The sequence below is a fragment of the Hylobates moloch genome, unplaced genomic scaffold (genome assembly GCF_009828535.3).
Source record: "Hylobates moloch isolate HMO894 unplaced genomic scaffold, HMol_V3 SCAFFOLD_4, whole genome shotgun sequence".
In the NCBI taxonomy this organism is placed as follows: Eukaryota; Metazoa; Chordata; class Mammalia; order Primates; family Hylobatidae; genus Hylobates; species Hylobates moloch.
Genome location: NW_026652279.1, coordinates 84249491 through 84393669, shown reverse-complemented (window position 1 = coordinate 84393669; position 144179 = coordinate 84249491). Strand labels below are relative to the sequence as shown.

At 40.2% G+C, this 144179-nt stretch overlaps 1 protein-coding gene and 1 pseudogene across 2 annotated transcripts; one reads left to right on the top strand and one right to left on the bottom strand.

The window, feature by feature from the left end:
* Window positions 1–6287: 6287 nt before the first annotated feature.
* LOC131383363 (histone-lysine N-methyltransferase SETMAR-like) lies at window positions 6288–7314 on the bottom strand (annotated as a pseudogene).
* A 58737-nt stretch (window positions 7315–66051) lies between these two features.
* Window positions 66052–89905, top strand: SERTM1 (serine rich and transmembrane domain containing 1). Of its 2 annotated transcripts, none has more exons than XM_032150463.2 (2): window positions 66052–66191; window positions 87141–89905. In XM_032150463.2, the coding sequence occupies exon 2, from the start codon at window positions 87317–87319 to the stop codon at window positions 87638–87640; it is 324 nt and encodes a 107-aa protein (XP_032006354.1). In that variant the 5' UTR covers window positions 66052–66191; window positions 87141–87316; the 3' UTR covers window positions 87641–89905. The 2 variants fall into 2 exon arrangements, with proteins under 2 accessions (XP_032006354.1, XP_032006355.1); XM_032150464.2 differs by lacking the exon at window positions 66052–66191 and adding an exon at window positions 67961–68004.
* Window positions 89906–144179: the final 54274 nt, after the last annotated feature.

Here is a 144179-nt window from a genome sequence, read left to right as displayed (position 1 = left end):
ATATATACACACACATATATGTATGTGTGTATGTATATGTGCGTGTATGTATGTACATGTGTGTGTGTTTATATGTATCCAGTGAAATAGTCTCTGGAACCAGCAGCTTATGTTTCTAAGCTCCCTCTTTGTTTCTGAAGACAGCTTGGTGTGGAACCTTGCTCTGCAACCAGGGGCAACTCTGGCCTTGGTAGAGGAAACTTCTTCTCAGTCCCTGCCACCCTAGAATCCCAAGAAGGGCAGCCTTCACTTTTTCAGCCTTCTCTTCCCTCCACTGCAGGGAGGCGTGTGGGCAGGAGCTGGCTCCTCTGGGCTTGCACCATACCTGAACATGCCTCACGTCACTGGTTGCATGATACTGTAATTATATATGTTCCTGTCTGTGAGTACCCACCTGGGTGCTGGGAACTCATCTTGTTTGCCTTCACATCCTCAGTGCCAACCCATGACTCAGGTAGAATAAACACTTACTGGATAAATTTAAATTAATTTATTTTGTTGGTAATCCCTGTCTATCACAGCAGCAGTTCTCAAACCTTAGCATGCACTGAATCATTTGGAGGTCATTTTAACAGATCACTGGGCCTTCTCCGCAGAGTTTCTGATTCACTAGGACTGAGGAGGGGCTAAGAAATGGCACTTCTAACAAGCTCCCAGGTGACAGCCATACTGCCACTGCTGGTGCACATCCACAGCTGGGGGAGCACTGCATGAGAGTACCTTATCTTAGCTTTTTTTTCTTGTCTATAGAATTCTGGGCAGGTTTTGTTTATAAAACCTTGCTCAGAAAGATTAACAACAGCTTTCAAAATTGCAAATCAGTTTGCCATGGCTTTAAATGTCCAATCACATTAGTCCACAAACTTAGGTATGACAAAAATCTATCTTTGTGATGCTATTGCTGAATTCATTTTATCTCCAAAGGCTCCCAAGGGCTGGAATCCATAGTCCCTGTGGTATCCCAAGAACAGTTTTGACACACAGTTAATTGCCATATAAATGTTTGCTGAGTGGATGAACAAGTGATGCCAGAGTATCTTCTAGCCTTCACGCTTCCTCTGCTTTCAGGGTCATTTTGTGCCCTGCTGTCACTGCTGCCCATGACTCTAGCAGGTGTGATTTATGGTATATTCTTTTACCAAGGGTTGGGGGCTGGCTCTCCCTCTTCTCAGCCTATGCATGACCTTCAGGGAAAGGATGCCAGCTCTGTGCTCTCAAGGGTTGTGGTGGAAAATCTAATTCTCCAGCCTTTTCTCTTTGAAAAAAACTACAGTACAACTCTTATCAATCAAAAGACTTAGGCTTTTAAATTTACTGATTTGCTTTTGAATTTCATGCACCTTATTTGGAACTCAAAGCCAAAAATTTACCCTTTATTCTGTCAACTGGAGAATGATGAAGTTCATGAATTTTGAAAGGAGAGCTTTATTTCTCATAAAGCAGCCTGCAGAGTGGCCATTCTGACATGCTGAAAAGTGTAGCCTCTGATCAGAAGCTGAAAACAGACACTTCAAGGGAGGGGCAAATGGAATGGAAATTTAAGTTGAGTGAGGTGTCTGAATATAAGTATTCAATAAGCTATTTAAAAAATCCTCAAATATTTATGAGAGAAGAAACGTGCACATGTGCAATTGAGCTTCATACCCCTTTATGGGTCCCATGTACAGAAAATGGCAGTTTTAGCATGATCACAGGGTAGAGGTTTTGGCACATTGACATCAAAGGATGAAGCAGAGAACACACAAACCCTTACTGTTCATTCTCCATAGACTGGAACTCTCTTATCAGATTTCTGTGGTTGATTGTCCCTTATCAGGCAAAAAGGAGGGATAGCATTAAGCAGTTGTTGATGTCAGTGGTGGGGTCTTTTGAAAAAGACGGCTTATGTTTAGCCCTTAGGGAAGGACTCTAATGGTGGTTAGCAAGGACAGGTATATAATGAAGAGTGTCTAACCTCCTATTCTGCCATGGCCGAGAACTCAGTTTTTTTCACAGTTACTCTGGGGTCCTGTTGGCCAAGAGGAGGTCTATTCAGTTGGTTGAAGGGCTTAGGATTTTATTTTTATTTCTCAGTTCATAGCAGATATTTTTCTATTCTTGTAAAACAAGGAATCTCAGCCTCACTATCTAGTTTTAATGTTTCAAAGCAATAAAATAAAAGGAATAAAAAATACATCAATTAGTATTTCAAAATAATATCAATGCTTTATTTGTGTTTATATCATATTACATCATCCTCACCATCATGCTAACAAAACAAAATCCCATATAAAATATTTGTTACAGAGTGCAAATGCCCTTTGAAGATAGGGTAGCATCACCCAGCACCGGAGGGGCCACCCACACTTTGTCCATCTTTAGTGATGGAGCCTGAGGCTTGGAAGGAATTCTTACAAACTCCTTCATGGTGCAAGCAGTTCATTTCCACTCAAGGAATTTCTCAAGGGGATTCTGTCAAGATGCTCCCAAATCAGAGCCTGCTGTGTGGCAGCCCATCACCAGCAACATCATCAGAAATGTACATTTGCTCTGATGTCAAGAAGAATGAAAACAGGTGTCAGCAGCACTTGCCAAAGAACATACCTCCTGTGGCCATTTCAGTTAATTCAGCCAAGAGGAATTCAGGACACAGACCTGGAAAGCGTGAAGGAACCTGGCAGAACGAATGAGCGTGCTCTGAAATCTGGGCATACTGGTGTTCTTGGCTCCTACTCATTTTCAGGGTGCCCAAACTGCAGATTTAAAGAGCAGTGGGCAGCTCTGAAAACACTGAGGTAATGTCGAAGGAAGGAGGAGACTATTTATTGTCTAATCACATTCCAGGATTGTTACTGAGTGCTCTGCAGACATTATCTTATTTAATCATTAAAACAGCTCAAATGCTAACCAGTAATGCAGCGATTCTGCATTTTACAGACAAGGAAACTGAGATTCTGTAACTTGCCTAAGATTACACAAAGCCGGATTGGAACCCTGGTTTATAACTTCAAGCCTATGCTCTTTCCACGACAACATGTGTTCTCTTTCAGTGGTCACAGTTTGGTTCAGAGCAAAGAGAGAAAAGTGGCCAAGAGTGACGAAGTGGCAACAAGGAGACTTGACCCTTTTCGGAGGCCACGACTCTGCTGGTATTGCATAATAATGTGTCTGCTTTACCCCTCCCCGATGCAACTCAATGCGGGATAGAGAAAAAAACAAGGACTGTGTTTTGTGGTGAGCTTCTCCAGGTCAGAGGTGCTGCAAAGGGCAGATTGTTAAAGGAGACACAGACACAGGGAAGAAGGTGGGCCATCTCTTTTAGAGAGTTTCTAAGACTGCACTTAGACCACTTCCCCACCCCAAACCTATCCCCTTAGGGATGCTTACATAGGGATTTTTAATTGAGCGCAAAATTTTTAATTCTCCAGGAATGGGAATGAGAATACAGTAGGATCCTTGTTTATATGCAATGGTAGAGGGGAGTACCTTTGGCACTAATAAAAGCACACCCAAACAAAACCCATTGGTTTATTTGGACATACTTGTCCAAGTGAACAGGGACAGTTTAAAAATAAACACTTTTTAAATTTTATTTGGAAAAATCTCCTTCTTCCAGCTCTTTATAATGTGACCTCAGGTGACCTTTCTGATTTGGGTGAGTTTCACAAAAGATCCATTTGGGAATGGCAACAGCCTTGAAAGCTTGACTGGACTCTGAGAAGCCTGTCTGAGAGCTTCCCAAAACCTTCTTCCCTGATCTTCACCAAACACCCCTGGGTCAACTTGGGAAGGAGAGCCGGGCCTCATTGGTGTGGGGCCACTGATGCTCCTTAGAGGTACTCACCCCGGACTGTGCCCATTCAAACACAACCTCTGCTCCCAGTGTCTTTTCTGTTCCTTTGCTCTGCTTTATGTCAGCTTTTCTGCGGCCTTCCATGTTCCCACTTCACTGGATTCAACTCTGTTTAATCTAGTCTAGAGAATTCTCTTTCCAGACACTGCTCGGCACTGCCTCAACCTTACCGGAAGTTCATGTTGCTTTGAATTGTTCCTTTTCTTTCTTTTAGGGAGCAGCCATCTTTCTTATCAAGCTTCTTAACAACAAACACAAGAAACTCTGCTACAGCTGTAAACTATCTGTTACCAGTCCGTCTCTTTCGAAATTAAATATGATGAGGTTTATATTCTCCTTTGCAAGTTTTGGTAATGCAATGTGGTAGAAACAGAATATCTTTAGAATCGAATATATTTATTAACCAGATGAGTTTGGGAAAATTCTGTAACCTTCCTGAGGCTCAACTCCCTCATCTGCAAAATAGGTATATAAATAATTACTTCATATTATTGTAGGAAAGATTAAATGAGACAAGGCCTCTATTACACTGCCAGGTTTTCAGGTATACAGGCAAAATAATAAATGATTAATAAGTGCTAGGTCCTTACCTCTTCCTCTTTAAAACATTACATATCTTCCAGAAAATACCATGGTTCTTTTTCTGAAACCTGTCTTCACAAACCAACAACTTATACCACATTGCTGCCAAGTGGGATTTGCAAAGCTTGTCTTGCAGAAGAGCTCCATGCAGGCTCTAAGTTCAGAAAGCATAAACGCTTCCATTTATCCTTCCCTGGGCCTGCATGTCTGCGAAGGACAAGAAAAAGATTTCAACGGCCTGTTCTGTCAATAAGGCTTTTTCTATAGAATATTCTATTTTAAAATAACAGTTGCTTGTTTTTAAAATGAGTTTAATCAATGGGGTAAAACCAAAAACCGCTTTCACTTTTGCTGTCTCGGATTTCCTCTCCCCACTCCCTGATGACAGCTCAAGGTAGAGCTCATAGTTTTCCTATCACTTCCAGCTATTTTTGAAAACAGTTTTAGTTAGTGCCTAACTGATTTGGGGGTGTTAAAAGGTCTGATTCTATCTAGTATCAAAACTTGAACTTCACAGCCAGTTCATAGCTTCTCCCTCTATCCTTCCGCTCTCCACCTACTCACAGTTGGCTCAGAACCCTACAGTGGGGAAGGGTTGATGTAAGGACTTTGACCTTTCTCCACCGAACTTTCTGGAGCTTCAGAATTACGGGAAGGGAGAGAGATTAGAGGAAGACAGGAAAAGCCCAGTGTCACTGGTGCTATCCCTGCTAGTGCTTGCTGATGGGCTGTTCTGGTCTCCCTTCTGGCAGGCCTACATATGCTGGTTTTGTCAAGGTATCATTTAAGGTTCTGTGGAGCCCTCCCCCATCCTCACTGCACGCCTTCAGAACATTCTCATTCCCTGACATAGACAATGAACTCTTCAGCAGACTCATAGAGGCCTCTCTCTCTGGTGACCATCTGCAACTGCTGTTTTTCTCCATCCTTGAGGACCTCATGTATCTTTCCACAGCAAATGAGGAAGCCCTAGCTCTCTCTCTGCCTTCCATCAGTGGGTTAAGGGGCTTCTCCAGCTGTCTACCTATCTTCACAGTATTCCAGACAGAAATCAGGCATCAGTGTTTATGTTCACAGGGGCCCTGGTCTATGGAAAACCCATGCCAACTTCTTGCCATACTCCACCTCTTCCACTTTAGTGCACCTGGTGGGCCCCGGAGTATCTGCAGCTCAGTGAACAAGGAGCTGGAAGTGAGATGCCAAATATCTCTCCTTGAGACACCCCCAGTTGTGGTTAGCATGCCTCTCAGATCCCCAGTACTTGTCTGGGAGGGTAGGAAATGCCAAGCTGGCCCCACTAGGCCAACAGCTTTCCTTCCTTGGTGATCATCTTCTCTTATATAGGCTGATGGTGGCTGGAGGTGAGTAATAGTTTTGATACCTATTATATCAGACAGGATCTAATATCTTTCAGTAGATCTAGCTGAGACATGTCAGGCACTTCTTTTTAGCATGTGGAGGCATCTTTTTCTTATTTTCTCTGCTTTAGGGCTTCAACTAACTTCCAAGAAAACAGAAAAAAGCTCCATTCAGCATCCTCTTTTAAATTCAAATAATAAGTGACGTCATAATTGTTACTGATATGCAATATATAAAATATATTGTATTCATTCTTAGGATACAACGAACATCAGATTTTAAAACAGAACCCAGCTATCTTTCTTGACTCAATCTTTAAAAATTACTACTTTATGAAAACTTGCCTTTAATTTCTACTTTAAAGAATTTAAAGCCTTCTGTATGTGATGCCGGAGAGAGTCACACAGTTCCCCAGTGGCTCCAAGGCAACAATGATAGTATTAGGTTGGTGCAAACGTAATTGTAGTTTCAGACCGTTCATTTTAAATCATTATAACTAAGCTCAAACCCATCTTTATGAATCAAAATAGGAACCATTACAATCAATACTTTTTGCCAAAGAGAAATAAGTTTGCTTATTCCTGCAGCATAAAAGTCCCTGCTTTGGGATTGGATGAACTCTTGGAAAGCATTTTCTGCATTCTGCTGGTTGTGGAAGTGTTTTCCCTGCAAAAAGTTGTTGAGATGCTTGAAGAAGTGGTAGTCGGTTGGTAAGAAGTCAGGTGAATATGACGGATGAGGCAAAACTTCGTAGCCCAATTTGTTCAACTTTTGAAGCATTGATTGTGCAAAGTGTGGTCAGGCGTTGTTGTGGAGAAGAATTGGGCCCCTTCTGTTGATCAATGCTGGCTGCAAGCGGTGCAGTTTTTGGAGCATTTCATCAATTTGCTGAGCATACTTCTCAGATGTAATGGTTTAATCGGGATTCAAAAAACTGTAGTGGATCAAACCTGCAGCAGACCACCAAACAGTGAGCATGACCTTTTTTTGGTGCAATTTTGGCTTTGGGAAGTGCTTTGGAGCTTCTTCTCAATCCAACCAATGAGCTGGTCATTGCTGGCTGTCATATAAAATCCACTTTTCGTGGCATGTCACAATGCAACAGAGAAATGGTTTGTTGAAGCATAGAATAAAAGAGGATGACACTTCAAAACAACAATAGTTTTTTATTTTCACTCAGCTCATGAGGCACTCATTTATCAAGCTTTTTCACCTTTCCAATTTACTTCAGATGCCAAAGGACCATAGAATGATCGACGTTGAGTTCTTTGGCAACTAATCTTGTAGTTGTAAGAGGATCAGCTTTGATAATTGCTCTCAATTGGTCGTTAACTTCTGATGGCCGGCCACTATGCTCCTTATCTTCAAGGTTCTAGTCTCTTTTGCAAAACATCTTGAAACACCTGCACTGTACATTCATTAGCAGTTCCTTGGCCAAATGTGTCGTTTATGTTGCTAGTTGTCTCCACTGCCTTATGACCCATTTTGAACTCGAATAAGAAAGCCACTTTAATTTGCTTTGTGTCCGACATCATTTTCATAGTCTAAAATAAACAAAAAATAAACAGCAAGTTATGAGTTGTTAGCAAAAACATAAAATGAGAAATACCCATTAAAATGACATAAAACACTACCACATTTTTTAAAGAATGCATTCCAATATTAAATGGCAAATTCCAACAATACAAAAACCGCAGTTACTTTTGTACCAACCTAATAACTATTTTTATTCAGCACCATGTACATATCAAGCATACACTAGATACTTGACAGATATCTTTATTTTAAAAAAGCAAGTTGCAAAGTGTGTGTTCTCATTCCATTCATTCCATTTCACAGATAAGGAAATGAGACATAATAGTTAAAGAACTGGATCAAGGTCACACAGCTGGTAAACACTGAGCATGGAATTCTACCTGCCTGGCTCCAGTAGTTACAGTTTTCCATGTCCACGATACAGCCCAAACAGCTGCTTACAGCTTTGCCTACTTTTAAAGTCACATCATAGTAGCTTTTTAAGAGAAGTTTTTCCAAACTGGAGTGCACCTCCACTATTCGAGGGGAAAATGGGCTACTGTGAAGAGAGAAGAGTATTGCAGAGCCAAATAAGTCTAAGCAGTGGTGAGTTACTAAAGTTAAATACTTTGACTTGGCCAGGCACAGTGGCTTACACCTGTAATCCTGGCACTTTGGGAGTCCAAGGCATGGGGATCACCTGAGATTGGGAGTTTGAGACCAGACTGGCCAACACAGTGAAATCCCATCTCTACAAAAAATAAAAACAAAAATAAAATTACCCTGGTGTTGTGGTGCATGCCTGTAATCCCAGCTACTCAGGAGGCTGAGGCATGAGAATTGCTTGAATCTGGAAGGTAGAGGTTGCAGTGAGCCGAGATCATGCCACTGCACTCCAACCTGGGTGACAGAGTGAGACTCTATCTCAAAATAAATAAATAGTTTGTTTACTGTACCATTCCTTAGAGACTGTAATGTGCAGATGGATCTTTTGACAGATTAGGTGCCAGTAAATTACAGAGTATCTCAGTCTTATTGGCCACTGATATGGTTTGTCTGTGTCCCCACCCAAATCTCATCTTGAATTCCCGAGTGTTGTGGGAGGGACCAGGTGAGAGGCAATTGAATCATGGGGCAAGTCTTTCCCGTGCTGTTCTCCTGATAGTGATTAAGTCTCATGAGATCTGATGGTTTTAAAAAGAGGAGTTCCCCTGCACAAGCTCTCTCTCTTTGCCTGCTGCCATCCATATGAGACTTGATTTGCTCTTTTTTGCTTTCCACCATGATTGTGAGGCTTCCCCAGCCACGTGGAATTGTAAGTCCAATTAAACCTCTTTCTTTTGTAAATTGCCCAGTCTTGGGTATATCTCTATCAGCAGCATGAAAACGGACTAATACAGCCACATAATCTTTTTTAGGACATTCCTATTGACCTCTCCTGTCACAGAGCTTGTAGATCAATGGCCTCCTGGATCTGTGCAGAGGCTGGTGGGAGACGGACATTGACATTAGGCAGGCTCTGCTGCATGGCAGCTGCAGAAGGAGCCCACATTTCATCAGTTGCTTTTTAATGAGGTCTCCTTCAACACCCCCTTCCCCTAAAATCTCTGTTCTTCAACTGCTTCTTCCAGATTACCAACAGAAAAGACAGAGGAGGACATAGCTTTTCTTCCTTCCCAAAGCACCTTCCTTTGTTGCTCCTGATCTAAATGCAGTCACACAGGCAGCTAAATCACAGTCATGGTGAAGCCAGCCCTATTCATCCTTCTCAATGATACTCATTCTTCTGGACTTCTCAAAATAAAGAATCTAATAATGCTCCATCTTTATAGAAAGCAGTGTCTTTAATTTTAGGTGAATTTCATAATTTGGCTTTTGTTCAGAGCTCTTTTAAGGGCCTTACTCTTTTCTTTTTTTGTATATTTGGAGACATTTTATGACATGCAGAACAGAATAGTTCTAAAGCATAATTATGTAACTGTGAAAGATTCTCCTATCTTTCACAACATAATACGTTTCCTTGGCCATATCACTCACCTGCCATCTGCTCCCACTCCTGATATTCCTGTGGCCATATTCTTTTCTTTTTAGAGGCAGTAACTTGAACTGCATCAATTCCACTTATATTCCATAATGCTCAAATTTGTTTTTAAGTATTTTTAAATTTTAGAATAGTTTTAGATTTACAGAGAAGTTATGAAGATGGTACAGAGAGTTTTCATATGCCCCACACCCAGTTTATTATGTTATATTAGGATGATGTATTTATCACAGTTAATGAGCCAGTATTGATACATTATTATTAGCTGAGTTCACATTTTATTCAAATTTCTTCAGTTTTCACTTCTCAAAAAACAAAATTCCATAGCTTATTTTCAGCACCTAAAAATTAAGTGTCCAGTGTTATATTTCAGAAGGGTAAAGGAAATTTTCCTGCCTCTTGTTCGTGGGGGTTAGCAATAGGCAAGAAACCCCCTCCAAGGCTGAGACCTCATCAACATTCAGCTTTCGCCTGATTTAGGAGCTCCATTTCTTGATCCTGCCACCTCCCCCATAAAAGTTTTTTTATAAGATCTGGGAACTATTAAAAATTCCCTCCAGGCCAGGTGCGGTGGCTCACGCCTGTAATCCCAGCACTTTGGAAGGCCGAGGCGGGCAGATCACGAGATCAAGACATCGAGACCATCCTGGCTAACACGGTGAAACCCCGTCTCTACTAAAAATGCAAAAAGAATTAGCTGGCCATATTGGTGGGCGCCTGTAGTCCCAGCTACTCGGGAGACTGAGGCAGGAGAATGGCGTGAACTCGGCAGGCAGAGCCTGCAGTGAGCCAAGATCCCGCCACTGTACTCCAGCCTGGGCAGCTCAACAAACTGAGTTCAACGATCAAATTGGCTTTTATTAGTGATTCATGAATCAGGCAGCATCCAATCTATAAAACCGAAAGGTGCTCTGATGAGCTCTTTCAATGGGTTGCATAGCATTTTCATTATGTGTGTGATGTGGTTTGACTCTGTGTTGCCACCCAAATCTCGAGTTGAATTGTAATTCTCCATGTTCGGGGAGAGACTTGGTGGAAGGTGAGTAGATCATGGAGGCAGATTTACCCGTTGCTGCTCTCGTGATAGTGAGTGAGTTCTTACGAGATCTTGTTGTTTGAAAGTGTGTAGCACTTCCCCATTCACTGTCTCTCTCCTGCTCCACATGTGAAGAAGGCGCTTGCTTCCCCTTCACCCTTCCGCCAGGACTGTAAGTTTCCTGAGGCTTCCCCAGCCATGCCTTCTGTACAGACGGTGGAACTGTGAGTCAATTAAACCTCTTTTCTTCATATATTACCCAGTCTCAGGTAGTTCTTTGTAGGATTGTAAGAACGGACTAATACAGTGTGTTTTTTCCTCTCTTTCTTTCTTTTTTCTTTATTTTTTTCCTTGCTTGCTGGCACTGCAAGTTACTTCAGGCTCATCTTCTGCATTCCCTGACTTCATGCACCAATTTGCTCTGTCACTTTTTTCCATATTTTTGTCCCCCCACTCATAGTACTTAAGTTGAAATCACAGATCCTGTGGTAATTAGTATGTTTTCAAATCAATACAATGATTTGACATGACAGACTGCTCCGGTAATTTTTAATGTTAATGAAACTGCATTTAGAGAAGATTTAGGCTTATTGTGAATTATTTAATTTATACAGCCAATTATGAACTATAAGCATGGATGGAGAGAAAAGATAATGGAAAAACAGATAAGCCAAAAATAATTTTTATTTGACTTGAAATATTAAGACACCTACAAGTGAATACCTTCCCCTCCCTCCCTGACAACTGCAACAGAGTGGTGGGATCCATTTATCACTGTCCTGAGACTGGACTGGATGGGAATTGGGGAGAGCTTCAGTTTCCCCAAAGACCACATAAAATCAATATTCAAGACTTGCTGAGAAAAGAAACATCAAAAAATAAGATGATTGCAAAAACACAGCATAATTAATCTGTTTGCTTTTAAATCATCTGCATCAGGCCAGGGAATTTCTGGTTTAACACATACAGTTACAATGGATAATTTCTTACTGTCTCTCTTCCACAATCCAAAACCATCCCACTTGAAGTCTAATTTTCATAAGATGACTTATGGTGATGGTGAGCAAAGGAATTCTCAGTATCAAAAAATCAGATTGTCACATTTGATTGACAATTTGAAGGAGACTAGAATTCTTTTTTTGTGTGTGTGGGTATCAGTTGTTAATTTTTATTGCTGAACAGTATTCCATTGTATGGATATACCACAGTTTGTTTATTTGGTCACTTTTTGATGGTTGACATCAATGAAATGTTGACATTTGAGCTGTTTCCCTTTTTGGCTATTACAAACAAAGCTGCTATGAACATTCATTTATAAGTCTATGTATGGACATATGCTTCCATTTTTCTTAGTAAATATCTTCGTGTAGAAAAGCTGTCTTTTATAATAGGTGTATATTTAACTTTGTAAGAAACTTCCAAACTGTTATCCAAAGTAGTTGTAATTTTGCATTCCCAGTAGTAATCTTTGTGAGTTCTATTTCCTCTCCATTCTCAACAACACTTGGTATAGTTGGTCTTTTTAATTATAAACATTCTAATAGGTGTGAAATATAAGTTCAGGAAGAGATATTGAACATCACTTTTATTTAGAGAAGGAGATGAGAATTCTTTTCGTGAATTAATATATATGGCAAATTAAGGAAGTGTTGTCAACGTTACATTTTAAAAAATAAAATGTTTACTTAAGAATATTTCCATTTCCTAAAAAAAATAGAATTGTGTGTAATATTGTGCCCCTACCAGAGAGACAGATCCAATAAAGTGATGATATGGAGTGGTCTCAAAGTAAGAAAGGACTGGGCACAGTGGCTCATGCCTATAATCCTAACACTTTTGGGAGTGGGAGGATTGCTTGAGGCCAGGAGTTTGAGACCAGCCCCCTCTCTATTCAATTTTTAAAAAATTAAAATAAAATTTAAAAATTGCTCACTAACTATGGTCTGAAAAAAATGAATAACAACTGTTATAAAACCATAGACATTATTGTAAGCAGATGTTCTCATACATTTAAGTAGTTTATAGAATTGTTAACCTAAATCTCATTAATATTTTAAATTTCTTGGGAATACATTTTACAACGAATTGATCTTGTCTGGATCTCCGTGTAACTCTGTACTTCAGCAAGTATGGCTTAGCAGATATAATCACAAAGCAACTTAATTTTATCATCCCACTGTAACTTTACTGTTATTTAGCTGAGGTGGTTCCTCCCTCTTTCTGGATAAAAAGGCTAGCAATCTCCTAACTCTCTGATTAGTTTCAAAATTATGAAGTCCTATAATTCCTCTAAAGGGCAAGACAAAGTTTCAAATTAGAAATTAGAAAGGTCACCCTTACTTATTAATCAAACCTTCCAGCTTCATTCAAGTCACAACTGTTTCCCCTCCCACCAGGTGGAGCATATTCTGGGGAGAAAGGGGTTACAGTGTCTTCTCTCTTTCTAGCTCTTTCAGAGCCCTTGGAGGTTGGAGAGAACGTAGAAGTTTTCTGTAAAGAGAGTTGTGGCATGAGTCTTAGTCCCCAGTCAGAGCTGGGAAGTGTTCATCTCTTTGTTGTGAACGAAGAGAAAGGAAGTACAGCGGGATCATCTGCAGAGCAGAGATGGGGGTTTCACGATGTTGGCAAGGCGCTGGTCTCAAACTTCTGACCTCAGGTGATCCGCCCGCCTTGGCCTCCCAAAGTGCTGGGATTACAGGCATGAGCCACCACACCCGGCCTCAGAGTCATTTTCTAACCAATACACACATGTATGCTAATAAGCTCATGAGCAAAACATGTGAGTATATTAAATTTTTAAAAAGTGGAATGTGTAATAAATTAAATTTTAAAAAGTGATATGTGTACCCTGAAATTAGAAGGACCCAGTATACTAGTGACTAACTCCCCTCTGAGAAATCTGGAGGATAAATAATGGGCTGACCAGCTGATAGGAATGGTGCTGAGGGAAAAGTGGCTGCCAAAGGAATGAGCCTGGACTCCAAGTTTGTCAGGGAAAAAGAAGCATGAGTGTTTCTCATGATCCACTGGAGATTGTTTTAGATCCTGTATAATAGGGTCACTAGAGAAGGGATGGGACCTGCAGTAGCTACAGCAGAGGCTGGATGCCCAAGTGTAAGGGATGAGCTGGAGCAGCGTTATCACTGGCATTAGGGGCTGTGCAGGTGAAAAATCTCCACTCATGGGGCTGGGGCCCGATAACTCACAAAAGCACTCAGAAAGCACACATCACCTCTAAACACCAGCCGGACTTAGAAAACAGAAGCCCAGCTCAATACACGAACAGTCAAAGAAGGAACTTTCCTTCCCTTCTAATCTTCTTTTTTCTGAAAGAAAAAAAAAAACCACCATGCAGATTCCAATGACATTAATCTAGAGGTGAACCAGAGCAAAGGCATTTTTCAAAACATCTCCAATGATTCTAACACATATCTGGAGTTTTGTGCCAATGGTTTGGACTAACCTTCAATTATCCATGTCAACGGACAAGTTGGGAGAATTGCACGTTCTGGGAAGAACACAGATAACTGAATTCTATAGACAACCCCAAATCTCATTTTTGTCAATGGCTTCAGACTTTTTATATTTTAACTAGGTGATAATACCCAAACTGACTGTCTTGATTTCCTATCTTTATTTCTGTCACTCATGATAAGATGGAGGTGCTAATTAACATTGAAATGGCCTGAAGACAGACAAAAAGCAAGAGAAAAAGAGGGAAAGGAGTGTGCGGATCCAGAAATTAGTTCTTTGTCCTTGTAATTGCAGGGTTAACAGGCATATGGTGCTGTGTGCCAGAACCCAGTAAGAGAATTCTACAAGTAACACATTTCTTCTCACAACCACTCTGTGAGGCACGTTATTATCCCTATTTTACAGATGAGAAAACTGTGGCATGAAGATGATACTAACTTGCCAAAAGTCATAAAGCTAGCCAGCAGTGAAGCTGGAATGGTACCCAGATTATCTGACTCCAGTCTGGTTTTTTTTGTTTTGAGATGAAGTCTCGCTCTTGTCCCCTAGGCTGGAGTGCAATGGTGCGATCTCAGCTCACTGCAACCTCTGCCTCCCAGGTTCAAGCGATTCTCCTGCTTCAGCCTCCCAAGTAGCTGAGATTACAGGAGCCTGCCATCACGCCCGATGAATTTTTGTATTTTTAGTAGAGATGGGGTTTCACCATGTTGGCAAGGCTGGTCTCCAACTCCTGACCTCAGGTGATCCGCCCGCCTCGGCCTCCCAAAGTGCTGGGATTACAGGCTTGAGCCACTGCACCCGGTCCTTTTTTAACCAATACACACATGTATGCTAATAAGCTCATGAGCAAAACGTGTGAGTATATTAAATTAAAAAAAAGTGGAAGAACTCTGTAGTAATCCTTCAGAAAGCCTAAGAAGCATATTTTTGAAAGGATCCTGAATGCTTTTTTTTTTTTTCCTGGTTATACTGCTGACTCACAATGTGGAATTGAGACAGCCAAGTGTAAAGGGGTCCCCAGAGAAATTCCAACCACCTGCGCACTGGGAGGAGCATGCACTGGGGTGAAGCCACAGAATTCCATGCCATTTGCAGTGGGGAGGAGCCTGGCCCCTCCTCTTCCTGGGTGGAATCTGGGATTCAGTCTGTGAGGCAGGAAGCCCACTAGAGCAGGACTCTCACTCTGCTGAGGGTCCCTGTTACCCCTTTTTCCTTTTTGCCCAATAAATCCCATTTTTCTCACCCTTCAAAGCGTCTGCGAGCCTAACATTTCATGGCCATGTGACAAGGACCCCATCTTTAGCTGAACTAAGGAGAAAGCCCTTCAACAAAATCAGTTTCTGAGCTAACACTTTAAAGAAATGATTATTTGCAAATTCAAAGCTAGTTTATTATTAAATATTTTGGTACCTGAAAGGTAATACAATTTACCTTGAAACTAAATCCCTGAGTGAAGTGATTGATAGATTATTGCTACTATTCTAAGAATATCTGCTTAAATGAACAGATTCTACAGAATCTCTTTCCACGCTCGCCACTTGCGCAGTTTTCCTGAATAACGCAATTTCCATCTTGCTTCCCCATTTGTATTCATTTCACCTATCAGGTAACAGAGCCTTGATTCAATCAGGGTTTTATTAAGCCCTCATCATGTACTTAATTCTATATCTCTTTCAAAATGTCATAATCTATCGTCTCATCGTGAGCTGCATCTAGTCAGTTTATTAGTGTCCTACGTGTTCATGATGTGCTTTGCTTTCCACCATGCTAATGAAATTACTTGTTGGATAAATTATTGCAGAATGTTCCGGATAATGGCGATCAGACAAATGTCAGGGTGCTCATTAATATTTCCTAAACACTTGCAGGAAGGAAAACATTGCTATTTTGTCTCTGGTCCTCTCCCTCTGTCTCTGAAGACTGGCAGACATCAGTACTGCTACAAGATACCCTGAGCTGACCCTAGGCCAGTGGGTCTCAACTTTGGCTGCACATTGGAATCACCTGGAAAGCTTTAAAAAATACTCCTGCCAGGGTTCCAGCCCCCAGAGATTCTGATATCATTGTTCCGAGGGATTAGGGGGTGATTCTGGAGTGTAGCTTGGGTTAGGAATCCATTGCTCAAGAACTAGCAATCCCATAGGGAAAAGCAACAAATGAGACTACGTATATTTTCCAACGTCACTCACAGTTTCTTTTTATTTCTTTTGAAATGTATACTACATTAGTATTTTACTTGTATGTAGTTCCCTTGGGTAATTGTACTATGTGCTTATAAAATGTCTCAGCTTTTCACCTGGGTCATGGAGATGTCATGTAAACCAATAATTCTTTAGAATTAGCCTGTGTATAAAGGAGCATTGATTTTTACTGGCAATTTCCCTCACGGTCCACCGGCTCTAAAGTCAGAGAAGCACATTTAGAAGTAGACAGGTTATAGTGAGCGTTTTTACAATGATGTAAAGTTACATACCTGGTTTTTTTTTTTTTTTTTTTTTTTGGACGGAATCTCGCTCTGTCACCAGGCTGGAGTGCAATGACATGATCTCGGCTCACTGCAACCTTCGACTCCCTGGTTCAAGCGATTCTCCTGCCTCAGCCTCCCGAGTAGCTGAGACTACAGCCATTCACCACCACACCCAGCTAATTTTTGTATTTTTAGTAGAGATAGGGCTTCACCATGTTGGCCAGAATGGTCTCGATCTCCCGACCTTGTGATCTGGCCCCCCTCAGCCTCCCAAAGTGCTGGGATTATAGGCGTAAGCCACTGCACCCGGCCCATACCTGGATTTTTAATAGTACATATCCATTTTCCAGTAAATAACCGATTCCACAGATTTTGAGGGGCAATAACACAATGCCTTTCCCTAAAATAATGACTAAAAGACATGCACATCATTATTCTGTGGTTTCCATAACCCATCTTGAGAAAGAACAAGAAACATATCCAGGGGAAATGGCAGGGTACCCAGGAAGGTGTTACTGTCATTGAGCAAAAAATTATTTCACATTCAAACACTGATTACCCACCCCTTGATGGGGGGTGACTATAAGCTAAGAATATAGTCCACCTGTGCCTCCATTTTCTCATCTGCAGGATGGGGATAGTAGTAGACCCTGTCTAATGGGCTGATGTGACGATTATCATGTAAAGTTCTTAAAACAGGCTTGAACACATGGTAGGCCCTCAATAAATATTAGTTGAAATACTATTTTTTTCAAGGCCCTAGAATTGGAAATCGTCAAATTCACCCAACAATTTAGCTGTCCCTTCTAAGAGTTTAAGAAAGGTGACATAATTGGCCCTTGGGGACACACAGGGCAGGAGACTCAAGGACCCCAGCAGCAGCCCTCATTTCCTACTGTTATTTGATGGTATCAAAGGGGCCTCATCTCCACCTACTGGTCCCAGTCCATTGTCTAAAATTCATTTTCCTCATTAGTCAGAATGGTAAGCACCACAAAAGCAGAAATAATATGTGTTTTATTCACAGATATGCACCCAGTTATCATCCCAGGTTCTGGCACCCAGGAAGTGAGCAATAAAGTGTCAATCCAGAAACCCGAGTGGGGTAGTAGATCAGCTATTAACATTTTAGTCTAATTAGACCACCCGACTGAGTCCTGGTGTCAGAGGCATTTGAACCAGAGCAACTCCATCTTGAATAGGAGCTGGGTAAAATGAGGCTGAGACCTACTGGGCTGCATTCCCAGATAGTCAAGGCATTCTAAGTCAAAGGATGAGATAAGAGGTCAGCACAAAATGCAGGTCATAAAGACCTTGCTGATAAAACAGGTGGCAGTTAAGAAGCCAGCTGAAACCCACCAAAACCAAGATGGCCACAAGAGTGACCTCTTGTCGTCCTCACTGCTATACTCCCACCAGCACCATGATGGTTTACAGATGCCATGGCAACATCAGGAAGTTACCCTATGTGGTCTAAAAAGGGGAGGCATGGATTATCCACCCCTCGTTTAGCATACAATGAAGAAATAACCATAAAAATGGGCAACCAGCAGCCCTTGGGCTGCTCCATGGAGTAAGTATTCTTTAATCCCTTTTTTTTTTCTTAATAAACTTGCTTTCACCTTACTCTATTGACTTGCCCTGAATTCTTTCTTGCACGAGACCTGAGAACCCTCTCATGGGGTCTGGATCTGGATCCCTTTCCTGCAACACTGGCACCTAGTGGTTCTCAGGTTTACACAGAGAATGAATAAATTGTGAGAGGAGATGGGAAAGCTTGAGGCAAGAATAGGCTTGGAGGCTATGTCCTGACCATTGGGAAGGCAGCTTTCCAGAGAAGCCAAAGGGCAGCAGGAGGTTATGGGAAGCAGGGTACCAGGAAGCAGCCAAAGGAGCGGAGACCCAGTCACATGGCTGTACATGCACAGAAGAGGAAGGAAACCAAGGCGAGAGAGCACAGGGAGAAGCACAGGGGAGAAGAATGGGGAGGAGATCAGAGTTCTCAGCTGTGGAGAAGCTGAAAGTGAAGACAGCAGAAAGCAAAAGTACAGTACACCATCAATTAACCTCAAATTTTGCTAAGAGTGTCTACTGGGCCTTTCATATGTAGAGAGAAGCTTTTGACCAGTGGTTCTCAAAGTGTGGTCCCCTGTCCAGCGGCATCAGCATTACCTGGAAACTTGTTTGAAAGGCTAATTCTTGGGCCCCATGCCACACCTAATAGATCAGAAATTCTGAGGATGGGGCCCAGCAAAATGTTTCAACAAACACTCCAGGTGATTCTGATACAGACTACGGTTAGATCTGAGTACCACAGATCTAGGTTAAATGATACTGAAAAGCACTGACAAAAGGAAATTAGTCCTGCATCTTAGTGAATGTGATATGGTGAGAAAGGTTACTATTTAAATCTTTACAACAACCATGGAAGGTAGGCAGAGAAGATATCTACCATCAACTCTATTTTATGTATGAAGAAACAGGCACAGTTCCATAATGGAGTTATCCAAGGCCACATATCATTGCATGGTAGAACAGTAGGGCTCATGTCTCCTGATTCAGTGCAAGACAGCATTTCCTACCAACCTCCTCTGATAAATGCACTTCTACAAATCACAGGTGGTAGTCTCTGAGGTGTCATTCTTTTTACAGTTTTGAGTGTGATCAAACCCTTCATATATACCAATTATCGATCAATTCATTATTTTTTCAAATGAAAACTTCTATTTGGTCATGACTCCATGGTCAAAACAGTAATTAATATTTAGAGCACAGGTTCATTAAAATTAATTTAGGACTTAATGTTTGGAGTTGAGAATCAGATGCAGAGAAATGTGAATGCATCTTTAGAACACTGTGGACAAAATCAATGCACAAAAATCTAGCAAACCAAAAGTAGTATTGAGGCTCTGAAGTGAATTTTGAGAAAGAAGAGCGAGACAGCTTAAAATATTTAGCCAGCACATCAAGGAGATGCATTTAAGTTCATTCTTTCTCTACCAGGAATATCCTTGGGTTTTTGTTTTCTGAGAAAATCTCCGCCTCCATCAGCCTACTCCACAAAGTCTACGATATGCAAGAGATGACTGTGAACCCTGGGGAAATAAACATCTGAGGAAGCTAAACATTGTCTTGAAAACTGGGAAGAGTGAAGAAAAGTCTGGGTGAGCATAACAAGAAAGCAACTCCCTAATTGTCAGCAAAACCTTCCTAATCAACACCTCTGTGGCATTTTGAGTCTGCTGGCTACATTCATTCAGACAACGCAATAAACTGTAAAGTGCTCAGAATTTTTGTTGAGATTAAATGTGCAACCCCTAAATCTCTGCTGCTACTGTCTTACTGACTAGCTGATTTACTTAACGTAGAATATGGCATCTATTTTTACATATGTCACCTATAATATACTTTAAGGAGTTGGTCCTCAACCTTTGCTGCACATTTGAATCCACTGGGGAGCTTTCAACAATCCATTGCCCAGGCTGCACCCCAGGCTAGTTAAATCAGAGTTTCTGATGATAGTTCCCAGGCATTAGTATTTTATTTTTTCCCCACCCATCTGAGGTTCATTCTCTGGCTGAGGCCTTGTAAAATTAGACTAACAAAAGGCAGATAAACAAAAGAAAAGCATACAATTTTATTAGCATATGCATCATGCAATCATGCATACACACGGGACACTCAGAGATGAGTAACTCAAAGGGATCATTAGAACTTGGGGTCTGCATACCCAACTTAGTAGGGGAAAGGGAAGAGAGAAAAGGGCACATGTGGAAAAGCAAATAGCTTTTTGGAAAGATAAATGGCCCTTAGGAGAACAGATGGAACATATGATGGTCTTGTGATGACGTTTGTTTGAGTGTAGTGCCAAGAAGAGATAATAAGAGTTACTCCCCGGGAAGGCACTTAGGAAAATTGAGCTCTTTTGGGAGGCTCTGCTTTTAGGTAGATAAGGAATTTCAGAAACTCAGATCCCTTCAGCTCGAAAGAATCCTTATGCCAAAGTGACATATTTTGGGGTGGCATATCCTGATTCCCTTCAAGTCCAATGCACAGCCATAGAAAAGAGCCACTGCTCAGAAAAGACATTTATTTTCTTTATCTCTCACACAATTACAAATGAGAAACAAGAAAGGAATGGAATTTAATCTAGAAAAAAGAAATTAACAAGCGAAAAGCATAACAAATTTATTTAACCAAAGTTTTACATAACATGGGAGCCTCCAAAAATGAAGACCCCCAAACCAGGCAAATCCATATTTTAATGCTTAGGATGGATGAAGAATGGACAGTGATATAGAAGTATAATTTGATGCGAAGAATATGATCTAATGGTAATAAACTGTGGGGGAGCTTAGCAAAGCCTGTTTGTTCAGATTCTTCTTGTCCTCCAGACAATTCCTTTATCAACAGTTTTCACATAGAAAGGAGTATAAGGTCAAAGCGCCCACTTCTGCAGTTTTCTCAGTTGCCAAGGTGCCATATTTGGGGGTACTGTGTTCTGAGCACTGACATATTTATTCAATTAACTTCCACTAAGTGTCTATTAAATGCCAAGTTCTGGGGAATAAAACACTGAGGGCTCTACCAGTTAAGGAAGTTAAATTTAACGCGGGCATTTACCACTGTTTCCTCTTTAATTCCCATTAAAATGACAGCTAAAATCATCAACCACAAGGGCAAAGAAACTGGTGCTAAGCAGCAGTCAACAAAATGTGAAGCTAAAAAGCCAATGGAGGAGGGGAGGCTGAGATTTTAGACCAGAGACAGCTGACATCTAAGCCAGCAAAAGGGGAAACCAAGAAACAATGTGATTTGCAACACAGAACCCCAGAAAGATTCAGGATCCACAGCAGCAGTGACTGCTAAAAGGAGGGATAAGCGCAAAGCTGAAAACAGAAAGCTAGGTTAAAAAGTGTTTAAGAAGCAGCCAGGAAAAGAATAGGGGTTTGCTCTCTGAGGAGGGTAAACCAGAAATATTCTGGGCTGGGGAACGCAGAGCACAGCTGACAGTGGATAGGGTTACTACTGTGCAAAGACAAATTAGGGGAAAGTCTACTGAATGGTGAGACCAGCTCCCATTTTCCCCAGGCCTCCTATACTACTAGGAGTCAGATCTGTGCTCCCCAAGAAGAAGAATGGAAGATATTAGCAGGGTGGGAATCAGATCAGCCCAAAGAAGAATTGGGGTGTCCCAATGAAACAGGCCAGCCAGACCTGGCCTGTTATTATTTGGCTGGGCTCTAGCTGCAAAGCCCAACAGGAAGCAAGCACTAACCTTGCATAAGGAACTTCCAAACAGCAACTGAATTATTTTATTTTATTTTATTTTATTTTATTTTATTTGCTTTTAACACTTATACATATTTTATTTTTTATTTTTATTTTTATTTTATTTATTTTTTTTATTATACTTTAGGTTTTAGGGTACATATGCACAATGTACAGGTTTGTTACATATGTATCCATGTGCCATGTTGATTTCCTGCACCCATTAGCTCGTCATTTAGCATTAGGTATATCTCCTAATGCTGTCCCCGCCCCCCCCCACCCCCCCACCCCGCAACAGTACCCGGAATGTGATGTTCCCCTTCCTGTGTCCATGAGTTCTCATTGTTCAATTCCCACCTATGAGTGAGAACATGCGGTGTTTGGTTTTTTGTCCTTGCGATAGTTTACTGAGAATGATGTTTTCCAGTTTCATCCATGTCCCTACAAAGGACACGAACTCATCATTTTTTATGGCTGCATAGTATTCCATGGTGTATATGTGCCACATTTTCTTAATCCAGTCTATCATTGATGGACATTTGGGTTGGTTCCAAGTCTTTGCTATTGTGAATAGTGCTGCAATAAATATACGTGTGCATGTGTCTTTATAGCAGCATGATTTATAATCCTTTGGGTATATACCCAGTAATGGGATGGCTGGGTCAAATGGTATTTCTAGTTCTAGATCCCTGAGGAATCGCCACACTGACTTCCACAATGGTTGAACTAGTTTACAGTCCCACCAACACTGAGAATGATGTTTTCCAGTTTCATCCATGTCCCTACAAAGGACACGAACTCATCATTTTTTATGGCTGCATAGTATTCCATGGTGTATATGTGCCACATTTTCTTAATCCAGTCTATTGTTGTTGGACATTTGGGTTGGTTCCAAGTCTTTGCTATTGTGAATAGTGCCGCAATAAACATACGTGTGCATGTGTCTTTATAGCAGCATGATTTATACTCCTTTGGGTATATACCCAGTAATGGGATGGCTGGGTCAAATGGTATTTCTAGTTCTAGATCCCTGAGGAATCGCCACACTGACTTCCACAATGGTTGAACTAGTTTACAGTCCCACCAACAGTGTGAAAGTGTTCCTATTTCTCCACATCCTCTCCAGCACCTGTTGTTTCCTGATTTTTTAATGATGGCCATTCTAACTGGTGTGAGATGGTATCTCACTGTGGTTTTGATTTGCATTTCTCTGATGGCCAGTGATGATGAGCATTTGTTCATGTGTTTTCTGGCTGCATAAATGTCTTCTTTTGAGAAGTGTCTGTTCATGTCCTTTGCCCACTTTTTGATGGGGTTGTTTGTTTTTTTCTTGTAAATTTGTTTGAGTTCATTGTAGATTCTGGATATTAGCCCTTTGTCAGATGAGTAGGTTGCAAAAATTTTCTCCCATTCTGTAGGTTGCCTGTTCACTCTGATGGTAGTTTCTTTTGATAATTTTATTTTTAAATGTGGCTAGACAGCCCAGAATCACTGGGTATCTAAGGTTTAAGGTAAACCAATACGGAGGGGAAGGGTACTCAGAAGAAATAGGGGTAATGGAAGAAGGAAATTTAAAATGAAAACCTGTCATGAATATCCTCAGGGATATAATAGATTGCATCAATGAAATAAAAATAGAAAGGAACATTCAGACAACTAAAAATTCAAATTAAAAATAAAAGAAGAACTCTTAAAAATTAAAAACATGATACTAGAGATGAAAAGATGACTAATAGGGATGTAAACAAAATTTAAAAACTCTCCAAGAAATACAACAAAATTAAGAAAACTAGAAACGAAAAAATAAAAACAAAAACTAGAACCCAGCCAAAAAATAAAAATTCCAGAAGAGATGAACAGGAAGAATAAAGAAAAATTCAAAAAAATTTCCCACAAGAAGAATATACGTTTCCAAATTATTTAGCATAATGGATTAAGATAAACTCAAACCAAGACACAGCATTGCGAAATTTCAGAATCCTGGAAAAAAACAAACAAACAAACAAACAAATAAACACCAATGCCTTCCAGAAAAGAAAAAGAACACAAAACATGCTGAGACTGGGAATCATACCCATATCAGACTTCTTAACAGCAACACTGGGAGCTAGAAGACAGTGGCGCATGCCTCCAAAAATTAAGGGGAAAATATTTACATCCAGAATTCTACACCCTACAAAATTTTAATCAAATGATGATTTCAGGCCGGACGCAGTGGCTCATGCCTGTAATCCCAGCACTTTGGGAGGCCGAGACGGGCGGATCACGAGGTCAGGAGATCGAGACCATCCTGGCTTTTTTGTATTTTTGTGAAAATACAAAAAAATTAGCCGGGCGTTGTGGTGGGCGTCTGTAGTCCCAGCTACTCAGGAGGCTGAGGCAGGAGAATGGGGTGAACCTTGGAGGAGGAGCTTGCAGTGAGCCAAGATTGTGCCACTGCACTCCAGCCTGGGTGACAGAGCAAGACTCCGTCTCAAAAATCAATCAATCACTCAATAAATATAAAAAATTAAAATAAATAAAATAAATGATGGTTTCAAATGTTTTGTTTGTTTGTTTGTTTGTTTGTTTGTTTTTTGAGACAGGGTCTCACTCTATCACCCAGGCTGGAGTGCAGTGGCATGATCATGGCTCACTGCAACCTCGAACTCCTAGGCTCAAGCCATCCTCCCCACCTCAGCCTCCCAAGTAGCTGGGACTACAGGTGGACACCACCACATCCAGCTAATGTTTGTATTTTTTGTAGAGATGGCGTTTCACCATGTTGCCCAGGCTGGTCTTGAACCCCTGGGCTCAAGCAATCCACCTGCCTTGGTCTCCCAAAGTGCTGGGATTACAGGTGTGAGCCACTGTGCCTGGCCCCTTTCACATCTTTTATTATCATGTGTTCTTTTTCAGGAAACCATTGAAGAACACAGTCCTTCAAAATGATGGAATAGACCAAAAAAAAGAAGGAGTCATGGAAAAGAACATAGTCTCCAGGAAACAGCATCCAACAGGCACAGATAATCTCCAGGATGGTTGTAAGGGGAGGGTCCTAGTAGGAAACCTGTACAGATTGGTGTAGAATGATAGAAGGCGTGTCTTTAGGAAGACAAAACCAAAAAAATGACATAACTATTTGAGGAGGAAGAAGGCAGTATAAGTAGGGAGAGGGGAGCTCAAAGAACTAAAGCCACATCTCCAAGAGAGAAAATCTAAAATCTAAAATCTAAAAATCAAGAAATAGAAATGTAGGCATATTATATAGAGATTTGAAAGTAACTACAAAATAGAAACAGTGGTTGCCTGCTGGGATGGAAGGAAATGGAAAGGGTGGTGGAGGGAAGACAGTAATGAACAGGTAATAGAGGATAGAGGCCTGGGAATTTTTTTTCATAATAAGAATTGAAGAAATATTTGACTTTGAAAGGTATGTACATGTAAAACTTTGATAAAACGTGACATTAAATTTTTTAAATGATACAGTGAATGCCCTCAAATGAAATCCAGTTAACTTGGAGAGAAACATTGATGCAGTGTGATAAGTGATATGAGAGAGACATGTACCTGGACTTATGGATGGAAGCCCAGTGCAAAAGTCTAAACATGAGCCAGGAGTCCCAGAGATCAGTTCCTAAAGGAAATGATCTGAGTTTTGAAGGATGAGTAGGAGTTTGCTTGATTCAAAGGTGGGAAAGACAATCTCCAGCAAAGATATGTCAAGTGTGAAATCATGAAGAAAGAGAGCCAGCAAGGCATGTTTGTGCAGCTTACAAAGATACACACAAGTGGAGAAATAGCAGGAGATGAGGCTATAGAGAGGTCAGATCATTAAGGCCATGTGAGTTGAGCTAAGGCCTCGTATTCAATTATGGATTGGTTCTAAACAGAGGATGATGTGAGTAGAATGAATTGATGAGACCTGGAGAGAGAGAGAGAGACAGAGAGAGAGAGAGAGAGAGAGAAAGGAAGCCAATCAGGAGACTATTGCAGTATGCCCTCCAAGAAGTAGGACTAATGTGTGGGGGTTGTAAGGCAGATAATGAATTGCAGTTATTGAAGGACAAGGTGGAGGGCTGAAAATAGAGAAGAGACAGTGACAGCTCCTGGGCAGCTTCTGATGAGGGTGACTGAGGGAAGAGGTGCCATTCAAGACAAGGAATCTAGGAGGAGAAACAGATTGGGAGGGAATACAATCCAAACACATTGACTTTGAGTTGCCCATAGGATGTTCAAGTAGAGATGCTCAATAGGCAGCTTGGCACCTGTTTGTGGTTCAGTGGAGGGATGTGCTAAATTCACCATCACACAGGTGGCAGCCAAAAGTATCCACATGAGAGAAGTCACTCAGAGGAAGAGGACAGAGTAAGAAAAAAAGGAGGCCAATGATGGATTCCTGGGCAATTACTATGGTTTGAATGTTTTCATCCCCTTCAAAATAATTCATGTCGAATCTTCATTCCCAGTGCAACAGTATTAAGAGATGGGGCCTTTAAGAGGTGATTATGCCAGGAGGGGTCCTCCCTCATGAATGGAATTAAGACCCTTATAAAGAGGCTTCATGCTGCCTTCAGTCAGCTTGCCTTCTGCCCTGTGAAGACATGCCATGTGTATTCTCAGCAAGGTGCAGCTTGTCTTGGATGGTGCCATCTTGGAAAACAGCAGCCCTCACCAGACAACCAAACCTGCTGGCATCTTGATCTTGGACTTCTCAGCTTCCAAAACTGTGAGAAAATACGTTTCTGTTCTTTATAAGTTACCCAGTCCCTAGTGTTTTGTTACAGCAGCGCAAAACAGACTAAGACAGGAATACTGTCTTCTAGTCAGTAGGTAAAGAAAAAGGAGTCACAGAAAGATAATGCATGACTCATATTTATTCAAATCCACGAATCCCTCAAGAGATTGGAATTTCATTGCCCTAAATACCTTTCTTCTATTCTTCAGAATCCATAGTTTCCTTGAGCTCAAGCCATTTAGGAAAAGAAAATGAAAGCAACCTCTTTTCCCTTTGGGCTGTAAAATATATAGAATGAAAAAAAGTAAAAAATGACTCCTGGATATATGGGCAACTGAATAGATTATGAGAACAGGAAGTCCAAGAAGACTTGGATGATGAGCACAGACAATTCAAGAAGAAGAGTGATTTGGTAAGAAGATTAAGTTCCACTTTTGGTAAAAACTGGCAGTGGTTAAGGTCAGGACTACAAAGAAAGCTTATTATCTTCATCATACCATAAAATGAACATGACCTGTGCAGATCACAGCACATAGTCTCCTATGGAATCATGCAGTATAGCACAGCGATCTTTGATTTTAGCATTTAAAAAGAAATCAACTTGAAGTTATCTTTTCTTACTTTAATGGCAAGTGCCCCATATGTGACAAGTGAACTCAGTCTTCCCATTTTGAGAAAACTTTAAATTCCCTGCTGACAGATAGGTAGTGACACAGTTAATCATAGCAACACATACAAGTGGTCTAATTGGGCTTGTTGCCTTTTAAAACAATTCTAAAGGTTTTTACTAAAGATATCAGGTTGAATAGCTGACCTAAGTCAGGTGGGCACTACTTGGCCTTTGATCCACCCATTGGACACTTCTCTCTTGAAGTGTATAATTAGACTGACAGACATTTTAGAAAATCCTGCTCCTACCTCAAACATCTGTTTTCCTTCCTTTGTAGCAGTGGTTTCATGAAAGTGCATGGGAGGAAAGAAGAGAAGAACTGAAGGGGGTGAAAAAAAGATCATGAAACTATCCAATATTCCTTGGCATTTATCAGAATAATCAGAAACAATCAACAAACATAAACTAAATATGATGGCTTGTGTTATCAGTAAGGAAAGACATCCAACATCCTCTGCCCTAGTGTTAGATGGTACATTACTTTTCCAGTGAGACATTAAATTGACATCCTCAAGAAAAGAATGAGGAACTCTGTGTTTTAGACTAACTTTAGCCAGCCTATAATATAACCCTGGGCAAATCATCTTTCCTCGCTCAGAAACCAGAGTTCTAAAATAAAGATTATAATAAAATTGACCCTGTTCATAGTAAGGTTGTTAGGATTAACTTAGAAATAATTATACAATTACTTGGCAAATATTGTATTAGATCAGAATACATAAATCCAGGCAACATATCTTTGCAGTGGAAATAAAGTTTGATATCTCTAGGACTGTTCATCATTCTCATAAAGAGAATGGAATACAAATAAGATAGCAAATATGAAAGATATCCTTAATGAGTTCATTTGTATTAATGGATTACATTGTTCAAATCACCACAGAAATCAACAAAATTTCGATTGAATGTACCAGGTCACATGCCAAATTCAGACAGAATTTTTGAAAATATATTTTATGGTTTTCATCAAATAAATTAATGTCCATATTAGAAATTCAGGTATAGAATACTGTGTCAGACAGAATACCAACAGAAAACAGAATCCAACTCAAATGGTTCAAGGAATGTTCATAAAATGTGGGTGGGGATAAGGAACTGATAAAAGATGTTAAAGTCCCTAAAAACTAACTACAAAAAAAGGAGTTACCACCCTTGGCCTCTTCAGGAGGTAATACCTTTTAGAAACCCATTGAGAATGGAAGCCATGGAATAGAGCCTGCAGGAGGGAGTGTAGTTGAGGGATATAAATTTTGCCACATAACTCAGCTCAAAGCAGAGAAGACAAAGCCCCAAACCACAAAGCTCTCCGACCTTGTATTAGGCCGTTCTCACATTGCAATAAATACCTGAGACTGAGTATTTATAAAGAAAAGAGGTTTAATCGGTTCATGGCTCCATAGGCTCCGCAGGAAGCATGATGCTGGCATCTGCTCAGCTTCTGGGAAGATCTCAGGAAACTTACAATCATGGCAGAAGGTGAAGGGGGAGCACACACAACACATGGTCAGAGTAGGAGCAAGAGAGAAGGGGGAGGTGCTACGCACTTTTAAACAAGCAGATCTCATGAGAACTCACTATAGCAGTGACAGCACCAAGGGGGGGTGGTATTAAACCATAAAAAAACACTCCCATGATCCAATCACTTCCCACCAGGCTCCACCTCCAACAGTGGGAATTACAATTCGACATGAGATTTGGTGGAGACACAGATCCAAACCATATCATTCTGCCCCTGGCCCTCCAAACCTCATGTTCCTCACATTGCAAAATACAATCATGCCTTCCCAACAGTCCCACAAAGTCTTAACTTATTCCAGTGTTAACTCAAAAGTTCAAAGTCTTATCTGAAACAAGGCAAGTCCCTTCTACCTATGAGCCTGTAAAATAAAAAACAAATTAGTTACTCCCAAGATACAATGGAGGTATAGGTATTGAGTAAATACTGCCATTCCAAAAGGGAGAAATTGGCCAAAACAAAGGGGCTACAGGCCCCATGCAAGTCTAAAACCTAGCAGGACAATTATTAAAACTTAAAGCTTCAAAAATAACCTCTTTTAACTCCATGTCTCACATCCAAGGCACACTGGTGCAAGGAGTGGGCTCCCAAAGCCTTGGGCAGTTCCACCTTGTGGCTTTGCAGAGTTTAGCCTCCACGGCTGCTGTCATGAGCTGGTGTTGAGTGCTTGTGGCTTTTCCAAGCACAGGGTGCAAGCTGTCAGTGGATCTGCCATTCTGGGGTCTGGAGTACAGTGGCCCTCTTCTCACAGTTCCACTAGGCAATGCCCCAGTGGGGCCTCTGTGTGGGGGCTCCAAACCCAGTTTTCCTTTCTGTGCTGCCCTCATAGAAGTTCTCCATGAGGACTCCACCCCTGCAGCAGCTTCTGCCTGGACATCCAGGCTTTTCCATACATCTTCTGAAATCTAGGCAGAGGCTCTCAAGCCTCAACTCTTACACTTTGTGCACTTGCAGGCTTAACACCACATGGAAGCCATCAAGGCTTATGGCTTGCACCCTCTGAAGCAGTGGCTCAAGCTGTACCTGAACCCCTTTGACCCATGGCTGGAGCTGGAGCAGCTGGGATGCAGGGAACAATGTCCTGAGGCTGCACAGGGCAGTGAGGCCCTGGACCTGGCACACAAAATCATTCTGTCCTCCTAGGCCTTCAGACTTGTAATGGCAGGTGTTGCCATGAAGGTCTCTGAAATGCCTTCAGTCTATATGAGCATAGACTGTTAGAAGCAGCAAGGCTACATTTTGAATGCTTTGCTGCTTACACATTTCTCCCACCAGATACCCTAAATCATCATTTTCAAGTTCAAAGTTCAATAGATCCCTAGAGAAGGGGCACAATGCAGCCAAGTTCTTCGCTAAGGTGTAACCAAAGTGACCTTTGCTCCAGTTCCCAATAAGTTCCTCATTTTCATCTGAGACCTCCTCAGCCTGGACTTTACTATCCATATCACTATCATCATTTTAGTCGTAGACATTCAACCAGTCTCTAGGAAGTTCCACACTTTCCCTCATCTTCCTTTCCTTCTGAGTCCCCCACACTCCTCCAACCTCTGTCTATTACCCAGTTCCAAAGCTACTTCCACATTTTCATGTATATTTATAGCAACACCCCACTCCTTGGTACCAATTTTCTGTATTAGTCCATTTTTGCATTGCTAGAAATACCTACGGCTGTGTAATTCATAAAGAAAAGAGGTTTAGGCCAGGCACAGTGGCTCACACCTGTAATCCAAGCACTTTGGGATGCCGAGGCAGGCGGATCACTGAGGTCAGGAGTTTGACCAGCCTGGCCAACATAGTGAAACCCCGTCTCTACTAAAAATACGAAAATTAACCGGGCAGGGTGGCAGGAGCCTGTAATCTCAGCTACTCAGGAGGCTGAGGCAGGAGAATTGCTTGAACCCAGGAGGTGGAGGTTGCAGTGAGCCAAGATCGTGCCACTGCACTCAAGACTTGGCAACAGAACAAGACTCCATTTCAAAAATAAAAAATAAAAATAATAAAAAAAGAGGTTTAATTGGCTCGTGATTTCACAGTCTGTACAGGAAGCATGATACTGGCATCTGCTCAGCTTCTGGAGAGGCATCAGGAAACTTACAGTCAGGGCGGAAGGTGCAGGGGGAGCACACACATCGCATGGCCAAAGCAGGAGTTAGAAAGAGGGAGGGAGGTGCTACAGAGTTTTAAACAACCAGATCTCACAAGAACTCACTATTGATGACAGCACCAAGGAGGATGGTGCTAAGCCATGAGAAACCACCTCCATGATCCAATCACCTTCCACCTCAGCCCCACCTCTAACACTGTGAATTGCAATTTGACATGAGATTTGGTGGAGACACCGATCCAAACCATGTCGCGTCATTTATCTTTTTTTTTTTGAGACCGAGTCCCATATCGCATCATTTATCTTTTTTTTTTTTGAGACCGAGTGTCACTCTGTCGCCCAGGCTGGAGTGCAGTGGCGCGATCTCGGCTCACTGCAACCTCCGCCTCCCAAGTTCAAGCGATTCTCTTGCCTCAGCCTCCTGAGTAGGTGGGACTACAGGCGCATGCCACCACGCTCGGCTAATTTTTTGTATTTTTAGTACAGGCGGGGTTTCACCGTGTTAGTCAGGATGGTCTCGATCTCCTGACCTCGTGATCCACCTGCGTCGGCCTCCCAAAGTGCTGAGATTACAGGCATGAGCCACCATGCCTGGCCCCACATCATTTATCTTATTCACATTTTATTCAATATTTCTATTTGATTATAAAACCTCTGCTTATTCAGATCTCTAATACTAGTGCCACTGCCTTTGCATGGCAATCAGTAGATTACAGTCTTACACAGTTGGTGCACAGTTCAGTATGTTCACGAACTAAATACAAATTCAAGATAACAGCATAATTGGGCTAATTTTGAGAAGCAAATATGTTAGTATTAAACATCGGTACTAAGCCCTAGTCATTGCATTAAGGAATACAAAATCACTATTTCTTAGGAAGACAAAGTCTTGCGTTCAGATATTAGCTATTACACTCCTTAACCTCCAATTTTCTGCTGGTGCTTCCCATTGGTTTAGCTTAACCCAAACAGAAGCCAGGGGGTGATGAGAGGTAGCTCATAGGGTCAGCCTTCTAAAACACAGAGAAGAATTCAGGAGGGCCCAGATCAGCTCTGAGGGGTGGAAAATAAGAGAACCAGCATAAATATAATCCCCAGAATTTTGAATGCACCCTACCAACCCAGCTTTAAAAATAAAATGTATGTGCTCCCTTTAACTTATTCAGGAATCACTGAAATATCTTACTCTACATTATTCTTATATGGTGATCCCACTGGGCAAGAAATTCTATATGAACCTGGGGTTTGATTATTATGCATTTGACTGCAAGTAACAGAAACCCAGTTCCAGTTTAAATAAGTAGCGTTCATCCATGAGAATCTTGGACATAGTGGGTTGCTGGCATTGTCAGCAGCTCAAAGACATCAAGGCCAGAGTTTGCTATGCTCTGGTCTTTTACCTGATGCACTTCACCTCAAGGTCACAAGATAGCTGCTACAGCTCCAGAAGAACACGCCTTTAGGGAAACAGGAAGCTAGAAAAGGGATAAACAGTGCCGGCTGCGTTTGTCTGTTTTTATCAGGAAAGCCTCAAAACCTGGGAAAAATTCCGTCTTTATTTCGTTGGCTACAATTGCAACACACTCCTAACTGCAAAAGAGGCTTCATAAGCAAGTATTTAGGGGAATGTTCCTGCCCTTGATAAAAATCTGGCTTCTGACAGCAAGGAGGAAGTGGGGAGATATTTAACAGGCAGCTGCAAGTGTCCGCCACTGTTAAATATCATTTAAATATTTTATGGCTTGTTGCATTAGATAGTCAAAGGAAGCCTTTTATTACTCATTAAATATTAGATAAGAAAAAGCAATGTTCAGTTACTCTCTTGCTTCTGTAATGGATGAGGCAAAGGGATAGTGAGTCTGTGCTCTAAAAGTCCTTACCCTGTCAACTACCATCAACCCATTTTCTTTTTTTTTTTTTTTTTTTTTTTTTTTGAGACGGAGTTTTGCTCTTGTTGCCCAGGCGGGAGTACAATGGCATGATCTCGGCTCACCGCAACATCTGCCTCCCGGGTTCAAGTGATTCTTCTGCCTCAGCTTCCCAGGTAGCTGGGATTACAGGCATGCGCCGCCATGCCCGGCTAATTTTTGTATTTTTACAAAATAGTATTTTTACAAAGTAGAGATGGGGGTTTCTCCGTGTTGGTTAGGCTGGTCTCGAACTCCCGACCTCAGGTGATCTGCCTGCCTCGACCTCCCAAAGTGCTGGGATTACAGGCGTGAGCCACCATGCCCGGCCAGCCCATTTCTTATAGCAGCTAGGAGAACCGATTCAAACAAAAACAGCTAATATCTCAACTCGAACTAGGTTCTGTCTTTTTTGGAATAACTGTTTTATGTTCCTCAATCCTATTCATTACAAAGGCTTATATTTAGGATTAATGTCTAATACTAACGCATTTGCTTCTCAAAATTAGCCCAATTATGCTGTTAACTTGAATTTGTATTTAGTTCATGAACATACTGAATTCTGCACCAACTGTGTAAGACTGTGATCTACCGATTGCCATGCAAAGGCAGTGGCACTAGGATTAGGAAATCTGAATCATCAGAGGTTTTATTATAATTGGAAATATTGAATAAGATGTCCCTAAATGAACCATTTTGATCAGTTACAAAAGATAACAAGCCACAGACCAAGAGATTACACTCCAATTATTGTCTTATATTCAGGGATCCTACTGCTTGTGTTAATGAGTAGCTGCCAAGCAATAGTCATTGAACAGGGACAGGAAGCATAGAAATCATATTCCAGACTTGGCTATGGCAGTAATTTATCCCACTTGTGCATACCCAGCATGGTGTGTGACCTTGAGTTGCTGTTATTTCGGTGGATTTTGTTGTCGTTGGTTTTTTTTTTTTTTAACCTTTGTTTTATTCTGCATTACATTTCATCTATTATTCATGTGAATCTTGGAGTAAAGCTAATCTTCCTGCCACTTCACCTTTTCCTGTCACACTCCCTTTCTGGCCACCTCTGCCCCAGAGCACTCTTGATGGAAGCATTTGTTATACAACTAGCTTACAACATAAACCTTACCCTGGGTTACAAAGGGGAAGGAAAATCATATTTTGAAATACAGAATTTAACATCTGAACAATTCTGGTACGTCTAAAACATTCAGACAACGTTTCAAAGGCACCTGATGTAAAACACTGAGTAATATTCAATTGTGTAAGACTATTTCATGTTTTAGTTAATCAGTATTGTAGAAATATAACAGAAAAAGATTTCATCATCATAGTGAACCATGGTAGACTACACGCAATAGCTCTTGTGATACTTTAAAAAATTAAGTTTGAATTGGGATTGGATGACCATGAAGGTCAGTCCTCAACACATTATGGACCAAAATTCCTCTGGCAGCTCCTGTGATCCTTCCTTAAAATACAGCTGGTAGGACATGCCACTGTTTGCCCTTTTTAAACTTTTCATCCTTTCCTCCATCTTGCTATGGAGAACATGTCAGGAGTTCTTGGCACCATCTTGGATGGTGAGGATGAAAGTCACACCTTGGGAATGATGGGGAGGTTAACTGGAAGGAGCCTGAATCTCTGAGCTGGACTGGGCTTCTACTCAGGAACCTCTATGTGAAAGAAAAGCATGCTTCTATCTTGTTGAGCCACTCCTGCTGTGGATATTTACTATTCACACCCCAACCCAATGCTAACAGATACAGCTCAAATAATAACAATAATTACAGCTAAAATGTATTGACCTCTTACTTTGTCAGATATTGTGCTAAGCACTGTATTTGCAGTATTATCTTTAATCCTCATAACGACTCCAGGAGGCACACACTATTATTGTCCTTAGTTAGTTTACAGAGGAGAAAACTTGAAGTTTAGGAAGTTAACTAACTTACCAAGGGGGTGCAGCCAGTAAGTGGTTGAAATGATTCAACCCCAGCATATGACTCCAGAACCCATGCTCTAAACATTAACCATGGTGGAAAATATCTTAGTAACTTTGACTCATGGTTCCTCTGTACAATCCATTCATCTCAATTCAAGCAATATTTTTGTCTCATTTTTTGGACCTTCCTGCCTTCTAAACACCCTACCTGCTAAACAAATACTTACTTTAATAAGTTACAACACCCTGTGTTATCCAAGGTTAAGGAAGAGAGGGATGACATTTATTTTGATGAAGTATGTATATAATTCGCTGTGCTTTGCACCAAAAGGCATAATTTCATTTTCTTTACTGATGCACAATGGGAAAAACGAAGTAAAAGAGACAACATCTTGAGGAATGATTCAGTGAGGAGGGATGTGGCCAGAGGATAATCTGCAGCCAGTATTGTTCCAGTGCAATCCTCCACACTGTAATATTTAAAGTGCTTTATAGGTCAGCAGCTAGAGAAAGAAAGAAAGAAGCTAAGAAATGCAGAATGAAGACAGCCTCGCCAAAATTAACCAGAACAAGTTTTGGTGGACTAGACCAGGATACTGTTGTTTCTCCATTAGGACAATGAATTCATTATCGTTTCCAGCCTAGCATAAATTTCTTTCAGCCTCTTCCTGGATTTTTGACAAAAGCATGAAAATGTCTTTGGTTTCCAACAATGATATGTTTTTCCTTTATCAATTCTTTTCAGTAAATATTTGTTGGAACCCTATTAAGTGCCAAGCACTGAGTTGGGCTCAAAGATGGGTACAAATATAAAGAAGACATTGTCCGTGTCCTTGTCTAGTTGGAAGGGACAAAGAAGAGCGCTTGTGGGTTAGGAGGCAGAGAGAAGGAAGATGTGCAGGAGACGAGGTGAGACCTGCAGAGGCTGGAACACAAAGGGCCAATTCTCACTGGCCAAGAGGCTTACACATCATCCAATGGCATGGAGAGCAACTGAAGGAAGTTGGGCAGAAGAGTAACGTCAGTTTTGTTTTAAAACTCTAGTTCCACATAGCAGCATGAAAGATGAATTAAATGAGATCAGAATGGAGGCAAGCATTTTAGTTAGGGAGCTAAATTACGCTAATCCAGGAGAACGATGATGAGGGCCCACATCAAAGTAGTGGATCGGGATAAAAAAGAGACTGAATGCAGAAATATCTCCTAAAGAAAATCAACACATTTAGTGTTGAAGAGATTGAGGAAGAGATTGGAGAGGAAGAGGAAAGAATCAATGAAGATTCTCAAAGGTATGGCTTGCTGAGTTTATCTTGGCGTTTTAGAGGTAGCTAGTATTGAAGAAAAAAAAAAGAGCACCTACAGGATTTGACTGTGGAGAATATATTGTTTCCCTTGACTCTACCTCTTAGCAGCAATGAACAAGTCATGTTGATTTCTTAAACTTCAGATTCCTCATCTGTGAAACAATGATTATTTTTTTCTTAGGATTTTTAAATGAGAATTCATAAGATTATATAAGAAAAGAGCTTACTATTGCCCCTGTAACAAAACTGGAGTTACATCAGTCAAAGTTCAGTGCAGAAAATAGAAACCACACAAAGTATATCAAGCAAAAAGGTGTTTAAGTTCAGGGAACTAGATGCCTCCAAAATAATTGGAAGGACTGGAAAACAAATGTCAGGGTTGTTAAGTTTTAATCACACCACTGCAAGTATAATCCAGAGATCAGGAAACTGATGTTGCTGCCACACAGGTGGAGAGGCTTCAGGAAACTACTGCCAATGTCATAGACATTCTGCAGCCCCAGAACTGTTGATCAGCAGCGAAACATGAAGCCCAGTCACCGGAAAACTTATGTCTGCCAACGGCTGCGTGTTCACCACCACTTCTGCTGTCAGGAGAATGTCTCTGCTTCCCTTCCACCTCTCAAACACAAGCAAGCGTATTTCTCTGATACGGCATAGTTGTATCCAGAACTCTATTACATGTAACTAATTCCCAGGTTTCTGGCTCCTGCAATATTGGGCAGAGCATAGAATATGGTGGAAATGGATGATTACCAACAAATAATACCCAGCTCAGGCCTTAAGAAATATAATTTTAGTTATAGTGCTCCTCTGAACAGGAAGAAAGCAGGTTTGGGAGTGGAGATGGTGAATTCAGTTTGGGACATTTTGACTTTGAAGTGCCTGTGGGACATCCAGACAGTTGTATATGGAAAAATAATTCAGGAGGTAGGTATATAAATAAAGATTTAGGAATTATCATCTCAGTAGCAGCTGAAATCATACAATGCAAATGGCCTCCACCCTCCCACCTTCCCTGGGAGAATTATAGATTGAGGAGACACTAATACCAAGCATAGGACCCCAACACAAAAGGGATGGAAAAGGGATAGAGGAGCTCACAAAGAAGTCAGAGAGAATTTTAAGAAGGAGGGTGTGGTCTGCAGAATGCCAAACAGAAGTCAAAGAACTAAAAACCTTCCACAGGGTATGTCAACTTGGATGTCATTGTTCACTTGGGTAGGTTCCATTTCAATAATAGTGGTAAAGTCAGATTTCAATATCAGAAGGAGAGGAAGTCTTGGTTGTGAAGGGAAGAGATGGAACAGGGAGATAGTGTGATTTTTATAAAAAAAGAAAACTTCTACATCATGAGAAGAACTACTAAAATGATAATAATGTTCTTTTGCCTTACAACTATCTTTAGTAGTTATGTTTCTGTGTTATGTATTCTAAAAATACTTCCTTAAGTCTGGGATGATGATCACCTAACATTGTAATGGCTATTCTGGGTAGTGTGATTTTTAAGTCATTGTTTTTCTTTCTTCTTTTCACATTTTTCATAGCTCGAAGCAAGCATAATCGTTTAAACCAAAAGTAATTGTCATTATCCCCAAACCGAAAATAAATTTTCTCCATACTGAGTGTGGGTTGGGACTTTAGGTCATTTTATACAAGTGGTGTGCTGTTGACAATGTCTAGGACAAGTAAGCCCAGTTTCTAATGGAGGTACCAAGCCTCTTCCTGCACTCAGGGTTTTTAAAGGTAACTATGAAATTGGAATGTCTAAAGAAAAATATACATAATAAATAGGATGAAGGGGATTGGAAATTAACTCTTTAACTTCATTTCACATGGCTGGAAACTTATGTAAAGTATTAGCTTCACAATTTAAGATTCAGAATTTTGAGACAGAAGGAAACAAAAAGACCATAGTCCGGTGCCTAAAATTACAGATGGAAACTGAGGCCTAGAAAGGTCCTGGCCAAGGCCACAGAGTAGGAAGAATGAAAAGTAGAAGTCTGAATCCTGAACCCCTAAGAGAGTCTCTGCCACCCTTAGACCACATGGCTCACAAGTGAGGCAGAGAACTTGGAGAGCATCAGAAAAGGCTGAGGGCTGGACAACAGGGTGTGGAGTGAAAGGTCAGAAGATTTGGGATTGTTTGACTTGGAAAAGAGAAGACTGAAGGGATCTTAATAATTTCCCAAGACAAAAGGGAAACTATCTCTCCTAATAAAATAGATAATAAAAGTTTCTCTACCCTCTTGCCCAGGTTGTTCTTTCCGGGCAAAAAGTTGCTTTCCTTTTCCCTCCACCTACCTAAATGTAATCCCCCTTCAATGTCATTAGACACATCCCAGATCTTCCTAAACCTCCTCAGATGAGTCCCCTTTGAACATGGAACTTCATCTTCTCAGGTCTCTCCCTTTAGCACTTATGGCTGGAACCACAGAGACGAACACACACATTGTCACGATGCCTCATCGTTTCACTATGGTGTGTTTTTCTTCTTCAGAGAGATCTATCCCAACCCTTCATTTGTAGCCCCCCTGACTTCTGTTATGGCCTAGCATAGGATTGACATAAATAGCAGACACTCAATAAATACTTGTAGAATTTAATTAAACCATGGCATAAAGATTTATGTTAAATACTAAACAAATTTTTCTAATGGTGAATATTATAATTGTTAAGTAGGATGCAAAATCGCCTCTAAACTTATTTAAAAATGGATATATTACCTATCTAGAAAATTTAAGGTGTGATATTGTCTGAAGATCCAAGGAAACAAGGAGGAACAATAATTTATTTTTGAGTCTGAGCCTCTTGATTCTGTCATAATCTACATTTAATTAGAAAGTATGTATATCTCAAATACACTGCATTAAGAGGTCACTGTGGAGGTTTCAGCTACATCTAATGTTGATTCAAGCCATTGCAGAGTCAAACTGGCTAGCTGATGAGATATTTGTAATGATCTTTCACTGCATCTAAATAAAATAAAGAACTGAATGGTTGCTTCGATAATCGTGACTGAAATCTCATAGTTCTATCCTTATAATGAGAAACACATGCTAAAAGCCATTGTATTACTTCAATGTCAAAAAATCTGATGGATTATAGATGCACTCATTCTTTATGAATGGTTAATTTATCACCTCTAGTATTTACAAAATGTAGTTTTTTCACAGATTTTTCTGTATACCTTTTTCTAATTTTCTTATTTCTATTCATGAATTTCCTAATTTACTGAAATAAGTGATACACTAGAGATAAGAGTATATCGCTAAATAACTTTGGCAGATGAAAAGAAGAAAATCACTCAGCAGAAAGCTCATGACTTGCTGCGTATTTTAAAATACCATCCTTAAGGACCTTTACTATTGTTTTAATTAAAACCATTGTACTCTCAGACTCACAGGAGTTTTTCTTTCACTATAAAACATGTCTATGGACAGGGACTTGCTTTCTTATTAGCATATAAGTTTCTAAATATAATAAATATGACATTGGGAATCATGAATTGCCTGCTACCCAGTAGAGCTCATTAAAATATTGACTCTCGAATCACCTTCTTGAGAGGCAGTCCTCTTTTAAAAAACTAATGGGAGCCATAACTTGAGTTTGTGAAATATGTAGCTTCTCCTTTTGGTAATGACTATAACTTGCTTACAGATAAAGATGAGACTTGCGTCCTCTGGGATATTTCCATGTCTAATAATGTTTAAATATAATATAATTTTAGAATAAGAAGGGCTGTTAAATGTCATTTTGTAAGTTTTATGAAAGGAAAGAATCAAAGTGTCTGTCACTTCAACAAACATCAGGCTTCTATTTAGCATGATTTAGGGTCACTTGAAAACAGTCATGCTCTCTGGCGGGCTTTGAGATGTGGCCTTGTCTAGAACAGAGAGTTCTCCCAAGGCAGGGATAGATTCACTGTCAAGGTAATGAAGGTGACGCTTCGGGGCTCCCCTCCCTCACCCACTCACTATGAGTGCTCTAAGCATTGGGTCATAGAGCGTCCCAAGAGGAGAGATGCTGGGTTCTCACCCGAAGCATTTCTATCTACTCGTCTCCACTGAGTTGCCTAAAGAGATCATTGAATTTTCAAGGCTTGCATAATTTGTTGTGATTTATTTTCTCATTTTAACTAAGATCATTGTGTAATTTTCTATCTTTTTTCATATAGAGCAGCAGTCCCCAATCTTTTTGGCACCAGGGACCTGTTTCTTGGAAGACAATTTTTCTGCAGATGGGGGCAGAGCGGGGGTGGTTTGGGGGATGATTCAAGTGCATTGCATTTATTGTGCACTTTATTTCTATTATTATTACATTGTAATACATAATGAAACAATTATACAACTCATTATAATGTGGAATCAGTGGGAGCCCTGAGCTTGTTTTCCTGCAACTAGACAGTCCCATTTTGGGGGGATGGGAGACAGTGACAGATCATCAGGCATTAGATTCTCATAAGCAGCGAGCAACTTAGATCCCTCGCATGTGCATTTCACAATAAGGTTTGTGCTCCTAAGAGAATCTAATGCCGCTGCTGATCTGACAGGAGACAGAGCTCAGGCAGTCATGTGAGTGATGGGGAGCAGCTGTAAGTAGAGATGAAGCTTTGCTCGCTCACCTACTGCTGTGTGGCCCAGTTCCTGGTCCATGGCCCAGGGGTCTGGGGCCCTTGATATTGAGGGATCTCAAAATCATATAAATTTCAGGCCCTACAAAACCTAGATCTGCCACTGCCCAACAGCGAGAAGGGTTCTTTTGCAAGGAAAATCTGTTTCAAAGAATCTTTTCAATTGAGAAGTTCTGAGTTTCATTAGCTTCACAAAAGCCCCTTGATGTAATTTGTGTATATGTGGGCAAACGATCTGCATAAATCATCATTTGGATATTGGGGGTTAATGAAGCGAACACGAAGCTTTAGAGGCAAATGAGGGCCAGAATTTAGATGCAGCATCTTGGACCCTGATAACAACAGGTGGATCATTGTAACAAAAATGGCCAAGCAGATGTGAATTCCAGTTTCATTACTTGGCAGGCTCCTCCTACCAAGTCGGCATGAGGTTTTGAAGCATCAAGTAAAAGTCAGGGCAAAAGGCATGATCTGCCCCCAAATCTCTCAGCAAAATCTGTGTTCAGCATCTCTGAGAAAATTTGGCAGCCAGTGCACAGCATGATGAATAATACGGCACAAAGATTCAAACTAGTTTGAGAAAAAAAATGAAAGGATTGCAGGGACCTCTGAACACCAGGTCTCCTACTGACTCTATTCTGTCGAGTTAATGTTTCACAACTTTAACATAGACCTGGTTCTGATTCACTGAAACTTGTAAAACAAACAAACAAACAAAAACCTTGGAAGGGGGGGCAATTAGAACAAAAACATTTCTTTCACTTTAAATTTCATGACTTATTAACATGCCCTGTACTGTAGAAAATTCACCAACTTTAATAACAAGGGCACAGCAGTACACCAATGTCGTTAAATTGGAGTATGTGGTTCTTAAAAATTATTTTAAAGTAAGTTCTATCATCTGCATGAATTACATTTAAATACTTTAAGTAAATCTTTTTATAAAGTTATCTACATAACTTAATAAGTCAGGAGACAATCTCTTCTTGAAAAAGAAGGAAACCCAGCTACATGCCACAAGATAGATGAACCTGGAGGACATTATGGCAAGTGAATTAGCCAGTCCCAGGAGGACAAATACTACTCCATTATTCCATTTACATGAGGTTTCAAAAGTAGTCAAACTCATAGAAACAAAGAATAGAATCTTAGTTGCCGGGGGCTGCAGGAAGGGAAATAGAAAGAGTTGCTCATAAGACATATAAAATTTCAGTTACACAAGATGATTAAGTTCTAGAGACTAGCTGTCTCGCATTGTACTTATAGATAACGATACTGTAGGCTGGGCACGGAGGCTCACGCCTGTAATCCCAGCACTTTGGGAGGCCAAGAAGAGCAGATCACGAGGTCAGGAGATGGAGACGAGCCTGGCTAACACAGTGAAACCCCATCTCTACTAAAAATACAAAAAATTAGCTTGGCGTGGTGGCACGCACCTATAGTCCCAGCTACTCGGGAGGCTGGGGCAGGAGAATTGCTTGAATCTGGGAGGCAGAAGTTGCAGTGAGCTGAGATTGTGCCACTGCATGCCAGCCTGGGAGACATAGTGAGACTCCATCTCAAAAAAAAAAAAAAAAAATCTGCTAAGAGGGCGTATCTCATCCTAAATGTTCTTACCACACTAAAGTAAAATAAAGTAAAATGAAATAAAATAAAAATGGAGCAGAAGAGGAGGAGGAGGAGGAGGAGGAGGGCTAGGAGGAGTTGGCAGTGGCAATCTCTTCCAAGAAAAAGAGTACAATTAATTGCTCGGCCTGATGAATAGAAGCATTGGTGGTTAGTGGAGGGCAGGTAGGGGCTGGAGGGTGATGAAGATAAAGATCAGTGTTAAAGCTTGTGAGAGACTAATTGACTTTCTCAGGGGAAATTGGCTATGAGCCAATACCTTAGGACAGTGGTACTCCAAGTATGAGCCATGAATCTCTGAAGGTCCCTGAGACACTATCAGTTTATTCAAACTCAAGAGTATTTTCCTAATAATGCTAAGACATTATTTGCCTTTTTCATTGTGTTGACATTTGAATTGACAGTGCAAAAGCAATGGTAGGGAAAACCCTTGGTGGTTCAGCACATTTCAAGGCAGAGGTCCCCAAATATACTAGTGATCAGCATCCTAGTACAATGAATATTGCACTTCACTGCCACTCACTTGCAGAGGGGGAGAAGCCAGAGAAGAGTTGCACTTTAGAATGTCCTTGATGAAGCAATATAAATGATTGATTTTGTAAAATATCAGCTCTTGCGTATACATCTTTTTAATTTTTTATTTGGCAAAATTGGAACTATGCAAAAAAGCACTTCTACTTCAAACTCAAGTATGGTGGTTATCTCAAGGAAAAGAGCTTGTAAGATTGAGTTGTGAGCTGAACCAGCCATTTTATTCAGAGAATAACACTTTTCCTTGAATCAATGAAGAACCATCTTTATTTAGACTCGGGGATTTGGCAGACATTTTTTCCACAATGAACCAAGTGAGACTGACTATCACTTCAAGGAAAACAACTGACAGTACTTGCTGCCAATGATAAAATTCAAGTCTTCAAGTGAAAATTCAAATTTTAGAAAAATTGTATCTGCCCCTGTAATCTTGATAGCTATCCAATACTCAAAAATTTTCTGATGAAATTAGTAGTAGCATTATTATTAACAAATATAATATTTTGTATAATATAATGAAATATGCCAACATTTAGAACATCTACACAATTCAGTAACTCAATATTCCAAGTGACCAATACATGATGTTGTGAAATCAGACATGGGTGAAACATCCATTCAAAGTACAAGATAGGCTAACAAATTTTAACGTAACTGAATTTGAAAAGTTAATTGATACAGTTTCAGATTTCACAATACAACTCACCTTTTAAAAACCACCATTTGGTATAGTTCCTAAAAAATACCCACACTTTTCTGAAAAGTCTATTAAGATACTCCCCTTTCCAGTAGTGTGAGGCTGGTATTTCTTAATATATGTCAATCAAAACAACATGTCACAGAAGATTGGTGGCTTTAAAATATGCCCACAGATTCCTTGATAGTCCTCAAAAGGTAGAACCCAATTTCTTGACTTTGAGTGCAGGCCAAAATTAATGACTCACGTCCAGTGAATAGAATGTGGTAGAAGTGACCATGTGTGACTTAAAAATAGGTCATAAAAGTCACTGTGACTTTCTTCTTGTGCTCCTTCTCTTGGAGAGCTCTGGAGAAAACCAGCTGCCATGTTATGGGAGAGAGTTGAGAACCATAGCCTAAGGAGAAAGGTCGAAGGAGCAGGCCAAATGTCTGGATTCTGACAATGTGAGGTAAAGGTTCCCTTTAGGTACCATCAAGATTCAACTACTGTCCAACCAACATCAGGCTTCTCAGGGGTCGTGGATGATGTATTACATCAGGAGTTGGCTAAATCTGGCCCACCATCTGCTTTTGTAAATAAAGTTTTATCGGAACAAAGCCAGGTCCATCTGCTTACATATTGTTTATGGCTGCTTTTGACTATAATAGCAGTGTTGAAGAATTGTCACAGATATTATATGGCATATGACTTCCAAAGCCTAAAGTGTATACTATCTGGCCATTTACAGATTAAGTTTGCTTACCCCGTATTACATCAATGATCTTCAATTTGCCCTGTTTCTATTCATTTTTCCCAATAAAATTCCAAGGGATGACTTTTTTTAGGGATACGACACTTTCCTTTTACTCCCTCTTATTTTCCCCCAATCAACACCATGTATAGGTAATCAGTGCCAGAAAGGCAGCTGGATAATATTTCGAGATATTAATTTAAATGGTTTTCCTTCCATTTTACCTCTTTACTCTTCTCCTTCTAGCAGGCATAAGCTCACGGCCTCGAGAGAGAGGTAATAAGGAGTATTGCAGAGGTACTTACAGGATTCTGTGTGCTAAATGCCTGCCTACTTAGAGAAGAAACTTTCATAACCACTTGGAGAGGGGGAGAGGGAAGGGGAGTCATTATCCAATCCTACACCTCTGCCTAGAGTAGAGTAATTATCTCATAACCTATAGAGACAGCTCTGTGCACAGAGCTGAACATAGTATCATAGACAAACAGCAAATGTGCCCCAAGCACAGAAATGAAATAGCCCAAGACCCAGACCTGAAGGTGAGCAAGCAGAGATAATGGACATGTGGTGGGCATCCTATTAGGTTAAGTCATGAAGACCAGATGGGCATTCTTAGCACTATGTAAGACATAGAAATTGTGTACAATCTCCAAGAAGTGGTGAAGAAGAGGGAAGAGAATCCCTAGAAAGACTAAAGTCAATTAATTGATTGAAAGAGGACTCAGAGTCAGAAACAAAGTAGAATTATAAAAAAATAAGGAAATTATTTTCTGCTTATTCCAGTTTGCAGTCTGAGATGTTGTTCATTATATAAGCATCACTGGCCAGCTGAAGGCATTCATTCATTTCTTTATCCATTCAGTGAATAACTATTGAGCATCTACTACATGCCAGGCACCAGAGATATAGACATGCTCCCTGTTCTCATGAAGTTTATAGTTGATATAGATAAGACAGTTTAAACAAATACAATATGAAGATCTAGTCATGTACTATTCTAAAACATCCTGAGTATGTGTGTACACGTACACACACACACACACACACACACACACACACACACACAGAAACAACTAGAGAGGTAACCAAGTTCTGAAGCTAGAAATTTTCCCAGGAATAGTCCCTGACAGCTGCCAGTTTCACTCTATGCAGAGACAGAGCAGGCTTTGGGTCTGTTGGAAGTGAAGAATCACAACTGAAACTCTAGTCATAAAGCTACACACCCAGTGAAAGGGCAGATCAGTAAAATTCTACCTGTGGCAAAAGAAAGACTGCAAGGAAATGTGTCTGTTTCCACTATGTCTCTGGGTGGGGAAAAGAAGAATTCCCCTCCTGAAAACTCCTAATTACAAAATTGCCCTTGCAGGTTTGGGGTAGGGACCTACACAATCAGTTATAGTGCAGGAAACAATAATCTAAAAAGTCAGTTTAGAGTGACCCTAATCTGGAATAAATAAAATTAAGTCCTCTCTGGAGGAATGAACTCTCAACCAAATCCTTTAGATTTCCCTAAAAGGAAGTAAGCCTCTATGAGTCAAATTCAGCATGAATGAGAAACAGTTAAATTAGACCCTCAAGTAATTTAGATATTGAAATTATCTCATACATGTGGAAAATAGGTATGTTTACAATGCTTACAGATTGATATATGATGGAGCAATTCCACTTCTTGGCATATATCCAAAAGACTTGAAAGCCGAGACTTGCACAGGTATTTGTACCCCCATGTTCACAGCAGCATTACCCACAACAGTCAAAACACGTAAGCAAACTGAGAGTCTACCAACAGACAAATGGATAAGCAAAACGTGTTATACACACACAATGGAATATTATTCACCCTCCAAAAGAAAGGAAATTCTGGCACATGCTATAACACGATGAACCTTGAGAACATTGTGCTAAGTGAAAGTAGCCAGTCACAGAAAGACAAATATTGTGTGATTCCATTTATATGAGGTAGTTAGAGTAGTCAAAATCACTCAGAAAATAGAATCACTGTGGCCAAAAGCTAAGGATGAGGGGGGAATGGAGCATTATTGTTTAATATTTTCTGTTTGTAAAATCTAGAAAGTGGTAGACAGATGGTGGTGATGGTAGCACAACAATGTGAATATATTTATTTTTTAAATTATTTTATTTTTGACACAACATTGTACATATTTATGAGGTAAAATGTGATTTTTTGACACACGTATACATTGTGTAATGATCATATCAGGGTAATTAGCATATCCATCACCTCAAACATTTATCGTTTCTTTGTAGTGGGAACATCCAATATTCTCTCTCCTAGCTATTTTGAGATATATAATACCTTACTGTTAACTGTAGTTACCCTGCTGTGTAATTGAACATCAGAACTCATTCTTCCTTTCTAATTGTAACTTTGTACCCACAACAATGTGGATGAACTTGAAGGACCTTAAGTTAAGTGAAATAAGCCAGACACAGAAAGTACTGCAAGTTCTCACTCACATGTGGAATCAGAATATATTTAATACCACTGAACTGTACATTTAAAAATGGTTTAGGTGGTAAATGTTACATTATGTGTATTTATTATTATTATTATTATTATTATGCTTTAAGTTCTGGGGTACATGTGCACAATGTGCAGGTTTGTTACATAGGTATACATGTGCCGTGTTGGTTTGCTGCCTCCATCAACTCGTCATTTACATTAGGTTTTTCTCCTAATGCTATCCCTCCCAAAGTCCCCCACACTCCAACAGGCCCCAGTATGTGATGTTCCCCTCCCTGTGTCCATGTGTTCTCGTTGTTCAACTCCCACTTATGAGTGAGAACATGCAGTGTTTGGTTTTCTCTTCTTGTGTTACTTTGCTGAGAATGATGGTTTCCAGTTTCACCCATGTCCCTGCAAAGGACATGAACTCATCCTTTTTATGGCTGCATAGTATTCCATGGTGTATATGTGCCACATTTTCTTTATCCAGTCTATCATTGATGGGCATTTGGGTTGGTTCAAAGACTTTGCTATTGTGAACAGTGCTGTAATAAACATACATGTGCAAATGTCTTTATAGAATGATTTATAATCCTTTAGATATATACCCAGTAATGGGATTGCTGGATCAAATGGTATTTCTAGTTCTAGATCCTTGAGGAATCACCACACTGTCTTCTACAATGGTTGAACTTATTTACACTCCCACCAACCATGTAAAAGCGTTCCTATTTCTCCACATCCTCTCCAGCACCTGCTGTTTCCTGACTTTTTAATGATCGCCATTCTAACTGGTGTGAGGTGGTATCTCATTGTGGTTTTGATTTGCATTTCTCTAATGACCAGTAATGATGAGCATTTTTTCATAAGTTTGTTGGCTGCATAAATGTCTTCTTTTGAGAAGTGTCTGTTCATATGCTTTGCCCACTTTTTGATGAGGTTGTTTGTTTTTTTCTTGTAAATTTGTTTAAGTTCTTTGTAGAGTCTGGATATTAGCCCTTTGTCAGATGGATAGATTGCAAAAATTTTCTCCCAATCTGTAGGTTGCCTGGTCACACTGATGATAGTTTCTTTTGCTGTGCAGAAGCTGTTTGGTTTAATTAGATCCCATGTGTCAATTTTGGCTTTTGTTGCCATTGCTTTTGGCGTTTTAGTCATGAAGTCTTTGCTCATGCCAATGTCTTGAATGGTATTACCTAGGTTTTCTTCTAGGGTTTCTATGGTTTTATGTCTTACATTTAAGTCTTTAATCCATCTTGAGTTAATTTTAGTATAAGGTGTAAGGAAGGGATCCAGTTTCAGCTTTCTGCATATGGTTAGCCAGTTTTCCCAGCACCATTTATTAAATAGGGAATCCTTTCCCCATTGCTTGTTTTTCTCAAGTTTGTCAAAGATCAGATGGTTGTAGATGTGTGGTGTTAGTTCTGAGGCCTCTGCCCTGTTCCTTTGGTCTATATATCTGTTTTGGTACCAGTACCATGCTGTTTTGGTACTAGTACCATGCTGTTTTGGTTACTGTAGCCTTGTAGTGTAGTTTGAAGTCAGGTAGCATGATGCCTCCAGCTTTGTTCTTTTTGCTTAGGATTGTCTTCGCTGTGCTGGCTCTTTTTTGGCTCCATATGAAATTTAAAGTAATTAAAAAATAAGTTTAAAAAATGTTTACAGATTGAAAAAGAGAATAGAAAATATTTGCAAGGAACTGAGATCATCAAAAATGACTAAGCAGATTTAAAGAAGAAAAAATAGAATTTCTGTAAATGAACAAAAGAATGTGTGAAAATAAAAACTCAATGGACAAGTTAAACATAATATTAGATACAGCTCAAGAGAGAATATGAACTGAAAGACAAATCTGTAGACATAATCCAGAATTATTTCTGGATAAGAAAGACTCAGAAATGTGCAAAACACCAAAAAAAAATAAAAGACATTGAAAACATCCAAAGAAGAAAGGCAAAGTCATCTAAATGGCAATTAGATTCACAGCAGCATTCTCAATAACCTCAATTAAAGGTGTCAAACAGCAGAATAACATCTGCAAAATGCTGACAAAAGTGTCAACCCAGGATTATATGCCTAGCTACATACATACATACATACACACACACACACACACACACACACACACACACACACACACCGGTGGAAAAAATAAAACATTTAGAAAGCAGAAAATTAAAAGTCTACCACGAATTGAACCTCACCAAAGACACTTCTAAAAGTTGTACTTTATTATATTAGTTTCCTAGGGCTACGGTAACAAAGTATCACAAACCAAGGTGGCTTGAAACAACAGACATTTATTCTCTCACACTTCAGAGAATTTAAGTCCAAAATCAAGGTGTTGGCAGGGCCATGCTGTCTCTGAAGTCTCTGGGGAGAGTCTGTTCCATGCCTTAGCTTCTGGTGTTGCCAGCAATCCTTGGCATTCCTTGCCTCGCAGGTATATCGCTCCAACCTCTGCCTTCACTGTTGCATGGCATTCCTCCTGTCTCTTTCTCTGTGTTTCTTCTTATAGTATACCAGTCGTATTGGATTAAGGGCTCACCCTACTCCACATGACCTAGTCTTAACTAATTGAATCTGCAAGAACCCTTTTTCCACATGAGGTCACATTCTGAGGTACTAGGGGTTGAACCTTCAACATACCTTTTTGGCAGATGCAATTCAACCCATAAAATTCACAAATTTATTTTAAAATGACTCTAAAAGGAAAACGTGAAATGGAAGAAAAATATTATAAGCAAAGAAATAGGTAAACATGTGAGTAAAACTAAACAAATATTGACTATATAGAACTATGAAGTAATGCCTAAATTGAGTGTAAAAAAATTAAATAGAAAAATAAAATATAAGATAGGGTAGAAATCAAAGCTCGAATTATCTAATATATTATTCAGGAAAAGAGCAAAGATATTGAAGAATTTTAGACTTTTGGTCAAGTGTATAGTTTAAAAATTTAGGAGTAATCATTGAGATAATAGAAATTGAGAGTAATATATTTTTCAGATAGTACTAGAGAAAAAAAGTCATTTAAAAAAACTCATTCCAAAAGAAGTCAAGAAAAGAGAAAAAACAAGTAACATTAAGCATACACACGATAAAATAATAGAAATGATTCCAAATATACCAATAATCATGTTAAATGTAAGTACATCAAACTCCCCAATTTAAAAGCAAAGACTGTCAACTAGACAAAGGGTGTTACAAGAGAAATACGTAAAACATAAGGATGCAAAGTAAAAGAATGGAAAAATTGTATTAAGCAAACAATAGTATAGATAAGAAAATAGACTTTAAGACAAAATCATTATTAGAAATAAAAGAGTAACTATACAATGATTAAAAGCGAAAATTCACTAAGGTGATAGCCAATTCTAAATTTATATGTACCTAACAGCATGGTCACAAATATACAAAAGCTAAATTTCCCAGATTTACCACAAGAAATTGACAATATACCATTATCATAGAGGATGACTCCTTTCCCAAAAACTCAAAAACTGATCAAGACAGATATTAGGAAGGATATAGAATATCTAATTTTAAAATACAATTAACAAGCTTGCTTAAACTCATGGACATCTTACCAATGAGAACACACATTCTTCTTATCTATGAAACATTTTCAAAAATTGGCCAGTTATTAAGCCACAAAACAGCTTACAATACATTCAAAGAATCAGTATCAAAAAGGCCATTTCTCTCCCCATAGTTTGGAAATCAATAATAACGTAACTTTTAAAAAACTATTTATTTGGAAATTTAAAAAAAATCCTTCTAAAAAATAAAAGTTATCATATTGAATATTTTAATAGCTGGAGCTACACAATAATAAGAATTAAAAGAGGACAATATGGTAGAACCTCTTGACTTCTGTTTCTAGGAGGATGGTGTAGATGTACTTTTCCCTACTTCTCCTGCTAAGTACAGTTAAAATTCCTCACTGGGGGGCCATGGCTCATGCCTGTAATCCCAGCATTTTGGGAGGCCAAGGCAGGTGGATCACCTGAGGTCAGGAGTTCGAGAACAGCCTGACCAACATGGAGAAACCCTGTCTCTACTAAAAATACAAAATTAGCTGGGCATGGTCTCACATGCCTATAATCCCAGCTACTTGGGAGGATGAGGCAGGAGAATCACTTGAACCTGGGAGGCCAAGGTTGTAGTGAGCCAAGATGGCGCCATTGCACTCCAGCCTGGGCAACAAGAGCGAAACTCCATCTCAAAAAAAAAAAAAAAATCCTGGATGATATGTATAAAACAACAGACATATGAAGATACTGGGAGATAGAAAAAGGCGGACCAACTAGGGCATCTCAGAACTCAAGGAACAACATGCTCATGCACTCCCTGGATTTTCTTTTCCTTCATAAATCTCAAACTGTGTGCTGGAGAAGCCAACCACATGGAAATGCTGAGGGGCACATAAACAAACAAATAATTAAGACCTATTTTCTCTAGCCACAGGACTAGGAAAAGGGGCAACCCAGCAAGACAGAAACTTTTAGACAATAACCGCTCTACCCCAACCAAACACCACAAGAACTACCTCTCTGTGTGATTTTTCAACTTATCAATCTATAGTTACTTTAAGATGAAAAGTTTTTTTTAAATGATGGTGATGCGACAGTAAGTAGCTGAGTGGCTCGTTTATTTTAGAGGTCAGAGAAGCACTCTCTGACAAGATGACATTTTGGTTGAGACCTGAATATTAAAAATTGAAGCAGAGGAAACATCTAGAGAAAAGTCCCTAAGGTGGAAGTGAGGTTGGTGTGTTCTAGAAAAAGAAAAAGAAAAGTGAGTTTGGTGTGTTCTAGGTTGAAAAGTATAGGAAGAGTGGGGATGTGATACAAGACAAGTAGAGGTGTGAGAAAGACCAAGACATAGAGTGATTTTTATATCTAATTAAAAGCCACTTAAACAACTGAATTATATATTCTGATTTCAGTTATTAAGTTTTTAATAACTTAATTATGCAAATAAATTTAATCATGCAAATAACTTTAATATTTTTAATCTTTAATCATGCAAATAACTTTAATATTTTTAATCATGTAAATTTTTATTGGAAAAGAATTGTTGTCCAGCCAAGCTGCAAGCAGAGGAACTAAGGAGTCCCATGAGTTGGTGAGAGATGGTGATAGCTTAACATATGAGGTAACCATGGAAAAATTATGAATATGTTTTGAAGATACAATAGACAGGTTTTTAAAAATGTATTAGATGTAAGAAATTAATAAAAAAAGAGCAGACAGAAGGGAAACTGCTCAGTTGTGGTTTAAGAACAGGGTAGATGGTCATGCATTAACTGAGACTGTGAATATAGGACAGAATACAGGCATGGGGTTGGGGGTGAGAAATAGAAACTCAGAGTTCTTTGTTGACGAAGTTAGATTTAAGATTGGATATGTAAATGAAGGTGCTAGGTGGGCCCTTCTGGGAAAAAGTCCTATTTGATATATAGATTAGAGACTTATTAGCATAAAAATAGTATCTCAATCACAGGATAACACCTCCCAAAGCAGATGTCTGTTGATAGAAAAGAAAGAGAAATTAAGACTGAGCCAGGGAGAATTCCAAACTTAGAGGTCAAGATGAGCAGAAGAAAGGCAAAGGAGATTGAGAAAAAGTGGCTAGCAAAGTGGAATAAAAACCAGAATATTGTAGTGTCACCTCTTCTAGAAGGAAGAGGTGATCAATGGGTCTTAGACAAGAACAGAGAAGCGGTCACTGTATTTGGCAATATGGAAGCTATTATTGTCCTTTATGGAAGAAGTCTCCATGGAGTGGTACAAAGGAAGTCTATTTGGAGTGGACTGGGTCAACAATGTAAGGTAAAGAAATAAAACCATGACTATAGAAAACCCATTTTTGAAGTTTAGCCATGAAGGAAAGTGGAGAAATGGGGAGGGCAATATATGGAAATGGGATGAAGAATTTTTTTGAGATAGAATATACAAAAGCAGTTTAATTAAGCTAATGAGAATGATACTATATAAAGAGATATTGGCGATGACCCAGGTAAGAGAGGATTACTGCAAGGAAAATGTTCTTAAGAAGCTGAGAGAGAATGGGACCCAGAGCATAGAAGAAAGTGTTGGACTTCAACCATAGTAACAAGAGGGAAGGGAGACTACGGGTGCAAGTGGAGGCTGCTAGAGGAAAGATGAGACAGTTCTTATTTTATCTCAACCATTTTCTCAAGGAAGTATGAGGTAAGGTTGTAAGTTACAAGTTAAGATGTGGAAGAAGTGGCATAGGAGTTTTGAGGGGGAGAAAAGAAGGTGTGAAATAGTTGTTTAGAAGTGAGAACTTGAACATGCCGGAGAAGACCAGAGGATTGCTAGGCAGTGTGGTGTGCCCTTCCAAGAGCTGTGATCATGGACCCAACGTGAAACCAGCCAGCCTGGCCTCCTGTTCCTCTCTGGCAATACTGAGCTACTTGAGTGCAGGCATGATGTCGGCAGGTATTTGGGTTTAAGTAGAGTTGGATGGATGAGTTTGTTGCCAGATGAGAGATGAGTGCGATGACAGAAGAGAAGAACGAAGGACTCAAAGGTGTTTGGAAGAGAGTGACTGCAGTGTTGCGTGGTCTTCAAACTCTTTTGCTTGCATAGCCCCTAAAAATAGTTTTGAAAAACTATGTACCCACACATTTTAAGATAACATCTAAATTTTTCATTGTAAGTCTAAATGTGATATATTTTTGACATACAGTACACTTTTATATCTCACTTTTTAAAAAATGTAACCAATGAATTTAAATACCATATAATTTTGGTACCTACCATCATCCATTTAAAAATACATTTAGAAGTGCTTCTTAAATTGAAATTGTACATCTTTTCTTTCTATTTGAACCTGTACTTTCAGTCTACTCCCTTCACACCCACCCCCACAACTAAATTCTACAACATATTTTTGTACTCATAAGATTTTTATTTATCATTCTCACACATTCCTCTGCAACAAAAATATGTATATAAACTAAAGTTCAATGTAATTTTTATATTTTCCATGAGTATAAGCCTCTAAGTGTTGAAAATTGTCTTCTAGACTGACTTACTATTGCAATTATGATTGATATACAAGTGACTAAAATAATTTTTATATATTCAGACTTTTATCAAAACAGAAATATGTTAACCTTTTTGATAAGTAAATATTAAACATAAAATTAAACATTTTATTGTAAGTTCTTCTCTTAATACAAACTAGAACAGTTTAGATAAATGAGGATACCTTTTTCCAGTTAATTATTTCATCCATGGGAAAAAGTTACTCATTTCTAGATTAAGTCATAGAAAATATAGACCATCATTATATATTTTTATTGTTATATATATGTGCTGAGAAACTTTTTTCTCATACCTATGTAGATAAGAATAGAAAAACATTTTATAGCAATGTCACTCAACCTTTTGAATTCCTTTTGATCTGAAAGCCAAAAAATATCATATAAGGATCTATCATCCTTATGTTATATGGAATATGTTAATAACTTATCAGCTGATAACTCAATTTATTGGCAGTAAAGAATTAGAAATCTCCTAACTTGCAAATGGACTTATTATCCAGTTATTGGAATCATTTATTTTTCTGAAGGAACATATGCCAAAAAAGCTTTACTAAGGTTTATCTGAATGTAAATTATAACTGGCTACTCTTTCACTTAGAGGCACTTTGTTTAATTCAATATATTCAGATAGAAATTTGGAAAAGTAAATAATGTTAATTTGATTACGCCTTGGTCAATACAATATGTTTGATAAAATGCTTTAATTTAATCACATTTTGTTTTAATTAAGCTTCTTTTTTTAATTTTTAATTTTTGTGGGTACATAGTAGGTGTATATATTTATGGGATACATAAATTTTGATACAGGCATGTAATGCATAATAATCACATTATGGAAAATGGAGTACACACCGCTCAAGCATTTATCCTTTGTGTTACAGTCTAATTATATTCTTTTTGTTATTTTAAAGTGTACAATTAAATTATTATTGACTATAGTCACCCTGTTGTGCTAGTTCTTATTCATTTTTTCTGCTGTTTAATACCTGTTAAACTTCATATTTTGAGATAATTATAGATTCACATGCAGTTGTAAGAAACAATACAGGGAGATCTTGTGTACTCTTTATTTGGTTTCCCCCTCTCATCACATGTTCTTTGTACGTTTTCTTTTTTGAGACAGGGTCTCGCTTTGTCACCCAGGCTGGAGTGCGGTGGAAGCGATTCAAGCGATCTCGGCTCACTGGAACTTCCACTTCCTGGATTCAAGCAATTCTCGAGCCTCATCCTCTCGGGTAGCTGGGATTACAGGCACTCGCCACCATGCCTGGCTCATTTTTCTATTTTTAGTAGAGACAGAGTTTTGCCATGTTGGCCAACCTAATCTCGAACTCCCAACCTCAGGTGATCCGCCTGCCTCGGCCTCCCAAAGTGCTGGGATTACAGGCACGAGCCACCACTCCCAGCCTATACATTTTCATCAATACTTCAAAGCCGTAGACTTGGCTCTTTCAATAAAAGGAAAACGCCCTCCACGCGATCTAACTGGCAAAGCCAATATCAGGGCCAAATCAGCAGCAATATCAGACTTTATTGCATTCAGAAAGAGGCTGACTTTTTATAATTGTATCTTCACATGTATTTTACAGATATTATTAAAATACTGAGATAGAAACTACTGAATATATTTTGCAAACTAGATTACTTGTTTCTGCAGCCAAGATTAAAATGATGTAGAATTCATATAATTATTTTGTACGTCTTTCAGCTATTATAAAAACAAGACCACAATAATACATTGTTTCTCAATAGTTATGTGGTATAATGCAATGTAATGTGCAATGAGATGGTAATTTTTTTATGAAATGAGAACTATTATGATAACATGAATGACCTTCCTCTGGTAAGTGAGTTGTATATATGAATCAAGTTTGTTTTTCATCCTTTTGGAATGAGTAAATAAGAATTAATATGAAATTAGAAATTTTCTCTCTTTTTTTTCTCCTTTTATAGCTATGTTGCTGGAAGAGGTGAATAGAACATTTTTTTTAATTTAAAAAAATTTTTTTAACTTCTATTTTAAGTTCAGGAGTACATGTGCAGGTTTGCTACATAGGTAAACTTGTGTCACGGTGGTTTGTTGTACAAATTATTAAGCCTAGTACCCATTTTCTATTAATTTTCTTAGATACAGTAGTCTTCAATAATAAATTTAGACTTTTCCTCTGAATTAAGGAAAAAGGCACGTATACTAAAAACTCACTAGCCCAGCAGCCAACACATAGTATTATTTATTGTTAACAGGAGGCACAAATTATTAAACATTTTATAAGGTAAAATCTTAAATTTGTTAAAAGTAAATTTTAGCTATCTTATTGAATAATGAACATGAACTTAAATTATAATTTTTTTACCTCATATATCTTGAAAAAAATGCTAATCTTGGAAAGCATCCTACTGATAGTTGCAAGAATCAGCTTCCTGAACCTATTCTACTCGGACAGTTCAAAGGTTCTTTTCATTTCACTTGATAAAATGTCCTGGGAATGGGGGAAAGAGTAACTCTATGGGAAAAAAACCCGCCAAACACCAGCTCAGCCAGGCGATCAAGGCTAACATCAGCAGTGATAAGTCATGTTGATAGTGTGTACCCTGGATATGAAGTGAAGAAAATGGCACTTTACCTCTGAGATTTTTCTCCCAAAACCTAGAAGTCTAGTCTAATCATGAGAAAAACATCAGATGAATTCCAATTGAGGGACAATTCTACAAAATACTTGGCCAGTATCCCTCAAAATTGTAAAGGTCATTAAAAGCAAAAAAGTCTGAGAAAGTGTCATAGCCGAGAGTAGAACTCATAAGGAGATATGAGCGCAGTATGCTGAATAGGACACTGGCATAGAAAAAAGATATTAGGTAAAAAATAAGAGAAATAATATGGCCCTTAGTTAATAATAACATCATTATTGAAACATTAATTGCTTTATTTATTATGACATATACCATAATATTGTAAGATATTACTAATAGGGGAAGCTAAGTATGCAGTAGATGGGAATTCTATCTTTGTCAATCTTTGTAATCTATCATTGTTCTAAAATTTTAAAATTTAATTTAAAAAATAGTCCTAAGGATAAGTATCTTGAATAAATAAAGTAAAAAAAAAAAGTTCACGTATGTTTTTTAACATGTTGTTTTTAATTCTCAGCATTTTCTGATGAGATCCTCTTTGCTTTGCCTTCATAGGACTCTACTTTCAGAGCAGTAGTTTCCTTGGTAACAGACCAAAGATAAAGAGTCAAAGTAATTAAACAAAAAAGATTATTATTCTTTCCATATCATTCTATCCCGTATCTGACTCCAGAACATTCCAACATGGGAAAGATATGCTGTTTATAGGACCAAATTCATAGAAGACAGGAAAACCAGGAAAGTCTTAAGTGTTTCAATTAATTATTAAGAACATTTTCCTAAAACTAATACTTTGGCATATCACTTTATTTGGCACTCTGAGGGTTTTACGGCCCAGCTGCATACACGATAGTAAGATTCAGGACGGGTGAGGTATGTGTCTTTCTCATGTAGAGTAGGTGAAGGGGCTCCATACACACCTGTGAGTTCTCAGGTGGATCTACTTAAGAAAAAGAATCTATGTGATTGAGAGTTTCCTTAAAACTCTCTTTGCACAAGTCCTCCCTTGGAAATTCTTCCTGTACCTGATGGGCACCTAGTTTGCAGACCACTGGAGTGATGAATTACGGTGTCTAAGCTGGACAAGAAGGGAAGTGAGAACAGAGGGGGATGACCGACTGAGAAAAGCAGTGAGCACTGGTTTGGAGGGTCCCGTGAAGGTGGAGAAATACCTGGAGAAGTAGGAAAAGAAAAGAGAGAACAAGAGCAAGAAGAAGGGAAGTGAGATTTCTTTAAAAAGAAATGGAAAAAAAGCACAAGAAAAGGCAAGACTGGAGTGTGCGTGCTGTTGCAGGCAGGACAGTACCAGGACCAGCAGCATTTTCAGGCAGGCCTGTCTTCTCACACATCTTCATGGCAACCGCTGCTGCCCGTGCTCAAGCCCGTCTTCTTCACAACTGTGTCTCACAAACCCAGAACAGTTCCTGGCACAAGGGAGGTGCACAATAAATATTTGTCAAATACATGAAAGTATTTATGACATTTAAACTGCAAGCACTGTTCAGGGAAAATTTTCTCTACCTACCTGCCTACATATCAAAGCAAGAAGTTGAAATCCTATTGCTACTGGCTCTTTTTTATGGCACCATTTCCCAAAACACTTTCATTACAGGTACTTGGCATGGAAATATCTCCTTGAGCTCCTTTGAAAAACGTTTTTAACATATGAAAAAAATAGTTCAGTATGCAAGAGTAAGTCTGTTGAGTCTGCTGTTCTTTCCTGTCTCCCTCCTGCCGTGTCTGTGGAAGTGTCATGCTTTCTTATTCTACACACATAATACTCTGCTAATATTTACGGTACTGAAAGAATCAGGATCCATTTCTGTTTTCTTCTTTCATCGACTTGAGAGCACATTTGCTCAAGATGCACATTTTCCCAGGCTACCAATTGTTAATTCATTTTCACCTGAGTGTCCAGGGAGCAGCTGCCCGCACTCCAACTGTCCACCTGACAGTCAGTGCCATTTACATACCACACTTCTGATGAGGATCTCTTCAAGTAAAACTGCAAAATAAGGCAAAGAATATAGCAGATGAGTTTGGCTCAGAACTATCTCAATAACAATCTTCTATTTTCTTCAAGATCATCAATACTAGTATGGTTAAATTACATGGCTGGGTTTTTAACTCTTTTTCCACAAGAGAAAGCATATTTTAGTCATGCTGAAAGCTGTAAGTAGACTTTCCCAGTATATTTGAGAGTTAAGCTGAGGAACGGATGACAACACTCTTGCCAGACAATGGAAGTTCCCAGTGCCAGACATTTTGGGCTCCAATATCTCAAACCTATTTAGCTCTTCTCCACTCCACTCCATATTTCTTATTAATTCCTTCAAAGTTAGTTTTCTGTCCTAACACCCCAAGTTGCCCTTTTGCTGTTATTAAATTGTAAACCACGTCAAGGAAAACTGATCTTTGAGAAGTACCTAAGTGGCACATTATGAACTGCAAATCTCCCACAGAGCAATTTAAAATGATGAATATCCTTTTCAAACATCCTCTTCAAAATTGCACATGGACCTGAGCCAGTCACAAGACAGAGCTGTGGAGGATGCATGAAGCTCCCCGTCTGCTCTTCACGTTGCTCATCATCATTGATTTATAACCCGCAGTGCGTCATCTGGCCACACAGACATTGCTGGGGCTCGTACCCCATGAAAAGATGCATCCGTGGCATTAACGTTTTTCTCCTACCTGCACCCTGATGTGACTCACTGCTATTCCAAGAGCATTTCCACCAACTATTCTGAAAAGGAAAAACAAAAAAAAAATACAAAACAAGAAACCTGTGGTATATTTTAGACTTTGAAGAAATAAAGCTCTTTAGAGATAACTAGACTTCTGCTTTCTTTAAAGCAGCTTTGATATGTCTTCTCTCCCTTCAAACACAGCAGCATGAGTAAATCCACTCATTCCTGCTTCAAGTCTCATAAACAGAATCACTTTTTTTTTTTTCCTGGAGTGTGTACCATTCACTGCCTGGGTGAGACATACAGATATTTCCTTTCAAGCAAGCCGTGAGAGGGCACTGTATGTTGCAGGAGATAAAAATGAAGGCCACAGGCTGGACGCAGTGGCTCAGGCATGTAATCCCAGCACTTTGGGAGGCCAAGTCGGGATAACTGCTTGAGTCCAGGAGTTTGAGACCAGCCTGGGCAACATAGTGAGACCCTCTCTTTACCAAAAATTTAAAAATTAGCCATGTATGGTGGTGCATGCCTGTAGTCCCAACATCTAGGGATGCTGAGGCAAGAGGATTGCCTGAGCCCAGGAGGTTGAGGCTGCAGTGACCTATGATCACGCCACTGCACTCCAGCCTAGGCAATAAAACAAGATCCTGTCTCAAAAACAAAACAAAACAAAACAAAACAACAACAACAACAACAGGAAGGCTGCAGATTCCTATAAGTAACCTAAAGGCACAACTAATGCTGGTGTAACTTCTGAGCAGAACCTCAATGGGGCAGGTATGATGCCTGTCTTCTTCGGCCCACTTTAGCCTGGTCCCATCTCCTGGAGGAGCAGAAGGATAAAGGAAATTGTGCAAGCTCGTACTCTGCAGCGGGTGCAAGGCAGGCTGGGAATGGGGCTGTTTGGTGCTGGCGTCCACCTCATTAGAACAGCCACCATGCTGGCCCCGCTGCTCCCCAACCCTCTTCACACAGGGCAGCCCGCCGGGACCTTCCTTTTTGGAAAAGTTCCATAACGCATTCCCTTAGAATGTCTCCACTCTCCCCCTGCCCAATGCCCAATTCTTCTGCCCTCTAATTGGCTCATTCCCTAAGATCAGACTTCTGAGAGTTCGCATTTGAGGGTAAACTCATACAATCTGCTTGGGTGCTAATGGCTAGTGCACAGAGAAACATCCCTGGCTCTTCTTTCCCTTCAGAGAATAGAGCACATCGTAAACAGGGACCTCTTACAAAACATTAATTTTCCAGCCCAGAGGAGTCCCCTGCTGGGAATTTCAAGTAAGATGAGAAAGGGACATCTTGGAAAAGGTGGATCAGCGACTTTTGAGTGACTCTATTTGACAGCTATTTACTGGGTCCTAGTCAAAACATCACTGCAATCCTTGGAATCTTTTGGTCACAAAAACAAAAATAGATTTTTGCCGGGTTACCTCAGATAATAGGGGAGCTATGGTAAGGATACACATCAAAATAAGAGCAACTGGAATTTCAGGGGAACACATGAATAGCCAGGGTTATTCAACTTTATAGAAACTGAAATGTAGTTTAGAAATTGGAAAAGAGTTCAGGATTCAAGGCAGTTCCAGTGAACAGGTTAGCACGGAGTCCCCTGAAAAGAGGGGTTCATTCATTCCCTTCCCTTCATGTTCCTCTTGGCTTCAACTTGCCTGCCGCTATCAGCCAACCACCACTCCCTCTCCTCTGCATGTATTTTGATTTCTGCTAGCTCATAACTTCTGCTTATTCATAACTTCTGCTTACTCATAATTTTAACCTACACATCTCTTCTCCTTTCTTTTAGTTTCTGGGTGTACGTTTTTTGCTTCTGTTATGGATTCTAATTGACCCATTCTAATATTCCAGTTCAAAAGCCCTAGATGGAGAAGTTACCTGGATCAGTTAATCAGCATTCTTCTTGTTGAAGTACAGCCTTTATATCAGGCCTCAGCCAAAGTATTCTTAGTTGTGAGCAATAAAAACTGTTTTGGCTGGTTTAAACAATAAAAAAAAGGAATTTATTGAAAGGATTGAAGAGATGCTCAGAAAATGAACAGAGTTATTTTCTCAGAGTTCCTTTACCGAACACAGGTCTCTGATATTGTGGCTGATGGAATAAGAGGCTTGCTTGAAAGAAAAGACAGTGAGTATGAGAGAGAAGATAAAGTTTGGAAAGGCAACATCAAAAGGAAGCTGAGATGAAGGAATAAAGGAAAGTGAGAGACAAGTTAGTCCAGGCAGTAACCACGGTAGAACATTTAAAAAGTTTCCTGATAACATAGAAGAAAATTAGTAAAAGTACTTCTGAAGGTTGCTTTCAGAGCATGGCTGCAAGGAAGGAAAGATGGAGCTAGTATTTTTGAGCACTTGCCAGATAGCAGAAAACTGTTTGGAACTCTTGTGTGTGCATGTGTGTGTGTGTGCACGTGCATGCGTGTGCACATGTATTTAGCACTCAACATCCATTTAATAAAGCAGACACTATTTTCATTTTATAGATCAGAAAATGAGGCTGAGAGATTAAGTGATTGGCTTAATTCACACAGAGAGTAAATGACAGCATCAGAATGTAATGACTCTCCATCTGATTCCAAATTCCACACCATTTTTTCACAACTCATTTCTCCCTGAATAAGACTGAAGGGGAGGAGAATAATCATTGTGTTCCCTAAAAGTTATGTCTCCAAACCTTGCCTGTAAATTCCCAGGAATTTGAGTGGTACCTGTCCTACCTATGAAGACATCCTATGTAAGTAAATTTGTCAAGTAAAATGTTCTAGATATCTTATATGTGAAATTTTTTAAAATAAAGAGAACAAAAGCTTTGTTTCCCATATCAAGCTAGCTTCCCAAATTCTTCACTGTACTTGGAGGCTGATATTGTTTGACTGTGTCCCCACCCAAATCTGACCTTGAATTGTAAAATCCCCAAGTGTCAAGGCCAGGTGGAGATAATTCAGTCATGAAGGTGGTTTCCCCCATACTGTTCTCTGGTAGTGAATAAGTTTCATAAGATCTGATGGTTTTATAAATGGGAGTTCCCCTGCACAAGCTCTCTCTTTCTTGCCACCATGTAAGACGTGACTTTGCACCTCCTTGCCTTCCACCATGATTGTGAGGCTTCCCCAGCCATGTGGAACTGTGAGTCAATTAAGCCTCTTTCCTTTATAAATTACCAAGTCTTGGGTATGTCTTTATTAGCAGCATGAGAACAGACTAATACAGAGGCAATAAAGGAGTTTTGTACCAGATCAAACAGGATATTATCAAGGCACCCTACCCTAAGCCAAAAAGATAAGGAGAAAGAAGAATTACAGAACCACTGAGTTTACGAAGTAAGACCACAAAACACATTTACATGTTTTCCCTGTGTCATATTTAAGTGGCCACTATTTTTTTTTTTTTTTCGAGAATTGCAAAGTGGCCCTGTTGACTTTGGCAGCTACCCAAAAGCCTAAAATCACTAGAGTTTACCCAATGTCACCCTGAGGAGGTAGGACACTCTCACACAAAAGCAGAGGGGTTGGGCAATCACTGATACTAACTGTAGTGGGTTGAATGGTGCCTCCCCCAAAACATTTGTACATCTAGAATCTGTCAATGTGACCTTATTTGGAAAAAACAGTCTTTGCAGATGTAATTTAATTGAGAATCTGAAGATAAGATCATTCTGGATTATGGTGGGCGCTAAATCCAATGAAAATGTCCTTAGAAAAGAAGGGAAGAAGAAACACATCAGGGAGATTATTTGAAGTCAGAAGCAGGGACTGCAGCAATGCATCTACCTACAAGCCAAGGAACACCAAAGATTTCTGAGTGCTGAGAAAAAGGCATGCCCAGTAGTCCCCCTTTTATCTGAGATTTCACTTTCCACAGTTTCAGGTAACAGGTCTGTGATCTGAAAATATTCAATGGAAAATCCCAGAAATAAACAATTCGTAAGTTTTAAGTCACTACCATTCTGAGTAGTGTAATGAAATCTCACACTGTCCTGCTTCATCCCGCTCGAAATATGAATCATCTTTGTCCAGTATGGATACCTCCTGTGGATATAATGGTGTATGCACAGTGTCTAAGCTCCCCACCCATTAGCCACTTAGTAGCCATCTTGGTTATCAAATTGACTGTCATGGAATCACACCGTTTGTCTTCAAGAAAAGTTTATTTGACTTTGTAATGGCCTCAAAATACAAGAGTAGTGATACTGGCAAGTCGGTTATGCCAAAGAAAAACTGTAAATTGCTTCCTTTGAGTAAAAAGGTGAAAGTTCTTAATAAGGAAAGAAAAAACACACAGGCTGAGGTTGCTTAGATCTACAGTAAGAAGGAATCTTCTATTCGTGAAATTGTGAAGAAGGGAAAAGAAAGTTGTGCAGTTTTGCTGTCACACTTCAAATTGCAAAAGTTACAGCCACAGCATGGGATAAGAGCTTAGTTAAGATGAAAAGGGCATTAAGCTTGTGGGTAGAAGACATGAACAGAAATGTGTTCGGATTAACAGAACTGGGCTCACTACTATCTGTGGTCCTGGGCTTCTAATGGGGACCTTGGAACACATCCCCCATGAACAAGGCCTTGACTTCTGTATTGGATTCTCTTAGAGCTTCCAGAAGGAATCAACCAACAATTTCATTTCTGGACTCCAGATCTGAGAGAGAATACATTTCTGTTGTTTTAAGCCACCTAGTTTCTGGTAATTTGTTACCTCTAGGAAACTATGGGAACTAAGAAACTAGGAAACTTAGGAACTAAACGAGGAAACTAAGTTTAGGAAATGTCAAGAAAAGCCTTATAAAGCACTTAGTAAAATTTACTAAGTGCATAATGGAGCAGACTGTAGATGGATGTAAAGTAACTCATGAGAGTGGCACATGAACAGGTGAAATTCAGGAAGCCAATCCAAGTGTGGCCAGAGGGAAGTGGTTCTCTGAATCTGCCCTCTTATACAATAGACACTGAGGGAAAGAAAGCTTACCTTATCTTGTCACCAAAGGTAAGACAAGGAAAAGAAAACTGCTATACCAGTCTAAATAAAAAGACTGCCCAGCAATCAACAGTTCTTTTCCCCTCTCTGACAATTGCAGGATGTTGGCAGGGTTTCTCAATGGACAAACTGTATTAGAATCATGTAGAGTATGGGCCGGGCACGGTGGCTCATGCCTATAATCCCAGCATTTTGGGAGGCCAAGGAATGCCAATCACCTTAGGTGAGGAGTTCAAGACCAGCCAGGCCAATATTGAGAAACCCCGTTTCTACTAAAAATACAAAAATTAGCTGGGCGTGATGGTGGGCACCTGTAATCCCAACTACTTGGGAGGCTGAGGTGGGAGAATTGCTTGAACCAGGGAGTTGGAGATTATAGTGAGCCGAGATCACACCACTGCACTCCAGCCTGGGTGACAGAGCAAGACTCCTCACAGAAGGATCACATCAGGCACAGAAGGATCCACATAGAAAAGATTCACACCCACCCACAATTGCCCTGGAGAAGGAAGGGGAGAGACAAACAAACAAACATGTAGAGTATGAATGAACCAGACAATAGGGTTGGGGCCTAGGAATCTTATGCACAAAGAAATTTTGAGGACCACTGTTTTGAAGGTCAACAGTTCTAACTGCCCCCCTTATACACCTTAGTGTTTCACAAAGTGAGTTGTGAGAACAACCAGTGATATTCATAATGATTTTAGCATGGAAGACTTATGCCTTTATTTCATTGTGCATTAAAATATTAAATACAACTGGTATCTCACAAACCAATAATTTCATAGATATTATTGCTTATGATGAAGCCAAGTAAAAATCTAAGGTAAACTTTACTAAGTGCATAATGGAGCAGACTGTAAATGGATGTAAGATAACTCATGAGAGTGGCACATGAACAGGTGAAATTCTGGAAGCCAATCCAAGTGTGCCCAGAGGGAAGTGGTTCTCTGAATCTGCCCTCTTGACAACACAGCTCATTCCATCCTCCTGCATTTTACATCAGGCACAGAAGGATCCACATAGGAAAGATTCACACCCATCCACAATTGCCCTGGAGAAGGAAGGGGAGAGACAGAGAGCCTTTACTTATGTACCACGGAGCTTCAGAGTTAAGCCAGGTGCCCCTGCCTGTCTCTACGTGGAGAACAATTGAACGTGGGTGGAAGTAGCAGGCTCCTAGGAGCCGGGCCCTGGTGGGTGGCAGTATACGTGCATGTGTTGGTGGTCACTGAGACTTGGGTGGCCTGATTCTGTATTGTGCATGATTTGCTTTTCTGGCCACTAATAGGTCTCACGGTGAAGACAACAGAACCAGATGGAGTAGGGGCTCAAGGAACAGATAGCCACACCAACACTTCCCAGGGGTTCAGCTCTTTACAGGCCACAGAGCAACAGGATTGTTGAATGTCAGAGTGAAAGAGACCGCAGACACCAGGTGATCCAAGTCTCTCATTTTCCAGTTGAAAAACAGGAATACAGAGAGATAGTCTTCTGGTCAAGGTAGCAGCACTGACTGGTAACTGAAGTTGGTCGGATCAGTTAAAGCCTCCTTTTCCAGAGTTCTGTTATGATATATGACTCTCTACGCCAGCTCCCTAGTAGAGACTCATGACTGACTGTCTCCCTGGCAATGACAGAGACGCCAATCCTATTCGATTCATTTGATGATTTGGTATGGGATTCAGAGGGGCATGCGGCGAAGGCTGAGCGAAGGCTGTCTGTTGTGAAGCTCATCACAGAATGAGGCCATGCCCCACGCAACTCAGTCAGAGCTGGGCTTGCGATGATGCACCCAGAGTAGTTGTTTTGGTTGGGGGCCGCGAGGAACTCATAAAAGATGTAAGAGGAGGAGAAAGTTGGCAAGAAGTGGATGCTTTCATCTGCAGAGAAAGGCCCCTGAGCCCTAAAAAAACTGCCCTCCTCCCCACTCCCCCCCCGCCCCACACACACACACACAAAAGTTCACCCACTACACCTGCCTTCCCCAGATGGGGCTCCCTGCGCAACGCCTCCTCGTCCTCCGAGATTTTCCAACGGTGGCGCAAGCTCCTCCCTCGCCCGAGCTGGGCGCCGTCCTAGAGCCAAGCGCCCGCTAGAGCCGAGACTAGGGGGCGGCGAGGAGTGGGACCCGCTCGCGGCCATTGGTTGTGCGGCCAGGAGGGGCGGAGGGACGACGCGCGGGCTGTGCGGAGCCGGCAGCCCCGGTCCACTCCCGCTGCGCCCGCTCTCCGCCGTGTGCCCAGACTGCGCGCCGCGCGGCTGCGCCCAACATTCCCGAGGACGGCTTCGCGGGCGCGGATCGTCCAGACGGGAGCACCGCCCCACCGCGAGCGCAGGAGACCTGCTGGGGAAGTCGCGTGTCCTGACCTGCAGGTCAGTGAGGGAGACTTGCAGGGTCCCGAGCTCTAGGGGTGAACTTGCCCTACGCGGAGGGCGCCCCACTCCTTGCCTGGGGCGGCCTCGGGTCCTGGAGGCGAGCCGCCTCCCAGACTCTCGCCGAGATCTGGGCTCCCGGAGATCTGGCTCCTTTCTGAGAAACACCCCCAAATCTATCCCTTTTGAGGTGTCCTTACTGTCCCGAGAAGCAATCGCAGCCCGGCTCTCCGAGTCTCGGGGTGACTCCACGGGCTGCAGGAGGAGCCGCGAGGGGCCCTGAGCGCAATGTCCTTGGCCCCGGGATGACCTGTCTCGGTCCCAGACACTGGGAACCGGGAAGGTCTACCCTCGCTCTGCAAGGTGGATTCCTCCATGCAAGTGTAGACAGTTCTACACTTTGCAGACTGTGTGTCTAGGTGCATTCTGTTTGTTTTTGCCTTTGTGGTGTGTGGAGGGTCATTCTTGGGTTTGTTTTGCTCCTGTCTGATTTTCTAGGGTCATTTGCGTTCCTTCTCGGGAACGGGGACTCGCCATGCGCACACTGACAGCTGGCTTTGCACCTTAAGGCGCTGGAGAGTCTTTTCGCCCGTCTTCGGGTGGCCCTAAATCCGGGGAAGTTTTATGTGGCGCTGAACACTTGCGTTTCCCAGGGGTGTTTTCCCTAGCTCCCGGAAACCCAGTAGGTAACTGCGCCAGCGACCCTTCCCCTTTTCCCGGGTCTGATGAGACACTGGAATCCTGCCTTTCCCTGTCGAGGTGTGCGAATGATGGGCAAATTGCTTCAGTTCTGATTTAGGAAAGGGATATGTAATGTGCCCTCCTCCAGGGAGCAGAGGGATTCATTCACAGAAATATCTTGTTGAGGACCAGGATTGGGGCTATGCCTGCCCACTTTCCTGCACCAGATGCCCGGGCTCCATCGGACTAGGGTTTGATCTCAGACTCTAGAGACGGGGTCTGTTTGTTAATGTCCTTCATTTCCTCTCCCTGTTAATTTTTCTTCGGAAAATGTTCAGCTAAAGTATGTACTTCAGTGGTTCTTTGTGGTAAATGATGGGCTGCTATGGCTAGAGGACGTCTCAAAGCCATCGCATTTGGTACAGTCTGCACTACAGGTGCAAAGGGCGGGGAAACTGACAGCGTTACTGTCCTGGGGCGGACCCGCGGGACTACTCCCTAAGACGTTTCTCCTAGGTGCCTTCTCCTAGGTGCTTCCAGGATTCGTTGTTCAGACAACAGCCTAACAGGAAAAGAGGCACAAGTGACAGTCTTTTCTTAAAGGGTTTGTCTTTTAATGCAGTCTTGCGGAGCCCCATGCACCCTCTGAAAAAAACAATATTTAATTTGCTGAATTATACAACTAGCCTGGGTGTCTCGGCTTATTTGTGATCATGCCCATAGAGCTTCTTAAATATCTTTTTGTAACTAAATTCTCTTCATTTTACTAAGTAGAGTAGTGTCTTTTCCCCCGCCACCACCACACTCAGAACAGCGTTTTTAGTTGATCTGTAAAGCAAATTGCCTTTTAGAGGGCTTGTGAGTGAGGCTGCCTGGTTTCAGAGCCTCCCTCAGCCCATGCCCTAGTCACCTTTAAATGCTGGACATCGTAGGGCCGCCGACGCATCTGTCAACCTCAGAAGTAATCTGGAAATATTGAGATCCAGCACGTGGGTGGGATATTCCATTTTTGTGTTTTGGCTTTGAGGGGCTTATTATTTTTGATTCCTCTATATAAGGCAAAGTGCTTTGAAGAGCTGAACGCACACATTTATTGTTCTCATTAAAGAAACCGAAAGAAACCTGTTGTAAGGTAAGATTGAGTCCATTCTCCCTTGCTATTAGTTCGTTCAGTTCAACAGATTTTACTAGATGTCTACGATGTGGACAAGCACATCAGGGGTTAAGAGATAAACAACTGTGTGATTGCATGTGGCATCAAATCCATGAGAGAGTTTATTTGCAGGTTTCCTGGGTTTCTTTTTCTTTTTTCTTGTTCTTTTTTAGTGAGGGCAGATGAAGAATGACAGAGCTGATTTGTAAGAATGACCAACCATACTAACCTTTAAGCAAACTTGGAGTTATACATTCATTATAAAAAAGAAAGTCTAACTCATAACAGGCAAAATTCTGAGTCAGCCTCTATGCTAGATCAAGTCTGAGCTCATTTGATGATCGTTCTTCTCTGGCTTACTCTTCTCCCTATACTTATATTACAACATTTTGGGGGGGTCCTTTTTTGTTTAAAGTTTGTGCGGTTTGTACGAGCATTTTTATACTTAATTAGTTATAATGAAGAAGGGAAAAAAAAATTATGGCTGAATTTTTGTGTTTTGTTCATCTGAGTTTTTAAAGTAGTGATTTAAGAATCTGAAAAAATACATTTCTTAATGGTCCTGGATGCCAGGCACTGTGTAGGTCCCACTTGCCTGGCTCCTGGTACCCATAAGCCATTCAGTAAATATTTGTTAAATGAAACTAAAAGCCAAAAAGTAGTGCTGCAGAAGAATGTTGTTTTCTTCAAGTATCTACTTGTGGAGCCTATTACATTATATTAGTACATTAATACAAAGTATTATAGGCCTAATTTTTATAGATTTCATTATTGTTTATAATGAGAGCTAAAAATAATAATAATAAAGCCTTTAAATTAGTTAATGGAATAGGGAACCCAACAAGGAAGAAGTTCAAGCTTTAAGCCCACGAGTTGGCAGGATTCCTTTTAGCCAACATATGTGCCTAGAGGATTCAAGCCAGAGGCTTAGATGAAGAAGCCCTTGGCATGCGTATGTGGCCCAACCTTTGATTTAGAATTCAGGAAGCCCATCTGTGCATTCACTGGACATTTCAGGAGCCGGGCAACAGTCTACTGGGCCAAATTCTGTGGTCTCTTCTGTTCTGACTCTGATTTGTGGCAGATATATCCCAAGGATACAGCGTCTTCATGCTCAGTCTCATGACATAAAATGCGTCCTTCGAGAGTTCCTTATGGATATAGGAAATAGTCATTATTTAGCCTTTACTAAGTTTGGAAATTTTTTTGGAAAAAAAAAGATAAAGATGTCTGAGCTGTCAAACAGCCGTACACACTTTAACATATCTCTAAGCATGAAGTAGCGTCATCCAGCCAAAACAGTGCCATATGACAAACCTCCACATTTCCTTCAGAAATGGGGTATGTCACTAATATTTTCTGAGTTCCTAACTTTTAAATTCCCACCTATTAAGCTATATTAAGACAGGAAATTAGTCAGTCTAGGTCTACAATTTGTACTTTGATTCTTGATGTTGATATTGTTCATAGTGCAAGGGTCTGGAAAATGTAAGCCTCTGATAATTGTTAAAAGCGTCACTTAAGAAGGTAACAGACCTGAATCCAACTTCTGATGGGAAGCAGAAGGATAGGTGGCTATAAGAATCAGTTTCAAATTAAGAGAGACTGGAAGATGACTGAAACCACAGTTAAAACACTAACTAACTTCATTCAGGGAACATTCAACATATAGATTCACTTCCCATGGGAGGCCAATATAGCAGCTTTCCTGGTTAACTTGCTAGGGTAGTCTGGTGCTGATTAGAAGTACCTGGTAATCTATCAACTGTTGCCGGTTAAACTGCCTTGGTCCTTATTCACCTTCAATTTGCTTGTGACCGGGATTATATCAGAGGGATATACTGTTCTCATCTCTTAAGTAGAACATTGACAACATCCTGTAAAATGCAATGCTACCTCCAAGTACATTTAAGCCCTATTAGGAAGATTGACTTTCTGGCATCAGCCTGAAAGTCAAACTTTGAAAAAAAATGGTAGAAATGAACATTTCAAAGGTTTGTGTTAAGTATAGACAGTACAGAAAAAGAGGGGAGAAGAAGGAGGGGGAAGAGAAAACACAAGTCCTGGGCTTAAAAACCAGCAGTATTTTCATGGCATATGACATAATCAAATTTTATTTCTATTTCTTAATGAAAACACCTTTATTATTTTTTCTGATGTTAATACGCATTCTTTTTGTCAAAATATAGATAGAGAAATGCACAAAATAGAATGTTAACATGCCCCCATAATACTACCCTCTAACAAAAACATATGTTAACAGCTCGGTATATAACCTCTTGTTTTGTGTTGTTGTTTTTGCATCTAAAATATATGTGTGGTAAATAGTAGTAGCAGTAGTAGTTGTTTTACAAAAATGGAATCATAATATACACTATTCTGAAGGTTACTTTCTTGACTTAGTCATAGATGTTCAGCATCTTTTCATGTTAGAAAATATGGTCCTTTTTCACAGGGAGGGGAACAACACACACTGGGGCCTGTTGGGGTAGGGTGGTGGGAGGGAGCATCAGGGAAAATTAGCTAATGCATGCTGGGCTTAATACCTAGGTGGTGGGATGATAGGTGAAACAAACCACCATGGCACATGTTTACTTATGTAACAAACCTACACATCATGCACATGTATCCTGGAACTTAAAATAAAATTTAAATATATATATATATATATATACACACACACACACACATATATATCTGTGTATATATATATACATATACACATACATATATGTGTATATATACATATATATATATATATACAGTCCTTTTTAATATAAAAGGATCAAGAGACTCCACTGTGTGACTCTTCCGTCATTTATTTAACTAATCTTTGACTCATGGACATTTTAGTAGCTTCAATGTTTAGCTACAGAATGCATCTTTGTGCATGTACTTTTAAACTTGTCTGATTTTTTTCTCCATTGGATAAATTCTTAAAATGTATCATTTACACTGTTATCCTATAATGCTACCTAGTTTGTTTGAAAAGGGAAGCATTCAAATAGTTCATACAACAAGCAGTAGACCTTCCTCACTGTGACCCATTCTTCCCTATGCCTGGCACATAATACTCTTTTCCTTAAAAAAATTTTTATTAGCAGTTAACATTCATATAGAAAAGTACACAGATCATAAAGACATATCATAAGATATCATAAAGACATAATTTATGTGTTCAATTTGACACACACATATAAATGGTACCAGGCCCCAAAAAAAAAATTTACCAATGCATGTTGAGCATCCCTAATCCAAAAATCCAAAGTCTGAAATGTCCCAAAATCTAAAGTTTTTGAGCATTGGCATGATGCCACAGTGCACAGTACTCTTTTCATCAAAAGGCAGCATGGCAGGCTGAGACTGAAAGCCTGCTGTTTGTTGTTGAACAGCTGATACAAGTATTCTTGAGATGCAACTGTACTGCTTAGTCAATTTTTTGTTTGTTTGTTTTGTTTTGTTTTTGTTTGTTTTTTGTTTTTGAGATGGAGTCTTGCTCTGTCACCCAGGCTGGACAGTGCAGTGGCGCGACCTCGGCTCACTGCAACACCTGTCTCCTGGGTTCAAGCGATTCTCCTGTCTCAGCCTCCTGAGTAGCTGGGATCACAGGTGCCTGCCACCACACCTGGCTAATTTTTGTATTTTTAGTAGAGACGGGGTTTCACCATGCTGGCCAGGCTGGTCTTGAACTCCTGACTTCAAGTGGTCCACACGCCTAGGCCTCCCAAAGTGCTGGGATTACAGGTGTGACCCACCACGCCTGACCTGCTTAGTTACCCTTGAACACATTTTTTTTCTGTGTATTAATGATGTCATATCTTTTAGTGTTAAGTATTTATGTGTGAATAAGTGTAAGAAAATAATTGCTATGAGTAGCGTATAAATTCAGTCAGGAATTATGGTGATACCAAATAACCACAAATTGTACACATGGGTGGCTAAGATAGTGACACTTTTGCTTTCTGATGGTTCAACGCACACAACTTTGTTTCATGCAAAAAAATATTAAACATATTGTATAAAATTACCTTCAGCCTATGCATGTAAGGTGTATATGAAACATAAATGAATTTTGTGTTTAGACTTGGGTCCCATCCCCAAGATATCTCATGTATATTCAAATATTCCAAAATCCAAAAAAAATTCAAACTCAGAAACACTACTCTTTTTGATACTGGACTACTGGTCCAGAGCATTTTGGATAAGGGATACTCAATCTCTACCCTCTGCCATTCTCAAGGCAAACCTGTCATTCTAACAACTACTCATGGGAAAGTCCTTGGTGAGCTTGGATGCTAGTCTCAGACCTTCGGAAAGACTCCTTGCCAACAAAATGGGTCTAGTTCAATGGAATGAGTTTCCAAGATCTCTGTTCAAGTGTCGTCTTATTATCCCTGTTGGTTTTTGTTTTACATTTTTCCACTGAACTCTCTGCTTGGCACATATTTTGATTCATATGATGAAAAACCTCTGGATTAAAACAAATTAACTTCTTTTTTGTCTGCCTTCCTCTTGTTAGCCACTCGGCTCAGCTCTGAGTATAGAGTGGATTTAGGGTTGGAAAGGGGTGCTGGGCCCTCAATTTGTGGTCTCTTTCACTAGCTGGAGTTCCTACTTCATATCCTTTTTCAAAAACAAGTGACATATAAACAATGACCTTCAAACTTCACTTAAATTTTGGGGGCGTCATTTTCCTGATTGCTAAAGACTTGTAGCTCTCTGATTCTATGAAAATTTTTTTCTTTTGTTGTTGTTGCTGCTTGTGTGGTTTTTAGTTTTCGATGGTTTTTCTTTGTTGTTGCTGTTGTTGTTTTGTTTGTTTGTTTGTTTCTGGTTTTGAGATGGAGTCTTGCTCTGTTGACAGGCTGGAGCGCGGTGGTGTGATCTCTGCTCACTACATCTCTGCCTCCCGGGTTCAAGCGATTCTCCTGTTTTTTAATAGGGGAAAGTGAAGATTGAGAGGGACTATAAGGGAAAACAAAAGAATAAATCAGGTACCTAGTACCTGATACATATTTGCAGTTAGTTGTACGATGAATGAAAAAAGAGAATATTTGCTTCTCTTGTGCTCATCTGTTTTCATTCCTCTTATTATTTTCCTAAGAAGCTGAGGTTTTTGGATTAGTTCCCTGGCATACTGCTGGTAAGGAGATTGCTGCTCACATCACCATGGCTATGATCTGCGTCAAGTACTACTTGAAGCACAGTCCATGCACCAGCGCCCATTTGAATTATTACTTATTCGTCATGAGATACAGAACTCGTGCCAGAATATAAATCAAATAAGGCACTAGGCATACTTTTTAGTTTAGCTATTTCCTTTCTTTCTTTTTCTTCTTTTGTAGCAAGACTTTCTTGATGAAGGAAGCACTGTATTTGTTGCAGGTTCCTCATCTCACAGGGACCTGTAACCAGCATGTCACTGAGGGAGCCAGGTGGCTGCTTTGAGTAGCCCAGATCTCCAAAGCAGCACTTTGTAGTCAAATTGAAAATTTTATAAAAATGTAAATATTTTCTTTTTCTGTGCCGATTTGCTATTGAATTTTTTGAGCTGTTTTTGTTTCATTTTGGTTTGGTTTAGCATTGAGATGGAGTAACTAACAATCCTATGGTATGTGATATTCCTGAATGTAGTGAATTACAATAAGCTTCCCCTACAATGATCATGAAGTATTTTCCTTGACCCTTTTTATTTCCACAGATGAGCACAGTGTCATAGGTTGTGATGATAAAGGACTTGTAATTGTCAAAAGATGGAATTATCATGGAGTTTAACTTAAGAAATTCTTTTAAAAATGCATTCTGGTTCATATTCAGCCAGAGCTTCATCGTCTCACTATGGTAAACTCTCTTGATTTTTATTGTGCCCTTCAGAATACATTTGTTACAACCCTCCAGCTTGTTCACAAGAATGTATTTCAGTATTTCCAACACACTCTTCCATCCTTTCCTCAATTATCCTGGTGAACAGTTGACCAAATAAAATCTTAGCTTTCTTACACATCGTTGAAAGACACAATTGGTTGATTTTTAAAAGTATGGGCAGAGTTTGCCCTGGAACCAGAAACTATTAATTTTATTGCCATGACTGAAACACTTCTAAAATTTAGAGAGGGTTCATCATCATTATTCTTTACTGTTGATGCTTACACCCTTTGAGTAATCTTTATGATTTTATACAAGATCATTTATTCATTTGTTAAATAAGTATTCTTTTGCCTGTAAAGACAGAATAAACATGAGCTATCTCTCCAAGAAGCTTCAAGTTTCTTTATTCCCTTATTCTTTCATTCATGCAGCCATCTAACAAATGCTGATTGATCATCTTTATGCCACATTCTGTACTAGTCTGTGGGTATAAGATAAGTGAATTGTTATTTCTTTATTCTAGGACTTCCCAGTTTGTTAAAGCAGATAGGTAAATAAATATAGTATAATATAAGTATAATAAAATGTGAGAAATGCTAGTGTAGAAAGGTACAGAAAGTATGCTGAGAGTGCAGAGGAGGGAGCCAGAAATTTGCACAGAGAAAATAGGTAGGGATTTCTATTAGGTGAATAATAAGCAGATGAGACAGAGGATGGATGGCTTGATAGAGACCTGCAGTGAACAAATTGGATTTGGGTTCAAGTTAGGGAGAGGATATGTACACATATAAGGATTAAACATAAGTATTTTTTTAACTGGGGAATTGAAAACAGCATGTTATGCCTGGAACACGAATCTTAGGTACAATGGTAAAAACAAGACTGGAAAAGTAGCCTGTGGCCAGATCGTAAGGGACAGACCATATAAGAGAAGTCTTAGATTTCTCACTGTAGTTGGCAACTATACAAATTATAGATGCATTAGACTCATGCACATAATGATAATATTCTACCCTTTCCTGTACATCGTTAAGAAATATTTGTTCAATGTATGATTGAATGCAACAAATACTAGTTTTTCTTTTTCTTCTTTCTTTCTTTTCTTTCTTTCTTTCCTTTCTCTCTTCCTTCCTTCCTTCCTTCCTTCCTTCCTTCCTTCCTTCCTTCCTTCCTCCCTCCCTCCCTCCCTCCCTCCCTCCCTCTCTCTCTCTCTCTCTTTCTTTCTTTCTTTCTTTCCTTCCTTCCTTCTTTTGATGGATTCTCACACTGTTGCCCGGCCTGGAGTGCAATGGCGTGATCTCCGCTCATTGCAACCTCCGCCTCCTGGGTTCAAGTGATTCTCCTGCCTCAGCCTCCCAAGTAGCTAGTTTTTCTTAACCAAAAGCAATACCACTGACCCTTGTACAATGAGTTGTTTTTTCCACTGGGAGTCATGAGTTAGTCTTAATATACTTATGGCCTCTCACTTGTTCCCATTTGAAACCATTTGGCCTGTTTAAGTGACAGCTGGTCAGGATTATCCTTATACAGTAGGAGCTCATCATATTTGAGCTTGTTAAGGAACATGTCTTTGGCACTACCAGTAGCTAAATCTCATGCCCTTAAACCTAAAGCTTCTATGAAATTAAAGCTAACCAAAACAGCCTTTAAAACCTTCTTTCTCACCAGTGCCAAAAGAGAGTTTTAATATATTACATACACAATTCATACAACTCTCAGTTATTCATAATTTGACTTATTTATGGTCAAATTCTTACAGACCCATAATAAACTCTGCCATCAAAATATAGTGAGACCTTATGTTAGTTAGTAGAAGGAGAATGATGCTACAGTAACAAATAAGCCCCAAATCTCAGTGGCTTAAAACAACAAAAGTTTATTAATGTTGACATAAGTGTCACTGGGGCCAGCAAGGGGTGAAGATACTCACTGTGGTCACTCAAGGATGCAGACTGATAGACATTGGCAGTTACTTACACCATTACACAATAATTGCAGCAGAGGGAAGGGGTACGGCAAATCTCACACTAGGTCTTACATTTTCTATCCAGAAGGGACATGTCACCTTTCACACATTTCATTGGTCAAAATAAGTCATACAGTCACCCTAAATTCAGAGGGGGTGGGAACATGAAATCCTATGACAGGCCTATGAGAAAGGACATCAGAAACATTTCGTGAACAGCACTAGTGACTACAAGTCTCAAATACATTCCTCCTCAACCCACAGCCTCCCCAGAGAGAAGGAATGGAATGAACATACAGTTTGGAGACGGAGAGATGTAGATTTGAATTCCAGCCCTGCCTCTAAGTGGTTGGGTGAACTTGGACAAGTCTTTAAATTCTCTGAGCTTGCGGGGCTCAGTGGCTTACGCCTGTAATCCCAGCACTTTGGGAGGCTGAGGCAGGCATATTTCCTGAGCTCAGGAGTTTGAGACCACCCTGGGCAACATGGTGAAACCCCGTCTCTACTAAAATACAAAAATTAGTCGGACATGGTGGTGGGTGCCTCTACTCCCAGATACTGAGAAGGCTGAGGCATGAGAATCGCTTGAACCCAGGAGGCAGACGTTGCGGTGAGCTGAGATGGCACCACTGCACTCCAGCCTGGGCGACAGAGCAAGACTCTGTCAAAAAAAAAAAATTCTCTGAGCTTTAATTTTCTCATTTGCTAAAAAAGATGATGGGAGATAATACTAACTGACTTAATGAGTTGTGGCGATTAAAGAAAACACACATACATATACAGACACACATCCAAAATTGGTACATGCTTTTATTTGATAAATACTAGCAGCCATCATTTATGTTACCCTTGTTCTTTTTTCTCAAACTGATTTGTCTGCACATTCTTTCTCCTCCACAAGCATCCTGGGTTTGCCTTCCTCTGCCAGTCATGCTCTGAAGACAGACTGCTACTCCTCAATGACTTGGGGATGCCCTCACTACCTCTTTCCTCTCTCCTGTACCTCCCGTCACTCTTCTGCCATGATGTGTCCCTGCATCCCAGCTCACACCATTGAAACAAAAAAGAACTGATACTAGATGTAAGAATAGTGAATAATGGGTGAAAGTGTAGGCTATTTCTACAAGTGAATTAAAAATGCAGAGCTCACAGCCTCTAAAAGTAAGGTGAAGAGCTCAGCCTTGATAAAGGACAGTCAAAGTCAGTTAAATCTTGTATTAAAGATTATCCATAATTTCCTTGAGTGAAAACATATTTACTTATATTTTTAAAAGAATGTGTAACTATTTTCTATAGGTCACTACTTTGGCAGTCTGTTTTCCACAAATAATTCCTAATTATTTTTCAGTTTCACCTTCTTACATTTTCAAGTTGAAATACGCTCTGGGAGAATTTGAGCCTACACTCGTCTATTGCTTTCATATTGTCTTTGACAGGCTCTGGTGTTGAATTGTTATCTAAAATGACAACAGGCTGCTGAAGACTTGATTTCCACCCACACTTGATAGCCTGCCATATCATTTTGTTCCATGTTATGAGGAACATGTAGACATTTTCTTTATTAACCAGACTTTTGAGTTCGCTGTGCCGCCTGTGAGAAAAAGAGAGAGCATTGGCAGGCTCGGCCGCTGTGTTCACACTGAGGATTAGCAGGACCACGGGAAACCCACAGGGGAAGGTGCTTTCCTGATGAAGGACACAACGTCCTCTTTCTGTTTTCTGCCTTCCCAGGTGTCCTTGGAAATCCAGGTAGATGAGTAATTTCACAGCCATGAGAGAGCACTTAGTCTCCTTGTATAGATCGTGTTTCATGTAACCTCTGCCTAATATCAGATTCATCTGGCACTGACAATTTCAGGTCCCTACCTGTATCCTCAGTCATATGATTGGTGATGACTGGGGAAAAGCACTATTCATATCAATGTTTCCTATTTTTTAAAATTGCAGCTGCATTTTGCCATGACTAGCTTCAATTTCTGAACTGTTCATTGGCCCCTATGACAAAAGACTCTGCCCTGGACTCTAAGTGAGTTCATGGGATCAAGTTTAGACTCTTGCTACACTAGAGAACTCACCCAAACCAAGGTGATTAAGGAGGTGGTTGCTACTTATAAGAGTTGTAAGGAGTGTGAGCTTTTTTCTTTGTGGAACTTGCTATTTGTAGCCTCTTTCACTTAGCTGCCCAAGTGAAGTCTCTACTTCTGTTTAGTTTATCTGCTGCTTCTGTTTCCTGAAGTCCCTACTTTGAACCTGGAACACGTTGGCTATTGTGGGTTCTCCCTGATCTTCTCACAGATCACTTACTCATTGGTCCTCATTAGAAAACTGCTAGTCCCAAGCTTTGACTGGGTATTTAAACTGCAGGAGAGATATCCTTGGCTGCCTCTGAAGATGACTGATGATGTAAGATGCACATAACAGGATTACTTGCTCCTGGAGGCCCAGATGAGATTCAGTCCAGTGGGTGGTGGCAGGAGTAGAGTTGTGAATAAGGCTTACTAGTGAGTCACCATTCTTGGTCTTCAGGCAGCCTCTCCCACCACCATAGGCACAGTTTCCTGGTCATATTCAGCTCCCTCTAGTTCATCCTCTGATGCTTCACTGCAAGTGTTTGTGGCTTACTGGGCATCATGAGCTGATGGTAGCAGCAAGTAGCTGAGCTTTTCTAATGCCCACAGAAGAATCTGGCTTCTATTATTGTATTTCCTTAGAAGCTTCTAACATTTTGGCTGACTTAGCGCGTATTTTTCGAAGCATATTTTCTTGAGTTCCTTGGGACAAATTATTTTCTTCCTCAACTTGTATGTTAAAAATTTCTAAAACTGTTGAAAAGTTGCAAGAATAATAACAATAAATACCTATATACCTGTCAACTAGATTAACCAGTTGTTAACATTTTGACACATTTGTTTTATGTATGTATGTATGTATATGCGTATGTGTGTGTACTTTTTTTGCTGTTTTGGCTGAACCACTTGAGGGTTAGTTGCTGATAATATGAAGCTTTATGGCTAGATACTTTAATAGGCATTTCCTAAGAGCAAGAACATTCTCCTATGCTACAACTAGGAAATTTAATATTGGTATAATTATCTAATGTACAGTCTATATTCAAATTTCCCCAGTGGTCCTAATAATGTGCTTTATAACAAAGCTGGTTTTTTTTAATTGATCCAAGATCCACCAAGGATCTTACATTGAGGATTCTTGTGAGGGAAGAAATCTTGAAGTCTGAATCCTACTTTTTTTTCTCTGAGTATTCAGCTGACTACTAAACAATATAATATGGCCAAAACTGGATATATCCAAAACTTAGCCTGCCTAAGCTGCCAATTAATAGGCATTATTCTTTTTAAATAGCCATTTTACTGTTGAAAGCATTATCATACTTTGACTGTCAGCCATAGAGGACTGGAAGAATGAGATAATTTATTTGGCAAAATTCATATGTATATGTTATGCCAAACACTTGGCTAATATCTGGATGAGATGGGCAATTTACAGACTATGTAATCAACTAGGGTTCTATCTGTAGTTGTGTTATGAGAAACAATGGTTCATTAATTCAAGGAAATGTGAATTAAAAATGTCATTAAGTGAAAGACTCTGTTAGTTTGAATTCCTATTGGGAAATGCAAGACACATAACATTTATGCATATTTGTGATGTTCTAATCCATTTTTAGGGAATAGGATATTATATAAAGCACCCTAGTTTAAACAAATACATGACTACCATTGTCAATAGAGATAGATATAAATAGTGACCTGTGTAATTATTTTGCTAATGCTGAAATTTTTTTTCAGACAAGTGGATCCAAAATCTACCAATGATCTTGCATTACATTAAGGGGAAAAGTATCTCCTTAATGGGGAAGCTTTACTTTTTTTTTTTTCAAATTGTGCCTATACACGTGATCTTATGGATAGATAATGGTTGTTATTCCTTGTTGTATTCTTATATGCAAAAATAGAGAACTTGATACATTGGTTAGTTTACATTGCTCTCTTTCTATGCATCAAGCCTCAACTATCAAGATATTTTAAGTGGCAAAGAAGTTTGGGGTCTATGTTATAGAGTGAATAAAATATTTACTGCATATCCATTCTTATAAATTAAAAATACACACACACACACACAACAACAACAACAACACCACCACCAACAATAAGACATTTACAGGAACAGAGACCAACAAAAAGGTTCTCATTAAACTTGTTAGCCTGGATGCCTGTGACAGATGGAATTTCAAGTTCTTCCCTGCTCTCTTAGGACAGTTTTAGAGGCCCACAAAGGCCCCTGAGGCCTGAGAATACCTAGTAGTTTACATGCAAAGGATTAAAAAAAAAAAAAAAAAAGCTCTGGCTGACTCATTCCAGGGATTTGTGACAATCACAAATTTATTTTACAAGCACAAAATCTTTCCAAATATCACTCTCTATATAGAGACTGTTATGAACATTTTCTGATTGGACAAAAATATATATATTGATACAAATTATTTTACTATAGAGACAAAATGAGACACAAAAGAAAAGGAATAAGCACCATTCCATTGTCCTAGCATGGCATGGTTTTATGAGAGTTCTATTTTATTTCATGTATTTTTTTTTTTTAGACAGGGTCTCACTCTGTTACCCTGGCTGGAATGCAGTGGCACAATCATGGCTCACTGTAGCCTTGACCTCCCAGGCTCAAGCAATGCTCCCACCTCAGCCTCCAAGTAACTGGGACTACAGGCACATGCTATCATGCCTGCATAATTTTTGTATTTTTTGTAGAGATAGGTTTTCTTCATGTTGCCCAGGCTGGTCTTGAACTCCTGGACTCAAGCGATCCTCCTGCCTCAGCCTCCCAAAGTGCTGGGATTACAGGCATAAGTCACCATGCCCAGCCCGAGAATTTTCTGAAAGGTTGTCTAGTTTTGCTAAAAATAAGCAAGACTTTTTACTTTACTAATGCCATGATTTAACCAATTTTAACTGCTCTGAGATTAAAAGATATTTTTCTTAATATACTTCTAAAATATTGGACATGATCGGAGCAGGATGGAGGGAAAGAATTGATCCCAAAAGCTCTCATTTAAAGTGCTGTAACATCTTGAAAAGCCAATCTTGTTTTTACCTTCTTTCTTCCCATTGATTCATTATGATCTTGCTTATGATCTTCAAGTCATTATTTCTCTGGCTGTTGGCTTTTTCTGTCAATCAAGTGTATAGCCAATGACCTTTTCTCCTGCTCTCTAAAAGTGGCTTTCATCATTCTGCTACTTCTTAACCAGTTCGTGTTTTCTTCAACCCGCAGGTTACTCCTTTTCTCGTTTTGATTTAGGCCAATTATGTTAGCCAAGATGGGTCCAGTCTTCCTGAAGTGCAGGAAGTCAACTCCTGGTCTTTTGTAAACATCATAAAAGAATCATGAAAATGCGATGCCTGGACCTGGTTTTGTACTTGACCGTTTTATCCAGAAAATTACCCATTTAGCTATATATTTTATTCTAAGAGAGTATCTTTTTAAATAGTTATTCTTGCTAAGGCAGTGATTTGGCTATAAAATCCTCCCATGGATATAAACATACTAGAAATTTTATTAAGAATAATAGTTACATCCGGGCGTGGTGGCTCATGACTGTGGCTCCCAGCAGTTTGGAAGGCCGAGATGGGCAGATCACCTGAGGTCAGGAGTTTGAGACTAGCCTGGCCAACAAGACGAAACCCCATCTCTTCCAAAATACAAAAATTAGCCGGGCATGGTGGCAGGTGCCTGTAATCCCCGCCTCTAGGGAGGCTGAGGCAGGAGCATCGCTTAAACCCGGGAGGCAGAGGTTGCAGTGAGCCGAGATCATGCCACTACACTCCAGCCTGGGAGACAGAGTGAGACTCTGTCTCAAAATAATAATAATAATAATAATAATAATAATAATAATAATTAGTTTTATTTCCTCCAGAAAAACAAAGCTAAATAAATGCAAGAGACTTATACCTATAATTACTTTTGAGACTGTATGAATGAGGTAGATGATCAAAACAGTTAAGTTCATATCCTTTTTTGAAAGATTCTCCTGTGGTTTTTTTTTTTAGCTTCCCTCAATCAACTCTGTTTTATATACCAAGAAAGATATATTATGAATATTCTGAGAATTATACCTTACGTAGATAACTAATTTTTAAAGAATTAGTGCAAAATAAGTTCTCTAAAGTGAAAATATTCTGAGTATAATTTATATTTATTTTTATTTTTGCTGAGGAAATATTTTACAGAGCCTAAGAATAATCCAGGTAGACAAAAACCATCACTAAGGGAGAGATGGAGAGACTGGGCTGAACCCAAAGCAACCTAATGGCCTGCCCTGGAATTGATTCTTAAAATAAGTCACTGATACCAAGCTATTAGTTTGTCATTTCTATAATTTTTATCCACCAAAGTACTATGAAAAAATTCTGAGTGTATTTTCTGATCGCTCATTTAGATTAAAAAGTAAATTAAAAAGACTGTTCATTTTTATCTTTTGTCTCACATCACCCAATGGACGATTCAAAATCTCCATCTCCCCACCTTTCTTCACATAACATGGCCCTCTAATTCAATGTTCTCAATGTGCGATAGCAGATAGATGCAGTTTATTTCCTTAAGGTGGCTTTGGTTTTTATCATGCCAATTGAAGGACTCATAATGAGAGTTCACACAAAACTCTACTCTCCCAAAGCATTGTACTGATAAGTAAAGGCGGTTCTCAAATAGGCAACTCTATGGATGGCTGAGTCAGCTTTGAGTAAGGGTAGCACGTAAGATAATAAACTTTATTTCTATTACTGCAAGGCCCAGGGGTAAATGTTTGCCTTTGAAAGCAAGTGAAGATTTACATTTAGAGAAGGGTGGTGGGAAGTGTGTATTGCCAGCAGTAATCTTCTCTCAGCTAGCATGACCTAAAAGGCCACTAAGGAGAGAGAAAGCATTAAAAGAGAAGATAATCATGCAAAGGGTAAAGGAATGGCTGCAAGGTCTTATATAAAACATGCATTTGCTAAGTAGAATGAAAAACAGCTTTGCTCAGATGTGATAAGTTCCCTTCTGGATTCTGGAAATATTCGTTTTTAGGTGTTCTACAGAGGAAAAGATCTAATACATCATCTAAAACCATTAATTCCATTCGGCTATCAAATCTTCCTTTTGTGTACTGGGAAAAGCATTTTATTACGTTGTGTTAATACTTTATGGCCACTTTCCTCATGGTTTTGAGAGGATCACCTTTTGGAGTATGACAGCAGAACCTGATAATGATGGAACATTGATATGGCATCTAACAGCCAGGCCACTCTTTAAATATAAAGAGTGAACAAAGCAGCTTGTCCCAGTTTTCCACAACAACAACAAAAACCTTTCAAATAGTCGTTATTCACATAGAAATGTATTCGAATAACGGTCATGAAATTTAAAATTGCTGTGCCATATTTGAGGCTGACTGGTAGCCTGAGTTTTACAAACCATTGTGTCGTAGAAGTCAAGGATGTGGCGCAGGCTGTGCCCATGCGCTGACTGCCATGGGTCCTGCAATGCTTATGTGAGAGCACTCAGGGATGAGAGCTGGTCAACTCTTCTTCATTTATGGAGAATGAAGGTACGTGCTAGAGAGTATGTTTTTCTTCTTCCCAAACATTATAGTCCTCATAATCCTTCCGTGGGAAGGAAGTTCTTTAAAAGGGGTCCCCGGGCTGTGGTGCTAAATGACTTGGAACCAGAGACCCCAGGTGTGCGCTGTCTATGTTGTCATTCCATTTCCCACCCCACTGGGCACATGGTGAGAGACTGCACATCCCTCCTTCCTCATTTCACTAGGGGCCTGCTTTTTTGTAGATTTCTTTCCAGCCCAGGCTTTTATTCCAAGAGACAAAGGGAAAGCTGGTTGACCATGAGCTAAAACATTTCCACAGGTCTTCATTTATAATGTTGTGATCCAACTGTCTCATTTTCCTTTCTCAAAAATCACCTTCTGAGGACAGTGATTCTGAGCGGAAAAAAAGCATCAAAATCCCCGTATGGCTTTAGGTGTCACCTGAATTGAGAGTCTGCTGGCGCTGCCCCGAGACAGGTCAAGGCTATGCATTTAAGATGAAGTCTCTTTCTTCTTTTCCTCAAACCTTATCTGTTTGGGAGCAACAGCCCAAGAAGCATCATCTTGAAACACACTCATTTGATTTCATTTCCGCAGTGCAACCTCCAGCCTCATTCCACACTGTCACAATGCCTCAACACATACAGGCTGGGTCACCCTGAGCATTATACAGCTACTGTTAAATAAAACCAGAGAGAAAGAAGATATTCCAGTTTCAAACTTCAATAAGGAAATGAGAATTAACATCCAAATTAAAATTCTTTCTAACAATGCACACACTCTGTTGTTTCAGAGTATGAAATGAAATTTGTGTAGCTGTGATTTTAAATTAAGAAGTACCCTGGAAATGGTATTAAATCAATGATATTTGGGGGGAATACTTAAGGAAGAAGATATTTAGTTGTGAAATGTCAAATAAGGACACAAGGTTTCATTTCCTTGTTTTCTCCTATTCTTCCAAGGCCACTTAAAAGATCAGATGCTTTGACCAAACCTTCTGAGCCTCATTTCCTATAAACTCTCTTGTCAACAGTTGAGGCTCATGGTGGGGTTTTGGTCTGAAAGAAGGCAATCTTCAGGAAGTAAAAACCTACTCTTAGAATATTTACCCTGTAAAATTATATTAACAAGAGGTCTGGTAGCCAGCTGTGAGCTTTACCAACTGAATTGCTGATACCAGAGTGACATTGCCTGTGCCTCCAGCCCCACCCCTGGAAAATGATACAGACTTGGGTAGCAGAGAAGGTAGCTTTAGAAAAATCAGCCAACTTCAGCTGCACCTGTCAAAACTCTAGGACTAAGAGAGACCTTGAAATTTCCTCTAGACTTTCTAGGAGGCACTATCTATCTACTGGTACTTTACTTGGGATGGCCTTTTATGATTTTCTAAGTGTGATTATGGAAAATGTTATCACATCTTAACTCAAGACCTCCTGGAAAAATAGGAAAGGTAGGCATCACTGTTGTGCAAATGAGAAAAATAAAAGATCGGGACTAAACTGTGGGCTTGCCCAAAGTAAGTGGCAGATAGGAACTAATTATCCAAAGCATAACTTTTCTCTTCCTACCACAGTTGAGAAAACAAAGAGCACAGTTCAGGCATGGATTCTAGTCACTTCTCTGTCACTGTCTAGCTATGTACCCTGAGTAAATTGTGATGTCTTTGCATGTCAGTTTTCTCATCTCCAAAATGGGAATAATTCCTCCTTTACCTGCCCTGCAAAGTAGTCATGAGGAACACACAAGATGCATAGTCTTTGCCTTATCTGCCCATGCAGAAAAGAAATTACGTTTACATTTGATCCTTCCTACCAAAACATTAGAGAAACGGAGACCAGATGTTATAGGGGGTGAGGGTGGGGAGAAGCCAAAAGCCCTTGCTTGTCTTCTAATTAGACATGTGACTTTTGTCAAATCAATTAGCTTCTTTATTTCTCTGTTTCCTCTGCTACACTTAGGAGGTTGTACTTGAACATTTTAAATAGTTTTTCCCATCCAATCTGTGAGGCTTCTATCCTAGTTTTCTTTTCTATGCTACCTCTACTACTCTTTGCTATATTCCCCAAAGATGAACGGCTGGAACATTTATGTGCTGTAAAAAAGCTAGGTATTGCCAAAACAGTGTAACACATTTGCAGTCCCACTGCGATTCTTCTTCTTCTTCTTTTTTTTTTTTTTTTTCTTAAGGTTGGTTAGGAACCTGTAGCAGCCTAATGGAATTAAAATCACCAGACAATGCAAAATGAGGAGTATGAGTCAAATTATTTTAGGAACTACTAAGACACCATCCCTAGCCTACTCAAGAACTCACTAGGACTCATTAGACTGCCTGTCTCCCAACAGGGACAGCCCTCTCTGAAGTGTCCCCACCTTAACAAGGATCATTAGTGCTGTTCAGCTCCGCCACAGTGGCAAATGTCAACCCCTCCAAGAATCAGCTGCTTAATTAGATTTGGAGAACAGAAGGAAAAGGCAAGTTCTCCAGGGAAAATGCAGGGCAGAGTTTAGGAAGAGAAAGCTAGAGGCAGAGTGAATGTTTTCCTGTTAGTTTTGCACCACAGTGGAAGCAAGATTTAGAAATGTATAGCAAAATTATCTAGAGCCATACAGAGCTAGGAAGAGCATCTTTTCTGGACTAGAAGAAAGACTTATCTATCAGGAGGGATCCTCTTGTCTCACAGCCTGAACACAGTGAAGAGCTTTTCTTTGCACCTGGCTAAGAAGAAATGGTCCCCCCTCCACACCCCTTAAAACACAATACCCTACACCCACCCATCCACCAAGTCCCATTATCTCCCACCACACACTAAAGTCATTTTTTTCTCCAATGCTTTACAGTTCAGCATACCTCCATGTCTATTATGTTGGTCCATGCATAACACCATGGGAAGATGAAGCAGGTGTTGGACCATTTTACAGATAAGAAAAGTGATGCTCAGAAAACGTAGGTAATTTGCCCAGTTTCCCAAAGACAATGGAGAACTCAGGCCTCAAACCTAAGTCTCTTGACAGCCAACCTGATACTCTCTCTACCATTCAGAGAGAATCTAACCTTTGTTCTTCTAAACAAATCTAAAGTTTTTAAATTAAATGCCTAAAGCATGTAAAACAAAGTACCTAGGTACATTTAAGGAAAAGAGTTACATAGAAATGGCACCTGATTTCAAGGAGATAGAATTTTCGTAAACAAATCAGCATCTACAAACATTCGATAAAAAGCACACTCACATGTGCAGTGATTTTCCAAAGTGTGCTAGAGGGATTTACTGGTCAGGAATTATGCTAATGAGCTGGTGAATGTATGGAATTAATTTTCTGGGGGAGGTTTGGAACTAACTTTCTGTGTTCTCATCTCAGAGTGTATACTTGGAGCATCTATTGAAATCACAGCAGATGGAGCACATCATAAATGTATTTTCCCTTTTATTTTATCTTCAGCTCCTTGTAGAAACATAGCACCTAGGGTACTGTAGACAGAAAATAAAAGTTCATTTTTATATCATCATTTGTAATATAAAGACATAAACATGACTGATTCCTAGGGGAGTTATATCATCTTGTTTCCTCCATACTGAGTTTTCTAATTAATCCTTACTGAAATAAAACCTAAAAATGAAATTTAAATGTGATTTTTCTGAAGAATACACTGAGTTGCTTTTTTTTTTTCAGTCTCAATGCACACCTGATACCTGCTGCCTCTGAGAAACAAGAAGTTTTGTTGTGCTGATTTAACAGCCTGTGAATTCTGCAAACACGATCGTGAAAAAATGCCAATCTGTCCTGTGTAAGCCCTGTGTGAAGTTTTGACTTCAATCTACCATATCACTCCTTCACCCTCCATAAAGATGTCTGAACCTGACACTTCCTCAGGATTTTCGGGAAGTGTGGAGAATGGAACTTTTCTTGAACTGTTTCCCACATCCCTGTCCACGTCAGTGGACCCATCCTCAGGCCACCTGTCAAACGTCTATATCTATGTGTCCATATTCCTCAGCCTTTTAGCGTTTCTGCTTCTGCTTTTAATCATTGCCCTCCAGAGGCTCAAAAATATCATCTCCTCCAGTTCCTCCTACCCAGAGTATCCAAGCGACGCTGGAAGTTCTTTCACAAATTTGGAAGTCTGCAGCATTTCCTCTCAGAGGTCCACTTTTTCAAACCTTTCATCCTGAGGAAAATGGAAGAGTCCTTGAGTGTGGCAGCAGTTTTGACATCCCCCTATGGAAGTGTCGCGTGAAGCATTGCCTCATGAAAAAAATGACCCTTTCGGTGTAGACCTGCTTCTCCTTCTCGTTTTTCTCTGATTTCTTTTCTGTTCATGATGCTTTTCATTTGGGGATGGAGACACCGATGTTGGTGGAAATGTGTGCAAACCCCAAGGTGCAGAATTTCACACAAATGGCTTGATGAATCTAGACTGGGCTTCTTCGGGTAGGTCAGTTCATTCCACTTTGTTGGGCGCCGTGGACTCATCTGAGGTGGCCCCTCCGTGGATGCTGGACATGGACTCTTGCACTTCGTTTCTTTTACAAAACCGTGAAATCAACTGAGCCTGCAGAAACTGCAAAATCAAGTCTGACCTACGCAGAAGTTATTTTCCATATTTAAAAGATAAAGTGGAGACACCAAATTTAAAAAGGAAGAGTCAATTTAGATTTAATGTATAACATTTCTAAAACTGAGGGTAAACATATGCTAAATATTTTCTTTAACTTCAGTTTAACAAGTGAAAATCACACTTATTGATGAATGTAAGTCATTTGGAAAAGTTTTGGAAGAGTTTACATTTTAATAGCAAGACAAACATGTATTATGATGGAGCTTGTAATGTATTTCTGCCTCCTGGAGTTTTATTTTGTTTTTCTGCTTATGTTTTAGTCATAATGCCCCAAAGTTGTGGAATTTTTGTGATTAATTGCTGTTACTAGTACTAAGAGAAGCACCAGAAGAGATGCCAAGAAGTTTTTATATGGATAATTTCCGTCAGTGAGAATTAAGCATATGGAAAATATTCATTTAGTTGTATTTTATACAGTAATAACTCTTAGCTGTCGTGTAAGTTCCTTAATTCAGTTTCATAGTCTTTATAATTTTAGTGCAGAATTATATTAAGCCTCCAAGATGTCTGATATTTGTTCACGCACATTAGGTTGCCAAACTTAGAAACTAAATTGCAAATATATGTGTTATTATATACTCCACGAATGTTGCGTCTCTGATCATTAGTTTTTGTATGTTAACATAATACTCTACATTAGGATTTCAGGATGTGAGTTTGTATTAAAAATTGTAGGCACTCAAGTTGTGTAGCTGCTAGGAGCTTTAGGGATCCTAGGAGTTGCCGTGCTGCAGGCAGCAGAGTATGTCTGAACTCGGCAGGCGGTTGGCAGGGGCTGTCTGTGAAATTAGGCACACATGTGAGCTCAGACATGGAATGTGGAGGAACTCAAGCTGCCCCTAAAAACAAAACAATCAACTTGCAGCTCCTTAAGAGTAAGAATTTTAATTTAATTTTGAAAATAAATGGCCCACAGGGTAAACACTGAACTTACTCAACCTGCAGGAGGCCACTGCATCAACATGACACGGTCTTCCCATGGCAACCGAATCATTCCTTGTTCAAAACATTTAATCATCTTAAGCAGTGGGGCTTCAGCACACCCTTTGGTTAGATTGTGCAGTCAGCACTCTCCAGTGATTAGAATCGGGGAAAGAATCCACTATTTGTGCAGGGTTTATCTTTATCATTCTAAAATGCTGAGTGAGTAGAGGTCTGGGAATGACAATCAGGAGTCTGCTTCTTCTTTTAATTTATAAGCCTCACTTAAATCAGACCACATTTAGCTACTTACATATCAAAAACGTCCCCAAACACCATAAGACCAGCACAGAGTTGCTGCCCTAAAATGTATAATTAGTGAAAAATTTACCTCTGCTTCCATTTAAAGCATGGCAGTGGGTTGGGTGTCATTATGTAGTATAAAAACTGGACTAGATAAACTGCTATTTTAGAGCATTATTAGCATTCTCTGAATATATGTATATATACTCACATACGCCCAATTAAAAGTCATGTGAAAGCTACACAGGATTACAGAGGCATCTATATTATCACTTTTGCTCTTTGACTAATCCTATGCTGTTTTGGTTGTAGAGAGAAAAAAGGACATGGGTGAAGTGATTTTTTTTTTTAAATAAAAGGACAAATTTGCCACACAACAGAACAATCTGAGTATGATCTGTCCTCAGGGTATCTTTATATCCTTTCCTTGTGAAAGAGATATAAAGACTTCTGACAGCAAAACTACTTTAAAAATCAAATCAAATCAAATCCACAAGCACACTCCCATTCTGCCCCTGCTGCAGTGGTTCTTGCTCTCAACGTTTAGTAGAGAAATTAAGAGCCACATTCAAAGATGGAAAATAAGATTTGTCATTAGAAGCTTTCCAAGGTAACAGATTGTACAACTTGAGATGAATTACGTTGTTCAAGAAGTTCAGAAAGGTTGGAAGATGGGTTTATAAATAAAGAAGTGGAGTCCATTGAAAGCCTGGTTCTTTGATTTTTTTTTTCATTGAGGTGATTTATGATCTCTTCTAGAGAAGAAGCTTTTCCTACGAGTTTTAAGCATACACCACACACACACACACACAGATGTATAGACATACATTTACATATAAATACATCACTCCTTTTCTGTGCATTCTGTCTGAAGCAGGGTCAGTAATGTGTGACCCAAATGTCAGCCTCTCCCAGGCCCTGCAAGGGCCACCTCCTTCTGGGACAGTGAGTCCCACATTTCCCAGATGAAAAGAATGATCTGGATGCTTTGACAATATAGAGGATCCCACGCCACACCCCAGACCTTCAGGAGTGGAGCCAGGGCATTTCTGGATATTTTTAACAAGGACTTCAGGTGATGCTGATGATCAGCACGGAAACTGGCAGAGGAAGGATCACATATATTGTGCTTATGTATTTGCAGAAGACAGAGGTCTTACCTCTTGGCCAATGCCCTTGTAACTGCAGTTGCTCCAAGCCGAGCATCCCCCGCACAGCTCAAAACCCCCACTGGGACCTACTTTCCTGCTGAACCCAGCCACCGTCCTCCTCGATGGAAAGCTGCTGGTATTGTAATAAACTTGGTGGAAGAGGGAAGTGCAAGAAGTCACATCTCTTTCTTGTCCTGTCTCTTAATTCCCCACAGGATGATATGCACATAACAGACTAGGTTAGAGGACTGGGGGTAGCTGACATGATTTATAAGATGAGAGAAAATATTTTACATTGAGTACTAAGTAAGACTCTTCCCACAGTCCAAAGGAAAACAACAGCATAGCTAGGAAAACATTATCTAGGAGAAGCACCAGTTTCTAAACTTGCTCCCCTGTCTTGAAGTCAGCCTCCCATCTGTCTGAGAGAGGCTGCCACTTCAATCTAATGCCAGGTCCCACTCTCCGACTCTCTGTTAGAAAGTCCCCTGGGATACGTTCCTATCAGTCCAACACCCTGTACCTAAGACTTCAGAGAGCCGAGTTATTCAAGAGAGAATACTCCCAGGCTGTGTGTGGATAGGTGTGGTATGGATGGAGTCCTGGAAGGAGGTCTGTAGCAGAGGAGTTCACGGTAGGCTCTGGATCTCCCAGGACCAGCTCTCTGCAGTATCTCTCCATCAGTGAGAGGACAACTGTGCTTCTCTTGCTTCCTGCTTATCCAGCCAGCCCAAGCATGCATCTGTGTGCACGAACACACATACACATACACACAGAAACTCAGACACACGCTCTCCTTCACCCACACATACACCATCCAAGAACAAACAATAAACCCCAGTGTTCAAAGACAGCACCTCAGTTTTCAAAGTCCGCTTACTTCAATTTCACCCTGCCTTCAGTGATGAGCCAAGCACAGTAACTCCCTCTCACTCTTCCTTCTCCTTCAAAACCATGCCTAAACATCTACCACTTAGTAAGAAACATTTCCTACTAATACTGCTTTTCACAGCAACAGAGCCCACTAGCCCCTGTAGTCACTTCTGACTATGCAGAGACCTCATCAAACCATTGCAAGTATAGCGTTTCTGTATGTTGGATTGAGTCCACTCTGGATTAGGGTGTTTGCCACCCTGGACACTGTAATAAGACATTATTATCAGTGGGAATTTATTAAATAAATGAATATAAGTGGTGTTTGGTTTTCTGTTCCTGTGTTAGTTTACTGAGGATAATGGCTTCCAGCAAAGGACACGATCTTGTTCCTTTTCATAGCTGCATAGTATTCCACTATATGTATATGTACCATGTTTTCTTTATCCAGTCTATTATTGATGGGCATTTGGGTTGATTCCTTACCTATGTAACAAACCTGCACATCCTGCACATGTACCTCAGAACTTAAAATAAGAATTAAAATTAAAATAATAAAATAAAATAAATGAATACATCCTTTGGCACTAGATAAAATAGACAGATATAGTTCCTGCCCTCATGGAGCCTATAATCTAGTAAGGAAGATACAAAAACAGATGAACAAACAATATGTATAATTGCAATTGCAATTAGCACTATGAAGAGAATAAAATTGTGAAATAATAAGCAACAAGGGAAACTCACCAGACATGGGTGGTCAGGGAGGGCCTTCCTGATGAGATCATAGTATTTGAAGGGTGTTGAGGAGAGTCTTCTCCACAAAGGGATAGCGTCTACAAAGGCCCTGTGGCAGAGAAGGGCTAGGCTTGTGAACAGAAAAGTCAGAGTACTGGGATCCAGAGCACAAGGCTGGAGAGGTGGGCAGGATAGGCTATGTAGGAACTGGTAGGTTCAAGTAGTAACTTGGATTTTATTCGGAGGGTGACAAGAATCCATTGAAGGATTTTAAACAGGTAAGTTATATAATTGAATTTTAGTTTCAGAAAGACAACTGCAGATGCTTTGTAGAAAATAAACCAGAGATGGACAAAAAGTCCTATTCAGATCCACCCTGGGTGGGGTATGGGAGTGGGTGGAGAGTTGTTCTCCCAGCTACAAATATCTGCTCATCTTCTAGCCATGGAAACGGCCTGAGCTGAGAATGAGTGTTGCCACACACACCCCCTCCCTCCTCCTCCCGTTTCTACCACGCGCTCACCTCCCTCTCTCCCTCTCCTAGTCTCTCTGTCTCTGTCTGTCTGTCTGTCTCTCTTTCCCTCATACACACACACACACACACACACCTTCTCAGATTCTTCTCTCCTCACCTAATGTGTCCCCATTTGGCCCTTGTTTAAAGTATTTCAATCATGTTTCAGTCCATGTAACTATTACTCCAGTACTTTTAACATGATATGTGACTAATATTGTAATGAAACTCTAATACTGCAGCAAAGTTGAAGCATTTAAAATTGTTGCTCCTTTTAAAATTCCATTCTCAAAACAGCTATTATTCTTGATGCACTATATGGCTCATTCCTATGATTCCAGGCTCTTGTGGAGAGTTAACATTTTTGGGTGTTTTCTCCTTGGTTATCTATCTGCCCTGTTTAGCTAACACTACGTGCCATAAGACACAGAATTTGGATTCAGACCAAGACCTAAATGTTAACTCTAAAACCTTAGGCAACCTTCTGAGACTCCAGATATTGGTAACTAGAAGAGAACAATAACCTTCTTACAATGTTGTGAGAATTAAGAAACGATATGTGTTAACAGTGGAGGGTGTCCAGGTTATTGGAGTCTTGAACGAAGAATTGGACAAAATGCACAAACAAAGCAAGGAAGAAATGGAGGGTTTTATTGTAAAGGAAAGTACACTCCACAGTGCGGGAGCAGGCCTGAGCATAGGGGCTCAAAGTCCCCATTATTTAGAATTTTGGGGAGTTTCACTATCCTCTAGAGGATTGGGGCACATGCCATATAAATGAAGAAGATGAAGTAAAGTTGCAAAGTCATTTACTTGGCCTATGCCCTATGGAGAGGATATTTCCTGTCATAGCTGAAGAGTGAATTGTCCTTATGTTTCCTGCCTCCAGACCCTATTTTCCTGCCTCATCCCCTCCCTGGGAGATGTGATCCCATAAATCTTTATGGAAGGCAGAGGGACCGATGATCTTTTTTGGTAACTGCTTCATGCTGGCTTGGGGCATAGTCCTTACCTATTGGGGATCACAGAACTCTCCCTGCTCTATCTAGTGGAGGCAGGGTAGCTTCTTGAGGTCCAAGGGTGGTGTCTTCACCTGGAACTGGCTGGAAACTTTGTTGCCTCATCATCTGAAGCTTGATGGTCTCTAGGCAAGAGGAAATGAATTTGGTTAAAAGATTTAATGGGAACAAGGGGTGGATACCTATGTTGTCAGAAATGTTGGTTATAGAGATTTGTAGAAGAAAAAAACAAAAGCTAGTCTGTTGTAGAATCCATGCGTTTCCTTAAAGTCTTAGCACAAATGACTCCATCTGGGTTTGGTTTGGTCTGTTGGGGCTCAGGGCATGAGTGCATGAGCTTAGTCCAAAACAATGGCCTCACAGAGTTTTGTTTTAAAAATTCCCCCTTTTTGGCCAGGTTCTTACTTAGGTGAGTGTGCAACCAAAACTTAGGGCCTTAGCACCACTTCTCAGTTACCATCATTTTGGGTTTCCAGTCTCAGCACATCATTTATAGGTATGGTGTCCTCATGGTTGTACATTTCTTTCAGCTCTTGTCATTCCAGTTGAAGAGAGACCATTTGATGTTCTAGAGATGGCTGCATGCAAGCATTTAAAACCTTTGAGAGAATACAGTGCACCAGGGAGACTATTATTATCACTACTGGAAGGAAAATACCCAGAGTTCAGAGTATGCTCCTTAACCAGGGTCCCTAGAAACCAAACCACCTACACTTAAATAGGTTAAAGAATGAGCTAGATGAAGAGTCTACTCACTTGACTAAGTGGTCTTTTCATTAATCCCCTACATTGAACTTTTATAATCTGCATTTGACGTGTTTCTCCATAGGCCACAATTGTCAGCAGCTGCAGAAGAACTTCTTTGTTTAGCCAATTCTATTTAGCATAACTTTCAAAGAGAATTTAAAATCTGTTGTGTAACAATAGCCTTTAAAGTAGATTTGCTATAGAGCCTATCATGAGGGATACATTTCTAATCATTGCTTCTTTTACTTTAAACCATGGAGAAAGGACCTAACAAATGATGGCCTTCTAGGAGAGTGAAGACCCCCTGGCAATCTTCTCTTTAACCCATGATGTGGGTTAAGAGGGGTGAACAAATATTTTGCTTTTCAGTGATTATGGGGCAACATATGTACCACTAAAGTTTCTTACCTGCATTCGGCCTTCATCTCTATCAAAGTGGAAGGTTATCCATGTATAAGGCTGGCTGCAAACTTCTTCACAAATAAAAGTATACCCCATAAGTGCATATAACAGACCCTTTTTCCACTTCTATTGTTTGTAGAGATATAAGCAAGAAAATAATATTCAAAGATAAGAGTTTCATGATAGTAGAAGTCTTACGCTGTGAACTTGGGAAAAGCTGTTCACTTCAAGGATGCCATCTTCTTCTTGGGAGAAATTTCTCTGGTTAGCTTTACCTCAAGGGTTCCAGTGGGTGCACAATTCCAAAAGTGTGGAGGGACCCTTTTCAGTTGCGAGGCTATGAACCCAAAGCCCAGGGTCTCGAAGTTTAGTTGCAGTGAGGATGGTAAGGACAGTCTTTCTCTGGTATTCTCAGAAGATTCAAACCATAAAAAGCTTTTTTACCTGGTGCAAATACACTGTAGCATAATAATCTACTATTATAACATCAGCCCTCTCGCATGGGAAAGCTTTTATACAAACAGAAAACATGCATTGGAAATAACAATTGAATGAAATCCCTTTATAAAATGTTTAAATGGCCCACAAGTTGACCAAATGTACATGAAGCTTTAATTGTCTTCCCAGGAATATGGGACCAAGCATTGGTTATAAACTATTTAAAAAATTTCAGTATCAGCTGGTTTAACATGAAAGTCTGACAAAGTATTTTATTGGTATTTAATTAATTTTTGTTCTACTTGGGTTAGTAGCTTTATACAAGGAAATTTGGTTATTTCTGTGGTTTACAATAACTTAACATAATAACCATAATTATAATTGATAGCATGTACTATTTTAGAAATCCCGTACCATTTTGGAACATATATTAGTATTATTCACAAAAAAATAACTTAAAGAAGACTGAACATCATTTTGGCAATCCCATGTACCTAAACACATCAAATAATCCTGTTTACCTCCTTTCTGGATGTTTTTCAGGGGCCCTCTGATCCATCCAGAAAGCCAGGCATTAGGAAAGACAATTTTGAAACTGAAGTTTGATTTTGGAATTCCAGATTATTTATTTTGCCAAAATAATGACTCAGAAATTTTAAGGAAGTAAAAACCTTTTACAAAACACACACAGAGACATACATTCTACTGTTCTTACACACCGTGCATGTAAAACCATTTCTAGTAGTCTTAATTGCATGTTACAATGGTGACTCTTAGCAATTTTAACTTTAATGTAAAACCTGGTAAGTTATGTTCTGATAAGGTTTGACTGTTTCCAGCGTAGCTAGGAGCATGGCAAACTCTTAGCAATTTTAACTTTAATGTAAAACCTGGTAAGTTATATTCTGATAAGGTTTGACTGTTTCCAGCGTAGCTAGGAGCATGGCCAACTCCACATGTTCCCAGGCCTTACCTAGCTGGAAAGCAGGCAAGTTAAACAATTTTCAAAACCCAAATAAGCAGTTTATGACCTTAAAGCATTTAGCAAACCTAATATTTGAATATAATTTAGACCACATGTTTCCATTTTAAAGACATTGTATTTTACCAATAATCTTTAAAACCCTCTTTATTTCCCAAAGATTGCTAAAGTCACGTGAATTAAAAGGCATTACGCTTTCTACTTTCCTGACAAAATATTTGATTTAAGCTCTTATTATTATTAAACCAATTAATTTAAAACTTTACGGAGGAGATTAACCAGTTTGCACAGAGAGAAAGAGGCCAGAGACTGGCTGGTAAGAAATTCTTACCCTTTAGCTCGCATGCTAGGTTTCAGGGTTCTCTCTCTCTGAGCGGCCCTAGCAACTATGCCCTATGGAGAGGATATTCTCTGTCACAGCTGAAGTATGAATTGGTCTTATGTTCCCTGCCTCCAGACCCTATTTTCCTGCCTTATATGTAAATTGTCTAGTTCACATACTTGGGAAGTAGTATCATATATGCAAATGTTAAGCAAATGTTAAACTTTTGACTTCTGAAGATTCACATTTTCCCATTATTTCTGCCCACCACCTACTTTCTCTGCCTTCATGCATCCAATTCCTCTTCCGTTCTTCCTTCTTCGCACACCTGCCCTAGTCTCTCTTTTGCTGAGCCTTTACTGCTCTGCTGCCATCTTCCTGCTTTTGCCTAACCTCTACCTATGGCTCGCCATGACCTCAGCAAGGATGCCTGGGGGGAGAACTCATTGAAGTTGTTTCTCTCAACAGCAATATCTACTTATTTCAGCCTATCCCCTTCCCAAGGACTGAGGGTGTTGGGAGCAGAGTCATGTGCCATAATACAAGTAACAGTGGTGGAGAAACAGATCAGAAACAAGGGCTGCCAGCAAGGACCCTGTGGCTTATGAGGCATAATGAAGGTGCTGAGGGATTTGGGGTTATGATCAAGCTTGAAGTGATCCTAGGAAAGTCGGACTGGGATGCAACAGTGCCTGGAGAAGTCAGACATTATGCCCTCTGTCTATATGTTCAAATTCTCCAGAGCTGGCCCAATTCACCAGCACCACGGTGCCTCCAGTTCAGCTGCACAGCACATTGCTGATTCTCAAACTGGCCTTATTTTCTTAATTTAGAGTAGCCGTCACACTACTTATCCCTAGCATTCAACAGCACTTCTTGAAGGAAATTTGCACATTGTTACTTAAGGATTACCAAATTAAAAAAAAAAAAGTTCCTTTGTAATAAAATTCACTCACCCCCAAAGATATAGTAACTCTGATGATTCAGAAGCTCATTCAAGATCTTCCAGTGCCTCAAACTTATTATTATATACATCATTTTTTGCTCCATATGCATAGATGCCTGTCTAGAGGGAATTCTGCTTAATAAAATTCCAGATTAGTCTACTATAATACAAGTTGTAATAACATTAAAAGTATTTAAACATGCTTATTGCTAGTAGTAAAAACAAAGCGGTTTAGCTGAAAGTGATTATTCAAGCAGGAATAATAATAATAAATAATATTAACTGCTAGCACTTATATAGTCATTGCTGGGTGTCACGCACTTTTTTATATTTACTCTTGACATTCCATGAGGTAGGTAAAATGGAATTATTTCCATTTTACAGATTGGGAAACTGAGGGAGGTCACAAAGCTAATGAGTGGTAGAATCAACGATGCAACCCCTAAAATTCAGGCTCTAAGTTCTGCAAATTAACTACTAGGCTTCACTCCTCCTCTTCCTTTCATTCAAACATTGTCACTTTTAAAATAGATATGTTTTAGAAAATGTTTATTCACAAAAGTAGCTGAGAAATAAATGTATAGCCAAACATTAAACTTTGTAGTAGATCCCAGGCCAGTGTAAACACACACTTGCTGAAAATGAAAGGGGCACTAGGCCATATTGCTTTCTTACGTAAATGTGGACACAGATCCCACACAGCCTCCTTACTCACTGACATGCCCAAGGCCAGAGAAACACGAACAAGGGTCCTGCTTCCCAGGTGTGGGCACAAAGATGACTCAACTCTACAGCAGCCTGGGGACATAGAGATGCCTACACATAAGATGAACCCGGGAGCCCCTTCTTGGGGAAGATTCATTTCTCATAAAACGAAGAGGTGTTCATCCATTTAGCAAATGTTTCTTGAGCACTTACTCTACGCTGGGCATTGTTCTTTGCTTTTGGGATTCGACAGTGAGAAAAACAGATAAAAATCCTGCAAGAAGTTTATGTTTTAGTGGAGAAAACAGACAATAACCGACAAGTATAAAATATATAGTAAATTGGATAATTATAGGTGCATAGGAGAAAATATAAAGCAAGGAAATGAAATAGAGTTGAATGCAGTTGTTAGTTAAGACAGAAGAGAAAATAGAGACCTTTCTCAGAAGATGCTATTTGAGTTGCAAAAAGCATCTTTTTGCTCCTCCTCACCATGAAATTACAACCCAAAGGAAGAACTTCTGAAGATTACAGTGTGAAAATGGTTGTTGGACCTCCACTATTTCAACAATTTGGAGTCAGCCAACATAAAACACAAAACATGTAAAACAAGTAATTTAAAACGAATCAAAATAGAGCTTTCACAGATTTACCTGGCCAGGGCTTGGGGTGGGGGGAAGAAAAGCTCTTTCATACGTTGAACCGACATCTTATTTGCTCTGTCTTCCATTGCTGATGTGGTCTATATGGGCAATTCCAAGTCCAAAGGTTTGGATGAGTGTTTTTCACCTAATTGGAATGAATAAATACTTTAATGTCCTGCCAACTCAGCCTCAGCTAAATGGCTAGAAGCAAAATAAACTGCTATTAGAATTTTCTAGTTGGAAAACTAGCTCTACTGGAAGTAAGTATAAGGTATGGCAGAGACAGAGGAAGAAGTTTGCTCCTAAGTTGGGGATGCTTGAGCCAGCTCTTGACCATATAGATGAGTGCCGAAGAAGGCATTCCAGTAGCAATAGCAAGTCCAAAGGCATGCAGGCTGAGAATGCTTAGGATGTGCAAGGAATCACTGGGCATTCCATATTCTCAGCCCACAATGCAAAAGCAGGGAAACAGATCAGTGCAGAACCACCTTCAAAGTGCCCCGCCTTTCACTCCTCGTGTGGCATCTTAATTCCCAGTGTTCTGGTGGTTGAACAGAATCTCAAAGCTTGTAGCTAGATACTGTATGCAGCACTTTAATGGGGTGGGGAGGGGGAACTGGAAACCCAGGATGAAGGACAGCGGCCCTGCCTGAGAAGGCTGCACCTCCATCTCTGCAGATCTGAGGGGATGTTTCCTGCTGATGACCCCAGGATGACAAACACTCATTAGGGCGCTTCTAGGCAGTGGTGGGAGCTGGGGTGAGCCAGGACCCAGCCGTCCAGGACTCCCTTTTAGGCCACGTTTGATTTGAACATTATCGTGTGGCTGGGGGTTGCTGCTGAGCCCTCGTAAGCAAGGGAATGACATGATCTTCTGCTTCACAAGTTTATTTTAAAATAGAGGGCATAATATTTATTATTATTATTATTATTATTATTATTATTATTTAAATCTCAACAGCTTTAGGGGTACAAGTGGCTTTTGGTTCCATGGATGAATTGTTTAGTGGTGAAGTCTGGGCTTTGGGTGTACCCTTCGCCCGAGTAGTATACATTGTACCTAATAGGTGATGTTTCATCCCTCACCTCCCGTCCTTCCCCCTTCTGCGTCTCCAGTGTGCGTTACTGCTCTCTGCATGACTTTGCATACCCATATCTTAGCTCCCATTTGTAAGTGAGGACATGTGGTATTTGGTTTTTCATTCCTGAGTTACTTTACTTAGATTAATGGCCCCCAGTTCCAAGCAAGTTACTGCAAAAGACATTATTTCATTCTTCTTTATGGCTGAGAAGCATTACATGGTGTACATACACAACATTTTCTTTATCAGCTCATCAATTGATGGACATTTAGGTTGATTCCATATCTTTGCATTTGTAAATTGTGCTGCAATAAACACACAAGTACAGTTGTCTTTTTTGTATAATGACTTCTTTTCCTTTGGGGAGATACCCAGTAGTGGGATTGCTGGATGGAATGGTAGATCTACTTTTAGTTCTTTGAGAAATCTCCTTAGAGTTTCCCATAGAGGTTGTACTAAATTACATTCCCACCAGCAGCGTATAAGTGGTCCCTTTGAAGTATTGCTTTTCCAAATCTTGAAACATATGATGGCTTTGTAATGTTTGTCGGATGAATGAGGGAGTACGAGACAGACCAAGCAGGAAGAAACAAATTCCCTCCACTCCCTGAGAAGGACAGCATTAGAATCCTTAAACTTGAGAGGAGAACTGACTCACAGTGATTTTACTGGCACCATCTGAAAAATCAGTACAAGCAACCTGACTTTCTGAGGATCCTCTGAGGAGCTTTCCGTGTGTCTGTTACATCATGCCAGCTATAGCAAATATTCTTTTGCTTAGAAAAGTCAGTGGAAAGAAGCGAGACTGCAAGACATGTAACAAATTGGGTCACTGAGTATTTGAATTGAGTAGTCGTTTAGTAAAGCAGGGCATACTATATGCCATGAAAATATTCATGGGGACATGAGGAAAGTGGTAATAAGCCACAGAACACACAAAAAAAATGCTGAACAGGAAAAAGGATCTTATTTGGTTCAGTGAACTCAGCCTCTTTGAAACTTTAAACCTCTCTCTGACTATGCTCTTGCGGCTCTCAATCAGCTGTTCTATATAAATATGGAAGTATTTCAAGCTTGTTTGTACTCTCTGCTTCAGTGACCCTGCAGACAACTTATCCCACACTGTTTGCAAGGCTATATGAAATCCACAGTTCTGCCTGAATTCTTTTTTTTTCCCCTTTAAAGGTTTGGCTGCCTCCTGGTTTGGGCTCCCTTTGACTTGTGAGAATAATTTGTTGCACTCTACCCCTTCCTTCTGATGTTATGCTTCATTAGCCCCAAAGTCCCAAAGTTCCTCTTCTCCAAAGTTTCCCCTGGTCTCTTCAACTTTTCTTCCAGGAACAAGCTCTAGGCTGTGTTCAGAGTCAGCAATGCCTGCTGGCTTATTCTTCTGCACCCTGGGCTACTTCAAACTGTCTTGACCAGTAATCCCAGCAAAGCTAAGGTCTTAGAGACATTCGTACTCCAATCTATAAAAGTCTCTCCATAGGATTTGATTTTCAATTACATTGTCACGAGAAAGTGCTGGAGGAGGAAATTCATTTATGAAATCAATATGCATGTTGAAGTGATTTGTGACAGAGCTAACTATCAGATATAAATTTTTCAAAAAGCATTTAGAATGATCAGTTTTGCATTGGTGATGGAATAGCTTTTTCTTACTCTTAGTACTACCGCTGTTCCAAAATATAACTACAATATGTGGGATTATTTTACTGTAATCTTGACGCTGTTCTTTTCTCCTATATGAATGCCATATTTAGTATCTCAAATTTGATGCAATAATTTAGATGAGGAATGTGGTCATTGTGTATGAAGAATAGCATTTTTATTTTTTTTGAAACTGAGTCTCACTCTGTCGCCCAGGCTGAAGTGCAGTGATGTGATCACAGCTCACTGAGCCGCAACCTCCTGGGCTCAAGCAATCCTCCCGCCTCAGCCTCCCAAGTAGCTGAGATCACAGGCACGTGTTACCACACACAGCTAATTTTGCATTTTTTGTAGAGATGGGATCTCATTATGTTGCCCAGGCTTGTTTTGAACTCCTGGGCTCAAGCAATCCTCCCACCTTGGCCTCCCAAAGTGCTTTGATTACAGGCATGAGCCACTGCACCCGGCAAAGGATAGCATTTTTACAGGTGTTTGTTTCCTTATAATACACTTTTTTCTCTACGTAAACCTCCATGGTTCTAACTTGAGCTGGGGGAGAGAGAGCAAGTAGGGAGAATGTCAAGACCTTAGGAACAGGGTTCAGGAATTGGGGAGAGACCAAGGTCACCAAAAACAGCCAGAGCAGTTATGGGGGGAAATAGTCTGGTTTATAAAGGCGGGTCTTTAGGAAGGCACTTGAGTGAGCCAATGCCAATGTCCAAAGCAGTGGGGACCTCAGCCATCGCTCTCTCCTTCCTTGTCATGTCGATTTGCTGAATAAGTTGCCTCCACTTCCTCAGTCTGTGTTTGCTCCTTAACTACTTACTGCAGTCTGGTTTCTGCTATGCACACACACACACACTGGCACACACAAACACATACTCTCACACACAACTGCGACTGAAATTGCTGTGCCCTTTGAAGGACGTCGCTTCTGTCCTCTCCTTGTCTGAACTCCCTGCAGCACTTAACACACTGTTGCGTATTCCCTCTTCAAAACATGCCCTTCCCGTAGTTTTCAAAGACCCCATACTTCTCTGGTATTCCTCTGGCCACTCCTTTCCAATACGTTTCTCTGCATCTTTTTTCTCAACTCTTCTTTTATTTTTATTTTTATTATTATTATTATTTTTTAGATGGAGTCTTTTTCTGTCACCCCGGCTGGAGTGCAGTGGCATGAAACTGGCTCACTGCAATCTCCACCTCCCAGGTTCAAGCGATTCTCCTGTCTCAGCCTCCCGAGTAGCTTGGATTACAGGTGCCCACCACCACGCCCAGCTTTTTTTTTTTTTTTTTTTTTGTATTTTTGTAAAGATGGGGTTTCACCATGTTGGCCAGGCTGATCTTGAACTCCTGACCTCAGGTGATCCACCCACCTCAGCCTCCCAAAGTGCTGGGATTACAGGCTTGAACCTCCGCTCCTGGCCTACAACTCTTCTTTTTCATGTTCATGTTCCCCAGATACTTGTCCTTCACTATCTTTTTTTTCACTTCACACAATCATGTCCACTCCCATGGCCTCATTTCCATCCACACACTGTTGACTCTCTGCCGACTCACAATCTAACTACCTTCTACCCCAAACTCAGCACATCCAAAACTAAGTTCCTCATCTTCCTGCCATGATGCCCCCAACCTTCTCCCTCTCTTGCTGACTCTGCTGACACGTGCCTCCACTGACTGCCTCGCCTCCGTTCAAACAACCACAACATCCTCACCTTCAGGCCTCCCTAGAGTTCTTGAATTCACACACCTCTCCCTAATACCATTGCCCTGTTTCGGGCCACATAGCTAGGATCCTTAACTGGTTTTCTGGCTTCTAAGCTCATCTTCCTGCAATCCAATCTCCAATCTACAGCCAAAGACATTTTTCTAAAAAGAAAATCTGACCCATCATGTACCATCCTTCAGTGGCTTTCCATTGAGCTAAGAATAAAGATAAAATTTCTCCAGTAGGTCCAAGGCCTTGGGGCACCGCCCCTCAATACTTCATCTCTTACCACTTCCTAACTTCCTTCGACTTGCCCCCACCCATCTTTATCCAAGCTGCTCTCTTTTTCTGGGACACCAATTCCTCCCTCATCCCTAATGCCTGGCTAGACCGTACACATCCGTGCTTTTCACTGAGACATCAATTTCTCCAGGGAATCGTCTGTGATATTTCCAGGTAGGGTGTCTCCTACAGGTTTCCTATCACCTGCTGTTAATGGAACATGCAGCACTCACCCCTGGAGTGATTCATCTGTCTCCCCTCCCGCATGGTTGAGCTCCTGCAGGCAAGGCTGCAGGCTATCTCACAGCCCAGGACGAAGCACATGAAACCCCCTCAATAAAGAGTCCACACATGAATGAGTGATAACCTAGGAAAAATAGAAGTAAAATTTCCTCATGTGCATCAGTGTTTCCATACGGAATCCATTTAAATTAACAAAAGAATTTTCACTTTTAAATGTTTGTCGATAAGCTACACAATGTCCCATAAAACAAATGAAAACAGAAAAAAAAATCTTAGTTTAAATGTTTTTTCCAAGTCATGTACTGCATGAAGCTCAGCACAGCCTCTTTCAGTGTTTGCAGGTCCCGATCTCCGGCTGCCCCAGGCTTTGGACCTGTTCCTTTCAGCTTCTTGTGAGGCAGGAGTGCGAGTACTGTGCCCTCCACCCCATGCCCTTGCTGTGGACTGTGCAGCCCCCAGCTGTTACTAATTCTCTTCTGGAACCACTTTCTCCTTGTTGAAGGAGCCCCTATGACTCAGCAGCTTGTAAATGAGTTAGACCTTTTTGCTCAAAGCAGACCGAACACAATGAACCACCGCATACTAGGTGGCAATTAAATTAGAGAAACATTGAACAGATCTCTGCATAATCAGAAGGTACCTGCTTATAAACTGCAAGTAGCTAGAATCTTTTTTTTCAAGGCAAGATCACAACTCAACCATGCTCAGCCACGTTGTCATAGTGAATGCTAAACTACAAGTAATTTCTCGTGAAGGAAGCGTGCTATTAGTCCTCAGTGCTCCAGATCCCCCCCACAGAATAAAGATGTATTTTACCAAAAATAACTTATACCTTGGCATCCAGTGTAATGCAAATTTGATAAAAATATAAAACTCTGTTAAAATTAGAGACATGAGAACACCAAAACTTATTCTTCCTGTTTAACTGTAACTTTGTACCCATTGACCAAACTCTTCTGGTTCCCTCCCTCCATCCTCCCCAGCCTCTGTTCACCACTATAGCAAATAACAATGCAGTGAATATTTTAAGATAGCTAGAAGAAATGAGAAATGTTTAAAGGGGCGGATATGGTAATTACTCCAATTTGATCATTATATTATGCATACACACATCAACATATCACATTGTATCCTGTAAATATGTACAATTATTGTGTCCATCGTACATTTTTAAAATTAAGCAAAAGAAAAAAACTAAGAACATGAAATCATTTAGCTCACACAATATGCAGAGTGAGAACTTTGGTGAATTTTAGAAGTGCAGGTTTCAGATTGTGCCCTGAATGCGCTAAGATGATCTGTTCATAATGTGTGTGAAGACACACTTTTTGTAAATAGCTTAGTGAATATTTATTGTAATCACAGTATAGAGTTTATCCTAAATTTTTACTTCTTTGCACCTCCTTGGAGACTGAATACTGAAGCTGAAAGATTAGCAGCCTCAAAGAATTTTAAATACAAATCTGGAATGTCTGCTATTGTAGGTCCTGTAATTATATAGGTTCTGTGATTCACTAAACAATTACTCAGCATTGAGTATTAAGAAAGCACAGACTCTGTCCTCAGGTTACTCACAGGCTGGTTGGCGGCAGAAGGAGAAGAAGTAGAAAAGAAAAAGAAGAAGAAACAAACATGTGCTGGATGTCTGCTGTGTGTCAGGCACTGTATGAGATGATATATAAATTTCATTGAATCTCCACGAAAATCCCATGTGGTTTGGATTATTATCTCTGTCTTCCAGAGAAAGAAACAGTGGTTCAGAGAGATACATTCCCCAAGATCACACAGCTTGTAACTTGCTGCAGAGCAATGCGATAAGAGCTGCACTAGCCAGAGAAGGAGGTCGTCCATGTGATAAGTACAGTGAGAACAAATAGAAAAGTGAGAAGGGGCATTGCTTTGTTGGACAGCATGAGTTTAAAGATTCTGGTTTTGACATCTAAGTTATTCCTGAGAAGACGTGCTTTAGACAGCTGGATAAATGGGTCTGGAGGTCAGAAGAGCGCCAAAGCTGAAGGCATGAATGAGATCCTTTGGGATTGTGTACAAATCCAAAAGAGAAAAGGCTGAGGATTGAACTTTGTGGCTTTTAAGAAAACGGTACTTAAGGAGTACATAGGCTGGACATGATGGCTCACACCTGTAATCCCTGCATTTTGGAAGGCCACGGCAGGAGGATCACTTCAGGCCAGGAATTGGATACCAGCCTGGGGGCAACATCGCAAGACGTCTTTACAGAAAAATACAAAATGAGACAGGCATGGTGGTGTGTGCATGTAGTCCCAGCTACCTTGAGAGGATGAGATGGAAGGATAGCTTGAGCCTAGGAAGTTGAGGCTGTAGGGAGCCAAGATCATGCCTCTGCACTCCAGCCTGGGTGACAGAATGAGACCCTGTCTCAAAAAAAAACAAAACCAAAAACATAAAGAAGAGGAATCCACCAAAAAGACTAATAAGAAGCAGGAGAACATAGTGTCATGGAGTAAAAGCTGCAAAACAGGAGCAGGTGTCAAAGGAGGGCTGCATTGAATTATTGGATTTTGCTGTTAATATGGGAAGGCCTGGGTTGTGTTATGACCTAGGAGGTAGCCCATGGCATGCAGAGGCAAGAGATGAACAGGAAGGGGGCCATCTTCTCCCTCTAGATGGCAAGTTCCACCTAGCACATCAGGCCAGGCTTGTCTTTTCACCCCTTTACTTCTAGATCTAGAATAGGGCTATCTACAGTCTCAGAAATGCTTGTTGAAGGACTGAATGAATGATTTAATCAACTAATGCTTAAAGATGTGAGGTCCTAGAGAAGAGGGGAGGAAATAAAATCCAGAGCGAAGATGGTGACCTCAGCGCTGGACATGAGGAAGTTCACCTCTTCCTTTGAAACTAGAGTCACCAACACCAAGCATTCTGCTCAGAATAGAGGAGACACTCATGTTTGTGAACCAAATCAATGAATTCTGTTCAGAGCATTACAACTCATCCATGTTCCTTAATTTCACAGTTAGAAGGTTTTATTGAAAAAATTAAGTCCAGTAAGCTAAGTTGGACTTTGGTCACCAACAATGATTCAATGATTTTTAGTAGACACACTAAAATGGCCTTCTCTTGATTTTTAATTATGAATGGCATAAGCCCTTTGCTGTTGATAGTTTAATATTACATTTGACAAAGGAAACTGGTTATTGAGCATTGTGGAAATTAGGTTATTTTCAAATCTGATGAAGATTCTCATGCTACTATAATATAGGATTTATCCATGAGTATTCATGGATAAATAAAATATGAGATGCATACAAATAAGAACGAAGTGTAGAAATTTGCTTTTCTAACTTGGTACTAATCCAACGGATGAGCAAAGAGATCACAGGAGAAAAAGAGGTAAAATGTTAAGAAACTCTTTTAAGAAGATCATCAGACAAGCCTGGAATCTCACAGGCTATGTCAAAAGAAATGTAAACGTGTGGAGAATTGAGAAATGGCTCAGGAGGGTTTATCTTTTCCATCCGTGTTCTCCAAATGCCATCTGAGGCAGCACTGTGACCCTGGCTCCCAGGTGAGAACAGAGCCTGTGCCGGAGTTGGTGACCTCTGTCACAGAAATGCCGACTGTCTCAGTTCCCTCTGCATTTGCATTTTCTTCCCTGACTTGGAAAGTCTGCATTTCCACATGCAGGCTTCCATACTGCAGTTGAAAGATCACGTGGCTGCCTGTCTAGCCCTCCACTGACAGGAGTACAAAGCCAGCCATTTTCAAATGATGTGACTGCCCCTATGGGTTATGGAACACTGGAGAATCATGGCAGCTTCTCCCATTGTTCAATGGGTAAACTTGTGTAGCTCTTGTCCTAGATTCCTAAGGGGACACCAATTTTCTCCAAACTCCTCCCAACCCCAGTGTTTTCCTCAAGGAATGATGTTTGGATAATAAAACATGATAAAGTAATTTCCTTTCCTCCCCATTCCCATTGTTGCCACATGGACAACTGGGATTGAATGACTGAAACAACTTGGAAAACTGCTACAATCTCCACATTGCTGTCTCCCATATGTGATCCATGCTGAGCCACGCTGGCAGATACATCTTCTGAGCACATAAGTGATTTTCCATTTTGAAGCCATGTTCAAGAACATGCAATGGCTCCTGTTGCCTTCCAGGTCAAGTCTCCCTTCAGGCAGCTTTGAAGACCTTCAGAATTTGGCTCCATTCCTATTTGTTCACACTCCTGCCCTCCAAGTCACCCGCCTCCTGGATAGAGCCACCTCCTTTCTGCACAGGGCCATTCTCATCTCTGCCCCACTGCCTACCCTGGCCTGTCTCCATTCCTCCACCAGTGGGAGTGCCTCCCCACACCGCCCCTTTCCCAACTCCTTTCCTGTCTCTCCAGGGCCAGGTTAAGCCCTGCTCTCTGGGGAGTTCCCTGCTGGTGACACTGGCAGAAAGAGAGGAATCTTTCTGCCTGAGGCAGACAGTCCAAACAAGGATACACTTAATTGTATTTTGTTTGTGGGGGCTCCCTTGGAAATATATCTTAGACTTATTTCTACATACCCTCTGTAACTGAGGAAAGGCAAACCAATAGTAGGCATACATACTTACTGGGCCCTTGATCGTAGAGCCCCTACCTGTCTTCTTGCCCTGAGGCCACAGGGATTTATCTCTAGTTGAATGTCTGCAGCTGGGAAGCCAGGTATTAACATTCTTACTACAAACCCAATTCTCACATTAGCTCTTCAGCAAATGCAAATCTTTACTGGTTGAGTCAGAGAGAAGCTTCTATAAATTCATTCAGTGTTAACCAAATTTTAATGTTAGCCTCTGGCGGGTTTTCGCTGCTTTCTCAGATATGTGCAGTTGGTTTCAAATCTGTGTCATATTTGAAATGTGATAAGAAGCTAAAGAGAGTAATTGATGGGGGAGCTTATGGCTATGGAAACTAAGCTTCCTTTGGTCATCCTCAGCTCCTTTATGTCATCTGCTAGCCTGGACCAAGATCACATATTCACATTGCTTGAAAACCTTTTTATGATTTCAAATGGCACCATTTCAGGGCTACTTACATTTAGTGTCTGTTTCAATACTTTTGACTCATTGAGGAGCGACATGGTGGCTGATGTATACGGAAATGGAACTGGGAATTCTTGGTTTAACTCTTAAAACCCTGTTCCTCAGATGCTTACAGAAGATCCAGGCCTTTCCTAGACCCTCAAAAGTCCCTTTTGTCAATTGTTTCAAATATTAGAATTAGCTTCCCCTGAGATTTTTACTCTAAATGTTAATTATACATTAACAGAAGAACTAGAAATAAATAGCATTTATATTTTTGGTTTTCTGTGATTATTTATATCTCTGCCTTCAGAATGAAATCATTTCCTTCCTGCCTAATCAGGCTGAATTTAGGTAACAGAATATAGCTGTGGACCTAAGCTAGATTTCAAGAAAGAAAAATAATTTCACAGCTGACTATGCATGTCTCTATTGCCATTACTAGTTCATCTTAATTGAATGCTGTCTGTGCACTTCCTGGCAAACCACATATTCATCCTTCAAGACCCAGTTCAAACGTCGCTCTGTGAAGCCTTCCCCAGCTCCCCTGGCAGAGTTTAGCATCCCTTCTTTATATTCCAGCAGCTGGTGTTTGATTCTTTGTGAGTTCAAGGAATAAAACACTTTATTGAGCATCCACTTTCCATGACTCAGTGCCCTTGCCATAATATACTTTATGGACTTTATCAATGGACCTGTCTGTCTTCCCTTCTCACTCAAATCGCTCATGGCGAGTGCTACATCTTACTCACGTGTGTATATTCTGCACAATGCCTAGCACACAGCAGAGGCTCAGTGGGATGATTTGTATCAAAGGCCACAGGAGGCTGGTGGTTCCTGAGCAGCTGCTTGAGTAATATCACCAAAGATAGGCAGATTGATTCATGTAGCCTGAGCTTTTGAAGTGGAAGCGTTTGTCTGGGGTTCTAACCACAGGAAACGGAGAGAACGGAATGGATGAGGAAATGGGTTGCTGGCCAGAGAGTTTGAGCCATCAACAGGAACCACCTAAATAGCTCCTGAATGTGCTTCTATTACCTCTCTATTACCACCGCCCCCAACTTTTTCAGGTATTCTTCGTTTCTTGCCTGAATTTACTAATAACCTCAAATCGGTCTCCCTAGATTCCTTATAGTATTCTTTTCCACCATAGTCTCCTCTTATCCATCTTCGACATGACCTCCAGCCTGAACTTTCTAAAAACAAATCCAGATTTGTTTGCTTAAAATCCTTTCAGTGCTTAAAATCCTTTCAGTGATCACACACATGCTTGCACATACACACACACACACACACACACACAAGCAAATGCACATACACATTGCCTTCATTCTGAAATCCAGAGTCCTTATTGTAATGTTCAAGGTCCATGCATGACTCAGCCCTTCCTTTTCATCACTGTTATCCCTCTACAAACACCCTGCTCTGCAGTTATGTTAAACTACTGGAAGCTCCCTGAATGGTCCAAACCATGAGACCTTTATGCCTTGGTATATGATGTTCCTTGCTGTTACAAAACCCTTCATATCTTTGTCTTACTCAATTTGCTTACCTCTGCCTCAACTTCAGGTTCTTGTTAAAGTGCCGCCTCAATCTGAGATGGTTTCCTGAACCACTCTCCACTCCCTACTGGGGTGAGGTACCCAGTGCGCACTCTCCCATACTGTCCTATGCATTCCCTGTCTTGGAACTTCTCATGTGGTGCGCACTGTCTGACTCCTCCAGGATACTGAGTTTCTTGAGAGTAGGCATTTCTTATTTGCATTGGTCAATGTCTAAGTGAGTGCTTCCCTGACCATCCCACTTAAATAACACACAAGTGTGTGAACACACACACACACACACCCCATGTTTCCTATTCTTATTCTCTATAGTTCTCTCCATAGCACTCATCACTTTCTAATAAACTATATAATTTACTTATTTTGTTTTTCTTCTGTCTCTTCATTTCATGTAAACTGCATAAAGGAAAAATTTGAAAGCCTGTATTTTTTTTTGAACTGTCTTGAATTTCCCTGGTCTGATATTGATTTTTCTATTCTACTCAGCCCTAAGTTAAGATTGAGTTACTAAGAAATAACCACATGTACCGTTCTCAGAGAAACTGCAGGACTCCTTTTGTTATTATTCATGCCCACCAATATCACCATGATCCTGTTTTTCCAGAACTTGACTACTAGAATGCTCAAAAGTTTGCTCTGGTTTCTGTTGTCAGAATTTCTGCTACCTGTTCTCAGACTGACTTCTTCTCCTAACCCTATAAAATACTCCCATGGTTTAGTCAATTCAAAGTAGCTGCTTTAGAGACTGTCTTCCCTGATGCCCACCAAGTTGGTTAATGGAAACTTTTGTTCCTCCTTGCTATAGTTTGAATGTGTCCTCCAAATTTCATGTGTTAGAAACTCAAATGCTCTTGTAACAGTATTAAGAGATGATTAGGCTTTTAAGAAATGATTGGAGGCTGAGTGTGGTGTCTCTTTTTCTTTTTCTTTTTTTTCTTTTTCTTTTTTTTTTTTTTTTGAGATGGAGTCTTGCTCTGTCACCCACGCTGGAGTGCAGTGGCGCAATCTCGGCTCACTGCAAGCTCCGCCTCCCGGGTTCATGCCATTCTCCTGCCTCAGCCTCTCCGAGTAGCTGGGACTACAGGCGCCCGCCACCACGCCCGGCTAATTTTTTTGTATTTTTTTTTAGTAGAGACAGGGTTTCACCGTGGTCTCAATCTCCTGACCTCGTGATCCGCCTGCCTCGGCCTCCCAAAGTGCTGGGATTACAAGCGTGAGCCACCGCGCCCAGCCGAGTGTGGTGTCTCATGCCTGTAATCCCAGCACTTTGGGAGGCCAAGGTGGGCAGATCATCGGGTCAGGAATTCGAGACCAGCCTGGCCAACATAGTGAAACACTGTCTCTACTAAAAATACAAAAATTAGCCGGGTGTGGTGGCACACGCCTGTAGTCCCAGCTACTTGGGAGACTGAGGTGGGAGAATTGCTTGAACCCAGGAGACAGAGGTTGCAGTGAGCCCAGACCGTGCCATTGCACTCCAGCCTGGGTGAGAGTGAGACTCTGTCTCAAAAAAAAAAAAAAAAAAAAGAAACAATTAGGCCATCATGGCTCCACCGTCACCAATGGATTATTAATGCTGTTATTAGGAGAGTAGGTTAGTTATCTCAGGAGCTGGCTCCTAATAAAAGGCTGAGTTCAGCCGCCATTTTTTCTCTGTTCCTGGAATACATTTTCTCACCATGTGATGCCTTTTGCCATGAGAGAACCCTCACCAGATGTCAGCACCATGCTCTTGGGCTGGTTAGCCTCCAGAATCACAAGCCAAATAAACTTGTATTGTTTGTAAATTATCCAGTCTGCAGTATTGTGTTACAGCAGCAGAGAATACAGACACTCCCTTTTTTGCTTGTTTTAATGGTTTTGCCTGTTTTATCCACTGTTATTTTCCCAGACTCTAGAACAGTGCGTGACATAAAGCAGGTGCCCGTTAAATGTTTGCTGTGGCATTTGTCTCCTCAGTATTTGGTATGATACCTGGCACAGAATAGATCCTCAATACATGTTAACTGGACAAATTAATAAAGGATTGAAAGAAATGGGGGTGCAGAATTACATCAAGGAATAAAGTGGGTGAAAATGCCATTCTAGACTCTTCCTTCTTTCTCACATCCCATGTCTAATCAATCTTCAAGTTGTTGGTTCATTTCTTTAAAACTTTCCTAATATTTTCTTTTCTACTACTTAGTTCAGGTCCCTATCATCTCTAACCTTTACTATTACAATATTCTTCTAGTTTTCATGCCTTTGGTCTTGCTCTCGTTCAATCAATTCTCTTCTTAGTGATGTTTCCAAAATGTGTCCAGGAGTATCACTCCCCTGAATGGTGAATCCCATCATCTGAGGGGTAACATTTAGATTCCTTTGTGAGAACAACAATGTCCTTCATGACTTGGACCCTTTCCATCCTCACCTTCTACTCCACTTCTACCAGTCCCGCATGTGCTCTGCACTCTTGCCATTCCAAATTATTGCATTTCTTCAAGCATTTCTCTTTCGTGCTTCTGTGCCTCTGTTCTCTTTGCTTGGAATAGTGCTCATCAATTTTGTACACGTGATTAACTTTTACGTATCCTCCAAAATTTAGCTTCACTGTCATGTCCTCCTTAGAGTCCCCTTTAATTCCCAGCTAGAATTTGTCATTCCTTCTTACACCTCCCAAAGCACCCTTCACCTTATATATTGTCATCATTTGCTTATGTGTCTGTCTTTTTCCCAGAAATGTGAGTTCATTGAAGGCAGAGACTATGTCTTATGCACCTTTGTGTACCCAGAGCTTAGCCCCATATTTGCCATTCAGTGGGGACATGAAAAATATTTTTTTTCTATGAAGACTTGCACATTAACCTTAACATATGAAAGTCCTACTTTTGGAAATTATTTAATTTTTCAGCCTTCATAAAGCCCATCTAGTATATTTCACATTCTAATGATAATTATGGATTCTTAGTTGAATCTTCCTCTGTGGGTTTCATCGCAAGGACCAGTACTTTATAAGGATTTTCTTAGGTTCAACCTTACGTTTCTATATTGAGAAGCCCTTTTTTAGGCAGACCTTTCTACCCAGATTTTCCTTCTTCTGTATTATGCACAGTTTATACAAATTACAAAAAGCCAGGTAGCTTCCTAGGTTCAACACCACACATTAATGTTCCTCATTTAGTGCCTGACTCATTCTACACAGTAATATCAATGCCCCAGCAATTCTCCTGAGTTGTTACTGGGACAGAGCTCACCATTATCCTGAAGGGAAAGATGATAATTTGAGTATGGGCTTTTTCTAAGTTACAGTAGAGTAGGCTGAGGGCGGTGGCTCATGCCTGTAATCCCAGCACTTTGGGAGGCCAACGTGGGTGAATCACCTGAGGTCAGGAGTTTGAGACCAGCCTGGCCAACATGGCAAAACTGTATCTCTACTAAAAATACAAAAACTAGCTGGGCATGGCGGCTCACGCCTGTAATCCTAGCTACACAGGAGCCTGAGGCACGAGAATTGATTGAACCTGGGAGGCAGAGGTTGCAGTGAGCCGAGATCGTGCCACTGCACTCCAGCCTGGGCAAGAATGAGTGAGACTCCATCTAAAAAAAAAAAAAAAATTACATGAGAGTAGGTTTAGGGAATTTTTTAAGCCTCTCAATCTTTCCTCATAAGCTTATATTAGAATGAAGAGTATCTCTTTCCATTAACTCTAAAGTTTATGACATCAATTATACTTTTAGCTACCCCTGCAACTGTTACCACTTCTTCCTGCTTAAAAAGTAAAATGGAAAATAAAGTAATGAAATATACAATTAGCTTAAAGATAATTTACTAAAAGGGAATTGATAACATGCGGCAAATGAGGTAGAATTAGATTGAGTGTTATCCCAAGAGCTATCTTGAATGCAGAGGCAAGAAAAAAGACAAAATTATATTCAGGAAGGAAACAGCTCAAATGCAGAAGATCCAGGATGGGGCATTAGGGCGAAAGGGCAAGAGGAGGGCACTGATGGGCAGTGAGGATGGTGACTTGAAGCATCAAGCAAACAAAGCACAGAGTGGAGCAGGTGAAACTGGGCAGTTCAGGATATTAAGTCATGAATACGCCTTGTTCCAGGTTGCCAGCTATACACATTTCTTAAAGGCACCGCACTCCATTTATCACTATCTACATACTTAGAGTAACATTCTAGTCAGAGCAAGGTCAAGGTTTCTTTAGGTTTCCTTGGCAGAACTTTGTGAACTTCTGTGGGTGTGCTAGAGATGGGCCACACGCTTTTCTGCTGCAGACCTCCACGCCACAGCTGAGGTACCGGCAGATCTCTGTAAACCTGGACATTCGTGCTCCAGCTGGGCTACCACAGCTCCACTTCCTGGGCCGCTGCTCGAGTCCCATGGGATCTCATGGTCCAGGGAGGGTTTCAGCGGTTCCAGGCCTAGCAAGGCAAAATCAAGTACTAAATGGATAGATTTTCAGAGTGGAAAAACAAGAAATGGCATCCCTGGGATAAGCCCAGGAGCCAATTCTCCAGTTTTCAGCAGGGCCCGATGGCATAAATGAGAGAGTGGAAATCCCCTCAGGCTCTGTACCAGACCTTATGCATCAAGAGTTATCTTGCAGGTATCCTCCAAGTATCATCTGGTCTATGGTAAGCAAGAGTGTGACTCATTAAAGGCACTACAGCAGATTTAATGTACATGAAGTCAAAGCTGTCGAGTCCTCTGTGCACCTGAAATGTTAGGGCTGGGGCCCATTACAGAGAGAACTGAAAAACAGTTTTACTGGTGGGAGACCTCATGCTTGAGGTATGCAGTGGAGTGTCCTCAAGTAGAGTGCCAAAGACTGAAGTCCTTGACATCTAATTCTTCATCCAGGCTCACCCTGGCCCTCCACAAAATTGATATCTTTGAGTAAACATATTCTAATCAGGCTTTAAATAACTTCAGTTAGTTACAAGTGTGCAAGCTTATCATGCCAAATCTTTGTTACAATTTTCCCTTCCTGAGTCCCCCTACCTTTCCACTTCTAACTCCTTTAGTTTGGTTCTTATGAGATTATTTCTTCTTGGGTTTCTGAGATGAAAAGCAAAAGAAGAGGGCAGGTTTATCTAGAAATAGAATAGGTTAGCACTGATAAAAGTGGCTGAGGTCAATGAATATTTAAAAGAAGCCAAAAAGTAAATGATGAGGACTTTTGCTTTTGAAACCTCATTTTCCAATCCAAAGCACAAAACCTACAAACTGAGGTGAAAATTCCCTTTGCACCATCTTCTTTGACATTGCCAGTCATTGAGAGAGGACTGTGGAGGATAGTTAGGCTAAGGGTAAGGCTAAGTATGTGTTGGTTCTTCGTCTTCCCAGAAGAAATTGCCTCAGGGTTCCCTGGCCTTGGGAATCCTCTCTGCAGAAGCAGATTGAAGTTAAAGCCAATTCAAATTATCAAGGCGAACTTCCTAGTCACATTCTGATCACAGATGAGTGGATTCATGAATAGGACTGTTCTAAAGGCAAAATGTGCATCTGGAGAAGTTTGGGCTCCCTTTTCAGTATCTTAATCCCTACCAAACTCTCTCTGGGCCGAAGTCTCATGCCACCCTGGCCCTGAAGTCCTGTTCTTCTGCCGCCTCTCATGGATCTTCCCTGTCCTGCAGGTACATTCTTGGCCTGCACGCCCTGGGTTTTCCAAGGGGAGGAGCTAGTTAACTCACCAAATTATCTTCACCTGCACTAATAAATAAATAGAGGAAGCTAATGGAACTCCCATAAGATCATGACTCTTTGGAGATTATTTTGCTTTCTAACAGTGACCTTCCAGAAGCAATGCATTAGAAAAGAAGTAATTCTGATGGAAAAGTATTCCCAGTGATGTAAAAGGGATAGCAGAACCCTAATAGATGTGAAGGGATAGATACCTTTAGGTAGGGAAGTCCTTGCAGGATTTCTCAGAGGTACGTATCTGATGTCCTGCTTACATATGGAAAACCTGTAGCAGTGAAGAATTCTGAATCATTTGTTTAATTTTTCACAGAGTCATTTAACAAACATTAACGAGAGGCCTACGATGTGAGGCCCTGTGCTAGGTGCTAGAAATATAAAGTAAATAACAGGCTGGGCACAGTGGCTCATGCCTATTATCCCAGCACTTTGGAAGGCCAAGGTGGGCAGATCACTTGAGCCCAGGAGTTTGAAACTAGCCTGGGCCACATGGTGAAACTCGATCTCTACAAAAAATACAAAAATTATCCAGGCATGGTGACCTGTGCCTGTAGTCCCAGCTACTCAGGAGGCTGAGGTGGGAGGGTCGCTTGAGCCCGGGAGGCAGAGGTTGCAGTGAGCCAAGATCACACCACTGAGCAACACAGTGAGGCCCTGTCTCAAAAAAAAAAAAGATAAAGATAAACGACATAGATATGTTGCTGCCCTCATGGAACTTACATTCTAATGAGGAGGCAAACCAAAAATAGATATGAACAGACAAACAAAATCTGTAAAGCAGGTTGGAATTGTATTAAAGACAGTGTCAGGAAAGCCTTCTGTAAGGTGCAAACATTTAAGCTAAGATTCAAAAATGAAAGCAGTCAGCCACGCAGAGAGGTGGGGAACAGTGTTCCAGGCAGAAGGAACAGCCTGCGCCAAAGTGCTGGAAGAGTTTAGCACGTGCAAGGAAGGGAAAGAAGACCAATGAGGCTAGAGCTTGCTGACAATGGGGAGAGGGACACAAAATAAGGTTAAAGAGAGAGGTAGGGAACAGAGCATGTCGATAGTAAATTATGGCCTTGGAGTTTATTCAAAATGAAATGAAAAATCCTCCCAGGTATGAAGTCGGGGATTACACTCCAGCATGCATTTAGGAAGTACTTGCTACTCTGGAAAATGGGCTGTAGGTGGACAAGAGTGGCCATAAAGAGACAAAAGCTGACATAACAGTCCAGGCAAGAGATGATCGTGACCCAAACTTAGGTGGAAGAGTGGATAGAGGTGAGACATGTTTTTACAGATAGAATCAACAGGACTTGCTAATGCACTGGATGTATTGGTTAAGGGCAGGGGAAGAATCAAAGAGGACCAAAGGGAAGGAGGACTTCATAGCCCACTGACTATCGCCCTCCCAGGGTTGTGACCCCTGATGCCTTCTTGAGCTTCTCAGAACTCCCAGGCCTTGAGAGAAAGATATTGCTTGGATCCATTAAAGGCATCCCTCTCCATGAGTAAAATCATCTATGAGACCCATTTAAAGTTTTCCACTTGAATTAGAAATTATTTCTGAGAAGGCACAAAGAAATCAAAAAACCTTCGTGCATTGAACTGCACTGACGTTGGCATGAGAAAATGATGACTTGCTTTGAGATAGTGAAAGATTCTCGCTGAAGTGCCCGGAGCAGTTATCAAAAGCTTTAAGAAAGATGTCAGGAAGTCCAGTGCAGTATGAGTGACTAACTGAGAATTCTGATTGTAAAGCTGGGCATGATTTATTTTTCTGCACTAACTCAATGTAAAAGCCTCCAAGTGATCTCTCCCAAACACAAACAAACTCTTATGACAGTAAGCCTGCAGTGAGTAGTACTTTGGTACTCATGGTTTTCTGTCTTGAATGCTACCTATTCCTATAGATGGCCTTGGGAAATATTCACAAATAAGCTGGATTCTCTTCACTTTTCTTTCTTTTCTTTTTTTTTTTTTTTGAGATAGTTTCTCACTCTGTTACCCAGGCTGGAGTGCAGTGGCATGATCTCGGCTCACTGCAACCTCCGCCCTCCTGGGTTCAAGTGATTCTCCTGCCTCAGCCTCCCAAATAGCTAGGGACTACAGGTGCCTGCCACCACGCCTGGCTAATTTTTTTTGTATTTTTAGTAGAGACGGGGTTTCACTATGTTGGCCAGTTTGGTCCCGAACTCTTGACCTTGCGATCCACCCACCTCAGCCTCCCAAAGTGCTGGGATTACAGGCATGAGCCACTGTGTCTGGCCATGGATTCTCTTTTCTAATAACTCGCATAATCACTATCAGTAGAACATCTGGTGCAAACCAGGGTGAACTAGGGCTCTGGGGGCCCACCTGTACACTTTAGAGACCCAGGAGCCCTGGCCCCTTTCCACACAGGAGATCTGGGATGCCTGACGGCTGGAGTACAGGTGTTCATGTGTCCATGATGGTGACTCCCCCAATTTCCCCAGTTCTCAACTCATGTGCCCAACTCGAGGCTAGGAAACAGCAAGATGGTGAAATACTGTCCTCCTGCCTTCCCACCCAGGGCCTTCTTGGCCTTCCCTGTCTCAGGGAACAGGTCACAGGTCACCATGGGGAATTCTACCCCTCACTGGGTGGATGGATCTTCCAAAATGATGCTGGTTATTTTGGTGGCTGTGGCTTTTGGTTGTGTGTGTGTGTGTGTGCATGTGTGTGTTTTCTGTGACCACCCAGTCTCCCTGGTACATCACACCTTGTCCTCAGATCCCCTGTTCCCTCCACAATAACAGAAACATTCCCAGGCACTCTAAGGAAAGATACTGCTGTCCAGTATCTTTTTTAGCAATAAAAAAGGACTCCAGAGGACATTTTTTTAGCAATAAAATTGAGTGTCAAGTGTTTTGTTGAAAGTAATGAAAGTAATCGCAGAAATATTTTTTCCATTGCCTTCTAAAGCAATGCTGTTAAAGTTTAGTGAATAAAAAATGGAAATAACTTATTTGGCAACCATTTTCAATGTTGTACCTTTTCTTTCATAGCTGTTAAATAAAATCTATTTATATACTATAGTTAGGATTTCACACAATAAGTTAATTACTTTGGGTGTGGCTTCTTGTGAAATTCTATTGCTATACTTTAAACTGAACAGAGGCTGGTCAAGAGATGAAAGGATGAGTTTAGAAAAGTTGTCACATGTCTTCTTATTCCCGGGGTTGAAAAAATAGCTGAAACAGAAAATTATATACTAATTCTCAGATCAAGGAACGCTGTGTAATTTACCAACATTACTATGTTAATGGTAATCACGTTCCCATTAGGACGTAGTGGGGTACAAAGGGATCTAAGGCATGGTCTATGCTGTCAAGGAGTTTACAACCCTCTTCCTGATACTGCAATCAGTGTGGCTCCTGCCTGCCTTAGGGCCTTTGGCCACGCCATTCTTTTTCACCTTCCATAGCTTTCCCAGCCCTCTGATTTGCCAGACTCCAATCTATCATTGATTCTCAGCTTACATACCACTTTACCAGAACGTGGGAGCAGACGGGACATGTCCTGTCTCTCTAAGGCTGAATCCCTCATTAGGCTTTCTTCTAGAGCCCTGTGCACTCCTTCACTGAATCTATAAAAATTGTTATCATACAGATATTTGTGAGATGGGAGGCGCGTAGGGAGGAGAGCTGATGTTACATAATGATAATCTCCTCAACTGGGCTGCAAATTCCACAAGGGCAAATGATTTTGTTTACGACTCTATCTTCAGCCCTAACACAGTGCCTGGTACGTAGTGCGGGTCTCCATAAATATTTGTGGAGTGAGTAACTTAATTAGTGATATAAACAACAATTGCCTAGAAGCACTTCAAAGTGGCATAGCTGAGGGCCAGATGATAGCTGCCGTGTGAAATGAAAGGAGGGAAACCCTAGCCTGGAGTGAAAATTGTTACAATTAGCATCATGAGGGAAAGGGCTGAGATGAAAATGAACCTAGAAGGAAGAACAGGATGTGTTCCAGAGAACACGGGAAGGATAGCACTGGCTGAAGGAATAGAATAGCGGGCACAGCAAACTTGGGTACATGAGAACACTGATATAGTTGAATGGGGATATCTACAGGGAAGTAGTGGGATTAATATTTATGTTGATATTAATCCCAATACTTTTATTTATAATATTAATATATTGCCATTACTTTTAATGGCAAAAACTGCAATTACTTTTGCACCAACCTAATAAATAGGTCAAATTTAGACAAGGGAGCTTAACTTTTAGCTTTAGGTCCATTAAAGGCCTTTGAACAAAGTGATTATGTATACAAACCTGATATTTTGGCATCCAAACTACAAAATAGATAAAATAAAGTGTTTCATTCCTGTTATAAAGATTTCTCGGCTTTATCAAAAGATTATGAAAGGGTTATTTTAAATAACATCACTTTGGGTAGATTAAAATGTTTGTTTATAACTAAAATAGTTTGGATGCCACTTAGCTAAAAAGATTTATTCAGCAAAAGAAAATAAAAGGCAAATAATTAAAGAGCAGAAAAACATTAAGATAAAATAACACTGCAATCCTCATGCATGAAATTGACATCTGTGATTTGGTTTACAAAATTTTAATCTGCATAAAATTTTTCAGGACCACCTCTACTGCTTTTGGTAAAATGTCTTTTGGATTCTAAAACGTCACTGAAGAAGAATATTCCAGGATATCTTTAGTTTAAAAAGTACAGTCAATCAGCAGCTCAGATGCCAGCTATCTTGTCCTTCAAATAAAATTGGTAGTGAGATATCTAGCTTCCTCCCACTTTCCCTGGGGATGGCAGGGGATGGCTTTCACCTAGTGATTCCTCTCTTGAGTGTCTTTTGCAGTCTTGCAGAGCTGTCCATTCTTTAAAACACCGCACTTCCCCAAATGTAGACCATGCAGAAACTTTATTTAAAATAAACAAAAATGTGTGAAGGAAAGGAATTATTAACACTCACCAAACCTGACGTTCCCATTGCCTAAGGAAAAATCATTCCACTATTAAACTCTCAACAGAGTTCCCTATATGGCACACCAACTCCTGTGTTCTTGATTCTCAGACCAGTGTTCCCTGGAGAGAAGTTCTTCTTTCCAGCCTCACACAGCATGGCTCCACCCCACTTCAGAGAAACCTTTTCCCTTGCTCAGCGCTCAGGCCCACCTGCACTCACTCCCAGCAGTAAATTTCCTCAAGTTTAGGTTATTCAGGCTTCATCAAAATAAGAACAGTCAGAGCTCATCTTTCATGGTATGGAAACAATCATGAAGTAATTCACTAATGAACCTACTACTTACAATATTAGCCCCTATTCAAATAGTCTTTCTTGCACTACACATTTGTAGATTAGCCTCTTGCAGATGATCAGATATTGTAAATATCTGGAAATACAAGGCCAAGTCATTGCAAATTGAAATTGTAAATATCTGGAAAAATGCAGAATTTCATCAAGTATATGAAAATGTGTTGAGAACATTGTTAGAATCATAGACTGACAAATGAAAGTGAGGTGAGTTGGTACTGTTAACCGCAGAAAATGGACAAGAAGTGGTGGCACAAGAGGTACATCCTTAGCCATTTACATGCAAAAACTTAGGGAGGCCCGGGAGAGAGCTGAATACGTTTTGCAAAAATGATCTTCACTATGATTGTGCTTTGAAAGTCAAACTAGAAGTGAAGAAAATTATATTTACTATCATACCACTTTGTTAGAATATTTATGCCTTAAAAAATCAACACTAGATTCCTTCTTTATTATTCTAAAAATTAGCATATAGTTCTAGTTTTAATTAAATTGTTTAAAAATAGAAATCAACTTATTTTTACATGTTTTAGTTTTACTTTTCAGAATAAAATACCAATAAAATCTTTTCTCCACTACTTCCTATGAAACTTTGGCCTATTTTCAGTGAATTCACTTTCTGGTATCACAATTTTTCTGCTATCGAAGATGTTTTGTACCTCATGGGAACGTCAGTACCATCGCTGTAAAATGTCCTCCTGAAATATTCATGTTATTTGTTGGGTATGGGTCTCTTAGGGACTGAATTGTGGCCCTCAAAAATTCATATGTTAAATCCCTAACTCCCAATGTACAATATTTGGAGACAGGGCCTTTAGGGAGACAATTAAGTTTAAATGATGTCATAAGAGTGAGGCCCTGATCCTATAGGACTGGTGTCCTTACAAGAAGAGGAAGAGACACAAGGGGTGTGCACAGAGAAAAGGCCATGTGAGAGCACAGCAAGAAGCACCAGCTGCAAGCCAGGAAGACCAGCCTCACCAGAAACCCATCTGCCAGCACCTTGACCTTGGACTTCCGCCTCCAGAACTGTGAGGAAATAAATTCCTGCTGTTTTTTTAAGCCACCTGCCTGTGGTATTTTGTATGGAATCCAAGCTGACTAATAGAGGGTTCAATTCCATTATTTAACAAAGGGGCTGTTCTTAGCATCTGTGAGTTACATTTTATTGAGGGTTTCTTGTATCCTAGACCCTACTGAATATTTAAGAAATGTGATCTCATTTCATCCTCACAGAGCCTCAGAAAGTAACATCACTGTCTACATTTACAAGTGAGGAAACAGAGGCAACGAAAGATGACTGTCAGTCACTTGTATAGGGTCATCTAGCTGGGAAATGGTGAACGAATCCAAAACTCAAACCAGTCTGACTCCCCAGCAGTGGTTCTTAGCTCCGTCTGTGCATCAGAATCACTGAGGAACTATATAAACAATGATGCCTGAGTCATAGCCCCAGAGATTCTGATGCCATTGGTCTGGTATATCCTGATTTGCTAAAGCTCCCCAGCTGTATCAGTAATCTGTTGCTGCAAAATGAATTACCACAGACTTAATGGATTAAAATAATGGCAGATCTACTATCCAACAGTTTTCGTGGGCTAGGAATCGGAGCACAGCCTAATAGAACCCTCTGCACGAGGCTGTGATTCAATTGTCAGCCAGGGCTGTGGTCTCATCAGAGATTTCATAGTGAAATGTTCTTTGTTTAAGCTCCCTCAGGGACTAAGATCTCCATTTCCTTAATGGCCATCAGCACTCTTTACTCCTGGAAGCTGCCCACAGTTCCCTTAAGAAGGAGTCTTATACAACACAATGTAATCATGGAAGTGATTCATGTCACCTTCACCATAAAATGTAACCTACCTAAGGTAGTGACATCTCAATGCCTTTTCCATATTCCACTGGGCATGACTCATTGGGGGTCACCTTAGAGTGTATTTGTCACACAGGTGATTTTAATGCACCACCAAGATTGAGAATCACAGCTCTAAAGCATTTTGCTCTATTTCTTTTCCACTAGAAATAGTGCAAATTTGAAATTCATAGCTTTTACATTTTTTTCTTACCACTCAATTTTAAATGGCATGGAAAATGAACAGAAAAGAAAAATGCTGTCCTCTCTAGTTATGATTACATACATGAAATTGTCACTATTCAATAATTTTTGACCTACAAAAACAGTAGTCTTATATGGTTCAATAGGATAATAATATTATTTTTCCCTGATAAACTATGTGCCTGAAAAATGCCTAGACGTGGTTACAAGTTCAGGTAGAAAAAATTAGAGGCAACTTATTCTCAACTAATGGCACAATTTTAGCAATTCCATAGCAAATCTAAAACAGTTGACATTCTGTCTATAAAATATAGTCACATTTTCAAAATGGATTTCAGTAATACTGGAAAGCTTAGCAAATACAACTATTCTTTTATGAATCGCCAACACTTTCCTGTAGAAACAAAATTTAAATGATTTTCAGCTTGAGATATTTACAAAGGTAATATTATGGATTAAGAACTGCTTTCGCAGAAATGAGAAAAAATGGCAAAAATAAGTTTCAGTGTTCTCTGAAAAGAAAACGTAAATTTAGACTGAGCATTTTCATTATGAAGTACTCAACCACATCTGCTGTGAAAATTCTCTGGGGTGGGTAGGCTCTAACTTCCTGGGGGTAAGCACTGGCTATCGCTGTCTGGGGGAAGAAGAATTCGAAGACAGTGACTAATTTACCTACGTGGCAATTTGCCTATTCAAAATGGTCTCCCAGAATTTCTCCCAGGAAGAATTAAAAGCAGTAAATTCACCACTCCTAGGCCCGACTGAAATATCAGAATCAGTGGGTATGTTATAAGTTCAATTTCAAAGCAGAAAAGCCTTATTTTGGAAATGTGACTATTTTAGGCGCATTAAAACAGAAATCTAAGGATGTTTTCTTTGCCTAGTGAAATGTGCAACTTCCTATAAAAATATCCCAGGCCCAGGCCTTCGGTTTTCTCACGCAAGGACAGCTGGCCCCGGAGAGGTTATGGTACTCTGGCGACAGAAGAGTCTATAACATAAAGAACCCAGTACTCTCTGGGGAGTTTTTTACTCTGACAATACACAGCAGTTTTCTCCCACTTACAAATACTCTAAAACTGTGCCACCCAGCCTGGTAGCCACAAACCACATATGACTCTTAATCACCTGAAATGGGGGCTAGTCTGAATGAAGATGTGCTAGAAAGGTAAAATACATACCAGAACATACCAGATTTCTAAGACTTTATTCAAAAAAAGAAAAATATTTTATTAATAATGTCCATATCAATAATACATTAATATGATAATAGCCTATCATTGATGATATATTAGGTTTAATAAAATATGTAACTAAAATTCATTTTACTCATCTTTTTTTAACGTGGCTACTAGAAAATTTAGAATTACATATGTGCCATGCAGTGTATTTCTACTAGACATTGAAAACCCATTCTGTTCTTTACCAGTGAGGTCAGACTGAACCCAGCAGGCTTGCTGGCTCACAGGGTCTGAGCTGGAACTTCAGATGTTGGATACTGAAATGAAGGGTTGCACCATAGAGCAACAGAAGGATTTACCCAGGTATCAGGCAAAGAAACAGACAAATAAATCACAAGGACCAGGTTTCCATGAGTGTTTCAGGAGGAAAGCTGTGGTCCTGAAAGTGTGGTCTTTAGACGAGCAGCGTTGCTCGTGGACTCACTGAGCATCGCCAGGGAACGGGTCAGACATGCCAGTCCTCAGGCTCCGTCCTCCACTGAGTCAGAAATTCTGGGGGTGGGAGCCAGTAGTGTGGGGTTTAACAAGCCTTCTAGATGATTCTGATGCACCCTCAAATTTTAGAACCCCTGTTATAGCTCATTGAACATCCCACCTGCCCTGTGGGTTGGAATTAGTTAACACTCCATTTCACAAGTGACATAGTTTGGATGTTTGTCCTCGCTCAAGTCTCATGTTGAAATGTAGTCCCTCGTGTTGGAGGTGGGGCCTGGTGGGAAGTGTTTGTATCATGGGAGTGGATCCCCCATGAATGGCTAACTTAGGCCATCTCCTTGGTGATAAGTGAGTTCATATGAGATCTGGTTGCTTAAAGGTGTGTGGCACCTCCCCCCACCTTTCTCTTGCTCCTGCTCTTGCCATGTGATGTGCCTGCTCCCCCTTCACCTTCTGCCATGAGTACAAGCTTCCTGAGGCCTAATCAGAAGCAGATGGCAGCTCTATACTATCTGTACAGCCTGTGAACCGTGAGCCAATTAAACCTCTTTATCTCTTTTCTTTATAAATTACCCAGTGTCAGATATTTCTTTTTTTTTTTTTTTTGAGACAGAGTCTTGCTCTGTCACCCAGGCTGGAGTGCAGTGGTGCGATCTCGGCTCACTGCAAGCTCCGCCTCCCAAGTTCACGCCCTTCTCCTGCCTCAGCCTCCCGAGTAGCTGGGACTACAGGCGCCTGCCACCACGCCTGGCTAATTTTTTGTATTTTTAATAGAGACGGGGTTTCACCATGTTACCCAGGATGGTCTCTATCTCCTGACCTCGTGATCCACCCGGCTTGGACTCCCAAAGTGCTGGGATTACAGGCGTGAGCCACCACGCCCAGCCCAGGTATTTCTTTATAGCAATGCAAGAACAGCCAATACAACATGTGAGGAAACTGCGTGATAAAGAAATAAAGAAACTTGCCCTTATTACACAGCTATTAAGCGGCAAAGAAATCAAGCTTTCAAGCCCAATGTTTATAATCCTAGAGTTGATACTCTTTATCAGGTGTTAGCTCAATGAGAAAAACAAACAGTCAGAGGAGAGACAGATCTAGATAAGTGGCTGTTACACTTTATAGGGACACTAACCAGAAAATTTGAGGACGCTCTGGTTGCCTCCCTGCAAAAATGATACAATTTCAGGCTGCCCCTTGACCCACTGGAAGTTCTGCCTGCAGCCAATTTTATCATGCCTAATTGAGAGCTCCAGATTGGATGATGAGTCACTCTTCATAGTGAAGTAGTACTCCTTACACGAATACGGTTTCATGTGTCTAATGTTTCCTACTAAACATATACTGAAGGAAAAAAGTTGATCTGAAATATTACAGATATTATTGTCTTAGCTTGCGCTGCCATAACCAAATGCCATAGACTGGATGGCTTAACAACAGATATTTATTCCTCACGGTTTGGAGGCTGGAAGTCTGAGATCCCAGAGCCAGCATGGTCAGGTTCTGGTGAAGGCTACCTGCCTGGTAGCAGGCGGTTCACTTCTTGCTGTGTCCTCACATGGCAGAGAGCAAGCTCTGGGGCCTCTTCCTCTTCTCATAAGAACATAATCCATCAGGAGGCCCACTTTTATGACCTCACCTAAACCTAAAGATCACCTAAAGCACCCATCTCCAAATGCATTGGGGGTTAGAGCTTTGACATATGAATTTAGGGAGATAAAATTCAGTCCATAGCAGATGGATGAGAACTATGTTTCTTCTGTTTGCTTAAGAAGGAACAAAATACTCATTAGTGGCTTATAATCCAACTGGCTCTAAGTGGAGGGAGTAGCAGGCACCAGACTGATTTTGAAATCTACAAAGGGCAGGGTCTCCACGGGAAGGGAGGGCCACAGACATTGGTCACACTGAGCAGTAATGTCAAAGCACTGCTACAAAACAGGTAAAGGACCTTGCTAATACCGTCTGTCTTTCCTATTTGAAGATGATACTAATAACAGCAATTTCTACCTGTGATAGCTTTGGGAGCAAATTAGGCTGAAAAAATTGACATATAATGAATGTTCCTTTGTGTTTGTAGTACAGAGAGTATTGGCAGAGCCTGAAGCTGTTTGATAAGCACAGCACAGCTCACTTTTAACTTTAGCTGGAACATTTATAATTTATTCTCAGACAATGGCGATCAAGTGCTTGGGGATGGGGATGAAGGCAAGGAGGCTGGTCTCTTTTTATCAAGCTGCTAAAAGAAAGCTAAACATTTTCCTTCATAAAAGGAAAAAATAGGTTATCTTGAAATGTATTGGTAATTCTTTATTGTTTCTTTAATAAGTAATTCTACATTTAAGAAGATAGGAAAATATTTAAGGGTGACTACATACCTGCTGTTCATTTGGCATTTATTTAATGCCTTGAAAGAATAGGCATCCTCGTATAAATGGGTTGAGTTCTGAAAGTTTGTACTTAGGCAAATAAAATTTTCCATAAAATTATAAATAATTTTATGTTATACATAATTATCTATATTCATATAAATACATTCATATATGTGTGTATATGTGGCTTTTTTAATTATTAAAATATATTTTAATTTTTTGCTTTTGGAATCATCCTGCAAACCTAACCATTATTTATGACATTTTTATGAGGGAAATGCAATTAATGTTGGAAACCTATATAAACCTACCCCTGGCAAAAGTGGAGACCTTCACTATCTTCTGTGACTCTGTAAAGCAGATAAGCGATTTTTTTTTCTCCACCAGCTCTGGTAGAAGCAGTTTTCCTTTCCTCTGGCAGCTATTTTTGCAAGTGGAAAGGAACTCGCCCCCTGGTGGCGAATATTAACATGAAATATTTATAAATCGAGTTTTTATGTATTACGAACTGCTTATGCATGCTTTCCTTTGCCCACTCTGAGATTTTCTTGTAAATATTTATATGTCCCAAAGCTTTTAGGGCATTAGCTCACATCTGAAAGAGGCTCTGCAAGTTTTCTGTGTAATTATTAGGGACATCAACTCTTTACCAACTATTGAACAAGAATAAATGACTTATTCTTGCAAGCTCCTAGGATATAATCATAAGCAAAAGTGTTTTTCTTCCAATATGAGTGTACCATCATAACTGTGCTCTAAGGTGGGTCCTAATAGTATTACTAAATTTCTAACAAACTAGTCCCTAAGTTGGAATTTCTGTAACACACACACACACACATCATCCACACACACACACACACACGTTCTATCAAATTTAATGGACAAGGTAAACTGATCTTGTCATTCCCCAGATACAATTTTCACTGCCCACAATTTTCACGTTGCCTTTTTTATGGTTTTCCTTTAGCCATACTCCCTAGAAGAAATTCCCTTTTTCTTTCTATATTGCCTTAAATTTCATGGTCCAACGTCCCCTTTCTCTAGCAACATGAAGTATTTATTCTTTCTCTTTCCTGAGATGTATTGTGAACCTAGAACATGCAGTGCTGAATAATGTGATCTCTCCTGTTTTAAAAAAAGAAAAAGAACTTTTCTGCCTGAATTACCCTGCCTGGACTATATAATTAGCACCTTCTTATACATTATCTTGTCTCTAATTTTTAATTCCACACATTTCAAAACTTTATTATATAATGTCTTATTAAGATATTTCTAAATTAGAGTATATGCTCCTTCTGAGCAGAAAAATTTCTTACACTTCTTATATGGGTTGTGCACGCCTAATCTGAAAACCCAAAATCTGAAACACTCCAAAATCTGAATGTTCTTGGGCACTGACTTGACACCACAAGTGGAAAGTTCCACACATAAGTACTTAGCACAAGCTTTGTTTTATGCACAAAATATTAAACATATCATATAAAATTACCTTCAGGCTATGCATATAAGGTGTATATGAAATGTAAATAAATTTTGTGTTTAGATTTAAGTCCGATCTCCAAGATATTATGTATATGCAAATACTCAAAATCTGAGAATACTGAAATCTGAAACACAGTCACAAGCATTTTAGATAAGGGATACTCAACTTGCACTTAATTTTTCATTCATTACTTCACTTCAGGGATTGTTTACCACATTTGTTCATTCATTTATCTAATTCACTCATTCAGTGAGCATCTATGGAACATGAATGAGACACTGTTGATATCATTGGGTCCATGGGGCCTAAGGGCTATTTCCATAATGTGTGCTCAACAAATACCCATGGAGTAAATAACCCACTCTCTTACCCAGTCCTGATTTTCATTATCTGTGAGCTGGAAAGCTAGTTGCTATGAAACAGTACAAAGGTAGCTGCAAAAAGATGTTTTCCGACATCCTGATATAATGACCCTGCCTCTGCCTCAGTTTAACACAAATCCCTTCTGTCTAGCTGAGATCTCAGTATATGTGTCCACCAAGTGGCCTCATGGGAAAAGCAGGAAACTTGAGGAATAGGAGTGGCAATATTTGTGCCTGAAAGCTTCTGCCTTTCACTGTGAATGAAGCATGGGGTAGTGTCATCTGCTGAGAGAAAGGAAATGTCGTCAGGGAGGATGGGGCTTAAGGAAGAGGAAAGAATCCCTGGGAAGAAAGCAAGAGGCTGTTCCCTGGAGAATAACCAAAGGATAGCTTTGAGAATTTCACTGAGATTGGAGACCAACAGTATGTGGTGACAACGACCTGTGATTTCCTCCGACAACATTCAGTACCTGCCTCAAGGGACAGAAAAGGCCAATTTTACATTAATCATGGTCAGAACACAGCAGGGTGATACCACTGGCAGAAATGAAGGCCCAGGCAGGAGAACAGTTTGAGAGATGCTCCCTCGTTTCTAGCCAAGGATGGAATAGAAGGAAGCAAAGCAATGAGGGGAATGGGAGCTTGGGAACCAAAGGACTCGCTGGGCGTGGTGGGTGAAAGCTGGAGAACTAAAAGGCTGTGGTCACAGGTTATTTTCATATTGACCTTTGCAACTTCAGAAATGAAGTTGTTCTTGGTGAGAATGAAGTTGAGGATGGATAGCTCATGTAGAATAGAAGTAAAAGTGAAAAGTTAAGGAGACCAAGTTGAAGTTTGGATGGATTCTTCACCAGAATATTAATACTGTCTATAATTATGGCAGGAGTTCTGGAAGCCAGGCCTTCTGCGAATTAGATGGCAAAATCTTCAACAAATGAAGGTTGATAGGATGGGGAGAGTGGGATAGCCACACAACAAACTCAAAAACATAGAAAAATGCAGGGAATTTTGCCCCTTAGTAAAGTTTAATTGGTTTATAGTTTGGTTCATTCTGTGAAGCAGTTTATCTATTTAATAACTCAGGAAGCATAAGCATGGTTGGTAAATACATCAAAACTATGTAAATCCAGAAATAAATACTTAGAAAAAGCTTATAGTTTTATTCTGTGGTTTTCTGATGAAAGGCAATTCACCAGCCATTATGCATTTCCTATCTCATTTGAAAATAACACAGACTGACATTTTACTAATTCATTATGCCTGATCAAAATCATATTTTGTTTTATTTAAGGTTTGGCTAGCATTTAAGTGTTGTACTGGGATGCTTGTTAGGAAGGATTATGCCTAAGATTAATTTTTTAAATGACTGGATGTGAACATGTTCTCCTTCTGCACCACTTCTCATTCAGCTTAGAATGCAAAGTACAAATCTTATTGCAACCTAACAAAATTCCTTGAGAGTTAAGAGTCTGGTTTCAAAACTGAGAAAATGTCATACAGAGTGTTTTAAACTTAAAGCAAAAGGATAGTGTGTGAATTCAAAGCAGTAATGGTAAATGCTAGACATTAGCAAGTCTTCACTTCCTCGTCAAATATATGAGGAAGTGTTATCTATAGAACCTCATTATCTCTAGTTTGTGAGAAAGGCCATGGAGGAAACTACCACCTCCATCATTTCTATCCCTTTAAATTCTCAAGAATATCTCTTGACTTATCTACATAATAATTAGGTTGCAATTGAGACATGTTTGTTCTCAACCAGGTGATGACCAGGGAGGATCAAGGCTGACAGCTATATTCCCAAGATATAAAGCACAGGAGGGATGCAGCAAAGAAAGCCCCTTGAATTTAAGTCAGGGCATTTTGGTTGGGGGTGGACAGCTTTGGGGAGTGATGGGACCAGGAAGAAGGAAGGGTTGTAGGACAGAAGGGTTGGATGGTGACCCGGTTCTGGCTGGTGCTCTCAGGGTTTCCACAGGCCCATCCTTGACTTTAGGATACCATACCAGTCTTATATTATAACATTATAATCCCATGCTTCAGCCACAAGCCCAACCCCACTCCTGCCCTTCTAGGCAAGTTGCCTTCTCATCCATTACATGCCAAGGATGTCACTCTCATGAATAATTTCACAGAATGCATTAGTTGTGTCCTATGCACACTAAATGTAAAATGTCTCTTAGGCCTCAACCCCTTTCTATAAATTGGGACAATAACTCCCCACTGCACTTTCTGCTAGTCTCCACTGGACAGACAGTTGCAACTTTTTGTGCAGTGCCAGCCGCATTCATGTAACACCATTTTAAAGGTTGAAGTCAATAGATTTGGCAGTATTAGGTGTCTGGTTACAGGGCTCCTTTCAACACTGGCAAAATGAACATTATTGCCACCAATGACCCCTTCATTGTTTTCAACTGCATGGTCCTCATGTTCCAAGTTGATTCCACTATGTCAAGTTCAATGGAATCTTTAAGGATAGGAATGGGACGCTCATCATCAGTGGGAAGCCCATTTCTATCTTCCAGGAGACAGATCCCACCAACCTCCAATGGGGTGATGTTGGTATGGGGGCCCCTGGTGTCATCACTATCTTCAAGAAGTTTGGGGTTCACTTAAAGATGAAGTCACAAAAGTCCTCATCGCTGCTTCTTCTGCTGATTCCCCCAGGTGTGCAAGGAGAGTGAACCATGAGAAACATAAGCATTCCCTCAAGACTATCAGCAACAACACCGGAACCACTAACTGTGCAGCCCTCCTCCCCAAGAACATCTACGGAACTCTCCCATCAGGGAGGAACTCACCGTTATAAACAATGCCATCAGTGCCACCCAGAGACTGTGGATGGTCCTTCTGGCAAACCATGGTGCAGTGGTCATCGTGCTGCCCAGAGCAGCATCCTCACCATCACTGGCACAGCCAAGACTCTGTCATGAATCTGACTTGCCACCTTGAGAACACTGCCAAGTACAATGACATCGAGAATGTGGTGAAGCAGGTGATAGGGGCTTCCAAAGAGCCTCCTGAGCAACATTGAAGACTAGATCATCTCGCATGACTCTAATAGCGTAACACTGTGGATGCAGGGCCTGGCTTCACCCTCAATGACCACTTTGTTAAGCTTTTTAGTATGAATTTGATTACAGTAACCAGGTCTCCCAAGGAGTAAGATCCCCCTGGAAAACAAGTCCAATAGCCTTGAGGTTCACAGAGAGAGAGAGATTCCATCACTGGGAAGTCCTTGCCTTGCCTCCACCCACCAGTACACTGAGAAACTCCCATCCTCTACACAGTTTCCACTCCAAGCCCTGAAAAACCCTACCTTGTCGTGTACCATTAGCACCATTAATACCATACTGTATATTCAGATGAGGGAAATCTACATGAGCTCCCCACTGAGAATCACTTCTGAGCTCTCTAGTATGGCCTATCCCTTCCTAGTTAATCTCAGGTCTTCTGTCCTCACCACTAACCACTTATCCAACCCAGCACCATATATATCAGCCATACTGGGCGATTTGCTGTATTTTAGCAACTCTGCCTTGGTGACTACCGTTTCCTTTGTTCAAATGTTCTTTCTCTCATACTGGCAAACCTGATAAATGATAGATAATCTTGAGAATGGGGTAGTGGAGAAAGGCCTTGATAATAAGAAGTTAGTAGCATGTAATTACCCATGGATAAGTAAATCACTGATGATTGTTGGTTGTGAAATAGCTAAACACATGATGCTACCTGAGAGACATGACCCAAATGTCACTTCTTCTCCAGTGCTTTCCCTGGCCCTATTTCTCCACCTCCCCCAAAAATATCTTCCTGACAAAATTAGTTATTTCTTCCTCTACTTTCATGAGAAAACCAAGGCCATCATTTATGAGTTCTTTCATTTTCCATTCTCATTTCTTTTTTTAATGGTTCTTCAAATTGTGTTTCTTAATTTTACAATGCACCATTTCTTCCATGCAATGGATGAAAATCTGATATTGAACCATAGAGCATTGCAGTTGTGCCCAAAGGCTGTGGTAACAGAAGGGCAACTTAAAGCAAAGTATTGGCAGAAGGTTAAGCACAGGGCCTGGTAAATGCCTGTCAGGGGCAGACGTGTAAGAAATGTCCTCAATTCCCCTTTGTAGCACCTCACAGCCATGCTGAGTTCCCTTGGGTCTTTCAGGTGGAAGGGGTTCTGTAAACTTCTTTACACTCACATAAGGCCTACCCCCAATATTTGTCTGATTTTTTTCACCTCATCCTCCACCCTAGCCATCTCATCAAATTCTCTGATTATCTTCCCATTGCTCAAATGCATATCATGTGTGGCCTCCTTAAATTCCTTGAGGCATGAGCCAGCCCCTGGTTGGCTTTGTTTTGTCTTTCCTGGGTGCAGTGTCCTCAGTGGGGGGCTTTCCTGCAGCCTTTGACTCTCCTCCTTTTGGCTTTCCTTTGCTCTCTGGCTTCTCCTTATTCTTTAGCATTTTTCTCATCTTCTGCCTTTCTCTTGTTTTCTATCTTTCCATCATTTTCTAATTTTTCCTGGTTTTCCAGGGTACAAGCTGCTTCCAGCTTTCCTTCCTCCTGTGCTTGTTCTTCATTTTCCATCTTTCCTTGGTTCACAGGCTTTCCTTCATTGTCATGGTAGAGTTTTTCCATGTTGAGCCTTTCTCTCCCTTTCCTTACTTTTGGGGATTGGGGACAGGTTCTGCCTTTCTGTCTAGCCTACCCATGTGTGGGAACAATAGATATATGGACCACAAAGCACCTGGAGCCACCATTAGTGATATGGTTTGGATTTGTGTCCCCATCCAATCTCACATCCAAATGTATTCCCCAACGTTGAAGGAGGGTACTAGTGGGAGGTGATTGGATCATGGGGGCGGATTCCCCCTTGCTGTTTTTGTGATAGTGAGTTCTCACAACACCTCCCCCTTCACTCTCTTCCTTTTGACCCAGCAATGTAAGACACGCCCCCTTCCTCTTCACCTTGCACCATGATTGTAAGTTTCCTAAGGCCTCCCCAGCCATGCTTCCCACACAGCCTATAGAACCATGAGCCAATTGAACTTCTTTTCTTTATAAATTACCCAGTCTCAGGCAGTCTTTTACAGCAATGCAAGAATGGACTGATACAATTAGGAACCCAAGGACCAGAGTAGATTGAGGCCGACCTGGGAGAGGAAGGTAGAAGACACCTGGATTCACATTCTCATTTCTAAGGTTTGCTCCTGCGTACAAATTTGATCCCATCCCTTCCAGCCTGTTCTGGGACTTTGTTTCTTGGGTTCTTCTTGTAACATTACCTTCATCCTTCCCCTCTGTTCTGCAGTCTGCCAGTCTGCCCACAGATTTGCATAGATGTCCCTACTGTAAATCACTTGATCTCAGTGCCCTTTTAGCTAGTATCCTATTTCTAGCCTTTATCATCCAGCAATTCCAGGGAGCACCATACCTATCTTGCCTCCGTGTTGTTACTAAGGCATGTATTTGTCCACAGCACCTTTTAGCTTCCTTCTTTTTTTTTTCTTTTGAGATGGAGTCTCTCTCTGTCACCCAGACTGGAGCACAGTGGCACAATCTTGGCTCACTGCAACCTCCACCTCCCAGGTTCAAGCAATCCTCCTGCCTTAGCCTCTCGAGTAGCTGGGATTATAGGCATCCGCCACCATGCCCATCTAATTTTTGTATTTTTAGCAGAGACGAGGTTTCACCATGTTGGCCAGGCTGGTCTCAAACTCCTGACCTCAGGTGATCCACCAGCCTCAGCCTTCCAAAGTGCTGGGATTACAGGTGTGAGCCACCATGCCCAGCTGGCTTCCTTCTTTCTTGACTATTCTTTTACCGCAGTTCTTTCAAGGTTATCTAACTATAAGAAATCATCATCATCATAGTTGAGATGCCAAATACAGTGGCCTTATTTTCAGTTTCCATTTAATATAGCTGACCTGTCTTAGCTTTGGAAATGTTCCCCTCCTGCGATGCCACAATTCCCTTAGTTTTCCTCCAGCCTTTCCAAGTGCACCCCTCCAGACTCCCACATGGATTCTTCCTTTTCTTCTCCTCCCTCATCCTAGGTATGTCTTTGGTCCTCTTCTCTTTTATTGAATGTCACTCTTTCACAACTTTCACCACCATTCCTGCATGGATGTGTCTCATGAAAGTCTTCACCTCTCTGCCAAGCCCTGGTTCTGATTTCCATCTGCCTAGGCCTCCACCTACAGGTACCATCAAGCCTTGGGACAATATGTCTACAACTAATTTGCATCAGCTCTTTTCCAGAGGTAACATTGGGTCTATCAATTATTTTTTCCTTCAAGTAGAACCACATTAATTCATGAACTAAAGATCTGTTCTGCAATGAGCAGGCCTATGCAAACCTACACCCAAAATCCAAAGAAGCTGAGGTGGAAGAAGGAGGCTGACAAATTCAGTTTCTCAGAAAGAAAGATTTAATAGAGACTTAAAAACAGAAGCCATTATGTCCCGGACCCAGGCAAGACAAGATGGTGGATTCCCACACCCATACCCACTAGATTCAGGGCTTACGTACCACAGGGAAGGAACAAAACTTACAGGGAAAGGAAAGAGTACTACGGGAATCTGCAAAAGTACAAGCTCTTATACAAGGAACAGTAGATAAAATGGAAATCTTAGAGGCTTTCCCGGAACTGGGGTTAATCTGAAGTCAACTTGATGGATTAGCATCCAAGATGGAGTTGCTTTAGCCTCCATAAGATCTCTCCTACTTTTAAAGACTTCCAGAAATAATAATTTTCTAAAGTCCTTTGGCAAATAAACTTTATGAAACAGGCTACAGAGAACTAAAGGGAAAATGATGACGCTTTTACACCTTAAGATAGACATAGTTGTGTAATTTAAAGCTATAGATCAAAAAAGGCTTATTTTACAATGAAAATCATTTCTAGGGAAGCACATAGAGAGTGTTAGATGGATTCTTAAAAGATAAGATAGGCTTAAGAGTATTTTCGAGGGATCATTTATTTAAGATAGAAAGCAAAACAAAATCTTGGAAAAATAGACGTTGTATGAGTACAAAGATTATTTCCATTCTAATTATGTTAATTTAATTCATTTCCTCCATGGGGATCATGCTACTAAAGATTTTGAAAGATTTAGTCATTTTCTTCTGTTATAGATTTACTTTAATTCCATATTTTTAAAGCTTTTTACCTTTCGGACTACTGCCTTTTTGTACAAAATATTCCCATTGGAAGAAATAGTTCTGACTAACCCTTTAAAATATGAACAAAACAACATCTATTCTGGAATGCTGGCTGCTCTTTGAATAATAAATCTTCCTACAGTTAAAAATGAATAATTAAGGTCTGTTTTAGAGACTTGATTTCAGAGAAAGGAAGCTCAGTAATTAAAGAAAAAATGAGAATGGAAACTGGTCAGAAATGAATAACAATTTTTCATTTCCATTTAAAAGAATCTCTCGAGCACTAAGTTTTATTCAAATTACCTAGGAGGCTACTCTATTTATTTTTTTCCAAGTATTCTCAGAGTTTGAGTAAAGGAAATGTAAGCTATGTAATTTTGGTTTTATAAGATAAAAACGAAAAGCAATTCAAAAGTTCATGTTCTAGCAGGAGTTGTGAAAGAGGGAAATATTGGTAAGGATGGGTTAATCTGAGGCCACTGGCCAAGCCTCTCTGCCCACTCCTCACAGTGGCCTCTTCCTGGGGAATCCTAGCCAGGGAAGGTCACTACACAATGTAGGTTTATGATTGCTATGCCTTCAAAGCTTATCTATCCCTCAACCTCTCCAAGCCAACAAGGAACTGCTGGTCATTAAAGAGCTGCCGCAACTCTCCAGGATAGGTCAAGGACTTCAGATAAAACTAACCTGAACCAAGGCCCTCTAGCCACTCTCACCAAGTGGCAGGCAGATGCATTCAATATCATGGTGGCTTTTAGCTCAGCCCTATCAGCAAGAGAGATGCATAGGACACCACAGGTCCAGGAGAGAACCCAAAAGACCCCAGCCTTCCTCTCCAACAACATCTCAGCATCTCATGGAATCCCACAGGAGAGGATCACAAGAGGAAAATAAATTTCACTTCTCTTTTCTAGACTAATAATCTTTACTTTCCAATTACAATTTATGGCATTCAAAATGATTTATTATCTTATTTGTCACCTTCATAAAATTTTAAGTTGTACTCAAGATGACTGAAAAATAGCTTAGCAAAGATCAAACAAACCAAAACCAAAACCACTAATTGCCTATTACTGGTTGAAAGAGCTTCATTTTTAATGTAGCGTCTATTGCCAAAACTCTGTTTAATGAAGAAAGTAAAGTAGTAAAGACTGATCCTCATAGGCAAGGCTTCAAATCTCATGAAAAGTTTAGACATCATCAAGAAGGCTTACTATTCAAGGTTATATGTGGGGCAGTAGTGGGGGTTTTGTTGGTGGTGTGCATTCCAGTGGGTTCCAAATGGCATTTGACTAGATATCTTTGAAAGTGTTTATTCTGTTTGCTGATCTTGAATGCTCTATATATATTAACCACTGTATTTATATTAACTTTCTTGTTTTTTTTTTTTCAGATAGCTTTGTGTCATGTACTGAAGTATGGCTATCTTTCCAAATTATTTATGTGTAATGTAATAGAAAGTTTGTACCCAAAATGTTAGATAGCTTACTTTTGTTCCACTATTTTCACCAAATATGCGTAAACCCAATTGGATTAACATACTTGAAACTTTTCGAAGTAATAACTCATTCAAGGTGTACTTTTTAATGTTTTAGTCCTGCATATTATTAAATGGGATAGTGTGATGAGTAGAAGGCACAATTTCCGACTTGGAGAAAGTTTCATTTGGATAGACAACGAATCTTAAGCAAAGCAAACAATTAAGAATTATGTAAGTCTTTTTCATTTCCTTTTTTTTTGAGATGGACCCTTGCTCTGTTGCCCAGGCTGGAGTGCTATGGTGTGATCTCAGCTCACTGCAACCTCTGAGTCTCGAGTTTGAGCAATTCTCATGCCTCAGCCTCATGGGTAGCTGGGATTACAGGCGTGCACCACCACACCTGGTTAATTTTTGTATTTTTAATAGAGACAGGGTTTCACCATGTGGGCCAGGCTGGCCTCAAGTGATCCACCCACCAAGGCCTCCTAAAATGCTGGGATTACAGGCGTGAGCCACCACACCCAGCTGGGAATTATGTAAGTCTTAATACAAGCAAGTACACTATGACTTAGTATGAATTAAGTCATGGCCATGTTTTGTTTGATTTTTTTCTAATTCTTATTTTGTTGCTATTTTAACATGTTTAACAACATTTTCTACATATTTGTTGTGTACATAATGTGATTGATTTTTTATTTTAAATACGTGTTCATTGTATATATGTATCTAGTGCATTTGCTAAAGTCTTTTTAAAATTACAATAATGCCTTTTTAAAAAACTTTTATTTTAGGTTCAAGAGTACATGTGCAAGTTTTTTATGTAGTTAAACTCATGTCATGGGGGTTTGTTGTACAGATTATTTCGTCACCCAGGTACTACACCTAGTACCAAATAGTTTTTTTTTCTGCTCCTCCCCCTCCACCCACCCTCCAACCTCAGGTAGGCCCCAGCTTCTGTTTTTCTCTTCTTTGTGTCCGTGTGTTCTCATCATTTCGCTCCCACTTATAAGTGAGAACCTGCCATGTTTGGTTTTCTGTTCCTGCATTAGTTTGCTAAGGACAATGGCCTCCAGCTTCATCCATGTTTCTGCAAAGGACGTGATCTTGTTCTTTTTTTATGGCTACATAGTATTCCATGGCGTATATGTACCACATTTTCTTTATCCAGTCTATCACTGATGGGCATTTAGGTTGATTCCATGTCTTGGTTATTGTGAATAGTGCTGCAATGAACATACATGTGCATGTGTCTTTATTTATTTTTTTTTTTTTTGAGACAGAGTCTCGCTCTGTGGCCCAGGCTGGAGTGCAGTGGTGCAATCTTGGCTCACTGCAAGCTCCGCCTCACGGGTTCACGCCATTCTCCTGCCTCAGCCTCTCTGAGTAGCTGGGACTACAGGCGCCCGCCACCACGCCTGGCTAATTTTTTTGTGTTTTTAGTGGAGACGGGGTTTCACTGTGGTCTCGATCTCCTGACCTCGTGATCCACCCGCCTCGGCCTCCCAAAGTGCTGGGATTACAAGCCTGAGCCACCGCACCTGGCTGCATGTGTCTTTATGATAGAACAATTTATATTACTTTGAATATATACTTAGTAATGGGATTGTTGGGCAGAATGGTAGTTCTGCTTTTAGCTCTTTGAGGAATTGCCACACTGCTTTCCACCATGGTTGAACTAATTCACACTCCTACCAACAGTGTATAAGCATTCCCTTTCCTCTGCAACCTTGCCAGCATCTGTTATTTTTTGACTTTTTAATAACAGTCATTCTGACTGATGTGAGATGGTACTGTGGTTTTGATTTGCATTTTCCTAATGATCGTGATACTGAGATTTTTTCACAGGCTTGTTGACCACATGTATGTCTTCTTTTGAAAAGTGTCTGTTCATGTCCTTTGCCCACTTTTCGATAGGGTTGTTTGGGTTTCTTATAAATTTCAGTTCATTATAGATGCTTATAAGTTCCTTATACATGGATATTAGAGCATTGTAAGATGTATAATTTGCAAAAATTTTCTCCCGTTTTGTAGGTTGTCTGTTTACTCTCTTGATAGTTTCCTTTGCTAGGCTGAAGTCTTAAGTTTCATTACATTCCATTTGAAGAATTTTCTTTTGTTGCAATTGTTTTTGGCACCTTCATCATGAAATCTTTGCCAGTCCTATGTCCAGAATGGTATTGCCTAGGTCGTCTTCAGAGTTTTTGCAGTTTTTGGTTTTACATTTGTCTTTGATCCATCTTGAGTTGATTTTTATATATGGTATAAGGAAGAGGTCCAGTTTTAATATTTTGCACGTGGCTAACTAGTTATCCCAGCACCGTTTATTGAATAGCGTGTCCTTTCCTCATTCCTTGTTTTTGTCCACTTTGTCAAAGGTCATATGGTTGTAGGTGTGCAGCCTTATTTCTGGGCTCTCTATTATGTTCCGTTGGTCTGTGTCTGTTTTTGTACCAGTACCATGCTGTTTTTGTTACTGTAGCCCTGTAGTACAGTTTGAAGTCAGGTAGCACGATGCCTCCAGCTTTGTTCATTTTGTTTAGGATTTCCTTGGCTGTTCAGGCTCTTTCATTGTTCCACATGAATTTAAAAATAGTTTTTTCTAGTTCTGTGAAGAATGTCATTGGTAGTTTGATAGGAATAGCTTTGAATCTATAAATTACTTCGGGTCATAAGGTCATTTTAACAATATTTATTCTTCCTATCCATGAACATGGAATGGTCTTCCATATGTTTGTGTCATCTCTGATTTCTTTGAGCAGTATTTTGTAATTCTCACTGCAGAGATTTTCACCTCCCTGGTTAGCTGTATTCCTAGGTATTTTATTCTTTTTGTGATGATTGTGTATTTTCTTTTTTAATGTAGATAATTATCTATGAGTAATACATCTTTATTCTTCCTTTCTTATCTTTATATCTTTTATACAATTTTCTTATTTTTTACTTACTGACTGCAACCTCCAATTCAATGTTGAAAAGATATGTTATAAAGGCATCCTTGTCTCACCTGGATTTTAAAGTGGATGTTTCTAGTAATTTACCAATAAGGATGATATTTGCTGTAGGTTTTTGGTATTAATAGATACATTTAATCAGGTTAATGAAGGTTTTTTCTATTCCCAGTTTGCTAAGAGATTTATCTTGAAAATATATTGAACTTTAATGCATTTTTAAAATCTTTTGAGATGATAGATTTTCTTATTCAATCTTAACATGGAGAATTATAGTAACATACTTTTCTTATGTAGAACCATCTTTGCATTCCTGGCATAAACTTAGTTACTAAGTATTACTAATTGCATGATTCTATTTGATAATATTTTATTTAGTATTTTCACATTTATGTTCTTAAGATTGGTGAGTAATTTTTCTCAAAAGTTCTGGATTGAGTATCAAAGTTATACAAGCTCCATAAAATATTTGCAGGAATTTCTCCTCTTTTGCTATTCTATGGAGGAGATCTATTTCCTAAATTACCTATTCCTTAAATGTGGTAAAAGAATTCATTTATAAAATTCTCTTAGCCTGATATTTATTGGGTGTCAAAGTCAAAATTATTTCTTGAATGGTGATAGGTATAGTCAAGGTTTTCAATTCTTAATTCATTTTGATAAATAAATATCAACAGTTATATAAATGTATCTATTTCATTTAAATTTTCACATATTTTGACTGTGTGGTTAATATTTATACCTATTATATATATGTGTTTAAGAAAAAATGTATATTCTTTAACTGTTGGGTTCAAGAGTTTGACTGTTTCTTAAATCTAGTTTTGTTAATTATATCATTCAAATCATTTTTATAGTTACACTTTTCTGCTTTAGCTACAAATTACTGTGAGAAGTATGTTAAGATCACCTATTCTAATGGTGAATGGATTTTCCGTTAGTAATTCTGTCATGTTTTGTTTTATGTATTATAAAGATATGTTCTTGGGTGAATTCAAGTATGTTGATGGGGCCAATGTGTGGATGGAAAATCTTTTGCTGAAGAGATCAGGCAGGTGACTTATGGATTCAGTCAGTCCTCGAAGGAGAAGCCAGGATTAGAAATGTGGTTAGACAGGAAGGATACGTAGCGGATCTTCTTATCTAATGGTGTGAATCCCCATGACACACACCACAGGCCCACAAGGTTTCTGAGAATGTTATACAAGCAGAAACATTGTCATCTTGAAGTGAAAGGGAAGAGACTGGATAAAATAGAAGAAAGTCATCAGCCTCCCAGAATTCTACAGGCAGGAAAGAGCTGATAGAGTTAACTCTGAGCCTCTGTGGACCCAGAAGTGGTGCCTTCAGACAAAGGGGATATTCTCACAGCTTGAAACTTAATGGAGTTTACCCTCCTGGGTTTCGAACCTGCTTGGGACCAGGGACCCTTTTATTTCTTCCAATTTCTGCATTTTTGAATGGGAATGTCTGTCCTATGCCTGTTTTGCTGCTGTGTTTTGAAAGCAGACAACATATTTCCTAGTTCACAAGTCCACAGATGGAGAGGAATTTTACCCAGGATGAATCATACCCAGAATCTCCCCATCTTGCAGATCAATAACTTACATGACAAGGTTAGGAACTTTTGGAGTAGACAATATTTCGAAAATATTTTGAATTTAGAGTTGATGCTGGAATTAGTGAAGACTTTGGGTAATGTTGGACTGGAATTCATGTATTTTTGTGTGGAACAGACATGAATTTTAGGAGACCAGAGGACAACTATAGTTATTCCTCATCCTATTTCCTGGTACTTATGACTGTGACCTTATTTAGAATAGAGTCTTCAACAACATAATTAAGTTAATGGTCTAAGGATGAGATCATCCTGGATTTCAGGTGGGCCCTAAATCCAATGACTGGTGTCCTCATAAGAGGAGGGAGAGGGAGATTTGACAGAGAGATTTGGAGGAAGACAATGTTAAGATGGAGGTAAAGATTAGAGTGATGTGTCTACAAGCCAAGAACACCAAGAATTGCTAGCAGCCATCGGAAGCTGGGAGAGAGAGAGTCATGGAATGAATTCCCCCCTAGAGCCTCCAGGAGGAACCGACACTTACAATGCTTGAATTTGAACTTCTGACCTCAGAACTGTGAGAGAATAAATTTCTGATCATAAGCCACTCAGTTTGGGGTAATTTGTTATAGCTGGCAGACCTAGGAAATTAATGCAATGGTATCTATCTTTCCATTCTTTTATAGATTCTGCATTCCTATATTTCAGTCGTGTCAGATAAAGAGAATAAACTGGGTTTCTTTTTAGCTAGTTTAACACTCTTTCTTTGAGAGTCGCAAGTTTGGTTCATTTAAATCTATTTTTATTGCTGATATACTTTAAAATATTTCTATTGTCCCATTTTGTGTTTTCTATTTGTCCTGCTCTTTTATGCTTTTCTCTTCCTTTCTTTTTGTCTTTTGATTGATTCTATTTTTTAACCTTTTAATTTCAAAATTTTGAAAGTTATTCATTCTATTCTCATTCCTTTAGGAATAAACCTTAATAAGCTAATATTCATATATAACTAAAAATTAATCAATATCTCTAAGAAATAAAAGCTCTACCTAAGAAATAAAATATCTCTAAGAAACAAAGGCTCTTAGAAAGCTTTACCTAAAATCACCTAGCTCACCAGATACTTTTACCACATTTCTAATACTAATTTCATTTCTTCACCTGCAAAAGTAAATATTAAATAGGCTCAACATTTTAGATGTACCCACACATTAACCTTTGCTCACCAATCCTTGTTGAATCTCAGACACATTCTTTGTTTATTTCTTCTTCTTCCTACAGTAAGTCCTTTAGAAGTTCCTTTCTGAGGATCTGTTTGTAATAAACCCTTAATACTTAGTTGTCCAAAAATATCTCATTTTACTCTCCTTCTTAAATGCAATTTTAGCCAAGTGTATTTTACCAATTAGATAATTATTTTCTTTCAGCATTTTGAAAAAATTATTTTCCATCTTAGGGCCTCTACTGCTAATGTTGAGAAGTCTGCTCTTACACTCATTGAGTGCTGCCCAAAAGTGTGGCCTATGGAGTTGGTTAGCAATGTAGCTCTTAGACTTCACCCTAGATCAACCGAACCTGAATCTTAAAGTGGTAGGGCCCAGGAATCTACATGTTTGTTTACTTGCTTTCTGGATAGGTCATTAGAAGTTGAGAACCTTAGAGTATGTGTAGGCAACTTGCTTTTATCTCTTCCTTCAGATCTTGAAGATACTATGATGTGTGTA

Excerpts from the sequence above, each read along its gene's own strand:
- SERTM1 (XM_032150463.2), top strand. The coding sequence starts at position 87,317 with ATGTCTGAACCTGACACTTCCTCAGGATTTTCGGGAAGTGTGGAGAAT.